The following is a 144,179-nucleotide window of genomic DNA, read 5'->3' as shown; positions in this document are numbered from 1 at the left end:
ATCAAACAGCTGACAGCAGCTGCTGCAGCCAGATACCTAACTCACTCACTTATACACTAGTTTAAAAGCACAATCAGATTTAGGCCTGTACATATTTATTTCCTCTATAACAAAGAGAAGGACTATAACCATCCCATGGATAAACATGAGGGTGGTTTTTTTGGGGGGCGGGGGTAGGGGTTGTGGTTTTTGTTGTTTTGTTTTTTTGGAGAAGAATGTTTTAGTACAATCTATTTTTTAAAAAAAATTCTTTGGCAGTCCATTCTTTCCTACACTCGCTGTCTGTGTTCCAGTCTTGTTGCTCACCCTCTGGACTACTATAAATTATGCCAAAACATGCTGACAATTTTCCTATGATTCTGAGTATTGAAGTGTACTCTGTAACAACTGGATAGCAGGGAGAGTTGTATTTCCATTCAAGGCCATCCCAACGTATTTTGCTGCCTAAGACAAAGGAGAAAATGGCACCTTCCCCTATAACCACCCAGAGTAGATTTATCTAGATGGGTGGTATAAAAGCCAAATAAATAAATAAATACACTTTTGGGGGCCAATCAGAGTGGCAGCTGAATCTTATTGCCAATGGGGACAGTAACCTCCAGCATCCTGAGGACAGGAGATTAGCTTAAGGGGTTGCAGGGCAGGGTATATACACCCCACACAGTTTTATCTTCCAGAGTTTCATTGCCATTGCTGCCGCCACCCCACGTTTCTCTGCTTAAGACACCCATCTTTACCTAAAAATAAGTCTGGTCCTGTTCTCATTATTAACTTAGTACAGAGGTTTCTTCAAAAGAAAGCAAAAATCAACAACTGTTTTGCAGGTCATTCCTGAGGATGTTTTTTCAGCAGTAAACCACTAATTCCTAATTAGTGAATATGGTCACCACTAATTGCATGGTGGTGACCATAGTGCCAAAATGCACATCTACATCCATGGTTTTGTCTAGAAGCTTAGTCATATATTGTTCCCAAAATATCAGGAGCCATTGAAGGAACCTCCTCAGACTAAGACAGAAGTGGGGTGCAATAGCATCTCATTTTTAAAAAAAGTTAATAAAGATATATTTTCTTATTTCTAAAAACAAAATGATGGAAAAACACCCTGAATCCAAAGAGAAGAAATCAGCCTTGGGTAGTAAGAGAATTATTGTATCATTTTCACTGCATACCTTGTCCATCATTTTGGATATTGACTTCACCCATATTCAGCATCTGGGAGACAGGCTTAAATAAATATTTGAAATAACAAATCATGAGACAGCAGCAACCCTCGACCAATATGTTCCTCATGCAAACAAATTCAGTGCCACACAGACAAGTACAGCAAATACTCGGATAACTGTGCCTTGGATTAACCTCCTCACCCTTTGGATCCATAGCTAATCCCAAAGAGTTATAAAAGAGGTAAAACTTTTTCACCTGCTTTCCAAGAAAAGAAAAGAAAAAGAAAAAGAGGTCAGCCATGCTATAATTCCTTTAATTTAAAGAGATAATTACATTGATACTAGGGTTAATTACTTTCCAGTTAAAGTGAATGATTAGAATCTAAGCACTGTATGTCCAAGATGCAAAGGGTTCTGAATCACCACAAAACTGTGAAAATTAATTCAAGAATACAATGGGCTGAATCCAGTGCTTCACTTCCATTGGATCTCTGCGCTTCTGATCTCTGTATTTTCTACTTCCTACAACTTCTCGCCACAACAAAAGCTTGAGTAAAGGAAGCTAGGAAACCCCTTGAAGCAGTTTTTTTGGGAGGTCACCCTGCAGCAACAAAGAGAAAGGATGAAAATTCCAAAGCCACTAGTATTGGAACCAAATTACGCTGTTGCTTTATGTGTAATTCTTAGTTAAATGCAGCAACTAATCTGCAGGTTTTTTCCTGAGGATGTCCATCACAGACTCCACATTTACAGTTAGTCCAATGGCTGTGAATCAATAGTATCTGCCCCCATTTGACATATGTCAGTGTATTTAAAACTGAGGATGCGGACAAGTTGTTTAAGGATTTGAAACTGACCATCCACTTCTTGACTTATTCATACCATCTGATGAAGGCCACTGGAGGAGGTCTGTCTGACTGGAATACAGGAATTTCTGATCACTCTCTTGTGGACCGTCTAATGCTGCCTACTTTAAAAGAAGTTCCAGTGAGACCTTTGCTGGAAAAATCATGTAAAAGAGCGGACTGGACTCTGCCCTTTCACATGATTAATGGCTAATCACTAATTTACCATTTCTGGATTGAATCAAGTTACTGAGTTTCTTTTTACATCTAAGTTAGATCTGATTTTGCAGCTAAGACCATTTAGTTCAACTGGAAACATGGGAGAGGGCCATCTCTGTTGCTGCTCCAAGACTTTGGAACTCTCTCCGACAGGAGGCCAGGCTGGCCCTATCTTTGCTGTCCTTCTGCAACCGGATGAAGACCTTAATCTTCAGGTAAGCTTTCCCTGAATGACTGGATGCCTGAGTGGGTTTTTTTCAATTGATAGTTGCATGCATTTTTGGCATCACCTGGCAGGACAAAATTCCAAATACTGTAGTCCTGGAATGAGCTGGAATTTTCAGCATGCATACATTACTGAAACAGCGACGTCTATGTTGGCTTGGGCATGTCGTGAGAATGGCTCACGGTCGAATTCCAAAATATCTCCTATATGGAGAATTAGTGCACTTAAAGCATCCCAGAGAGAGACCACAGCTGCGATACAAGGATATCTGCAAGCGGGATCTGAAGACCTTAGGAATGGACCTCAACAGATGAGAAACCTTGAAATCTGAGCATTCAGCCTGGAGTCAGGCGGTGCATCACGGCCGCTCCCATTTTAAAGAGACCCTTGTCCAGCAGGCCGAGGCAAAGAGGCAGTCCCGAAACGAGCAAAATCAGGGAGCTGGACAGGGGACAGACTATATTTGTCTTCAGTGTGAAAAGGAGATTGTCACTTTTGAATTGGCCTTCTCAGCCACATTAAGCACTGTTCCAAGACTTCTATTTAGAGCACGTTACCATAGTCTCTCGAGACTGAAGGATTTGGTTTTTTGGTATTGCATTTGTTAACCATTTCTTCAAATGGTATTTGTTTGATCCTTTTTACTGTTTGTATACTTACTGTTTTTAGCTTTAAATATTGTCTTTTAATGATGTAAGCTGTCTTGGTGAAAAGTGTGGTAAAAATATTTTAAATAAATAAAAATCAGTGAATCCTCCAGAAGAAAGTTGTCAAGGCAAACCCAGGTTAAATATTGTAATTATGTATTTTATTAATTATAATTTATTTTATAATCTGGGAACTGCAGAGCTGGAAGGGACCCTATGGATCATCGAGTGCAGTCCTGCAAGGAGGCACAGTGGGGAATTGAACTCCCAACTTCTGACTCAGCAGCCAGAGACCTAAACCACTAAGCTATGCAGCATCATTATTAACGCTGCCTGATGCTTCTAAGCAACTGATGTTATTGAATCTGTTTTCATTATAAACTGACTTGAAGCTTTTAAAAAAAGAGGAAAACACAGCATTAATATATTCTTTAATTAATTGATTGTTTATTTGCTTGATGATATAATTAGGCCAGGCAGTTCTAAGGAATGGACCTGCATACCTAGAATTATTGGTTTGTCCCTTTTTTTAAAATTTCAGTCAAGCACCTAAGCCATTTTATGTTGTTTAATTTTTAGAGTGGGGTCAAAATTTGGTCTGCCTGGATTATTTTATTTTAATATTGGTTTTCTTATATATCACATATTTTGAGGGAGGGGGCTTCTCTGCTGCTTTGTGTTGTTCTGATATAAAAAAGCAAGTACAAATGTTTAAATAAATAATAGAAACAGGTGTTAAACATTGTGTTGCATCCACTGATGTCTCTAAGGGTTTTTCACATTGCATGAGTGAAGTACTGGCGTCTTGAAGAGCCCACTAATATTAATACTGATGGATGATAACAGACCGCAGATATCACTCCTGTGTTGGAATATCCCTATGCCAACTGATCGTCCTTCATATAATCCCATTTTTAAATATTAAACTGAAGTAATCAGATCCACCTCTAGATGTTTTCTGTAAATTTTTACTAAACTAGGGAATATTCTATTTCAATATCTGTCCAGAAAAGTGCTTTCTACAAGTGCAGGAGGTTTAAGGGGATAATTTAACCAAGTTTTTCTAGCTACTGGGTCTCTACTCTTCTGTCTTAACATTTCTGGGTGTGGAGTTTTTTTGTTTTGTTTTGTTATTGTATTTCTTGTAGGTTTCTTGTAAATGTCTTTATTTATTTTATTTATTTATTTATTTATTTGATTTTTACCCCGCCCCTGGTGGACAGAGTGCCTGAAGAACTTTGGATAGAGGCTCATAACATTGTCCAGGAGGCAGCAACGAAAACCATCCCAAAGAAAAGGAAATGCAAGAAAGCAAAGTGGCTGTCCAACAAGGCCTTAGAAATAGCAGAGAGGAGAAGGGAAGCAAAATGCAAGGGAGATAGGGAAAGTTACAGAAACTTGAATGCAGACTTCCAAAGAATAGCAAGGAGAGACAAGAGGGCCTTCTTAAATGAACAATGCAAAGAAATAGAGGAAGATAACAGAAAAGGAAAGACCAGAGATCTGTTCAGGAAAATTGGACATATTAGAGGAACATTTTGCGCAAAGATGAACATGATAAAAGACAAAAATGGGAGGGACGTAACAGAAGCAGAAGACGTCAAGAAGAGGTGGCAAGAATACACAGAGGAATTATATCAGAAAGATTTGGATATCCCGGACAACCCAGACAATGTAGTTGCTGACCTTGAGCCAGACATCCTGGAGAGCGAAGTCAAGTGGGCCTTAGAAAGCCTGGCTAACAACAAGGCCAGTGGAGGTGATGGCATTCCAGTTGAACTATTTAAAATCTTGAAAGATGATGCTGTTAAGGTGCTACATTCAATATGCCAGCAAGTTTGGAAAACTCAACAGTGGCCAGAGGATTGGAAAAGATCAGTCTACATCCCAATCCCAAAGAAAGGCAGTGCCAAAGAATGCTCCAACTACCGTACAATTGCACTCATTTCGCACGCTAGCAAGGTTATGCTCAAAATCCTCCAAGGTAGGCTTCAGCAGTATGTGGACCGAGAACTCCCAGAAGTACAAGCTGGATTCCGAAGAGGCAGAGGAACTCGAGACCAAATTGCTAACTTGCGCTGGATTATGGAGAAAGCCAGAGAGTTCCAGAAAAATATCTACTTCTGCTTCATTGACTATGCGAAAGCCTTTGACTGTGTGGACCACAGCAAACTATGGCAAGTTCTTAAAGAAATGGGAGTGCCTGACCACTTTATCTGTCTCCTGAGAAACCTATATGTGGGACAGGAAGCAACAGTTAGAACTGGTCATGGAACAACTGAGTGGTTCAAAATTGGGAAAGGAGTACGGCAAGGCTGTATATTGTCCCCCAGCTTATTTAACTTATATGCAGAATACATCATGCGGAAGGCTGGACTGGAAGAAACCCAAGCCGGAATTAAGATTGCCGGAAGAAATATCAACAACCTCCGATATGCAGATGATACCACTCTGATGGCAGAAAGTGAGGAGGAATTAAAGAACCTTGTAATGAGAGTGAAAGAGGAGAGTGCAAAAAACGGTCTGAAACTCAACATCAAAAAAACTAAGATCATGGCCACTGGTCCCATCACCTCCTGGGAAATAGAAGGGGAAGATATGGAGGCAGTGTCAAATTTTATCTTCCTGGGCTCCATGATTACTTCAGATGGAGACAGCAGCCCTGAAATTAAAAGGCGCCTTCTTCTTGGGAGGAAAGCGATGACAAATCTTGACAGCATCTTGAAAAGCAGAGACATCACCTTGCCAACAAAAGTCCGAATAGTCAAAGCTATGGTTTTTCCTGTCGTGATGTATGGAAGTGAGAGCTGGACCATAAAGAAAGCAGACCGCCGAAGAATTGATGCCTTTGAATTGTGGTGCTGGAGGAGGCTCTTGAGAATCCCCTGGACTGCAAGGAGAACAAACCTATCAGTTCTAAAGGAAATCAACCCTGAATGCTCACTTGAAGGACAGATCCTGAAGCTGAGGCTCCAGTACTTTGGCCATCTCATGAGAAGAAAAGAGTCCTTGGAAAAAACCTTGATGTTAGGAAGGTGTGATGGCAAGAGGAGAAGGGGACGACCAAGAATGAGATGGCTGGACAGTGTCTGCGAAGCAACCAACATGAACCTGACACAACTCCGGGAGGCAGTAGAAGACAGGAGGGCCTGGCGTGCTCTGGTCCATGGGGTCACGAAGAGTCGGACACGACTAAACGACTAAACACACACACACCCCGCCCCTCTAGACCATGTCTACTCGGGGCGGCTTACAAAATAAAACAAAACAGTATAAAAATATATAAAATCATAAAATTACATATTTTAATTTAAAACAATTAATTTAAAGAGAGGATTACCAAGATGGAATAGCCAAAAAAAGAGAGAGAAACAGAGAAAAAGACTTAATTGACTGGAGGGAAGGCCTTCTTGAATAACCAAGTTTTTAACTGTAGCTCCCTTGCTTTCTTTATAGCTGTAGCTCCCTTGCTTCTCTATAACGTTCTTAGTCAACTTTCATCTAATTAAAACATGTGAACTACCTCAACTGGGCATTATTGTTTTTTTCTTTAGCACCAGTGACATGAAATTTGTAATCTGTGATTACGCTGGTCAATGACCATAATAAAGATTGAATGAATTAATGTAATCTGTGGGGATGAGTGTAGGATGGGCCATTCCCACATACATGCCGAGTCTTGATGCAGAAGCCAGTACATGCATGAATTAACCATGGTAGTCACATGTTGGCTGAAGTTCTAATCCTGGTAGTTATAATCTTAAAAAGTAACTCTTCCAGGCTCTGATCTTAAGACTCTACAATGGAATTTTGCCTGGACATCCTAGTACTCTTCTGCCATGTACTTATTTAGACAATTGAGATTTGCTTCTCATTGATATCTTGTAGATATTTTAAATATCTATTTTAGATATGAACAAACTCTTGCTGTTTCAAAATACAACTTTTTTGTGCCTCTTCATTTCTGCAGCATTTTTGACACAATAATTTATCCTTTTTTGGCAAGCTTTTCCTCCCACAGAATCCTGTCTAGAAAGCCAAGGGTCAAGAGGTCTCTTTGCTGCCACCGCCTCCACTGGTTATGCTCCTTATTTTATCCTTGTCTCATATCCTTATTTCTGAGTTTTATGATTCTGTTGGGTGTGCCTTTTAAAGATAAGTGTTTTATTATTGTGGAATTAATTTGGGAAGAAAGTAGTTCCATAATATTTTAAATCACTCATCAGTTTAAAAAAATGCTTTTTGTTTTAGGATCCATTTTTATGAGGTTTCAGCATTTTATTCCTCAACATAAATTCCTGTAATAGTGGAGATGACCTGGCCCACATAATAGCAATGGGCAGACATTTACCCTAAATAGAAGGCTGGTGTCAGAGGTGTAGAGAAACAAAACACTTCCGTTTGACTCAGAGAAGTTTGGGATAAGGAGGTGCTGCTGCCAGCCTGGGCAAGACACATGGTTGGTTATGTGGAGATGTGTACTTCATCAGAGCTCTGGCTAATAATGTACTTAAGCTGGGCTATTGAAACCTACCTTGTCCCCAGTCAATCTTCACATCTGCTATCTTGCCACCAAGTCAACCATTGCAAAGGTTAGTTAGTAGGATTAGTGGATCATTTATGTGCTAAATGAGAATGTTCTGTCTGTGATTTTTGTGCTCATAAAGTGCTCATACAGGGGCAGTTTCTTTTACATGGTCTATATTGCAAAGTGTCAATAATTCATAATATTTTTTTTAGTAATGCTCCCAGAATACCCAGCCAAAGTTTACTGGGATTCTGGGAGTAGTCGTCCAAAAAGTAATGTTTCTATGCTGTGGTAACCTGCAACAATTAATGACAGGTATGTGTGTTTAATACTTTTAAGAAATCAGATGGTCATAAACACAATGCGGTTTGGGAAAAGCAATGCATCTTAAGTAAGAACATTCTGGGAGATGACCTGTCATTAGAGAAGGAAAATCTTTAACATGCAGAAAGTGTATCATTGCCATACAGAGCCTTTTCTCACCTCCTGCGTCTTGCAAATTTCTTGGGATTTCTCTCTCTCTCTCTCTCTCTCTCTCTCTCTCTCTGTGTGTGTGTGTGTGTGTGTGTGTGTGTGTGTTTCTGAGAGAGAGAGAGAGAGAGAGAGAGAGAGAACTTTGAAACATAGTTAGCCAGTTTGATTTCCCACATACAAAGGTCTGCCTTATTAATTGGAATGTCTATAAATTTCAGCTTTACCACTTAATTGTCTGTAATGTATAATTTGGCCCTGAATCAATTTTAAGATAATGAATTAAGATAACGGAGCATGCTGACGCCCAAGTTCTTTCTGGTACTCCTGTGGCACTTACTGATTGGAACATCTTAAGAAGACATTGCCAACTGTTTACTAATATGGCAACTAGAAATGATGCTTTCAGATATGTATCCTCAACTGTCAAGAAATCCACCCATAGAAAAAGCCACAAACTTATCTATGGTGAGTTTACATGCAGGTCCATCATAATACTGGCAGATCTCACACACTGGATAAAATGAATTCTGAGCCACAAAATCAGGAAGAAAAACATATTATACTTTAAACAAAATCAGCGTAACTTGCATCTATAAGCATTTCTTGTTCCTTTCTTCCCTGAAGTCTTCTTTAAAAGAAATCTTTAGATTAAAAAAAAAGTACTGTATTTAAATTATCCACTCTTTTTAAAGTTGCAAAGGTTAGTTAGTAGGATTAGTGGATCATTTATGTGCTAAATGAGAATGTTCTGTCTGTGATTTTTGTGCTCATAAAGTGCTCATACAGGGGCAGTTTCTTTTACATGTATCAAGGGAAGCAAAATAGAAACTGGAGATGAGAGTAAGATTCTGATTAAATATAAAAGGGATGTGTATGGTAAAACTAAGATGCATAGGAATCAAATAGAGTTTAAGCTCCTTAAAGTATCTTGTGGTCCAGCTAAAAGTTGAATCCAGGATGTTACAATTATTTAATTTGAGTCTTCATTAAATAAGTGGAAACAACTACCTGGGACATATAAGAGTGGGTTATGGGAAAGGGGGAGCAGAATAATAAATAGAACATGTTCATGAAACTTTTCATTATTGACATGCATCCACCTTCTGTCACTCTTGATCCATTGGTAAAAGAAAGAATAAAAGGGTTTCATTTACTCACAATTGAACAGATCAACAACAGCACACTGTACAAAACATTACAGAATGCTAACAGAAACAAGTCTCAGCAGACTCACAACCTGCTTCCAGCAAACCCCCAAGGACTACATTCTTACCACACTACCTGCTATTAATGGAAGGAACAATTGGATATTGCTGGATTGAGTGACAGTCACCCCAGCACAGAAAGGACCCAGCCAACCAAACCACTGAAGACTACATACAAGACTGAAAGAACTCCAGCATACTGAATATAAGTAATCACCCTGGAGACTGGTAATTAACATAAGCAAGAAAACTGCTTGCAAACTCAGGAGGACAAGGATCTTTAGCATCTGCTGCAGAACCCCTCTGGTGTTAATGTCTATGAAGACAGATCTGCTAGTAGCCATTTTCCTAGATGAGGAGAAGGCAGAGAGCCCTAGGAGCAGATATCTGGAAGTAAGAGAAGACTCTATCTATTGCCCTGCTCCCATCCATAGTGCTGATCACTTGCTTTATGCATTAATGACTTATCCCAACAGGAAGGAAGGCATTAATAGCAACCTTTCAGGTTGTAATACTATGTGCCCGGTAAAATCTCTGCCATACTTAAACCTGCATGGCTGGTTACGTGCAGCTGGCCTATAATCACATTTTAAAGTTATATGGAAATATTTCCGAAAAGGCCACATGAAAATTTGCTATAGGATCTTTTCCCTTTTTAAAGTTAAAATGAGTCCAGATTCATGAAAAAGTGCAGGTTCAGAGACTGAGCAGTACAGCTAAGGATGAATCCTTTACATAGTGTGGATTAATTCTGCTTATTTTGTAATTAGTTGCTACCCTGTTTCCCCAAAAACAAGACCTAACCTGAAAATAAGCCTTCATAATATAGGCCCTACCCCAAAAATAGCCCTAAAGTGAAACCCCACCCTCCACCATTGTGCAGCAACCAGAAGAAGATGACATGATGGTATTTGAATAAATGTAGATTTTTTAAAAAATCCCCTGAAAATAAGCCCTATTGTGTTTTTTGGAGCAAAAATTAATATAAGACCCTGTCTTATTTTCAGGCAAACATGGTATGGTCTTTAGGACCTTTTTTTAAAAACTCAGAGCAGGATATAGAAACCAGCCAAGAAACCACAAAATACAAGTAATCCCTCCCCCCACCAGATCGTCATACTCCAAAACAGAGAAGACATAGTTTTATATGGAACCAGCTATGATTATGTGAAATTATGTAAGAGCTCCACCAAATATGCTCATTTTTATAAAAAATGCAATGTGCCCCGTGGGGGGAGGATAATAGTGAAACAGGACAATGCTCTTTCATCTATATTTCCACTTGGTTGTTTTAGAAGGTATAGCTTTGTTTGGTGAGATGTTTGGCAATTAAATGGAATTCAGCACAGTATACGTGTTTGTTTTAGAAGGTATAGCTTTGTTTGGTGAGATGTTTGGCAATTAAATGGAATTCAGCACAGTATACGTGTTTGTTTTAGAAGGTATAGCTTTGTTTGGTGAGATGTTTGGCAATTACCGGTAAATGGAATTCAGCACAGTACACGTGAGCCTCAGAGTGTAAGGGTGTGCAATAGTCTGAAAATCAAGTCTTTGGCATCATTTTTATTCTTTTTAAAAAGTGGCTTTCCAGTACTTAAGTACAGACATAATGCCTTCGATGCATACAGACGTCTGGCCTTATTGTCCAGAGAGGGCTCTCTGTAAGTGCAAAGGAACATATATATTCCTGTATCTGAAACACAACTCTGGAATTTCAGGAGAAATTTGTGATTTAGAATAAATTACACACCCACATCCATGCACACAGAAAGACATGGTGCAGTTCTGTATCTTTTAGAACTAAATGAGTTTGAGAGAACTGACTTCCAGGCAAGTGAGTTCCAGGCTACATCTTTTGTTTCATTTCAATCATGCAAAAAATGCTTTAGCAGAGAGCAGGAGGTGGGGGTCAGGAATATATGCCCTCCATTCAAGGGCAATGGAAGTGATGTCAAAAAAGTAAACATGTATATGGAAAACCAGACAGCTCAGTCTGATAGTTTAGATCAGGCTTGTCCAACCTGTGGCCCGGGGGCTGCATGCGGCCCAGGTCAGCTCATAATGCGGCCCAGTGCAATTTTTTATTTTTAAAGAAATTCCAAAGTTTCAAGTTACACTGCTGGCGCTTGCGGACGGAATGTGGCCGGGGCATGTCACAACAGTAGAGGGGGAGAGAGGGGAGGAAGGAAGGAGTGGGAGGGGAGGGGACAGGGGGACTGCGTGACTGTATTGCGCCATCCCCGTCAATAGGTGGACCCCCTCCTGGCCCCATAAAGCCGCCGGAGTCGAAGCTGGCAGCCTCTGCTGTCTGAAATCGCAGCTGCCGGTAAGCGCACTTGGAGCGGGGCTGCGGAGGACGGCTAGGGCTGCCCCCCCATGCGGCCCAAACCAAATGTACGTGCGGCCCAAAGCAAATTTTCATCTTCTAATGTGACCCAGGGAAGGTGAAAGGTTGGACACCCCTGGTTTAGATAGATGGTATTCTAAACACATGTATTCAGCTGACATCTTAAACCCATTTTCCCAAGAGTAAGCCCTATTGACCTTAACAGGATTTCTTTCTGAGTATATAAGTATAGGATTGTATTGCATATCTGTCTGTATGTAAGCATTAGACTTGAACCAAGGGGGGTGGAGGGAAGCAGTCAGAGACATCAAGCATCATTCTGTCTCTAACAAAGCACAGGTATATTGACCATATCAGGAATTTAACAAGTGGTATTCAGTGTGAACACAGGACATTTGAAGTCTGAGTCTGCTACAATAAAATATGTGTACAGAAAAATGAACAGGTTTTTTCCCCACTTATGTAATGGACAATGTTTTCTTAATATGTGGAAATAGCTAAAAGGCTGAGGGCCATTTCCTGAACTTTACTCCAAATACTAATAGTATCTGGCTGAAAGGTGGTTTGTAAGACATTTGGTATGTTGACAGTCAACCAGTGATCCAAAAAGTATTGAAGAATTCTGAACAGATCCTGACAATGGATATAATCCACAGTTTTTCCACATAATTGGGGTTTTCCTATTAATTTCACTGGACCACAGAATGGATTCTCTGAAGCAAACATGAAAGTTTATGAAACTGTGAACAAATATTTACCAGTGATAAAGATCCTGTTTTAAGAGGCAAAATGAGACATGGAAAATTCTGGAAAAGTACAACATTAGATTTCCTGAACTATTGTGTATTTAAAAGACAAATACTTGATTATTAAAGATATTCTGTCTAAAACTGGGTTTTAAATTTATCACCAAAAATAAGTCAAAAATAGTCCACCTCCAAAACCTTAATTGTATTGCAGAAAGAAAATTCACAAGGGACCCTGTTAAACGTCTGGAATAAAAGTTATAAATGAGTTCTATCCTAGGCCAAATGTTGTGTCATTTGTATTATAAATGGCTTAATAAAAGGGTAGAGGGGATGCTCGTCAAATCTGTAGATGACACCAAACTCAGAGAAGTAGCTGTCACCTCACAGAACAGAATCAGGATTCCAAACAACCTTCCCAGACTGGAAAACTCGGACAAAACTAACAAAATATTTTTCAACAGAGAAAAATGTAAAATTCTATATTTATGCAAGGCAAATCAGATGTACAGATTGGTGACACTTGATTTGATAGTGGTGTGAATGAACAGGATTTCAGATCTTAGTAAACCACAGATTAGTGATGAGTCAGTAGGGTTATATGGAAAATAAATAAATAAAGCAAGCAAGCAAGCTAATGCAGGTATAGGCTGCATCAATAGATATATTGCATCCACCTCAAAAGAAGTAAACAATAACATTCTTTCCTGCTTTGGTCAGACCTCCCCTGCAGTATTGTGTCCACATCTGGGCACCCCACTTTATGAAGGATATCAGTAAGCTGAAATGTGTTTAGTACAGTGCAATCAAGATAATAAAGGAACTGAAAGCCAAACTCTGTGATAAATGTTTGAGGGAGCTGGGTATATTTATACTGCAGAAGACAAGGCTAAGATATGATATGAAATATCTGAAGAGCTATCATACAGAATACACAGCAATTGTATTTTCTACTGCTCTAGAGGAATTATGAGAAAGGAGATTTTAACAAAACATTAGGAAGTTGTTCACAGCGATAACTGTTCAGTAGTAGAGCAGACTGTCTTGGAAGGGTGGCAGACTCTTCTTTGTTAAACAGAGGATAGACAACCATTTGACAAAGAAGCTTGAAGTTGGATTTCCTGCAAAGGCACGTATTTGAGCTATCTGACCTTTTGGGTATCTTTGAAGTCTAAACTTCAACAATTCTACCCCACAGTCTATCTGCATGAAGTACGAACCTTCAGCCATCATAGTGGAAGTAGCTATCTAATAAAGAAATATCAAAAAGACTGAGCAGCAGCATAGAGATAATTGGCAACATCAATAAGAATGGCTCCAGTATCAGATAATGACTAATGTTCCAAATCATTATATTTAGAAATGGTGTCAAAACTGGATTGCAAAATATAAGCATTATATTCCATAATACCCTAACTGGAACAAACCAACATTATGAATCTTTTTTTTCAGCAAAGAAAGTTTATGAAATTGAATCTTGACAAGATGGAGATCCTTTTGTTGGGAGGGCAAACTGACCAGTCAGGGGGTAGTCTACGTAGTCTGGATGGGGTGACATTCCTCCAATGGACCAAGCCCACGACTTCAGTGTACTTCTGGACCAGAGTCTCTCTACGGAAAAGCAAATTTCTGCCATGGCTATATCTCCTTTTCCCATCTTCAACATATTGCACAGTTGTGATCAAACCTAAGACCTGGCTCTTTAGGCAGTCTTTCCCGCCTGTCATCACCTGATTATTTTTCCCATCTTGAGCTATATTATTACTGTTGTTTTTATTTTAACTATTATTGTTAGCCACCCAGAGTAGACTTTGGTCTAGATGGGCGGGGTATTAAATAAATAAATACATAAATTAAATTAAATTAAATTAAATTAAATTAAATTAAATTAAATTAGTAAGTAAGTAAGTAAGTAAGTAAGTAAGTAAGTAAGTAAGTAAGTAAGTAAGTAAAGTTGTGCCCCTACCTGGACAGGAAATTTCTGATGACTTTGGTTCACATATTGGTAATCCCAAGGATCAACCACTTCAATGCTCTCTACATGGGGCTGTCTTTGAAGACAATACGGAGGCTACATAGGTGCAAATGTGATGGCTGGGTTGGTTTTGGGAGGTCTGTACGCCAGGGACACTCCTTCCTGTCCTTCAGGAAACAGGCTGAAATGGTGCTTTGAAAGGAGGCCTTTAAGAACTTCCTCCTCTTATGACCAATCTATTATGCTACAATTTTCTTGCTGCTGTGACTTCAGGGTGGTGATGTGGTAGTGGTGGATGGTCTTTTTAGTCATTATTATTTCATTTGTTTATTTGCATGGATGGTGGGTGGGTTTTAATTGCTGGCTTGACACTAGTGCAATTGATTGATGGAAGTAGCAGAGATGAGTAAGGGCATGGCATAATGGCGTCAAGAACATTAAAACAGCTTGTAGTGTAGATTAGAAGAAAGAACTCTATGTATAGCTCTAATCTGTGATGCCTTCTTCGGTCTGAACTGAAAATCATTACATTTTGAAGCTTGATATTTAAGTTTCATTATTCAAACTAGATTTTAAGTTCCAGCTTTCCTCATGCAAAGCATAGTTTTTGTTCTCCTCAGGTCTGATACTTGAGAAGTTATGGCAGCTTCATTTTCCTCACCTCTTGTTTTGTTTTGCTTTGTTCTTTCATGATCCTGTTCATCTGAATTCAATTAGAAGGCTAATAATACACGAAGTTTCACAGAGGAAGGTATGATCTGTTTGTTCAGTTCTCTACTATTATTTCTTTATTGCATTACCTCTGTATGGAAATACATAACATTTCTGTTTTTAAAAGGGAAAATGACTTTCATCCAGTAACCACATTCAATAGCTTTTTATTATAGCCAACAGACATATTATTAATCATACGTCTCACTCCTGGGATTTTTTTTCATTATTTTCTTTCCTCTGTTGGATGTTGCTTCCATCCATACATCTTATAAGTCTGATTTGAAATGTGGAAAAATGGTGCATACTTAAGGGATGGTCCCATGGGGATACACTGAGACTGGCAAAAACTTGGTCAACATATCATAGAAGCCTACAGGCCTGGAAGGACCAAGATTGATCTTCTGATCTCCTGTCCCACATTGAGGCAGGACTCCTACAAGCCACAAAACCACACAGTAATCTGATAAGTAAATGGAGTGTCTGTGGTGCGTGGTACTAAATATATCAAAAGATTGCAGTTGCAACATTTCGTAAATTGATTGAAAATTTCCCGTCAATTTCAAGGACTGAAATTTCTTTGGAAAACAATTATTTATTTCAATATCATAAAGTGCCAGTGGGAATTTACTTTACAGGAACACAAACCATATACTTCTTTTGCCTTCAGGACGAAGGACTGTGAGTCACAATATTTTATTACGATTGTTTTCCTTTTTCTGGGGTAACATGTGGCATTTGTGTTCATTGTTAATATAGAAAAGTAAATGTTAATTTTCTAATGTTATATCTTGAAATCAGTTGGAGACAATCATCAGCAATAAAACTCCATTTTATCACTCTGTGACTTATGGGGGTTCTGCCACCATATGTACCTAAAAGCAGAATGCAATGCAACAAAAATACGGCAGTCAAACTTCAAAGGTTATAGAGTCTAGTTTTGGTTTGCATATCCATCCAAGTTTGGATATGCTTGTTTAAAACTGATCCAGACTTTCCAGGCTTCTCAGGCCTGCTAAACTGAGCTGAAAACACAGAGATGAGAAGACTTTCCTCATGAGGTTTCCAGTGCTTCAGCTAATGTACCCCTGACGGAAATATTTTGAGGTCAGCCTTCCTTGCATATTTCTGGACTTCCACATCTGTTCAGAAAATGGAAAATAAGAACACTCCATGCAGAAAATGGACTGTATGAACTTTTCAGTCATAAGTCTAATGCCTGTTTTTTTCAAAAATTGCTAAGATTCACTGACTTTCCACCTTTTTAAAAGCTATTTTACACAGCTTCTTTCTAGAATTTGGAAATAAAAACAAATATCCTTCGCTTCAGAAGCCTAAAAGAAACTAATTACCTTTCATATGCAGTACTACACTGAGCTTCATGAATTTCAGAGAGGGATAAAGTATCAGGGAGACAATCCTCTGTCCCAAACCATCATGAAAGCCTTCAGCATGTACTGTGCTTGCTTTGAGAACACCCAAAACATGTTGATGCCATGTGTATAAGGTCTCAGGTTCACATGACCCACTGACATTTTTTCTAGGAAGAACCATAGAGTGGTCTTCCATTAAATCAAAAGTGGGCAACAAGTGGCCTGTGGCTCTTTTCTGCTTTCATGGGACCTAATGGCCAAACCATCCCACTCTGTCACTGGAAAAAAAAATATTATTCTCAGTCCCAACAAGGAAAACCATGCTCTTAGAAACTTATAGGAGGAGCAGCTCTCCTCTGGAGCAAGGCATGTAGCCAGAAGAGGCTTTCCTCATGTCTTTGTTTTTTAAGATTGAAAAATAAAATCCTTTTACAAAAGAACATTATTAAAAATTTGCCCTGGGGCAAAAATTCACCACTGGAGCAACCAGTTGTTCACCTCTGCATTGGATCAACCAATCATACCGTGGACGCAAAGCACAACACAGTCTATTTGCATGATGCGTGGAAAAAAACATATGCATATCATACTCCATATTCTTGCAGCACTAAACACACACACACACACACACACACACACACACACATGAATGTGTAAACTGCACTATTGAAAACCTATTATAACTAAGCTGGATAAGAAATTAAACAAAATGTTGATTAAAAACACAAAAACCAGTAGTGGGTTCTCCAAAATTTCAGGGAAAGGCACCTGCTTTCTTCTTGCCAACCAGCTCAGAGTTTGGGCTGCCAATGATAAGGTCATAGGAGGGAGCCATGCTGGATGAGATGAAAAGCCTAGTCCAACATCTGTTCACACAGCAGCCAACTAGATGCCTCTGTTCTCATCCCAAGGCTACTGATTATATAAAGACATGCTACTTCTGGTATAGGAGGTCACGTTTCTTAAATGCAAATGTAATCCACATGTTTCTGTCTTAAATGGCATGCATGAAGGCTGAGTGATCCCATTTTCATCTGCTTCTTAACAAGGATTTTCACACTTTTAAGTTTTTGCATACTATGAAATTCCACATCAAGTTCAAGCTGGGTAGTGGGCAATTTTCATATAATAAAAGGACAAAGCTTACTGGGACAGCCTTTGCATGCCAGGTACTCCAGGTGCAGTTCTCAGTATCTCTGGGTAAATTCCAGAAACATTCCTTCCTGAAATGCTAGAGGCAAAGCCTTGGTGAAGAAAAAGCGTAAGATTTTGATTTAATAGGCATATAAGCAGACCTATACTTCCCCCAGTACAAGTGAATCCACAGGTGGCATAGTAGCCTTCAGTGTTAGCTAATTGTTGAATAAGCATGAAAAGTAAAAGAAATATATAGCAACCATGGACCAAAATCAATGGTACTAAAAAAGTAAAGCAGAGACAGGCGTGATTTTTATCCACATAACTTCATGGGGATACCATCAGTTGAATTAAACTGCATGTTTGTATATGGATTATTGTTATATGAAATCAAAGGATTAGACTGCATTGGTGAATCAAATCTGTTTATATAAATCAGACTGAACCAGATGACAAATGATGTACTAAAATTTTTCAGTCCATCAAAACAAGGGATGGTGGGTTGATAATCTATACACTTTCTAGCAAGCGTATGCAACGTAGCTCCTGGTATATTGGGGCTTTGTCCGAGTTCAGCCAAGAGAGAATTTCAGCAGAGTTAGTTTTCATAATCAGTTAATTTGCACATTCTTTATCTTTTCACAAGGCAGTCTGTCTTAAAAACAGGAAACCATACTGTTAAGAGGAAGCAGAGCTATGCTGCAGGCATTCTACAGCTTCTCCAGTTTTTTCTCCCACTATAAATCCACACACTGAATGTGGACATCTGAGAAGGGAACATAGACAGCTCTTCATTAGGGCAAAGCTCCCCCAAATTATGGGGAGTGTAACTCCTTAATGAGTACACAAGCTTAATCCGGAAGGAAAGTCTATATTTATAACCTTGTATGTAGTATGTCTAGCCATGGATGTTGGAATTTACATGCAATTCTACTTCTCCTTCAGCAGCTCCCTTGTATGTTTAGCATGTGAAGAAAGCTAGAAACTCCATAGAGACAGTTCTCAGATGTATCCTCTAGATATGGGTACAAACTGCTTGTTCAACGGTTGGGCAAGGCTAATTTCCCATCCAAACAACTGATCCACAGTTTGGCACCCCACCCCCTACAGCCAAACCAACAATTTGTGCCCATCTCTAATAGCCTCTATTTCACTTGCACAAATCACGAGGACTGGGTTTAAAGTTCTCCAGCAAACATTTTATGCCTGAAAAAATGTGCTGTGTCTTGTAATGCAGAGTGTACCCAACCTCCAGTCTGTGACCTGGCAGTGGTCTGTGGCCTAGGCAAGACCAGGCCGCAGGCACAGATCTCCTGCCCCCCACGAGCGCTCCCCACGAGCATGCCGCACGCATGCACGTGAGCATGATCTGACCCCACGAGTGAGCCACGTGCATGCATGTGAGCATGCCATGCCCCCTTAGGGTGCACCACATCCTCCTGCGCGAGCATGCCACACATCCTCACAAGTGTGCCATGCTCCCCCCAAACCGGTCTGTGGTTGGAAAAAGGTTGGGGACCACTGCTGTAGAGGGAGTACCATTTCCTGAAAGATTTACCAACCACAAGCTTACCTTTGTTCTGATGGTTCACCAGCTGCTGCTTTGGCTACAAATTTTTGCCTGAATAAAGTATGATATATGTGTACTTGGTGTCACAGGTATTCAATATTGGCCATATGATGATACTATTGAAAATAACCAAAGCTAATTTAGAGTTCCTGAATTGGGATGTCTCCTCCAACAAATCATTTGAAAAAATAAGGAACAGAACTGGGATACCCCTGTGCAATCAAGGCTAACCCAAACTTCTCCATGATAGAATTGTTTGTTATAGTGCTACTGGCACTTGACTGAGGCTAGTAGAACAATGCTGACTCGTGGAAATATTTTTTATAATCTGACAGGTGGACAAACCTGCAATCCTCTGCACTGCAACCTGGGGCAATTACTGCTGAACACAACTGGCATGTTCAAAAGTCATGACAAGTCATGCTGGCTTGTCATGACTTGATGAGAATTGTTCCATTCATATAGTTTGCTTTCTGTAATATCTGAACCAGGCACTCTGATGTGTCTTCACAGTATGAGGTGGCAGTGAAGGCCAGTTCCAGGCTAGATATCATTAAAAATGGGATTGAAAATAAAACAGCCAACATTATAATGCCATTATACAAAACACTGGTAAGGCCACACCTGTAGTATTGCATACAGTTCTTGTTGCCAGACCTAAAAAAAGACATAGTGGAACTGGAAAAGGTGCAGAAGGGAGTGACTAAATGATGACTGGGCTGGGGCACCTTCCTTATGAGGAAAGGCTACAGAGTTTGGGTGCCTGAGGGGGGACATGATTGAGACGTATCAAATTATGCAGGGGATGGATAAAGTGAATAAAGGCAAGCTCTTTTCCCTCTCATGCAATACCAGAACCAGGGGACATCCACTCAAATTGAGTGTTGGGACAGTGAGAACAGACAAAAGAAAATATTTCTTTTCCCAATGTGTTGTTAGCCTGTGAAACTCCTTGCCATAGCATGTGGTGATGGCACTTGGCCTTAGATACCTTTAATAGGGGATTGGACAGATTCTTGGAGGAAAAGTCCATCACAGATTACAAGCCATGATGGGGATGTACAATATTCAGGCATAGAAGCAAGGTATCTCAAAATGTCAGATGTAGGGGAGGGGTATCGGGAGATAGGTATCTAGTTGTCTTGTGGGCTCCCAGAGGCATCTGGTCTGGCCACTGTGAGATACAGGAAGGTGGATTAGATGGGCCTTTGGCCTGATCCAGCAGGGCTCTTCTTATGTTCTTACGATGAGCAGAGAAATGACAGACCAAACATGGAAACATTAATGGAAACTGCTTCTGAACAATAACAGATTGTGACTGGGACAGAAGAGCCACACACACCCCAATGTTGGGGAGAGGAATGTTTCCCATTTCAGTCCACAAGCCACCCACACTTCTGAGTAAACATTACAAATTGGGCTGTATATTATGAGAGCCAAATTTAAAAGATTCATCAGGAGCTAACTAAATATGTCACATTATTTGATTCTGTTGTTGTTACATGCTGTCAAGTTGGAAATGACTTGTAATGATCCTAATAGGGTTTTCAAGGTGAGATGTTTACCAGTTCCACACCCCCAGTGAGTTTCCATGACTATGTGGGGATTTGAATTCAGGCCTCCTCAGTCCTAGTCCATTAGTCTATCCTCCACTGCCCTGGGCTTTGCACAGGCATAGACGATTCATTTTCTGAAACCAGTATCTGGGGTGAGGAAATACGACTGGTCCACACACCATCCCCAGAAGATTCGCAGGAGAGCCCCAGTATCATTTTAGTTTTCTTTCCTTCCTTTAGGGATTGTCTTTTAAGGGAGAAAGGAACAGAAACATAGGAAAATAGGAAGGAAAAAATATATAGGAATGAAAGGAAATGGAAGGAAATGAGGGGAGGAATCAGGGGGGAAAGCATACGCACATACAGTAAAATAACAACAGTAATAATAAGGAACATTTTAAAGGCTGACACATAAACTTATGGGCTAAACAATGACAGTTATACTTAGTGATACTTAACATATATGCAGTTATTATATCATCTTGCTTGGATGTTTCTCTCACATTGTAACACAAAGCATGATGGATGTGTCATGTTTTGATATTTGTGAGAATACTCCACTTCTGTTAACCCAGAAATGATTTTCCTCTCCATCTCCCCTTTCTTAATAAATAAATGGAGTAATCATTTTATCACAAGGATATCCTATGATGCTGCTAAGAAAAGTACACCAGAAACAACTTCTCATACCAATTGTTTATTTTGCACATTTGTTGATAGGAATGAAAAGTGTTTGTTTGTTTTTGGCCTAGTAAGAGCCAATTAGTCTGGAATTAAGTAAACTTAAGAATTTGCCTTCATTATGTTTGAAATGGTTCTCAGACTTTTTCAAATCAGAACAAAACCAGAAAAGAACAAAGAAATAGAGAATATCTCACTTAAAACACATGTAATTGCTCCCTTGTTTACAGTTTACTTAGTATGTTGCTTAAATGTGTCTACATGTGTGCAAGCATATAGCTATGGTAGTGATAAATTCTGATTTTATGATGAATTATGTAGCTGGTGAAGAAAGTGTTCATACATAATAGAGTTTACTTCCCAGGATTTTGTATATTGATTCTAACATTCTGTTGGCTGAGTTTAGTATCCTATGTGAGCACACAGTTCAAAGATATGTACCTTGCCCTTGGGGAAAAGACGTGATGAGTCATCCTTCAGGGTGGTCTGTGACATATCTTCAACTCCCAGAGTGTGTATGTCAGGCAGTATCACCTCCATGCAGTAGAAATTCACATCTATACCTAAGGGCAGCAAAGTCACAGGTTCGCATTAAGTCATACAGAATTCCCACACATGCACACACAAATCCTCCATCGACAACAAGATTTCAGCTTCACAGTTTGGAGTATCCCAAGCCCAGCTTATCTCACATACCATCACCTTAGTTTCAAACAATTTTAAATCAGCATTTTTAATTGCAAACCATTAACAATGTGCCCACTGTTACATACAGCACTGATGTTACCTGTCTGTCATGGGTTTGGAGGGAAAGTTCCATCCTATGGGGAGTGGAAGGCGGGACATCAGGAGGAGGGGCTGTACTGTATATATATGTGAAGCGTGTGTGGAGAAGTGGAGACGCTGGGATGTGACGAAGCAGCAGCTGGGAAGAAGAAGCTGGTGTGGGAGTCTGTGTGTCAGACAGGGTACTACTGTGTGTCAGAGTACCAACCTGATAGGTTCAGGTGTCTGTTGGTTAGCCAGAACTGATAGGTTCAGGGTCTGTGCTTCGAGTTAAGGGTTCTGTGTGAACCAAACTGTATGCATGTATGAATGAGAATAAGCCACGTTACTTTATCTTATTCACCTGATCAATTTATTTTCCCTGTGTGTTGTTTTAAATAAACCTTATTCTTTATTTGTTTAAAAATCCATCCCTGGTCTGTGTGACTTCTTACAGGGAATGGTTGGTGGCAGCTTAGTTAACGTGTGGCAGATCCCAGTAGGTCTGGGTTTGTCACATTGATTGGTGTCCAGCGTGTGGGATACGACTGGTCCAGTTGTCCAGCGGTCCAGCAAAGCCTTGGCAAGTGTGCCCAGAGCAAGGGGGGTCTAGTCAGGGACAATCTGAGGCGCGTAGGTAATCTTCTAGGTGTACCTCACGGGGAGGTGCACTAGTGGAAGAACGTGCCAACTGGGGAGACTAGATTAGGGTGCTCTGAGGCAGCCTGTTTTTGGCGGGAAAAAAGCTGAGGCAAAACTGTGAAATAGAAGTGAGCTAGCTTGCCAGCTGAGAGGCCCAGCAGAGGGGGGTAGACTCTGGCTCGCAACTGTTGCAAGTTACAGTAGTGCTGAAGAACAGCAGTAATCTATAGAAAGCTGGTTCTGAGGCAAAAGAAAAAAAAAGTGGTCGTTTTATTTTGAGGCTTGACTTTTTAAAGCAGCCTGTTCTGGGGGGGAGTATGCCCTTGACTCGAAGACAAATGGCAGAAATGGGTGAAGTGAAAGACCCCCAGGTAGACCAAGGTTCTGAGGATGAATTGGGCTCAGTGCAGGGTGACAGCACGGGAGAACAGACCTTAGAACTCAGAAAAATGCTCCTAGCCCAACAGCATGAATTTAGAATGAGACAATTGGATAGGGAGGCCAGAGAAAGAGCTGAAATCAGTCAGGCAGAGGCAGATGCCAAGAAAAGGGGAATGGCCATGAGGATAGAAGAGATGGAACTGGAACACAGAGTTAGAATGGCACAATTAAAATTAACATTCCTAAATAAGAAAAATAACAATTTATCAGTTGAAGAAATTTCGGAAAGAGAAAAGTATGAGGCTCAGGTCAGACAAAGTGAGCAAGATCTTGAAAAATATAATCAGCAAAAAGACATTAAATTAAAAGAAATCAGAGATAAGACTGAAGAAAAAGTAAAAGAGATAAAAGCTAGGGCTGAGGAAGAAATTTTACAGATCAGGGCTGAGTTTGAGGCTAAGCAAAAGGAGCTGGATTTGAGAATAAAAGAGAAGAAATTGCAGCTAGACAAGAAACCAAAAGAAGGCACACAGGTTAAGGCACAACATCAAAATCTGAAGTCTTCTGAAGAAAACATGAGGGAAACATGGGACCCTAAGTACTCTCAGGGACCAGGGAAAAGCCAGCAAGGGGGAGGGGCCCATGGTGAAGGGAAGCCCTCAGACATGAAACCAAGACCTCAGATTTTGGAGGGAAAACAAAAACAAGATGAGAGAGAATCAAAATACACCAGAAAATGTTATTTCTGTCAGGGAAAGGGCCATCTAATCTCAGAGTGTGAGAAATTAAAGCAGCTAAAAGGAATGGTGCCTCAGGATTCGAGTGGGACCAAGCCAAAAGCTGTGTTCTGTGTCCAGAAAGAGCAAGGCTCATTGTCACTGAGGGAGCCTGTTGCCATGGCTACTCAATCTGGAACAGCTACATCTGCTGATCAGGCTGAGGAAAATGGTCCTCTTGTAGAGGTCAGGCGCTGCCTGCTGGTGAGAACAGATTCTCAGTTGTTTGAGACAGCAGGGGTGGACGTAGGAATACTTGGCCATCAGTATCGGGGGCTGCGGGACACTTGTTCCCAGGTGACCCTGTGCCATCCAGATATTATTCCTAGGGAGTATGTAATCCCAAATGAGAGCATGAAGGTGGCAGGGATTGAGGGGCAGGTAATCTCTCTGCCAGTAGCGGAGGTACCTGTCAACTTTCAAGGCTGGAGGGGAGTTTGGCGGCTAGCAATTTCATCGACTCTGCCAGCAGCCGTGCTCGTGGGAAATGACCTGGCTGAACATGTGAAACGGGTGCTAGTGATTACACGTTCACAAGCCACCACGGGGACAGTTCAGGGGGGTAATGATGAGCCAGAGACGGAAGCAGGTGGGGGGAGTTCAGAAGCTGTGGTGGAAACCTTAACCACAGACAGCAGATTTGGACAGGAGCAAAAGGCAGACGCCACTCTCCAAAAGTGTTTTGAACAGGTGACTGACGCCCAGCTAACACCTGAAACCCCAGTGAGATTTCTGGAGAAAAAGGGGATTTTATATAGAGAGACCCTGAGGAATATCTCAAAAGGGGGAGATGGGATCAGAAGTCAGCTAGTGGTACCTGAAAAGTATCGCCCCATGATCTTACAAAGGGGGCACTCTGACATGTTTGCTGCACACTTAGGGGTGAACAAAACACAGCAGAGAATCACACAGAATTTCTACTGGCCTGACATAGGGAAGCAGATCAGGGAGTTCTGTAAACAATGTGATGTGTGTCAAAGGCAGGGGAATAGCCGCGATAGGACCAAAGCAAAGTTGTGCCCTTTGCCTGTGATTGACACTCCGTTCAAATGCATAGGGGTGGATATTGTGGGACCTTTGCCCAAGGCCACAAAGAGGGGGAACAGGTTCATTCTCACCATTGTGGACCATGCCACAAGGTACCCTGAAGCCATACCCTTGACTAACATTGAAACTAACACAGTGGCAGATGCCTTGGTGGGGTATATGTCCAGGATGGGATTTGCCTCAGAAATAATCACAGATTTGGGAGCATCGTTCACATCAAAGCTCATGAAACGCTTATGGCAAATCTGTGGAATTAAGCACAAGGAAACCACTGCCTATCATCCTGAAAGTAATGGGTTAACTGAGAAGTTCAATGGGACTCTAATGCGCATGATTAGGGCTTACTTGGCAGAGAATCCAAACAATTGGGACCAGAAGCTGCAATCCCTTTTGTTTGCTTATCGATCAGTGCCACAAGCCAGCACCGGGTTCAGTCCATTTGAACTTTTATTTGGGAGAAGGGTGAAAGGGCCCCTTGATTTGATCAAACAAAATTGGGAGCAGATCACCCAGGATGACCCACAAGACGTTGTGACATACATAGACTCTTTAAGGATTGACCTAAAGAGAAACCTAGAGCTAGCAGCAGAGACCCTGCAAGCTCAAAAGGTCAGAAAGAAAGTTTGGGATGACCAGGAAGCCGGGGAGAGGCACTTAAATCCAGGGGAGGAAGTGCTGTGGCCTGGGCCCTGCAGAGAGAACAGACTGCAGCTGGGTAGCCCAGAAATAAAATACTTGGGTCACGTGGTAGGGGGAGGAATGATAAAACCCCTAGAGGCCAAAATAGAAGCTGTTCGTGATTGGCCTAGACCCAACACCAAGAAAAAGGTCAAATCATTTCTTGGGTTGGTGGGCTACTACAGAAAGTTCATCCCGAGGTTTAGCGAGATTGCGGCTCCGCTGACCGATCTGACGAGGAAGAAGGCTGATGACCGCATCCCGTGGGCCAGCGACTGTGAGGAGGCGTTCCAGAGGTTGAAGCAGGCGCTCATCAACTATCCTGTGCTGCGTGCTCCAGACTTCGACCGGGAGTTCATCATCTACACCGATGCGTCTAACAGCGGGGTAGGAGCAGTTCTGTGCCAGGAGGATGAGAATGGTGACCAGCATCCAGTGTCCTACCTGAGTAGGAAACTTCAAAAAGGTGAGAGACATTTGGCAACCGTGGAGAAGGAGTGTTTGGCCATAGTCTACGCGATCCAGAAGGCCAAGCCTTACATCTGGGGAAGACATTTTATTCTGTGCACTGACCATTCACCACTGCAATGGTTAAAGACAATGAAAACCCACAATAGCAAACTTATGAGGTGGGCTTTAAACCTACAGGACTATGACTTTGAAGTGAAGGTGGTCAGAGGGTCAGTGAACTGTGTTGCTGACGCCTTGTCAAGAAGACCTGAAGAATGAAGACGACGAAAGAAACATGGACTATGTATATATTGATGACAAAAAGTTAAATGTACCTGTTTTTTGAACTTGGTTTGTATGAATAAAGGTAAATTGATGTAATGTATATGGTAAATGGTTAAATGCCTAATTGATATGGTTAACTTAGAATGTAAGTATAAGTAAGTATGATATTGTATGTATAACTGTTTTTGTGTGTTTTATCCAGGTTGTTTTTTTTGGGAAAAAGCACCTTAGCTTTCCCCCTACAAAACAACTTATAAAGAGGGGAGGTGTTACATACAGCACTGATGTTACCTGTCTGTCATGGGTTTGGAGGGAAAGTTCCATCCTATGGGGAGTGGAAGGCGGGACATCAGGAGGAGGGGCTGTACTGTATATATATGTGAAGCCTGTGTGGAGAAGTGGAGACGCTGGGATGTGACGAAGCAGCAGCTGGGAAGAAGAAGCTGGTGTGGGAGTCTGTGTGTCAGACAGGGTACTACTGTGTGTCAGAGTACCAACCTGATAGGTTCAGGTGTCTGTTGGTTAGCCAGAACTGATAGGTTCAGGGTCTGTGCTTCGAGTTAAGGGTTCTGTGTGAACCAAACTGTATGCATGTATGAATGAGAATAAGCCACGTTACTTTATCTTATTCACCTGATCAATTTATTTTCCCTGTGTGTTGTTTTAAATAAACCTTATTCTTTATTTGTTTAAAAATCCATCCCTGGTCTGTGTGACTTCTTACAGGGAATGGTTGGTGGCAGCTTAGTTAACGTGTGGCAGATCCCAGTAGGTCTGGGTTTGTCACACCCACCTTCTTGGATATACATTTAAATGTGGCAAGGGGGTTTGAATGTACCAATGAAACTGAGAGCTATGCTATCAGGAGACTAGATTCCATTGCAAGCCTGGACTCCAAGCAGCTTCACCCAAGAAGGAATGGCCACACCTCAGACACCCAATTAAGTTGCATCCACCCTCTTCAAAGGTACTGCCCAATCAGCAGAAGAGAATGGATAATTCCAATGGTGATGGGGGTGGCAGGCACAGATCAATCTATGCTTTATAGACTACAGTAAAGCCTTTGAAGGGGAAGATATGGAGGCAGTGACAGATTTTACTTTCTTGGGATCCAGGATCACTGTAGATGGTGACTGCAGCCACAAAATTAAAAGACGTCTGCTTCTTGGGGGGAAAGCTATGTCAAACCTAGACAGCATCTTTAAAAGTAGAGACATCACCTTGCCGACAAAGGTCCGCATACTCAAAGCTATTGTTTTTCCAGTAGCGATGTATGGAAGTGACAGTTGGACCATAAACAAGACTGACCACCAAAGAATTGATGCTTTTGAATTCTGGTGCTGGAGACAACTCTTGAGAGTCCCCTGGACTGAAAAGAGAACAAACCTATCCCTTCTGAAGGAAATCAACCCTGAGTGCTCACTGGAAGGACAGATCCTGAAGCTGAGGCTCAAAAACTTTGGACATCTCATGAGAAGAGAAGATTCCCTGGAAAAGACCCTGCTGTTGGGAAAATGTGAAGGCAAGAGGAGACGGGGACAACAGAGGATGAGATGGTTGGACAGTGTCATCTAAGTTACCAACATGAATTTGACCAAATTCCAGGAGGCAATGGAAAATAGGAGGGCCTGGTGTGTGCTGGTCCATGGGGTCACGAAGAGTCGGACATTACTTAACGATTAAACAACAACAAAGCCTTTGTGTGGATCACAAGAGGCTAAGGCTTGTTCTGAAAGAAATGTGTGTGCCTCAGCACTGATGTTTAACCTGTATTGTGAACAAGAAGCTACCATTAGGACAGAATAGGTAAAGGTGTCAGACAAAGGTGCATTTTACCCCTTTTTATCTGTATGCTGAAAGCCGCATTTGATTCAAATGAAGAAGTGAAAACTGGTGGAAGAAACATCAACATAATTTAATGCAGACGACACCATTTTACTGGCAGAACGCAGCAATGACCTGAAATAACTTTTAGTGAATGTGAAAGAAGAAAGTGCCAAAGCAGGACTGCAGCTGAAGATTAAGAAGCCAAAAAAATCATGACTACAAAAGAACTAAACAGTTTTGCTGACAAAGAAGAAACTGAAATTGTTAATGATTTTGTATACCTTGGTTCAATCACCAATTCAAATGGAGACTGCAGCCAAAAAAATCAGAAGACTGAAACTCAGAAGGCCAGCAATGAAAAGATTATCAAGTGTAAGGATGTGTCACTGGAAGCCAAGACCAAGGTCATACACATTATTGCATTCATGATCACCACTTATGGATGTGAAAGCTAGACAGGAAAGAAAACTGAAAGGGAGAAACAATGATTTGTTTGAAATATGGTGCTGGATGAGAGTTTATTTATGAGTTCTGCAGATTCCCTGGGTTGCCAGAAAGACAAACAAGTGAGTCCCAGATCAAACCAAGTCCCAGCTTTCTCTGGAGGCAAACATGATGAAACTTAGGCTGTCCAACTCTGGGCACATCATGAGAGGGCAGGTTTCTCTGTAAAAGCTAATAATGCTGGGAAGGGTGGAAGGCAGCCAAGAAAAGAGGAAGACCAAATATGAGCTGAACTGACTTCCTAAAGGAAGCCACAGGCCTGCATTTATAAGAGCTGAGCAAAGTTGTTTTGGACAGGACATTTAGGAGATCTCTCATTTATAGGATTATCTTTCTTACATTGAATTGTTATATGCTATGCCTATAGCTATTTAAATTTTCCTAATGCTTAATTGGAGGGGGGTATAGAAGGAGGCTTGCTGAAAGGTGAGAAAAAAAGGTGAGTAGCTCACACATCTCATGGGCATGCAGCCGGCCAATCCTTTACTTCCAGAGGTGTTGCACTATAAATTTGCTGATGAGCAAAATAACACAAGTCTTTTTTTAGGACCACAAATGCCAATTACCTATTTCATATATGTCTATAATTTTACATTGTGCAAAACTCTGAAACAAATAAAGTATAATGCTTAATTTGTACAGTGTGGAGATTTTTATAGTGCTGTCCACAGAAGTGGATACGGTCTGTTATTTGATGATGGTTGTAGCGGGTACCCCAGTCAGCACCTGCCTGTCACAAGGGAACCTTGGCAGGAGAGCCAATGAGGAGGACCGAAGGCGGGAGCAGGAGAGAAGGGGGGTACAAAAGGAGGAGTCTTCAGGACAGAGGGAGTTCCATGTGAGAGTTCTGGTGGAGTGTGAGATAGATAGGAGGAGTGTGAGACAGTGAGAGTAGAGTGAGAGGACAAACATAAAGATTGAGATCAGAGATTCAAAGGGTATTGATTGAGGTAGATTGAAATCAGAGATTGGGAAATATAGTGAAGTAATAGAAGGAGTTAAATACATATTTGTTTATCTAAGTGATTTGCTTCCTGTGATTGACGGTTGTTTTCAACCAATCATTAACCACACCCTGATAAATAAACTTAATGCATTTGTTAAATGGTGTGTCCTTGAATTGATTGATGTTTAAAACAAAACATCTGGTGGCAGTGTGAGGAAGATAGATGCGTCTTTGTGAGGAACCAGAACATAATAAAGGTCTCAATAGCGTCTCTTATAGCGTCACAATGGTTTTTGGAGCTTCACATTAAAAAAAAAAATCTTGCCAGTTAAAGAGAATCTGTTTTAATTCTACCAGATCGGATTTCTACTGGGACAAGTGATCTCATTTCAACAGGTGCGTTTCTCCTTCGCATGGAGAATGAGACCAACTAACTGGGAAATTGTTCTCGATTTTAATCCTGTTTATTAGCTGAAACCGCAGAAAATAATTAACAGTCTTTAATGAGGGGACGGGAAGCGGTAGTCCATGTAGCTGCCAAAAGTGTCCGCAAGAATGTTCCGAAGAGGCCAGGAGAAATTAGTTCGCATTTACCGTGAGGCCACTACGACGCAATTTGTGAAGGGGTATTAAAGTGGCAAATAAACCTAGGAAGGCGCGTAACTTCTTCCTTGCGGACATTTATAACGGTTGGGGTGGGGAAGAGAGAGACTGGTGGAAAGATCTCCTGGAGCAGCTTTCCAAAATCCCCCTAAAGAGACCACACTACTTAATCGTCCTTTTTTGATCTTGGACGACGAAGCACTGGGGAAAACGAAGAGCTCCCCACTACCGTCCCCCTACGCGCTGCGTCAGCCTGTGAGGAAAAGCGGGAAGGGAGGTTTCCAGCGCCCTTTAATGCGTGCCTGCGTGTGAGCGGCACGTGAAGTTGTGAGGCGCGCCCGCGTTCCGGCCCCTTTCGGGTCCTTTGCCCCCGCCGCTATAGGGTGGGGCTCAAATCTTGTAGCCCGGCCTCCTGAGGCCAAGGGCTGCCACCCGCCGAAACTGGTGCCCTTCTCCCGCGAAAAGCCACACGGGCTCCTCTGAGGAGGACCAGGCGGCGGCGGAGCAGCCACCTGTGGAAGTTCCCGCGGCAGGTCCTGCCCCTCCAGCCCGCCAGCCACCCACCCACGCGGGCATTGCTGAGCGGGGCGGGGACGGGGCGCAAAAGTAGCGGCGGCGCCTTTCGGAGGCGTTGCGTGGCTGCTGCTGGTGGTGCTACTTCTTCCTTCGCTAGACTTCCTTCGCTGCCGCAGCTGCTTCGAGCACCTCCGCCGCCGCCTCACGAGTCGGTCTTCGAAGTTTTGAAGGGGCGCTGTCGGAACAAGTGAGACTCGCGGAGCGCTTCCTTTTCTTCTTCTTCTCTTCCCACCCCCTCCAATTTCTTTTCTTTTCTTCTTCTTTTTGTAAGTCTTTCCCCCAAGCGGGAAAGGAGCACGCCAACGTCGCTGCGGACGGAGTGGAGAACCTCACGAGGGGTGGGTGGGTGAGAGGGAATGGACCGGCGCTCGTGAACTTTCCCGCGAGCTCCTGAGGGAGAGGAGGACGGAGACGAGCCGTACCAAGCAGCGGGACAGGATGGCTGCTCGAACCCAGTAGTGCCAATATGTAAGTTTCTCTGCTCAGCACTGATTACTGTTTCAGAAGGGGGGGGGAGCTCGTTATGCTTCCGTGACCAGCCCCCTCCCTTGCCTTGCTTGCCTTCTCTATTTTTTAGAAGTATTTTGCGCATGAGGATATCTCTGATGCCTTGCCAGACCTTGGGAACCCAATAAACCGGTTTGGCTTTCGTCTGTCATTTCCTTTCGCAGCATTTTCTGGCCAGAAAGACAAGATCACTGCCACCTCCATTTCCTTAATCTGGGGATGGTGACTGGTTTCTGAAGTTAAAGGTGGGCAGGATCAGAAGAAGCTTGTGGGCAGGTAAGAGAGAGAGAGAGAGACTGTTCACCAGCCTCATGAACTCAGATCTTGTCTTTGTTTGGCATTAACAGGGCAAATGATGGCATTTATTTGCTTTTGTTTCTTTTAATAGAATGGGGGGATTGTTTTCCTTTTAAAAAGAGACAATAAATTCACCTTGGAGATATAAATTAATAATCATGTTTTTATTTAGTATTAAGTACTAACAACATGTGTTGCACTGTGATTTGGCTGGAAGAGCACATGAGCTATTGAAATGCACATGTGGTTCATGTTAAACCTTGAATCTATCATTTGACCTTCCATACAGCTGAAGCATATCTCTGCAGAGACATGGTGTTAACGCAAAACTCAGTAAAAGTGTGAGTAAGATTCCAATCTGTAAAGGCACTGTTTCAAGACCAAAAAAAATGTTCTGCCAAAGAGCAAAAACGAAATAGAAGAGGGCAAGAGGTTCACAAAACAACTTGTTTGCACCTTCATCCTTTCCTTCTGTCTGTTGCACTGTCACAGATATTTATTTATGGGGAGAGAATGTCACAGATCTGGAAGACCGTGTTTTTGTTAACTTCTCCAGTGATCAAAATTGCCTGTTTTCCATTAGGATCTTACGTACACGCGTACACATTCACCCACAGTGCGCAAGTGAACTCATCCCCATTGGTGGTGGGCTGACACTTGTTAGATTCGTCAGCTTACTTTTGCAACCACCCATGAAAACAAGTATGTTGGGGAACAGAAAGTACTTTTAGGAAATCTGTTTTGAGCAAGAAGTAGAAGAATAGTGTCTATCACATTTAAATTCATTTTGTCGATGATGCCTAGAAGCACATTTTCCTGCGAGTAATTCCTTGCATGGTAGAGGCAGAATGTTGCCTTCCTCAGAGCAGAAATTTGAAATATCAGGAGACAGTTGAAACTGTTTGGTTTTAATTAACATATAAATGGCATGTGCGTATTTCTATGAATACACTTATAGTACTAGATTCCCACCAGTAAAATTAATAAAATGTTTTCTCATCCAGCTGCTTTGGTAGATCAAAGCTGAAACTTGGTGCTAAGACATAATGTCACTTAAAACCCGTATTGTTATTTCAATTCACCTGCTGAATAAAAACTGCTTATGGATAGTAAAACACTATTACAAAGTGAAAAATGGATAGGTGGAATATAAGTAGGGATATAAGAGTGGCAGAAAATTGGATATGGTTGGGTTTACTGTGGTACCAGGGAGAGGTGGTATTTTGCTAAGGAGGTGTGGTACTAGAAAGAGAGATTAACACTGAATTACGTTACATAGTTTTAGTATCCATTCCTTATTTAAAAGATAAAATATCTTTTTCTGTCTTGAGAGTTAAGTTACAAATAGTTTTATTATAAGCAATTTCTTTTGTGATAATTCATGTGATGAAATATTTCATTTGGAATTTAAATTTACATTACAGTTCCAATCTGTTTTAAGATCCTATTTGTGTTAACAATTGACTGTTTTTACTGCTAAACTGTTACAAAGTAACTTGAATGTATAATGGTCATAATTTTAAAACAGTGTCCAAAATAACAATTTCTTTAATGTACTATGTCATATAATGTCAGCAAGAGTCAGCAAAAAGTAAGAAATTATATGCTGTTATGGACTTACATTACTTCAGTGCAGAACTTCACAATTTTTAATTTCTGGTGGGCAGTAGAACCAAGGAAAACTTTCACTTGTTCTATTATTTGTTCTTGCCAAACTCAGGCTTTGTAACATGCAGCTTTCGAACAGGCATAAATAACATCCTTGATCTTGATGGTCACATTCAGTGATGCTTGGATGGCGTAGGGCCAACCATGCACATGTTTGCATTCATGCCCACACATGTGTTCTGTACCTAGGCATGCAGATTTTAAACTACTTCTTGCCTGCTGAGACCTAAGGATCTATAAAAGCCTCTCCCTTTCTTCAATAATCACTGCTAACAGTGCAGTTATATTGGGATTTAGCCCCCATTGTGGAATGTTGTTGGCATGGTGAAGTTTGATGTATTTTCTGGCTACTACAGAATGTATAACGTACAATGCAAAACAGCCCAGCCCTTTTCCATGGTCATTCATAACTTTTTGGTCCATCAGCAGTGCCTGGGATTGCATCATTCCGTTTCATTTCTGGCACAAGTGATCATCTATATAACTCCAACAAGCAGTGGTGTCCTAGGGTGACGTTGATGGTGACGTACTCAGTGGCTTGTGACATGACATTATATTCCCTCTTTCTAATGTGATGGCCATGCAGAACCTGGGATGCTTCTTAAGAAGCTCTCTAATGGAAATCCAGAAGAACTCCCAATTGTTTCTTCCTTCTCTTTTCCACTCTGGGCAAATTAATCACTGTTCTACACTGTTTGTAACCCAGGATCACTTGTCACCCATCCTCCTCTGTTGGTGTACAGTTGAAATGTCCCCTCCTCTTCTTCTGTCTATGCTCTGAACATTTTTTAAAAAACTATTTTATTAAATGTAGCACTGTGTCAGACAAGTGCTATGCCAGTTAACTCTGAACATCTAGTCACTGCTGTAGGTCCTCTTTCCCCCTCCCCCATATTTGCCTCTCTCAACACCCCAATGCCCAGTCCAGACAGTTCCCCCATCACTTCTTCCTTTTTTAACCTCTTCCAAGAGGTGGTGGAGTAGCATGAAGGGTGTGTGTCTCAGTGTGAATGGAGATGTGCTTGTGAGTTTTCAGCCAGCCCTGGACTATCTACAACAGCAGGGAAGGGAAAGCACAGGCACCATTATGGGGTGCTCTCTAGAAGGATTGTAGTGGTGAGTGATCAGTAAAGGGATAAAAGGAGAGGCAGGGAGAAGGCAAGGAAGAGTGTGGTATAAATGAAAGAGGAGGGTTTGAAGTGCAGTGGTGTGTGTGTGGTCTCTTACTTGAAACTACCCAGGATAAGTGAATACAATATATATATTTAAATCAAATCACAGATCTAATGTTACTCAAATAGCCTGATCTAACCTGGGTACCCTGAGTTAGTTATTTTCCTCTCATTAATAGCTGTGATCCTGGAAGGGAGGGAATAGTATCTCCCTCCCACAGCCCCAGTGAACAGCATCTGGGGTCCTGGCACTTCCTTGTCACAAAAGATGTACAACAGTAGCAAACAGCACCTCCTCAACAGTCCTCTCCTCTGTGAATCCTCTTGCTCTTTTTATGTGGTTTTCAAATCAGAAACATCACCCCAAGATGTCTACTCAGTAGAAGGATTGCAATAGATAGAAACTATTTCTTCTGCAAAAGTCTTCTTAAGCCAGCAGAAATTCCCTTATGGCTGTGGAAACCCCTTATGGCTGTTGACTTCAAGAGATAGCAGTCCGCAGAATTCTTCTAAGATCTGCTGGCATAAGAGACAAAAAAAAAAGAGTAGGGAGAAGGAGGTGCTGGATTCTTCCCCATCCACTCCAGCACAGGGATGCATATGAGCACAATGTTAAGCAGAGGTGAGTGTGGTCATAAATAATTTCCCCACAGCTATAGGCTGAAAGGCGCTGGAATTTAGCACAGTTTCAGCTGGCTCACAGCCATTTGGTTAGAATTATGCTGTTTCTAACTAATCCACAACACATGGGCATAAAGGTAATCAAAGTATAACTATCTTTAATACCAGTTTAAATGAACTGTGAGTCAGGCAACAGGGAAGTCTGGGAAACTGGAGAAAAATGCACAATTATGGCATTATCATGAAGTTTGTGATAAAAGAAGCACATCTAAATATTATTCAGAGAGGAAATTTGCCCTGATTTGAGTACAATTATTTTTCTGAATGGAAATTAATGGAGACACCATCTGTTGCATTCCATGATAGTTTTATGTTGAACTACTCAGACCCTTAATGTCCCAAAGGTTTGTCTCAATTATTTGTACAGCCACCATGGTTTTTATTTCTCCTGACTGCTGGCTGTGTAGATCCATATTAATAATGTCCTGGAAAAGCATATAGATCGCAAATTACACAAGGCCTACTCTCTTCATTGACTTTCTTGGATAAGTGAGCTCACAGTATACACTAGATTTAAAACAGAATTTGATATGACTGCGAATAATTCTTGTTATCTGGTGGTTATAGCGAGTGTAATAAGATACTCAGTGTGGTGCAGTGGATAGACTAATGGATTAGGACTCAGGAAACACAGGTTTGAATGGCTGCTTAGCCATAGAAAGTCACTTGCGATGTAGAACTAGTAAAACCATTCCTTAAATATCCCACTTACTTTGGAAGCCCTATCAGGGTCATTTTAAGTCAGTTCCAACTTGTTGGCACGTAAAACACACATACTGGGTGTATAGCTGTGATTTCTGGAAACTTTGTTGTGACTATTATTGCTGCAGTTCTTATCTCTTAAATCTGCCATCTTCTTTAAAAGCTACAGTTTCTACTTGTTGAATGTGTCCAATTGCAAGGTGACTGTGTCCAGTTGTAATCATGGAGGGAAGACTTTGGTATTCTAACTCCACTGCAGTTGAATAGAGCTAGTTTTTGGAGCAACGTGTCTGTTTATAGAATATGTTTCCTAGGGAGAAATTTTGAGTTTGTTATCAACTTGTAGTGGCCAGATTTATGAGTGACTTTGTAGAATTTCTTTGAGCAAAGTTGTGCTGTCCTTAGAGATCCGACTACAGCTGGTTAGGAGCAGTTGGTCTGGTTTGTACAGTGAGTCCAAGGTTTTATATCTTAAGACTTTATGTGTGTTTCTGCATTAGGGAAATTTACCAAAGAGAAGAAGCTTTCAGTTAGAAATTTGTGTGTGTGTGTGTGTGTGTGTGCGCATGTGAAAAACCTGCACTCCCTAAAAGCAAGGAAATTTAGATCATCCTCCCATCATTCAAAATGCGGTACATTCATGCACACACACACTTTCACTTCTCATGTTTACTTGACATAGAAATTGGGTCCACTCTTTGATTTACAAATGAACAAGTGACTCTTAATTAAGGCTGAAACCATTAAACACAATGAGATATAGATCAATTGCACTGCATTGGTAACTCTGAATACAACAGTGCTGCAAAATATGTTGCTTATAGATGTTGACACTATCAAAACCTGAATTTCATTTAAGCCCTTCTCAACCAGCAATGATACATTTTTAAGATACAGAGCTGTTGCCAGTGTCATTAAGCAACCATGGCATGTACTGGAGTCAGTAGTAGCAGGAGAAAGTGTGGGTGTATGCTCCCAATCCTAAAAATAAAGGTTTGTTTTGAGCGATGTAATGTCTCCGGTGTGCAGTAGTCTGTCTGTTAAAATTACGAGGAACTTTCAATCCAGCTTTATAGCACAAGTTGTCATATGTTATTGCAGCAGAGATTTTTGGGCAGAGTATATTCTGGCTACCTTCTGTCTCCCCCTTTATATCAACATGGGCAGTTTGTTATGGAGAGGATTGTTCATGAGAGTGAGAAAGAGACAGAGAGTGAGTCAGAGATACTTGAGACAAGAAGAGGAATACAAATGCTTTTATTAATAATTTTTATTACTGCTTTTTGACTTTGTGGAACAGTTCCAGGTACATGCTGAGTTTTAGACATGTACAGTGTAAAATAAATTTATTCAGTTCTCCAAAAAACCAACAACAACAAAGCCTCTGATTTAGGAATGTAGGATATTGTGCTTCTCTATCCATGATTCAGAAATCCAGTAAATGCCCCAAAATTGCTGCACAATATCATGCCTGTGTTGTCAGGAGGAAAAAGGATGCCAAGTTTTACATAGCAAAGGGCAGCCTGGATATTGACAACACCAATGGCAGCAGTCAGGATGATCTACACAGGATGATCTACTCTCTTCTACTCATTACCATTCACAAAGTGACACAGTACAAGGGAAAATCCCAGAAGCTGACTTCTTCTTCTTCTTTTTTTTTTTTGTCAGTTAACTACTTCTCTCCCAAATACAATGCAATTGTCAGGGCTCTTCTTTAACATGTGAATGGTGGTTGGGACTAACCATTCTCTATCAAGTTAAGTAAGAAAGTTTGGTCTTTTAAATGTGTTAGATGTGTTTTAAACAAGAAGACAGAAAATGTTACCAATGTCTGCAGGAGTGGGGGTGGGGGCAGTTTGACCTTTTAAAAATCATAACTCGAAAGCCATTTGCCAAAATGTCCCCAAATTTGGCACAGAGCAAAAGCAGACTGAGGTCCAGTTTCAAAGTTGTTGTTTTTTGGGGGGAGTGATCCCATTTTTTGAATTGATTTATAGAATGCTGATTTGCTCTGCTCACAATATCTGTTGCTGCAATAATATTGATGATTACTCAGTAGGTCAAATAAGATAAATTATTGATAACAATCCAGTCTCTCTTATGTCTTCATTAGATATACAATACTGTACATATTTCTTTCATTAGATTTTTTTTGCCCATGCATCATTCCATGTTTCATAAGACACAATATAGCTATAAAAGAGGAAGAAAAACCCTGAATAATTTCCATTCTTTCTTATTTTCTTTTCAAGATGGAGAATCTCTAGCCTGAATATGAAAGCCTCAATTTCTCTCTGATATTCATGCTGATGTAGCAGTATTTTCCTTACTCAGGTTAGTTCAGAGTTATAAACTAATCACTGGAATAACTATGTAAATTGAACTCCACAGACTCTTTCCTTATCCATCTATGATACCTATTGTCAGAGCATTTATGCAAACTTTTAAACTCTATTAGCCTTGTTAATAATGCAGTTATAATTTTGTATATCCTTACCATCATAACCATGTTTACTGGGTATATAAACATGTGACCTAAATGTTCTATTCTGTTCGTCTGTAGGAGATCGTAGCTGATGAAAGTTTACTCTAAGATACACCTGTTAATTTATTAATTAATCATGTTAATTATGGATTTATTCTAATCTATTAAAGCTCTCACCAAAATAAATCTGTCAGTCTTATAGATGTTGTTTTTTGTTACATGTGAAGTGATAAGATCATTTGATGTAATGAATTCAGTTCATAATGTAGCCCATCCATAATATTCAAAGATAACAATGGCATTTACTTTACTCTTCTTGTAGAAATCCTGCAGTGAAACATTTAAGCACACAAAAGGGTAGCAAAGTCTAACGAGAATCAAAGATAGATTTCTACAACTAATAAAGAATGAGTCTACTTGTATATTTATTAACTATTTATTATGGGCTTCTGACTTCATTTTTAGAGATTTCAGTGAGGATTTAGTTGCAGCTTCATCAACCTGCAGGACAATAATTTTTTTGTGTGCTAATCTGGTTATTTTAAGACCGTCTGGCTTCATCAAAGAGCTTTTTATGTTTCAGAGTGCCGAGAAATGTATGATCATCTTCAGTGCTATTTAAGTTTAATTTCACTGCCTGCTAGAAATCCAAGTCAGTTTTAAGACAATAATTTAAAATTATATTCAATGAAAAGAAAAAATGTGTTCCATAATTAGCTACTTATTTATGTGTTGGATATAAGATATAATTAGAAATCGCAACTTGTAGCAAGAAGTAGGCTGCAATTCTGTGTCCATTTACCTCAGAGTAGATTATTATGACAAATACAGCCATCACCACCCCATGTCCTTTATCTGTATTCAGAATCTCTCCATGTCATTATCTCTGAGACAGCAAGACATACCAGAAGTATCTCATTCATGTTTGATCAAAAGGGTTTTTAAAAATAAAATGCACAGGTTTTTTGACAGGAAAAAAGTAAGATAAAATTGTTCCGTGTGTTGCCTTTTCAAAAAACTTCCATGAACTAATCTACCCACCAACAGAGCAGGTACTGGAGTTCCACAACTCTGTGGATTAATTTGCATATTATTTGCATATTATTTGCATGTGCATGTTGTGCAAATTAAATTATAAAGCACATACATGGCAATTAATTATTTTGTTATGTTTCTGTCACCATGTAACATCCTCAGCACCATCAGATTGGTGAAACAGAAGTGTGTAGAGAGCTGGAGCTTGGAACAGGAGCTCCAGGATCAAAACCTGGTCCATCAGAAAGCTTACTGTGGGATTTTTGGCTAGTCACTACCACATGGCCATGCAAATGGACTGTACGCATTGGGAGTATAAATTTTTAAAAAACATATATTCTTACTGAATCACCGAAACAATACTATGAAAATACCCCAGGGAGTTTCCACAAGTGGCACATTACAATCCAGTTTGGAAGAAAATGCAGAGGAAAGTGAAAGAAAGAGGAGGAATTGCACTAAAAAAAGTGGTGATTTCATTCAGAGATACAGAGATAACATACTTATTTTTAACTAAAGCAGGTGTCTCAAAACTTTTCAGTATGAGGGCCACATCATATATTTTACACATTTTTGAGGGCCAAAGGAGGGAAGGAGGACCCAAATGATCACCCACACCCAAAGACAGTGGGGCTGAGGGATCGCTTGGGTCCCCCTTCCCTCGTCTTCCTATGCCCAGCCAGGAAGAAAAGTGAAGCCTGACTGAAGTGATCCCCTGCCCCCACTGTCTTTGCAAAGCCAGCAGGGGTGGGGGATCGCTTGGGTCCCTTTTCCCTCTTCTTCCTATGCCCAGGCTGAATAAAAAAGCAAGGTGGGCCAGATGTGGCCCGCTGGCCATAGTTTGGAGACCCCTGAACTTGTCATCGTAGTGTATGTAGTAATCAACTCATCTGTGTTGAGATACTTGTGCTAGCATGCAAGTACGTCATTAATTACTGCACTGAAGGAAATGACACATTTGTACTTTTTGCATTTAAAATCATACTGATTACACCCTTCCACTGAGGCATGCATATAATAGTCTGTACATCAGATAAAGTGGGCTGCAGTCCAGAAGACTTTATGCCAAATAAAACACATTAGTCTTCAAGAGCCTGTGAAACTCTTCATTGTTTTAACTGCAACAGACCAAGATACTGTAGTTGAACATCCTTGAAAACATCAAACTTTCCTTCTCTCTCTCTCAGAATGTATGTGTATATTTCTCATTACCTGTTCATAGTGCTCAGGTTATCTGTGATGTATGTGTTTTATGATATTTTTTTTTTGGTCTTTATTCATTCACCTTAGTGCTTCTGATCACCTTACTCCAAGAAATTCTTAGCATAGATACATAAAACTTTTGCTAGATATATTACTAATAAATGCAGATCAAAACCTTGAATGTTGAGAGGAAGAAGATGTGAAAAAAGGAAATCCTCTGAAGAAAAATTTATATTTAGTGGTCACATTGTTAATAATAATAGATAGTACTAAAACACTGTGGCTAAAATCCTGTTGCTGGTGTTATGTAAGAGGCATAAATTAAAACAGCAAATTGCTGCAGGTTGTGAGATCAGTGTAGACATTATTTGTTGTATTCATGAAGGATTTCACAGCTGGGATCTAATGGTTGTTGTGGGTTTTTCGGGCTCTGTGGGCGTGTTCTGAAGGTTGTTTTTCCTAATGTTTCGCCAGTCTCTGTGGCCAGCATCTTCAGAGGACAGCACTGTCCTCTGAAGATGCCAGCCACAGAGACTGGCGAAACGCTAGGAAAAACAACCTTCAGAACACGCCCAAAGAGCCCGAAAAACCCACAGCAACCATTATTTGTTGTGCACCAAGTTGCACAACTTGGTAGTAACTGATCAGTCCACACTAACTTCATAATTTGCAATAATATGCCACCAAATGTTGTGCCATTTCTATTACAATAGTAACAACATCTTGACCTATATGAAAGGAAAGTATGTCTTAAATGTTCTTAAACGTTATATTTGTCATTCCATAGGATGTCTTATAAAAGTCAAGTGTGGTGCTGTCAATGGAAATGGAAACTGAATTTGATTATCCTGTTTGCTGTCTTTCTTACATGTATACAGTACTCAGGTAAGAAAGAAAAATTATTGTCATATTCTTCTAAGAATATGTTGGAAAGCCCAGAGTTAAAGGTGTAAAAAAAAGCACATCATACTTGTGCTTCCTTCTATTGTGCAGAAGATGGGGTTGATTGTATTGACTGTGATAATTGAGTAAAATCACTATTTAGATTTTCTAAACAGCACTGTAGTAGTCTTACAATAAACTGAGTCAGCATATATAAGGAACATTGGTGTTTCCACTAAATTCAGTTTTTTAATAAGCCAGTCATAAATAGTTTGTGTTAAATTGTTCCCAGAAAAATATTTGTTGCTTTTTTTTAACCTAACAACAATCATGATACTTTGTTATGTTCATATTGGTCATCAAGTAACATTTTTGGCAATAAGGATCTCCCTGAAACCCTTTGTTGTGACTGGATTGTAACATTTTTCAGAGCTTGAGATCTTCCTTCTTTGTGTGTGAAGTGTATGACTCAACATGCAGCTGATTATATCTATAGAGATTTCTTAATGTGGTGTGGTTTGATTCCAAATATTATGCCATTTGCGTAGGTATCCAAGAGGATTTGGCCACAGTGCACATTTCCAGATGACAACATAACGTGGTTTGAAGGGGTTTGTTTTTTGTTTTGTTTTTGTTTAATGTGTGACTAGTGTATGCTGTCAGGTTTTTGGGTGTTCATACTAACCTAAGCTTAGGTATAATTGTAGCCCCTGTCCACATATTGGTCCTTTATGGTCAGTTGTGTCATGTTGTGTGTGGAGCAATGGCAGAGTAACTCTCAAAATTTACTGCTACCCCATAAAGTACTATTAGCACCACAGTTACTTCGGGAGGGAAACTTTTCTGTTTTGAGGTATTGCAAGCTTCAGTTCCAGGAGGACCTACCAGCAGTTGCTAAAAGTAGGTAGAAGCAGGGAGGTCATGAAGAGAGGGTGTGAGATATGTAAATAAGTTTGTATGTTTGTACTTCGCTTTTTAATGGTTAAACATGGTCAGTGGCTATGACTGCTTGTGACCAGGACAGAGGCCACCTGCCAGATTTGGCAATTGAGTTGCTCCTATCATAGTCCACAAGGTGCTCATGGTCAGTGACATGAATGAAGAGTGCATTGCCTGCTGGGGTGCACATTTGCATATAAATCACAACTGGTTATGGGGTGGAGCAATAGTGTTAGGATGAGGCAATTGACTGTGTTAGGAATGATGATATGCTGAAGAAAGTTTATTAGAACTTATTAGTGTGGAATGGGATCTGTAGAAGGATGTGGATGGGGGTCACAAAGGGGGCAATCGGTAACAATTTTTTTCTTCCTATTTTTCAGGCTAAATAAAAAGCTGTCCTAAAAAAACTCTAATATTGTATTTGCTTTTTTTTTCTGCTGAGATCTGCATCTTCCAGGGGTTTCTGTGGGGCTGATGTCCTGGAGGCTCTGTTAATGAGGCCAAATTTAAGAAAGGGCATTTGTTTTCCTTTTGTACAAGTGCATTTGTCCGACTGAATCTGGTGGTGTGTAAATTAACTTTCTAGTTCCCGTAATATATTTTTTTCTTTCAAAGTAAGCTTTAAAGAATTCTACTGGCCATCATTCAGTAGTTCTCAGAATCAACAAAACAGTAAATTGAATCTGATTAACAAGCCATGTTGCTACCCATTCATCCATGTATAATCCGGGTGTTTTTAATCCAAGCTCAAAAAGTTTCCTTGAACATCAGTTATTTTTGTTCACATCGTGGTGAAAGATTTATTGTCACTTTACACTCAAATGACTGTGTTGTGTTGGCTCCTAATGATAGGTGTATTGCTGTGGAGGCCAAATTCTAATCTCATATCCATACTGTGGAATGCTTCTTATCTGAAATAATCTTCTTTTGTTAACTCCAGATATAAGAAATGTTTCACCCAAGAGAAAGTAAAATACAGTACTAAAAAAAGGTCTTCATTCAACAACTATTTTTTTTTAGTTGGGCATTTTATTTTATTTGTTTGTTTATTTGTTTATTTGTTTAATTTTTGGTCTGTGATTAGCTTTGAGGGGTAGTGTGAGTGTAGGATTAAATCTTAATTTTGTTCAAATAAGTTATTCTTTTAATCATAATAATGACTTTATTATGGGTTTACTTTTTTCAGTTCAGAAATATGCTAAAATGTAGTCAACACCCACTACAGTTGATCAACATTTATTTAGTGGCATAAAAATTATTGAAATGAACATTTTTGTTTTCATTGCATATAGTTAGGCAACCTTTGTTGTTTCTCCTGAATTTTAATGGCACAAGGACTTTGAATTATTGCTGTTTTCTTGCTCCCTCATCCCAAACATGCTAAATGTTAAGTTAATATTAAATAATTTATTGCCATTAAAAATACTGAATTTGGTTAAGTAACTTTATTCTTTCATTTTACACTGCCTTTTGCTATTTAATGGTGATAGAAAAATTGTGGTCTGCATGAGAAGCTTGTTTTGCAGGTCAAGTGAATGGCAGTGTGCCTAGAGATTATGGATGGATGTTTTTATGTTTTAATAAGTCCTGAGACAAATAAAATATTTCCAGAGTAGAGTATTTCTGATGTGAAGGTGTCAATTGAGATGAAAGACTAGTTACAAAACCAGATTATAGTGCCAAACTATTTTACTTCCTTAACAGCTTTAAATCCAAAAATTTAAAAAAAAAGCTGAGGTTCATAATCCCAGACATTTCATATTTAAAGAACAAATTTCCTTTAGATCTGAGAATTATTTTTAAAGCATGGCACAGAACATAAACTGTGACTGACTGTCTGATCTGGGAGTACAGAGACTCCATTGCAAATAGAAGCTGGTCCTATTAATTTACTAGAACTGTGGGAGATTTCTGTGCAGACTTTCTGCTGTACACATGTGTGGTACAGAATTACATTACATAGCATGTATAGCACCACACATGTGTGATATAGAATTGCATTAAGTGTTTGAAGAAATTCTGTGTGGGAAGTTTTCACACTGGCTGAGTCTCCATGCAACTGGCATGGGAACTTTCCAACAAGATTCAGAGAACTTTTGTAAAATTCCATGCACACTGATAGTATTATATAAATGATATACAAACAATAAAATAGGATGTAAATATGCCCCAACAGTTTCAACAGGTGATTAGACCCTAAATAACATCTTTTCTTCAAACATTTTCCCTTACAGGTGGATTGTTCAATGCAAAATATTTGGTGTGTTCAGTTGCACGTAATCTGTGGGGAAGTAGTGGCTGTGGTAGTTAGGAGCCGTGGGGCGTTGCCATCGTCTTAGCATGGAAAGCAGATCACTTACACCCTGTTCCTCTGTTGTCTGCCTGTGGGCTCTGTTTGCCAACTTGACTCAAGCCTTTGACTCCAGCATGCTCCAAGAAGGCCAGTCAAATGAGAGGCCACAGTGCTAGTTATATTTTTAGCCAAAAGCTAATGGCTGTTAGTTCTAGTAGTTAAGGGTTGGCTTTGACTTCTGCGCTAATATTTGAATTTCAGGGCCAAATGTTTATTAGGAAATGAAATTGTCATTTGGCAAGTGAATTGGCTGGTGATATAGAAAAAGCTACAGTAATCCCTACTCTAGTTGTGGCGCCGCTGAGCTGCTCTGCATAGTAGAAAGAGCTGGTAGATTTGATAGGCAGATAATTTGCATCTGGTGTTCCTGAGCACTGTCGGTACAGATACTGATGGTATCATTTGGTCTGTCCTGGATGACAGAGGAGCCACAGTAGCACTATGCCAGCCTGGAGGGCTATTTTCTTGGCCTCATATTGATGCTCCTGGACTCACTGTGGTGCATATTATGATAGAAATCAACTCAAACCCTGTCCTGCTAAGACTTAAACATGTGCCGTTCATCTGTGAAACAAGTATGCATTTTAGAAACTTCAGACTACCTGGAGGTGCATCCAGATAGATTATTATTTTGCCCCTAAATACATTGGATCATACGCTAACCTATAATGCAAAGCAAAGAACAATATTCTTCAGAAGTTATTGGGAACCAGTTGGGCCAAACAAGAGCAAACACTAAGAACTACAGCTTTGGCTCTATGTTATTCTGCAGGCAAATACACCAGCCTCATGTGGTGTAGATCAATTTATATAAAACAGTTGGTTGTAGTACTCAATGCAAGCTGTAAAATCATTACTGGATGCCTGAAGTTAACAACTCTTAATAAAATGAGTCACCTAGGAGTCATTGCAGCCAGTGACATACACAGAGAGGTAGAAGCTAATAGTGGAAGACTAAAAATATCTGTATCAAATGTGCACCAACTCTTTTGCTGCCATCTTACTCCTCCCAAATTAAAATAAAAGAACAGTTTTCTCACAACCTGTGTATATCCTGGAGAAATAAAAAATTGCCCACCTCTTAAAATGTATGGAACCCCAGGAAAATCTAGCCCCATCACCTGGAAAACTGGGTTACTTATAAGTGAGTGCAAAGAAGAAGAGGCAACTTCACACTTTCATTTAATTCCGGGGCTGCTGTCACCATCTGCAGTGATCATGGAGCCCAAGAAAGTTATACTGTATATAGCACAGAAATTTTCTCCTCCCTCCCCCAAACTCCACAGAGACTGCTTGGGAGGTATGACCTTAAAATGGTTATGCTTTAGTTTCTCTTTGTGTAATAATTTGTTGCTGGTTTGAAGACACCATTTGCTCTGCTGTATTATCCCACATGTGGAATGAGGGAATGGAAGAGTGGTGAGAGTGAACAAAAGGGGCCTTTGGAAACTTGTAAATCAGTGTGGGACACTGTTCTTCAGTTCAGTTCACTGGAGCATTGTAAAATTGTTGTAGGGTTGGAAGGACTATGGAGGTCTTCTAGTCCAACCCCCTGCCCAAGGCAGGAGACCTCATACTATCCCGGACAGATGGCTGTTCAATCTTTTCTTGAAAATCTCCAGCGATGGGGCACCCACAACATTGGGAGATAAGTCCTTATGTGTTCTTGGAGATTTCTCAGGTTAAGAGAAGAATGGGAACAGCACCAGAATGAGATTTTGGCTCAGTCTTTGGAAACTAGGTCCTATACACACCAGTCCCAGCAGGTCCCAAACACTACTGCTTCCTTGTAAATATTATCATGATTAGTTATAAATAAAAATCAGTAGCCAGATATATGCAAACATTTTAAAAAGGGCCTTAGAAACAGGCAAGTTCTGTTATGTCTTGAGGATTGTTCCATGTTTGTAAGAGGTCTAGGGAAATGATGACTTAGGCACTGACAGCAGTAGTAAATCTTGACCTTGTACATTGTGTTAAAGTTCAAGATAAAGAACATTGTGCTAAATTACAAATGTAGGCAAATGGTCAGTTTTAAAACAATTTGTCTGCCTGATTTCATTAAGAAAAATACATCTAAAATACCTTAAGTCACTTCCCAACTCATTTCAAGAATCTGTGTTCACTTTTCTTCCTGCTTCATAAATCTTTTCACGCTTCTTTAAAGTATGTCTCCAGAGATAACAAAAAGCCATTTTCCTGTCTGAAGTACATAATCATGATAGAGATTTCCTTTTGGCTAGTGTGCTTGGTTTGGTTTCAGAAATTGTAATGCAAGTCAATTGTAGAGTTCCGCAATTTCAGAGGTTAATTCAAAGTGCAACAGCAGGTCAGATATTAAAATAAGCAATTTTCAACACCATGTTTTTTCCTTTGTACATTATGGAACTTAATTTGTTTGGGATCATGGTAACAGGAAATTGCATTTTTTCCTTTTTTTAACAGTGTTTACCCCAGCCATAACACCACTTAATGTTGCTGCTATAAAATGTCATGTGTATATGTGTTCAAGCAAATTATTCCTGTCGTTCTTTTCCTTTTCTTTTTCTCCTTTTGGTACATCTTTACATGTGTATTACACTATCGTTTCACTCATAACAATAACAAGTATGGTGACTGATGTGGAATTGGAACCGTCTTTTCTGGAACCCTGCTTGACAAAGGAAATGTATCAGCAGCTTTTATTCTTATCAACTTCATTCCAGAAAAAAAATGTCTTTAAACAAAGTTTGCTTGGAGTAAAATAGAAACTACACAGTGATTTTGACATTTATAATTGTTGGTGTTGTGTGCTGCCAGGTTACTTGTAACTAATGGTGGCCCTAATACACTACACTAGTTCTCCAGGTAGATACATAGATAGACAGGTGTATACATACATGCAATTGGTACATATACGAATATATTATGCAGAGCTCGAAGCGTTACTTTTTAAAAGGAATTGATTACATTAATCAGTACTTTGCTTAGACATCAGGCTGCTGTCATTAGTGTCACTGCCCTTCAGGAAAGTACTTTGTTGTGTTGCTTAGTAGTAATACATTAGCGTGAAAGTTACCATTATACCACTGAAAAATGCAACAATCTATCTGCTACACTGCTTTGGCTCTCCAGATAGGTATACAGACAGATAAGACTCACATGCTGGTTTCTCTAGCAAAATCTTTCAAACACCTTTCCATATCTCTAACAGTAAAAATTACAAATATGATGTTAAAGTCATTAATACATTTTAAGCTGTCCTTTCGTGCTATTGTGCTGTTCTGCAAATACCCCTCCCCCATGGCAATAAAATATTGCTAGCTGAAGAAAGGTCCTAATTCCCTTCACATGACCTTATGTACTAGATGACCTTTACAATATATTCCATTGCATTCCTACAGATGACATGAAATCGGACATTGGAAATCGTCGCTCTTTGCACTGCAATTCCCGTTGTTAATTTCAATGTATTTTCTGTCCACCACATGTGTAAAGCTAATTGCAGGGAGACCAAATTCTTTCCTTTGGCTATTTGGTACATTTTGTTCCGCCAGCAGAGGTTGGTCTTTTTTTGTAACCTCTCAATTTGTATTGTGTTTTTTCATTTTGTGGCACGTGTGAGCACCTATATTGATGTTTCAGGGCAGTAGGCACATGTGTCCCGACCGCACTGAGAATGTCTTCAATGAGATGAGGCAATGGCTCAGCTTTACTTCCTTCAGGTTCATACTCCTAGTGTTAACAACCTCTTACAGTTCCTAAGATTATTTTTTTTTCTTCAAATGTTGATTTCCTAGTTCACCACTTTGTCAAATCAGTAGCTGAATGGATTGCTCAAAGGACATTCAGAAGCAACACACCTTGAGTATGCAATTGCATGAAGTGCATGCAAAAACATGCTGGTTCTATCACACGCATACTGCTGCATCTAATGGACTTGTAGGAGGAGAGAAGAGTGAGAGGAAGTCATGGAGGGGGATCCTTCAACCATCCCAAGCAACATCTTTTGCTCTCTTCTTGACAACATTAAATAGTGTCTAGGCAGCACTGGGTGGGGGGCGGGGAGGAGAGAAGGAGGGAGGATGAGGAAAAGAGAGATGTGGTTGGAGTATCTATCTGTGCTGAAATGGCCATGCTCCTTTCCTGTTCGGCTGTTATTGAACAGTAATTTTTTTATTTCTTCCCTCCTCCATATTGTAACAACCAGCCACCCTTTTCCCATTCCATTGAGAAAAAGTAACATTGCTTCAGATAATTAGTGCAAAATAAAACTTGTTACAAAAGTAACTCATTAGAAGTGTGAGTTATGTCCAAGCTCCAACATTACTATTGAGCAGCATACTTCTGCTGAATCTGTCATAGAAGAGCTGTGGATTAGATGGAATGAAAGAACATGGAAAGCAAGAGAATTGAAGAAGTAAACTGGAGTATCACTTCCATCATGGTTGGTTATAATAGTCCATTTCTTTGATAAGAGTGAGAACAAGTAGGCAAAGCTGAGAGCTCAAAGGCAGATTCACAGAGGACTATTTTAATCCTGGAACTCATGAGCCTATGATGGGGAAGCCTGACCTGGAAACTAGGAAACAGAGAGCCAATTCCTGCATTGTCAGATCCAAATCTGCGTGTCTGGAACTTCCATTGGCAACTTGGATAAAAATCAGATAAAGTTGGACTCTACTGTCCAATCTGTTATTTTATGGAACAATTTTTCTGAGGTGAGTAGTAGAATCCCCTTCTTGGTGAGAAACAGTGTTCCATTTTGCTAGGAAAAATCCTCCGTTGGGATATAAATGTAATAGCTAGATAAATGTTTAGAAATAAACATTGTATCTAAAATTAGATGGACCTAGTTCGAAATAATTTATGTTTATTCACAAACCTCAGAAGTGGGACTCTGGATATCCAAGGTAAAAATGAAAACAACAACAACAATGAATTAAAATCAAAATTGCAATTCCTTCCTAAGTATAGCCCTTGTACTTCCTGTTCCTTAGACAGGTGCTTATTAGGAAGCTGTATATAGCCTTTTAAATAAAGCAAGATATCAACTGATATATTTCAGATCAGTTCAGAAGTCAGGGATCAACATACTGTAAAGTCCCTGCATTCATAATCTCTCTCTCTATTGCTGTGGGTCCTAGAGAAAAGTGCTTATTATTCTGCATCTCCACAGAATAATGAATATAGAAATGAAGAAAAAAATAAAGAAAAAAGAAATAAAGATGCTCTGTCAACCAGTATTTAACCCTAACTTCTACTGGTATTTATTCTATAAAACACTGCTAGATTGGAAGTTATTACAGTGTCCTTCTGTCTCTTGAGGTTCAGTTGTTTTATAAAAATGAAACTAGGATCAGTACTTGCAAGTCAACTTTATTTTTTTCTGTAAGTTTCTTACATGGCTGCCAATGAAAATATTCTTAAGTTACATTGGGCGTAACACAGGATTTTCACACTACCCCTTCCTCTGGGGGAAATACATAACTGCTTTCAGCATGACCTCTTCATGAATGTGGTTTGAGCTAGTTGTTGCATTTTGCTTCTACTTGAATTTTCTCTGGCTCAAAACCAAAGTACCAAGGGGAAACAGGTAGGGCAGGGCCTCAAATCTGGCTCAAGAAATATTTTCTGCTTTTATATCTGGTTCCTTTTGACTTTTACAGTTTACAAAAGGTATAACTGTTAGTAGACTCAACAGGTATATGCATACTGGAACCACAGAAAATGTTTTCAGTCCTTTTATAAATGAAAACATACAGAGTGTACCTTCATTTAACTCTTGCTATTAATGTAAGTCTATATCATATTAAAAGGGGTTCAGAAGGTACCACCATCTTGTTAAATCATCAGTTGAGTGAAACAGGGAACATGATTAGGACAAAGCAAATGTGGAGTGCTGAGGAGGAGCCAGTCTGCTTGTGAATAAATGTCTGTTCACACGCACAGTCCTATTCAAAATCAAAACAAGGAAGGTAGTAAATGAGAATGGCTGAAAAGCCTACCAGAAAGCACAAAAGAACAGGAAAGACAAGCTGACCAGAGAGATATTCCAGACTGAGAGGGGCTGAAAGCCTGCCCTCTTTCTTCACCTTAAATGACTTATACCATTTGAGGCTGATGTCATCAGTCTCATACAGTGTAAGGTATAACAATGGTATTTTGGCTGCAGAATTCCTTCACTGTTGATCTCTAATTACACATTTACCATTGGCTCCTTCTGAAGTGCTTTAAAATTTGTTTCAATATTTTCCTCCCCAATCTAATACATTTTCCTAATCAAACTACAAATCCCAAAATGAAGGTGTTCAGGCAGAGATCATGGCTAAGAACATGTCTGAAAACAATGAGTTTACAAAAAGACTCTTTGTCTCAGAACATAGAACCTTGTCCTAAAAAACCCAGACACTACCAATAGTACTGGCTGTAAACACAACTAAGAACCAATATCTCTTTATCTCTTTTCACAAAACCTTATGTAGTACACAGCATAGAAACCATTACAGAAAGAAGAGTCAATTACTCCCAGCGCTGCACATCCATTCCAGGTGATAATGACTATTTTTCTACTTGACAATCACCACTATAAAACTTTTGTGCAAACATGAAAGAAAGAAAAAAACCCTGACAGAAGAGGCTCTTTTTCACATTTATGTTCCTTCACTGAATCCCAAAACAAAGCCTCTTAAATGTGAATGAAAAAGGGGGTACATCAAATGTTTGTATATTCCTCTTTCATTTGGCCTCTCTTTCCTTCTTAGTCTGTCAAATGAGCTGGGAAATATTTCATCCAATAGCATTTTAAAGGCTGCTGTCAGGAGCTCTCCTGAAACTTTTGAACCTGTAAAAGGGCCTGGATGGGGTGGAATTCAGTGAGGGGTATGATTTTCTGCAGTTGTTCTTGTGTAGCTCCTGGTGCTCCCTAACTTTTATTGTGCTGCCTGCCTACTGAATTCAGAAGGGATACTGCAGCAGGCCACTCTCAAGCCTCTACCAATCCAGGCCTATAAGAGTGCTCACTACCCCTCACCAAAAACTGCTGCCACCAACCTATCCTTTAAATCAAAAGGACAAGGGTTTCTTTCAAACAAATAAAAATGTTTATTTATTACACAAAATAAAATTAGTAAATCACAGGTGTAAAATCAAATAGTCAGTCACTGTTTATAAGACACTAGCTCACACAGACTTTTCCCTCACTGACAGGCACTTTCTCACTCTATCAATTACTCTAATCACTCATCTCAAACTCTCCTCACACACACCTTATATAACCCAGCTCCTCCCACTTCTGCACCACCCTCCGTCCTCTCATTGGCTGAGGTTCCCCTGCCCAGCTGTGACAGACAGGTGAGAGCAGAGCTGAATGCCACAGATACCAACAAGTAGTAGGGTGCAGAGAAATCTCACCATATTCTACTAGTTTGGTTGAATGCTTTCACTGTATTTTTTTTTGTCTTTATTTGCCTTTCTTGTTTTTTGGGGAGAGGGGAGTCTGTGTGTATGTGTGTAATTTGTTTGTTTGCTCTTTTCTCTTTGTGTATGTGGGTAGGTGGGCACTTTCCCTATTAGAATGATTTCTAAAATTTTCTAAATTTTTAATTTATTGTGAATTTATTCTCCTAAAGGTATATAATTTGGTGAGAAGGTTTGGTGATTTTTCTTTCTCATGTACTGTTGCCTGCTTTTAGAGTTAATAGGTACTCTGTTGTTTTGTTTCCTTGCCTTATTTGGTTCGTTCGTTCGTTCATTCGTTCTTTCTCTTTCTTTCTTTCTTTCTTTCTTTCTTTCTTTCTTTCTTTCTTTCTTTCTTTCTTTCTTTCTTTCTTTCTTTCTTTCTTTCTTTCTTTCTTTCTTTGGTGTAGCTTCTAATGATTCTTTAAGACATTTGGACTATTAGTGGCAGAAAACATGAATGGGGAAAAACAAAACAAAATGTCCTGAAAAAGCTAGCCCCTCTCATGTTAAATGAAATTGGTAGAATATGAAAAAATTGAAAATGAAAGAGGCACCCCCAAAATAACCTGAAATGAAACAAAAATTAAAGTTTTTGCTTTGCACATCCCTTGTCACCATAGCTGAGAAGTACTGTTTCCCTTCTCCAATGGGGAACTTACTTTTGGAGTACTTTTGAAATTTGAAAATTTACTTTGGCATTTGAGTCAATCTGAAGCAAAACTAGCCAGAGACTCAGTATGGAAAAAAAAAGAGCTGAAGTGGTTTTCATGGGCCTCATCTAGGCAGAATACAAATAATACTCTTCTTTCGGAAGAACCCTATTCATAAAAACAAGAAAATAAACTCAACTCTTAATTCCTTACTAGAGTTGGGCATGAATTTAAAAAATGAATCACCAAATTTATTCAAAAATCGCTAATTCATCGATTCATTCCATGTCCCCAACAAATAGGAATCAGTGAATTTTTAGTGATTTTTGATTTGTCAATTTGTTTGGCTATAATGTAGCTCCCAAAGCACCTAGAGACATTGAAATTGAAGAGAAGCTTCTTCTGCCTCTTCTCTTCAATCCTGCCACATTTGTCGAAGATTGGATTTCAGATGTCCAAGTTATACACCCACAAAGAGCTCTCTCCAGGAAAGTTTACCCCAGACACCTAAATACACCAAAATCACAAACGCACGTTTACTGATTCTCCCATACAATTCCTCCGAGTTTGGTGAAGATTGTGTTTCCCCAAACTAGCTGCCAAAGGGCAGTTTCCCAGAGGGACCCATTTGTGGGTGTATAATTTGGACATCTGAAACCCAGTCTTTACCCAGCTTGGAGGAATTGTAGAAGAGAGTCAGTCGAAGGTTCAGTGTAATTTTGGTGTCTCTTGGTGCCTGGGGTAACTTTCCTGGAGGGACCTTCTTTCGGGTATGTAACGTCTAAAACCCAAACTTCATCAAATTTGTAGGGCTTGCAGAGAAGCATTTGAGGAAGCTTTCCTGTAAATTTGGTGTCTCTTGGTGCTTGCAGGCATTTTATAGGGTTTTAAAGGAAAAAATGAATTGACACATTGATTCATTGATTTATCAGAAAAAATTGTAAATTTGTAATTTGTGATTTGTCAACTTTGAGAAATCATGAATCAAAATGAATCACGATTTTTCTGATTTGTGCCCATCTCTGCTCCTTATAGTTAAATAAATTTGTTGCAACTGACCTGATACAGCTTAGTGAGTTTGAGTGCCTGGCTGTAGAGCCAGGAGTGCAAATCACTGTGCCTCCTTAGAGAAGGGCCAGCCAATCATGTGAAGCAGCTATGACTGAAGAGGCTACACACCCTGCTGTCCATGGAACCTTGAGCAAACTTCACAAGTACCAAAGAGCTCTGTTCTTATTGCAATAAGGCTCTTAGAATGGTTCCCTCCTTGGAACTTTCTATTGAGACAAATAGAAAGTTCTTTCTATGGAGAAAGCCAGAGAATTCCAGAAAAATATCTACTTCTGCTTCATTGACTATGCAAAAGACTTTGACTGTGTGGACCACAGCAGACTATGGCAAGTCCTTAAAGAAATGGGAGTGCCTCACCACCTTATCTAGCTCCTGAGAAACCTATACGTGGGACGGGAAGCAACAGTTAGAACTGGATATGAAACAACTGATTGGTTCAAAATTGGGAAAGGAGTACGACAAGGCTGTCTATTGTCTCCCAGCTTATTTAACTTATATGCAGAATACATCATGCGGAAGGCTGGACTGAAGGAATCCCAAGCCGGAATTAAGATTTCTGGAAGAAATATCAACAATCTCCGATATGCAGATGACACCACTCTGATGGCAGAAAGTGAGGAGGAATTAAAGAACCTCATAATGAGGGTGAAAGAGGAGAGTGCAAACAACGGTTTGAAATTCAACATCAAAAAAACTAAGATCATGGCCACTGGTCCCATCACCTCCTGGCAAATAGAAGGGGAAGATATGGAGGCAGTGACAGATTTTACTTTCTTGGACTCCATGATCACTACAGATGGTGACAGCAGCCACAAAATTAAAAGACGCCTGCTTCTTGGGAGGAAAGTGATGACAAATCTTGACAGCATCTTAAAAAGCAGAGACATCACCTTGCCAACAAAAATCTGAATAGTCAAAGCTATGGTTTTTTCCTGTAGTGATGTATGGAAGTGAGAGCTGGACCATAAAGAAAGCTGACCACCAGAGACTTGATGCCTTTGAATTGTGGTGCTGAAGGAGGCTCTTGAGAGTCCCCTGGACTGCAAGGAGAACAAACCTATCCATTTTGAAGGAAATCAACCCTGAGTGCTCACTGGCAGAACAGATCCTGAAGCTGAGGCTCCAATACTTTGGCCATCTCATAAGAAGAGAAGACTCCCTGGAAAAGACCCTGATGTTGGGAAAATATGAAGGAAAGAGAAGGGGACGACAGAAGATGAGATGGTTGGACAGTGTCATCAAAGCAACCAACATGAATTTGACCAAACTCCAAGAGGCAGTGGAAGACAGGAGGGCCTGGCGTGCTCTCGTCCATGGGGTCACAAAGAGTCGGACACGACTAAATGATGAGGATTGAGACTTAGGACAGAAATTATGCAAACCATCCCTCGTTCATTTCTATAGAGGCTGCTGATTTTGTCCCAAGTGACATCATTTTTGGACAGTAATCCATGGGAGCTAGTCTTTTTTTAAAAAATTGTGATATTATGTTGCCAAGCTGGTTGTTGATGCAATAGGAATTGGTCTCTGGGACATGAATAGCCATGTGGGAGAAGAGAGGAGGTAGAGAAGACTTTATTAAGGATATACTTTCTATTAGAACTTCTTACAGTATTCTGGAAATGATGAAGCAATTTCTGGCACTTTAAAGAACAATGGTTCTAATCCTTGCTGCTCCTAACATTCTTTGGCTATAACTTGCAGAAGTCTTGAGAAATACTGTAGACTCTAACCATAATAATTAAGGATTCTGAGTGTTGTACTCCAAATACATTTGTAGCATCAAAGTTGGGATTAGCTAGTATAAAACCTTTTCCTCAAAGGGAATGTGCACTGATATGTGGTGTTTGCACAGAGAACACTGAAACCAATATTTTAAATGAGCAAAACCCCTACTAATCTTATTTTTGAAATATTATTTTTACAGTATTGAATTTTGAGGTAAAAGCTTTTTGCATAAAGTTGCATCTGCAAAAGGGTGGTAATATATTTGGCCAAGACAGATTTCAGTAATTAAATTAAAGGTTTTCTCCTTCTGTCCTGCAGTTGCTGGCTCACAAGTAATCTGTTTGATTGTGTTGGAGCTATGGGATAGAAGGAGGAAGTCCTTAATTACTGAAAATGGCCACCACCACATGATATTACAGGCAGTGAAGGTTTTAAGTTATTAAGGACTTCTTTTTTCCTTCTGTTGGTTTCCATGTTTTTCACACTATGAAGCAAATTACTCACAAATTGTCATGGGACAGAAAAAAACAGTCTGCTAGGGATGTCATAGCTTCCACAGGCATAACTTAGTCAACAGTATTTTGGTCACTCAAAGTGTTTCCTGCTTTTAGCCCAGAAAGCAACAAATCTGTTATTTCTAAGCAATAGAACTAATTAATGGGCATTATTAACATCACTTCGAGTATTCTGAGGACATGAAACTGAAAGTGCTGAGTCACGATACCTAGTTAATATTCCGACTACTGGAAGACTACATTGTAAGAAAGCAAAACAGTAATGATATTTTGATAAAGCTGGGCCAGGAGTCCCAAAAATGTTTACATTGTCAAGATTTCCAGATCTGTTCCTCAGACAAGATGCAGAGCTCAAAATGTAACATGTTTTTATAAGTTTTTAGTTAGTCTAGTCAAAGTATTACACTAGTAGGGATTTTGGGTTTCTTTTTCACTTACATTCAACATAGCTGCCTTTGTGTTTTGCATAAAACCAAAATATCCCATAATCCCACCAAAGGTATTATCTAAGAGCTAAGTAAACTACTCTTTGTGTATGCTTCTTCCAGTTTTTACTGTAGAGCCAGAAATGTGGTTTTGTTGATTCACACAATCTGCCCAGAACATTTGGTTTTCCCCAGTGGAAGACAGGAGGGCCTGGCATGCTCTGGTCCATGGGGTCACAAAGACCTGGACACGACTAAACAACAACAACTATTGGAAGAAATTGCATTGATTTTTAAATGGAAGCAGCTCTTTGTCCCTTTGTAGCCTCAAGTTATTTCCATGAAGAATTTTCTCTGTCCTAAGCATTTAGTTCTCACTTCCTAGCCTTTTAAAAACAGCAGGGTAGTAGGACAATTAAACTGTGTTTTCAACCCAAAGTTCTGCCAGCAGATTTTAACTAACAGTTTTTAACACTGTAATTCACTGTAATGACTTAAATGCTAACGGTAACAGTTTTGTTTTCTTAACACAGTATTTATGTGGGCTAGCATTATACAAATAAAATAATTAGCTGTGCTAGCTGTTGTGATTCTTTAAGTATAAAAGAGCAGAATTTTAAACTTTGTGGAGATGTCATCTAATTTTCTTACTGTTTAGTGAAACAGCCAGTTCAATCACAGGATGAACTGTCCCCCAAATGCAAAGCATCAGCAAATGAAGACGTAAAGGATGTTGATAGAACTGGAGATAGAATACCCTCTTTGTCTCCTGGTATCAGTGGCCAGAAACTCAATTTTTGAATAATTTGTATGAGAATACAATCCAGCCTTTCACTGAAGTAGAAAAAGCCTGTATGCTACTTCTGACATATAAAAGCTTTACATTCTTCTAGTTACATGGCAGTGCTACTATGCAGATGAAATGAAGAAAAAGAACTAAAATACATACGCTTTAGTTTAAAATTTAAGTACCACACACAGCTTATAAATGTACATTCACAGTAAATAAATGTGGTAATATTTGGAGTACAGATAGTACCAAAGAAGTGTACAATTATCTTCTTGCTACTTGGAGTCTTAGATACAATTTTAATGGCATGAGCCATAGTTGGTGGACTTGCCCCAAAAGAATAACAATTAAAGCCAGGATTACCATTAATTCCTGCTATAAAGGAAATTTTAGGGGGAAGGGGTATTCACATCTTTGATATGAGTTTTGAATATTCGAAAATATCTAAGATAAGCCTGCGCAAGGCAGTTGCTGGAGCTGTTTTACACCCCTGAAGCTTTATATACTTATCTATCTTTTAAATCTGATAAAGTATAATTTATTGTTGTTTAAAAAATGATAAAATGCAAACAAAAAGGGGAAATAACTACCTTATGTACAACATAAGAAGCAATTACTGTCTTTCAAAGAATGACTTCATCTATTCTGAAAAATGGGTTTTGTGATCCTCTTCCGATTGAAGAAGTTCGAAATTCAGACCATTTCTGGGCTCAGTTGTGAGCTCAATTCAAAATCATTTTTATTATCAATAAAGCCTTATTACCTATATGGTTTGGGACCAGGCTATCTGAAGGACCGTATCTCTCCATATGAGTCATCTTGACCCTCAGTCTTCAGAAAAGACCCTCCTCTCAGTCCCATTGTCGGTGCAGACACAGTTGATGCAGACGTGAGAGAAGATCTCTGTGGCTGCTCCAAGCTTGTGGAATGTTCTCCTTTAGGGATCAGCCAGTGTATTCATACTATGATAATTGCACATTTGTTAATCTCAGAGTAGGAAGAGTCTACTTCCTGGTACTGATGAAACATTTTGTGTCCCTGGAAGAATTGGCTAGCCAACTGTGGCAAAAAGCCCACAGTATAATTTCACTGACACAACTGAGTGTGAATTTATATCCCCACTTTAGCCCCCATGCACCACACAAAAACTGTTTTAGAATGCTAGGAAACTCTTTTTTAGGACAACTGAAAGAGCCACAGAAAGAAAGGAGGAAAGATGGTTCTGTTGTGCTGATGTGATGAGCCTTCAGAGTACATGCATTGCTGCTAAGATTACTGTGTTTCTCCAAATATTTCTTGATGGTCCCATGGCAGCTCTGGGCAACATCATGTCCATGATGGCAAGTAAAACCAAGACCAAACAGACAACCTGCTGTAGGAGTTTATGATGCAGCAAGATTACCTCCCATTCATTCACACTATTAACTAGAAGTTCATGAATCTTTAATTTTAAAAGAAATAGGTGGCTGTGCATGCCTTTATAATAAAATATACTGCTAGATACACATTTCTTCCTTCTTTGCTCATATTTACTCACTGCCTTTCTATTTCATGTGCTGTGTGGTTTTTTGTTTTTGTCTTTTCAAAATTGGAGGCTGTGCACTTTCCTGGCCACTCATTAGCAATATAAAATACAAACAACCATGTTGACACTATGTACTATAAGGTCACACATTTGTTATATGGGCCCAAGTCATTTATTGGGGCATATAGGAATATTGCAATAAGAATAATGGAATTATGATGAAAGAAAGATTGCCATATTGTATGATATTCAAAGATTAATATATAGCACTTTCATGTTTACTCCCCCACCATGTGTTCTAAAACTAAAGTGAAACAGAGTTGAGGTCTTGCTGTGGTTCATGTGTCTGACACACTGTAGCTGTTTCTGTAGGGTGTGTTTGTGTTCTGTATAGAAAAGGAAGTGTTTTGTTTTACCTATAGCTAGTCCAGACTGCATTAATCATGGTGGCTTGGCTCTTCTTCATGTTTTTCTACAGGTGTGCCATCCGCTGTTCGCACTCACCTGCTTGTTATGAATCTACATTTAGGAACTGGTGCAACTTGTAACTTTGGCCATTCGGCCTACGAATAATTTATCATTCCTTAAACAAGTCCAAGAAGTTCAGGTGGCAAGAAAATAACTTGTAATAGGTCAAGCAACTACATAATTTATTTTCCATATTTCCCCTTTTAACTTAAAAGTATTTCTCAAAATTCCTCACCTATCTGAAAATCATTAGACCAGACAAAACAAGAACAACAACCCCCCCTCCAAAAAAGCAAACAAACCCAAGTTTTTCTTAAGAGTCATCCAGTGTGCTTTCTGTTGGTTTAGTTATGGAACCACAAAAAGGTCATCAGACTTAGATAGATATAGAACATATTATATTTGTCTTTCTGAGTGTGTGCTCATTAAGGGATTGATTTTTGTCAAAGTACATTGGGTATACATTATAGCAGCATATTAGACATGAGATATTCGTGTTCGTCTCCCCAGGGAGATGAATACAAAATCCTGTGTCTACAGCATATGATAGTAAACTAGCTTTTCTGTCCTAGTGTATTACAGATATTTTGTTCTTCAGTATGGTCAACTGTCAGGAATAAACATATAAAGAATACTTGGTAAATTCTTTATAGCTGTCTGATCAGGCTGTCTCAACCCAACAGTGAGGAACTTAAAAGGCCTACAAATTTCCATATTTCCAGCAAAGAATCAGATGAGTTCTTCTCCCATTAAATATCTCTATAATTTGTACAAAATGTCTTGGTGCCCTTTCTCTTTAAGAAGCAAAGCACACAGAAACACATAACAAGCACAAGAGAAATGGATGATGGTTAAGAAAGAAACGTACCATCAGTCTTGTGCTTCAGATTTTTAAACAAAGCAGCAGATATCCTAAATTGGTGCACTTAACGAACTTCATTATTTTCTGGAAAAAAAATCAGCGTTTTTGTGCAAAATATCATTTTCCACATATCAGACACTTTTTTGTAAAAAGTGTCAGGAGCTTTCTTGCAATCCTCACTTATGAGAAAAAGAATATTGCCGTTCTTTTTCTTTTCTCTCTCTCTCTCTCTCTCTTTTGGCATGTGAAGACAAGATGAATGAAGATTTGCATCTCTAATCAGGAGTTCTCTGGCCAGAATCTTCTTGCTTTTGTTTGCCTAAGGGCACTTGTAGAAACACTTTTTGTCTGTCTTGAGCTGTCTGTCACATGTCCAGACTTCTCCTCATTGCATAACCAGTCATGTCATGGGCAACCCACCATGTGTGAAAATCACTTTCTCTTAACAAATGTGGAAAAATATCAACAGGATTTTGACTTCTGAGTTGTATTTGAAACATCTGGAGGGCAGTAGGTTGGGAGAGGCTGATTCTGTCAACTAAACCAAGAATAACCAGCTGGTGGCCCCCAGGCTGGATATGCTGGCTCTGAAAGCATGTTTTCTGGTCTGAGAATGGAAGCTGTGTGAGACTCAGTCATGACATTGATGGAAAGAGCCAGGAGAAGATTGGATTAATAATACTAAGGACTGTAAACCAATGGCCTGAGGGGTCACTATTCTTTGTCTTTCATCTTTGGCCAAGTAACTTTTAAGAAGCTTACATATTCGTCTGCCAAATTTATCTTGAGCCAGGAGAGTTTGTTCCTGTGATCTATACAATACTTACAATACATTTCTAAGTGTATGTGTGTGTAACTTTGTTTTATATTATCAAAACATAAGAAAGCCAATATGGTTTATTAGATGGAGTGTTAGACTGAGACTCAGGATGCATAGGAACAAATCCTTGTTCAGCAATGGAAACTCAAAGCGAGTGAGAGTACTAAACCAGTTCTTCAGCATCTCCCCACATCTTGAAAAGTCTGACAAAGGTAGTGGGAGCAGAGAACTCAGGGTCTCCTGATTGGGGTTGCCATGGGCAAAACCTGTAGATGCTGCCTGCACCAATAGTGTGCAACAGATGCTTGCATGGCTGAGTGCAAGCAGTACAAGAATGTACTCAAGTATGGGCAGGACTTGAGCCGCCTCTTCAATAGTAACTTGCTCAGCCACCTGAAGACTCAGCATAGGACATTGCTATTGACAAATGAAGAGAGCACTGTGAGGGCAAGTGGCTTCCTTTCTCTGAAGGGTGAGAATAATCAGAGAGCAGAGGGTAAGCCAACAGCACAGGGAAGCAGGGAGGTAGATAAGCAAATAGGAAGAGGTGGGAGGCAGCAAATGCCAGACCCACATTTCAAGAATAAATTTCAGGCTACCTTGGAGGAGTTTGGAGGGGCAGAAAAAGGCCTTCTGCAAACATAAAAAACATCCAGGATTACTCGTTATCTAGGGAGATGATAATCCTGGATGACCAACCAACTTTCTGGTGGAGAATATTGTTTTCCATAACTTTGTGGCAGAATTGGCACCCCATTACCAACTGCCATCCTGAATAATCCTTGGCCACAGAGTTTTGGTCCCAGATTTATATTATGATGTCAGATAGCTGGTACAAGCAGCAGTAGGCCAGGGCACAGGTGTGCATTTGACAAGTGACATCTGGAGAAGCCAGGGTGCAAAACATTTTGGTGAGAGGTGGAAGCATCAGGCATAAAGCAAAACACAAGGGCAGATACAGGTGGACCCTGTTGAATGTGGTTGTGAGTTTCCATGCCTGAGCCAGGATTTGAACTCTGTTCTCCAAAGTTCTCCTAGTCCATCAGTCTATCCACTACACCACTGGTTCTTAACCTTGTGTTACTCAGGAGTTTTGGACTGCAACTCCCAGAAGCCTTCACCATCAGCTGTCCTGACTGGGGTTTCTGGGAGTTGCAGTTCAAAAGCATCCGAGTAACAAAGGTTAAGAACCACTGCACTACACCATACTGGGAATCTGTTCTAATCACTAGCTATTTATAATGTCTAGTTTTGCCATCAGAATCAGGGCAAATTCTATTCATACACAGTGTAGTGTGCTAACTACTATCCATTATGCATTAAATGGCCACGAATATACACCTTAAAATTGTTCAGATTTATATTAAATCTCTATTTTGCTGATCATCTCTTTTTCTATTTGTTTGTTTTATAGCTCTTGGATGCTCTGAATGTCGTATGATACTGTCCAACCCCACAGGAGTTTTTACTTCCCCCTGCTTTCCTAATGACTATCCAAATAGTCAGGCATGCAAATGGACCATCAGGGCGCCTTCTGGATATATAATCCAAATAACATTTACTGATTTTGAAATGGAAGAAGCTCCCAACTGCATTTATGATTTCCTAAGACTAAACACTGGAGACAACCAAAAAACTCTTTGTGGTATCACTGCCAGAGGTTTATCATTTAATTCATCTGGAAATGAAATGATTGTAACTTTTACAAGTGACTTTAGTATCCAAAAGAAAGGTTTCAATGCCACTTATATGCGAGGTAGGTATATGAGACTTTTCTTTATTTCTCTTCTTGATAAACCTTCAGAGTACATGTTGAAAGTGTACCTTGGAGGATGGAAGATGATATGGGATGCTGAGGGAACTTGCTTCTATCCTGGAGTAAGCAAACTTCTGCTCACCATAATTAGCTGTAATTTACTTTGTGTTACTTTACATAAGCCTTAAAAGCAGCGTAGGTAGATAGATGTAATATTCTAAACAATTGTTAAAAGGGATCTCTCCTCTCATTCTCTATGAAGTAGCAGCCTGTGAATAGATCATAAGGTGAGGGTTGCAGTGAGAGCTGTCCACACATCCTTCTTCAGTCATAGATAATAGTTTCAGATGCCTTACTTTTAAAGTTGCCTTCAGAACATATAGATGCCATTGTACAAAACTCTGGTAAGCCTGTACCTGGAGTATTGCTTACAGTTCTGGTCACTGCACCTTAAAACAGACATAGTGGAACTGGAAAAAGGCTCAGAAGAGAGCGACTAAAATGATGACTGGGCTAGGGCACCTCCCTTATGAGGAAAGACTACAGCGTTTGGAGCTCTTTTGTCTAGAGAAAAGGTGCCTGAGGGAGGACATGATTGAGACGTATAAAATGCAGGGGATGGATAAAGTGGATAGAGGGAAGCTCTTTTACCTGTCACGCAATACCAGAACCAGGGGACATCCACTCCAATTGAGTGTTGGGAGAGTGAGAACAGACAAAAGAAAATATTTCTTTACCCAGTGTGTTGTTAGTCTGTGGAACTCTTTGCCACAGGATGTGGTTATGACATCTGGCCTAGATGCCTTTAAAAGGAGATTGGACAAATTTCTGAAGGAAATGTCCATCGCAGGTTACAAGCCATGTAATCAGTCTTAGAAAGAAGTTACTTCAAAATGCAGGGGACGGTATCAGGTATTTAGTTGTCTCATGTGCTCCCAGAGGCATTTGGTGGGGTCTCTGTGAGATACAGGAAACTGGACTAGATGGGCCCTTGGCCTGATCCAGCAGGGCTCTTTGTATGTTTTTATGATAAGATGGATTCTGGAACATGGTCTCCTGATTTGCAGAGGGCAGTTTCCACATTATATGCAATAGTGAATGGAATGCTGAAGAGTTTATCAATGACCAGCTAAAGCTACAATCTTGAGCATGCCTACTAGGTAGCAAACCTCAGTGACTACAAGGCATTTTATTTCAATTATAGATGTAAAGGTACTGAGTTGTCATTGTGTGTACAAAATACCTGCTTGCCTGTAGGGTTGTTTTGTAAGGATACCTGAGCAGATTTATTCCACTGGAATTCAAAAGTTTGGAAACAAAGAGCTTTTATTTGCAAAATAACATGGTAGAAGTGCTCCCTACAAAACCTAAAAGAGATGCTTGGCATTCATTTCTGCAGAATAATGCAGCTATGTAAAACAAATCATAGGGAAATACATAGGGATATGAAAAGTTGTTTTTTTTTTCAAATTCCTGTCTGCTGAATAATGTAAGGTTAAAAAGGTATACCAAAGCAGTTTTGTAAATGAATTGATATATCGTTGTGGGAGAATATAGCTGTTATATTTACAAAGTAAGATGTCCTCACTGACCAAAGTATGACCTTTGAATATTCTTGTGTTCTGATTTATCTGGTATCTACCTATAATATGAATAAATAGGATTATACTAGTTTGATTAGGCTTTTAAAATGAGCTGTTCTGAAAACACCTTTCCCCTCTATATTGTAGTTGCTGTGTCCTTGAGGAATCAAAAAGTTGTCATTCCCCAGTTCTTGGATGTTGACTCAGTATCTCTGGCAAATTCTGTCCAAGTGCCAGACCTTAACCAGTTCACACTGTGCTTTGAAGCAACAGAAAACAGCAACAACAGCCAAGACTGGAAGGCTTTCTCCTATTGTGATTCTTCATCTAAAGAATTCTTCAGCTTTGGGAAGACAAAAGAAGGCCACTTCATATATATCTCAGGCACACAGTGTTTGTTAGATGATACCCTTGGCATCAATCCTGATGGAGCCTTCTTCACAGAAACGTTTGAAGAGCTTTGCATTGTATGGGATAGCTCCTCCGGCACCATAGGTCTAAATTTCAGGAACACGTATAAAACAGCATACTGTTTTGATACTTTTGGAAAGGTCATTGCTGGTAATGGGAAGTTGGTTCTGGGTTCTGATAGAAAAGATATAAACTCTCTCAACGGAGACATTTACAACTTTCGGCTTTGGAATTTCACAATGAATTCCCAAGCACTTTCCAACCTCAGCTGTGATGTGAAAGGGACTATTGTAGACTGGGAAAATGACTTTTGGAGCATCCCAACAACATTGCTAAAAGCAGAAAACAACCTGACCTGTGGTGAGTATCTTTTATTAAATCCTCTACTCCCTGCTTAGCTGAAAATGAGCTAATCTTCCCACACAGAAACCTTGCCATTTTGGGGCGTGTCAGTTTTTCCAGTAAAGGACAATTTTTGCTTTGGGGCATGTTTTCTCTTTTTATTAATTCAGAAGTGAATTGCTGAGTTTGAGCTTCAAAACATGACTAGCAAGTTCTGCTAAATGTTTATTTCTTTTTATTATATATGCCGGAATTAATATTAATAATTATAAGTAAAGAAAAATTACTTAGAGCAGTGAAAATGGAGAATATTTTGAAAACAACAAAGACTCAATATAAGAAACAACAATTTGAAAATAAATTAAGCAGTTGGAAAATCAAACCACTATGTGGACAACACCTGAGAAATATTGATGGAAAACATGATCATATTTCAACATAGACATGGCTAAAACTGGGAACCATTAAGAAGGAAGCCAAATACTTGATTTTTGCTGCACAAGAACCAGCCAATGTTTTTGTAATTTTGATTGACTATGCTTGGTATTTTTGAATAATAATAATAATAATAATAATAATAATAATAATAATAATAATAATAATAATAATAATAATAATAATAATAATAATAATAATAATAATAATAATAATAATAATAATAATAATAATAATAACAACAACAACAACAACAACAACAACATATTATTATTATTATTATTATTATTATTATTATTATTATTATTATTATTATTATTATTATTATTATTATTATTATTATTATTATTATTATTATTATTATTATTATTATTATTATTATTATTGGATCTCCTCCTCCTCCTTAAACTAAACAAAAGGCAGATGCCCTAAATGAGCTAAAAGAAAGGTGTGCATGATAAAATGTGGGTGTATTCAGTTGCCAATAAAGGCTAGGTAAAGGGGTAAGGAAGTAGCAGAGAATGCATCACATCCGTATTCACTTGGGTTCCTTCTCGGGTCACATGCAGGACAATTCTGTTCACTATGCAAAACAACACAAAGCACTGTCTTTTCCTTCTCTGATGACTTTTTAAAACAATTCAGCCACTCTGCTAATGGGACTCTGTAGGAGATTCAGAAAGTTGAAGATGGTTATAGAAGAGATATGACTTAAAATGTTGTGAGTGGAAAGGAACCGTTCTGTTCATTATGATATTCATTGCAATAAAAGCCAGCAAACAATAAAGGGGCCTTACTATTTGTATATACAAATACACTGCTATTATCATAAGCCTTTTTTTTCCATTTAAGTTTACACTTTTTTCCCTTGGCAAATGTTTTTTCTGGTGGACTTACTGAGATTAATAATACTTATTGTATTAAAATACTGGGAGAGAGAATCACCATGGAAGAGCAATGTCTTTTCCCATTTGAAGTTTGGATTCCTAACGCTTTAGATTTACTTTTGTAAATCTGTTGCCATGTAGATCTTCTGAGGCTGACCCAAGTATTATTTATTAATATCCTTTAGTTTTCATTGCTTTCTATGAGAAAGCAAACCAGATATGAGTTCTCTTTTATATATATATATATATATATTTGAAATAAGAACCCTCCAAAGCCATAGTCCCAGAGCCTTATAGTGAGCTACATACATTATATTGATGAGTATTGGATTTTGTGGCTGTTTCCTTATTTTTCCACACCAGAGAATGTCAGCACAGACATTCAGGTTCCGTTCATGAATATTAATTCTCCGGTGCAACCCATTTTCTTTTGCCATTTATACCTAACCCTGATTTTCAGTGAGGTGGCAGCTGGGTGGATTTGACTTAAAATCAAAATTTAAATAAAAAGCATTGATTTGTTTATAATATAAATAAAAAAACATTGATTTTTTTGAAATGTAAATCAATTTTATTTTAAAAAATCATTGATAATTATCCACCCAGGATGGCAGTGTTAGTCTACCATTTCTCTGAAACAGCGAATTGCAAATCTGTGGAACTTCACACAGAAATAAATCTGTATGTTTTTGAGATGGCACAATACTTTTATTTGTTTGTTTGTTTTTGGTATTAGCAGTAACAGCATATGGAATCTCTACCACCAGGCCCCTGGTTGCTCCAAGATACTACCAGTACAACTGTGTCTCATAGATTCTTTGATTCTATGAAATCATAGGAAGCACAATTCTTATACGTAGTCCCAATTAGTAAGTGAGAAAAGTTTGGAATGAGGTTTGGAAACACTGTGTTCTGGAAGAAATAAATGATCAGACTAATGAAAGAATCAAGAATATACTCCCCACCCCCTGAAATACAGTTTCCCAAGATGTGATTTGAACCAAGGCATTTTTTAATTTCCAGTCAGAAAGTTAAATGAAATCCTTCATTAGCAAAATCTTAAACAGTTAGACACTTCCATAGGTATACATGGGCATCTCATTTGAAAACAGAAAGGGGAAACCCCATCTAACTACTAACCACCAGTTTCTATACACTAACATTTTTGGGCTATTTGTTAGTTAGCAAACACCTGAGAAGTGGTAGACAGCTTTCAGGGTGGATTTTATTTAAATCATGATTTAAATTTAAAAAAAACCCAAGCTCCACTAAAGTTAATAGTGCTTACTTCTACATAAGTGTTCATAGAATTGCAACCTAAAACTCTAGATCCAGTCACGGGAGTTTTAATTTTCTTGTTTGCAAGAATTTTTTTTCTCAAAGGGGTATTTTATTTTTGACTCTATTTAAGGAGTCATTTTCAGATGATAATGGGTTTATCATCTAGTGATCATTTTTTCAGACTCGATTGGTATCAATAGTGCATTGCTTTGTTAACATTTTGCATTTATCTAATTCAAGGATAGCTACAAACTACAAACTAGTCCTCTGCCTAAGCAATGTTAAAAAATGGGGAGAAAAAAGAAAAAGAAAACTATCAATATTGTTATCTCTTTTAGCAACATAAGTTGCCACTCTTGTGTCTCTGATACTTGAGGCAAAATAATCCCCCTCTTTTGTTGGGGTCAGCTGGAGAAGATGCCTCGAATACAGTGGGGTCTCAACTTACGAACTTAATCCGTATTGGAAGGTGGTTCTTAGGTCGAAAAGTTCTTAGGTCAAATCTGCATTTCCCATAGGAATGCATTGAAACCCATTTAATCTGTATCTGCTCTTTTCCATCCATAGAAACTAATGGGAAGCTGCTATTCCGCCTTCTGCCACTAGAGGGGGATATTTTTCTTTTTTCCCTTAGGTTCAGGAAACGAGGAGGAAGGCAGGGAACAGTTTGCAAATCACTTTAGAAATCTTTTTTTTTCAACGAAGCCAATTTTAAATCATGTTTTAAAGCATGTTGTGCTGATTTTTTCAGCACAAAGAAACACAGGCAGGCTTTTTAGGTGCTGAGCAAGCCTCCCCAAGCCTCTTCAGAGCTAGCCCATCAGCTGATAGGCGGGGAGCGGAGGGTGCAGGAAGGGGGGGAGCACAAAATGGCTGCCAGGCTCCCTTCTGGTGTGGGCTTTTAGCTGTTTCCTGCTCTTTTTCCTGCTGTTTGGGGGCTACCAAGGCCTGGTAAGTGAGTTTCTTTTATTTATTTTTAAGTTTGTGACCCTTTTTTCCCCTCGAGAAGCCTCTAAGGGGAGGGAGGGGGCACTTTTTTCCTGCACATAACTCGAGGGAAGTTCGTATGTCGAGTCCTTATTTCCCCTATAGGGCGATTCGTAAGTTGAATTGTTCACAAGTAGGGTCGTCCGTAAGTCGAGACCCCACTGTACTCCGCCAATTGCATCAATATATATTGTTAAGTTTTTCTCAATAAATTAGCCTCACTCATGCACTTTTCCATGACTGTGTTCAGCTTTCATATTGCTAGTATTTTTCCCCCAACAAAGTCGGTCTGTTTTGTTTTAATTTCTTTTCTTTTGTTTGTTTGCTTTCAAAGGTTCCTATCTTATTCCAATGCCCACAATTGAACCAACTAGCTGTGCAAACCTGGGAAGCCTCTGCCAAGGTAAGAAACAAACATCATTCTGCTGGTTCAGAATTCATCACTTTATTTTATTTAGCTTTAATTAAATCTTTCTAACTTTTACCTCTGTAGATAAAATAGAGACAATAATGTTGTAGCCCTAACCATCTATAGATTATATATCATATGTAGAAAGCTTTATCTGATAACCCAATTTTTGCAAAGTCTTACAACTGTTTCATCTGCATTTGCAGATTCTATCGAAGAAGCATCCACCTTCATTTGTTCCTTCATTTTGTCCCCCCTCCCCATATTTCAAAAACACAGGTTTCACTGAAAGATGAGTAGATGGTCTGCAGATAATAATGTATGAGCAAACCAGTGGTACTGATCATATGCATGAAGGAGGTCCAGCTGATAGTTTCCTAGCTTGTGCCTGATCAGAGGGAGAATAAGAGAAAGAAAGCTGTCCGATAGAAAGGTTGATGATCTTGCTAATTGAATTGTGATATTTCAGTATAGTTTTTTATTGACTTGGGAGATGGCCCCAGCTTTAGAAAGTTGCTCCCCACCAAGTTGCATTTCTTTAAAAAAAGAGGTATCAAGCTGATGAATAGCTGACATTTTAGGAATTTATAGTAATATTTAGAAGTATCAGCCACTCAAGAACTGGGATCATTTAGTGAATTCTAAAAAATCCGCTTTCTTGCAGCCCAGTCCTGTGTATATTTATTCAGAAGTCTCATTGTGTTCAGGGGAGTTTACTCCCAGGTAGGAGAAGAGAGCTGAAACACAAGAATGAGAGGGTAGAAGTGTGTACAAACTACAAGATCTAGTTGTGATCAGATGTGATGATTTGGAATATACTGTAGTGGCAACTTTCAGATGTATCACTCCCAGGATTTTTTTTCCATGATTCAAACTAATTTTTAGGCATTCAAGATTCTTCTGGAGGACAAAACTTGCCAGCTTTGATTTAGATATGCCAGACCTTATATACATGATTAAATAAATACAGTAATAACTTTCACAAAAATAAATAAAGGAGCTGTTGTGTGAACTCTTCTGAGTTCCTATATTGTATGTTTGGGGGGGGGGGCTTTTGCTTTATTTGCAAGAATTATATGAAACATGCAGTTATTGCCATCTTTGTAAGGATAAAGAAGCCCTACTAAATTTTGGACAGATGGATACAAGGACGGGGGCATGCTCATGCATGCAAGTGGAAAAAGGATTTTTCTCTATGTAAAAATTGATATCCCTCCTCTGGTTATTTTAGAGCAGTTTTTATAGAACAAACAGGTATCAAACAGGTGCCCCTTTATGAGTAACCTACAGAATTATGGAAAAATAGGGCCTTTTGTGCCATTAAAATTTATTTTGGGAGAAGAGGGACAATAATGGATGTTACCCACACACACACACACACACACACACACACCTACCTTGTGATTATGTGGGCAATGAATAGATATGTCTAAACATCCAAGTTGCTATTGGAAGTAGAGACAGTCAAGGAAATAAGAATTGTAATGACACTTTACTTCTAGCAGAGGGATCAGGAAATGGTTTAAGGGAGGATTAAAGTAAATGGCTGGGAAGTGCAATTAGGATTGATTGAGAGAATGAGTGTTGGTTGTAAGGATAATGGATCAGAAGGCTAAATCAGTGGTTCTTAACCTTTGTTACTCGGATGTTTTTGAACTGCAACTCCCAGAAACCCCAGCCAGCACAGTTGGTGGTGAAGGCTTCTGGGAGTTGCAGTCCAAAACTCCTGAGTAACCCAAGGTTAAGAACCAGTGGGCTAAATGAACCACAATGAACTTCTCTCTTACTTAGCAAAGAGCTTCTCTCTTACTTAACTCTTCCAGTGTTCCTGGTCAGGTGAATCAGAAGTAACAAAAAACAGAGAACAAAGGAGAGTAAAACATTAGTTTCAAATTAACATCCTATTTGGTGACAACAGGGTGCTTAATTGAAAGACAGACCTCTCAATTACTCAGGTCCTTTCCTTCCCACCTCCCTTTCTGTCCCTATCTTGGCACTGAATACTGAATATTATTGTTAATCAAAAGATGATGCAGAATGTATTCTGAGAGAACCAGGTGCTCTTTAAGAATTTATTTTCCCCTCAAATTTCTTTGTTTTCTTGAAGATGGCTACGCTGGACATTAATATTTTTGCACTGGCTCAAACAATGTAGTTTCCCCCTTTGTGTTAACCTTTCAATCCTCTGTGTGGTTCTTCTCTGAATGGTAGTGGGAATTCTGGGCAATACTTTGAAAAATATATCCTCTTACAAACATACCCATGTTTGATTTTAATTCTGTTTTTAAACAGAATTTAAAGGATTTGTTTAAAGCTTTACTTGAGTAGCCTATAATGGCTATGTTTATATTGGTTGGGGGGGGGGGGAATTGTTTAGTTGTCTTAAGATTAAGTGATTCACAATGTGCCTATTCACCAAATTGCACCTGTTACTTCAGCAAAAGATACTTCATGCAGTTATTTTGTCTGTTTGTATCCTAAGCCTTAAACCTCAAATAATCAAGACTAAGTCAAATAATGTGTTTAAGATTGACATATTTAAACATATAGCTGTATTATTTAGGTGAGGGAAGATTTATAAAGGCCTAGATCCAGTTGCTAATTCCAGGTAGAGTAAACCTATTAAATCAAATGATGAATGGTAAGTTCACACTTATTTAAATTTCATTGATCCAACGAATCTAAACAGAAAATTGAATTGAAGTCACATTGTTCATGTTTACAAAACCCTATAAAGATGGATCCATATTACTTCCATTTTCCATGTCAGCAAATAAGGCTTGTTTGGAAATGTGTGGCTAAATCTAAATTTAGATTTAGACTGAACACAGAAACATTTATTTGTGTATTGTGTAACTTGTTCAGTCAGGCAAACCCTCTATTCCCAGTTCATGTTTTCATGCATTATTTCCATTTTTCCGATTCTGATTAACATTCTTGTTCCACATAAGTTCACATCTTTCTCATCTTTGTTACCAGCTACTGTAAATTCTACCACTACATCACCCACTGTTACCACTAACATGCCTGATACTAACAGAACCGATAAACAAACCAATGGTAAGAAATTCAATGTTACATTTTCTTTGTTATGTTACTAAGGTGTTATATTTCTTTCCAGCATATCAATACTATTATATACTTCATAAATTATATAAAGGAATTTGATTTTACTGCAACAAAAATCGCTGATTATGTCCCATTGGTGGAGAAAGAAGATAAAATGTATTTCCTGTATAAGGACAATCACCTTCTTAGACATTTACAGAATGTCTATCATCAGTCTTCAAACGTTGTATGTTAATATTCACATCTGAAAAGGACAATCCTTACACAGCTAGTGATGCCATATATAATTTTAATTCTATTGCTGGGGTTAACCAAAAGGTTTATTATCATTACTGGAAGGTCTATTCATGTCCATTGTGAATACAAGAAGAAATAGGAGCAGATAGTTTCAGAATATGGAGTCTTCTCAGTCAGAACAAGAAAGATTAGCCTGTCCTGGTTTATTTGTCTGGTGTATTTCTGTATGACTCTACAAACAGAAGCACTCAGAAAAATAACAAATATAAGCTAACGATATATAAATAGATTGGTGAGCTAGACCCAGAACTATATTCTTATCAAGCTATGTTTACCACCTAATGACCGATCACAAAACAAAGGAAAATACAGTGGTGCCTCGCATTATGATGTTAATTTGTTCCAGCGAAATTGCTGTAGAACGAAAACATCATAAAGTGATTTTTAAAAGCCCACAGAAACGCATTAAAACCCGATTAATGCATTCCTGTGGGCTTGAAACTCACTGCCCAGTGAAGATCCTCCATAGCGCAGCCATTTTCGCTGCCCGTGCAGCGAGGAATCCATCCCAGAAAACAGCAGGCGGACATTTTTTTACCCGGTGGCCATTTTGAAACCACCAATCAGCTGTACGAAAATCGTTGTTTTGCGATAATTGGTTAGCGAAGCAGGGAACCGATCATCGCAAAGCGAAAAAACCCCACAGGAGACTTCATCATACGATTTCGTCGTAAAACGAAGTGCTCGTCTTGCGAGGCATCACTGTACAGTGGGGTCTTGACTTAAGAACGACTCGAGTTAAGAACATTTTGACTTAAGAACCACTCTCATAGGAAAATCTTGACTTGACTTACATACTTAGATTTGAGTTAAGAACTGAAAATAACCACGTGGGAGGCAGGGAAAGTGCAAAATTTGAACTTTCAGTTAACTGTTGGCCAGTGAAAAGGGTGCCTGTCTGCTTCCTCACTCCTCCCAGCGTTTAGAGAGTGGATTGGGAGTCTTCAGACTGCCTGGTACTGCCTGGACTGTATTTTCCCTGCCTTCCCTGAACCTTTCTTGACCTAAGAAAAAAAAAGAAACAAAATATCCCCCTCTAGTGGTCGAAGGCAGAATAGCAGCTTCCCATTAGTTTCTATGGACGCAAAAGAGCAGATACGGATCAAATGGTTTTCAATGCATTCCTATGGGAAATGCAGATTTGACCTGAGAACTTTTTGACTTGAGAACCGCCTTCCAATACGAATTAAGTTCTCAAGTCAAGACCCCACTGTAGTTTGTAACACGTGAGGGGTTGAAAAACTTATGATAGATAAATAGACATTAGAGTTCTGCTTCTAATGTCATGCTAAATGTATTGTGTAATTTGACTCTGGGATAAAGCCAAGTAGATGAAGTAAATGGAATACTGGGGCCTATTAAATTAAATAGCACACAGAATGGAAGTTGTGGAGATAGCCTTGGCTGTTTGCGAGGTGCCTGTTGAGTGTTGGTTGGTAACCTGATCATCAACTGGCACGTGACAGCTGCCATGCCAAATAGCTGCAGCTGTTTCTGCACCTTCTGTTCCATACATGGTAATTTGCAGTAGGATACTGGCCTGAGACTGTAAGGAGAGCTGCGTGTAGAGCTTGCACTGGTGGCCTGCAGTACAATCCATGAATAGCATATGAAGAAGGTGGTGTGTGAAGAATTGTTTCCAGTCTGTGGCCCTCTTCACATATGCCAGGGTCCCCCAGGGAGCCATAAAGCACCCCCCCAGTTGAAAATGGCTGAGTGAGATCAGGGTCCCCACCCTTGCCAGAAAGGACTAGCCTCAGCTAGTCCTTTCTGGCAAGGCAGACCCAGGTCCCACCTGTTATTTATGTAAATAAAAGTTGTATATGGAGTGAGTAATGTCTTCACTAATTGAGGAGGCACTGCTCTCCACTTCAGGGTCACATTTTCCTGCATTATTTCCTTTTTTCCTCATTTTCATTAACATTCATGTTCCCTACAAATTCACTTATTTCTCATGTTTGTTACCAGCTACTGTAAAATGCATCATTACATCACCCACTGTCACCACTAACATGACTGATACTAACAGAACCGATAAACAAACCAATGGTAAGAAATTCATTGTTATATTTTCTTCATTATGTTCCTAAGCTACTATATGGCTCAGTAATTCAGTCTATATTCTGAAGAAGGGATCTCAAGTACATTTCCTGTATAGGAGAAATTACTTCAGACATCCATCTCTTTTTGTTACGGTTGTTTTGTTAATGCTAAAAGTCAACAATTTTAAAAGACCATCTTAATACTGTTATTCATGGGATGTATTCATATAGAGTGCAAAAGACTTTATTGTTATTATTCTCTTTTAATTATCCGAACTATACTTTCCCGTGTAGGCCCCACAGAGAGTCTGCAGCTCATGCTTTATATTCTGTTTTTTTCTATGGTTCTAATCTTCCATATTTCTTTAAACTCACTGTCTTCCTCCAAAAATTTTTAAAAAGTATTAGCTGCCAGGGAGAAGAAAGGGGATCTAGTCACAAATATTTTGGGAACATTATGCTGCACACATTTGTTCACACATTCTTTGTGAACATGTGTGAAACAAAAAGAGAAAGATCTCTCTCTGTGTGTGTCTCTGTCTCTGTCTCTGTCTCTGTCTCTGTCTCTGTCTCTGTCTCTGTCTCTGTCTCTCTCTCTCTCTCTCTCTGGGGCTTTATGGCTTCTTAGTTTCTCTTCACTTTCTCTGATGTATTTTTCCTATCACTTTATTACTCCCCTTATATATCTGTGATCCTTCCTCTCCATCTTCCTCTTCTCCATCTCTCTCATCCTTACTGCTCTGGGCAAGTTAATGGAACAATTTCATTCATTTGCTTGGAGGAGAGGAGAAAGTCCTGTCTAAAAAAAGTGTGGAATGAGAAAAAGACAAACTTTTCATTCTAAGGATCATTGGGAAGCAACGGGCTTATATGTTCCCCAATCATTTTTTGACAGCATAACTTTTCCCTGTCTAGATGAATGGGGGGAAAACCCCACCTTGCCATATGGGTTAAGAGGTTTTAACACTATGTATATAATTTGTATCTTACAACTAATCTTACTCATAATGAATAAAAGATACAAAGAGTTATGGGTAATTCATTCCTTAGAAACATAGGGCCAGAATATGGATATTGCTGAGTCACTTAAGTCAATGGGAACTGCACGTATCACATCAAATAAAGATGTATTAGCTCAAAACCTCTTTAGAGTTTTCAATGTCTGTGCACGTAATAGCAGACACAGACTTGAAATAAATCAGTGCACTTCCCACTGATACACAGTTCCTGCATATCCAGCCTCTAAAATGTATCTGATGGAGCAAAAGTTACTTTTCATCAATAATATTTTTAATTAACTATATGACTTACTGTATACAGACCTGCAGGAAATGAAAGCTCCTGCTGCAGTGGTCTTCAGAGTCAAGAGAAATTCAGCTGATTCTTCTCAGCCTCTACTGCAAGGGCAGGAAGATTCAAAGATAAGAGGTGTCAAAAACATAGGAATTATTTCAACTCCAATAGTTTGGCCTGTGAAACAAAGGCCTCTTCATACCAGGAAATCCATATCAACTGAGGAGCAAAGTCCAGAGAGGAAAAATATATTCATTCTGACAACCCCTGAGGTCTCATCATCTGCTCCACAGGAAACACAAGTTAATATCTTGGGTCCTTTTACAGAACAAGCAAATATAGACCATAATTCTTCTATGAGGAACTCAGTATTTAATATTTCCAGGCACTCTAATAGATCACTAAGTGAGAGTGGTAATCTGAGGGAAGTACCTAGTATCCCTCTTGATCATGTGAGGAATATGTTATTTCCTCTTCAACAGAGTGAAAATATGGGTGTAGGACCAATATGGACTTGGGCATCTCAGTTAGAAGATCATATATCAAATACTTTATTCCCTTCTCTGGTGACCAGGAACATACTTTTTAAACCCTCGGAGGATCCTCAATGGATGCTGTCATCTGAGAGTGATATATTCTCTCCTATTGATAGAACTCCTTACAGCTTTTTACAGTCTTTGAGTGCATGGAATGAAATTTCATCTTACATGACTTCTGGAATTTCAGAGGAAACTCTTCCTTCTCATTCTAGTCAGTCTTATATGCACTCTAGTGAATCATTTGAAGACTCAAGACTGGAACTAAAGAGGTCATTTGAGAACATCTACCTGGAGCCTACTAAGAGAATTCTGCAAGAAGATTCCGTTCAACATGGCTTTGACCTTGCTGGCGAACTGCAGCCCACAAAGCTTAATTATATCAAAAACTATAATTCAGAACATTTAAAAAAACAAGTTTTTAATCACAGTGGAAATCCCTCTGACTCTTTACAAAACACAAAAGCCTGGTTTCCAGATGTTGTGACAATAATTCAGCCAACAGAAGATCTGCTGACTGTGGAATACAGTAGAGAATTACAGGGGTTATCAAAAGTGTTAACCAAAACAAAAGAGAGAGCATCAGAAATTCAGGAAACTGCATCTGTTCCCTATTTATATCAAGGAACTTTCAGTATGGCTTCTTCAAAAGATAGCTTATCTAGATTTAAGCCTCTTACTGAACAGCTAGCTTCCCCAGAGCAGGAGGAGGCTTTAATTCTGGAAGGTAAACTTCAATTAAACTCATTTATTTCTTATATTAACTACACGTCTTCTCATTCCTTTGAAAATATTAAATCAAAACCAAATACGCTTACAGGAGCTAAGCATGCAGAAAACAATCAACATGATAGCCCACATAATTATGTTGCTTTTTCCACTATTGTTTCTAAAATCAGTAGAACCCAGGGGTTTGGTGATGTAACTTTTCCAGCACAATATGTAGATAGTCTGTCTTCATCAAATAACTATTGGACCTTGGGTCAAAAACCACAAGTGCCTTCTAAGGAATCTACAGAACAAAGGGTGGCCTCATTTAGTCAGCTGAATTCTTCTCCAACAGAGCAAGTGTCGTTTTTCAGATCCCCTGCTGATTTAGATGATGATATCACCGTGAACACAATCTCTAATAATAGTACAGTGGACTATAGAGCTGTAATAATAAGCATATCTGTTTCTCCGTCAGAAGACAGTGAAGGGAAGTTCAGCTCAATATACTCATTAAGGATTTCAGAAAATATGGAAACAGCATCACAACTGGAAACGGAACTAGACCTTCCTCACAACACAAGTATACCCAAAAATGAAACATCACTGCTTCAGTTCCCTTTGACTTCACTAGAAGTATCTGTGATCCAACCTTCCTTGCATTCTGATTTATTGTATGTAACATTCACTTATGTCTCCAATGATACTGCCAGTTTAGCTACGCAACAAATTTCTGATAAAACTCCAGTCGGCTATTTAGTAAATAAGTATCCTTATCATGCTGATATATTAACACCTTCCTTTGAGTCTTCATGTTCGGATGACATCTGCACAGTTTCATCTCCAATAAATGGTGGAATGTCACAAAGTATGCATATGGACACATGGATAACTCAGTTCACAAGTGTGACTGAATATGTAAAAACTAAAGGATACTCATTTCAGAATGATTTTCCAGGGATGTCAAACCTGTTGTTAGAGACAGAGCCATTACAGATATTGCATATTCAAAGTCATAAACCCCAGATCAAAGCAATCACAGAATTTGGTAGCCACTCAACAGTGCTGATGTTTTCGACACCATTAATTTCGAAAGGTCTGAAAAATAGCCTAGATCAATACTCTCCTGGCTTTGGCTATTCATGGAGTGAAGACACAAGCATACAGACAAACCCACTGAATAAAAGTATTCTGACTGACAAGGAAGAGCAACCTGCAGAAGATGCAAAAAGCAAACTTAACTCTTCCTTTCAACTAGATCATGCGGACATGCTTGATGTAGATGATAGAAGTATTAGGATGAATATAGAAGCATTTGTTTCAGAAAGAGAATCAGTTTGGAAATTACATCAGTATATTAGCAAACCTGCTGATAGTTCTGTTAACAAAATATGGTCTTCCAGTATTGTCCATACTACTGAATCATACATGTGGTCAGTTTCTCCCTCATTTGAAGACTCCTTGGGCTATGAAAACACAGTAAACAATTTTTACTTTTTTGAACCAATAGCATTTTCAGCAGTAAATGATATGATATCGCAGTCTTTTCCATTTGCTGAAACAATTAAGAATTTTAATGAAAACACATTGAATAGGACAGAAACTATGACTGGAGTGACATTCCATCCTAACTTAGAAGTTCAGAACTCAGTGGAAGTGTCAGCTTATGGAAATGCTGTGGCCGGTGTGGTATCTGAAGCAAACCAAAAGACAACATTGAGTCATAGCAGCAGCTCTCCTGAATCTGTTTTGTCTTGTTTTTTGTGTAACTCCTTCATTGACTGGGGCTGCCCATGTGGACGTGAGGTCAAGCACAGTATGTTAAAATATAAAGTTAGATTTGATAGAAGTGGGTTTAGAATAACTGGGGTAGCTTAGACTTCATCTGTAGTATTGGAGCCTTTGCAGTAATTGAACTTAATCAGAAATCAATTCATACAATTTTTGAAAGAATTATCAGAGTTTTAATATGTGATTCCGATCACTACCAACCCATTTACTAACTTCAAGAACTTTGAGGAGACTACAGTAACTATCAGATGCCAATGACTCACCTGTTTTGTCCATGGACATTATTTTAGTTTATGGAGTCTGGATAAATTCAGAGCAGACATATATTTATAGAGGAAAAAATAAACAAATAAACGGGAAGTCCATTTTTTTCCTTGTGAGGATTGGAAGTGCACCAACTCCCATGAGCAAAAGAGGCTAGTAAAATTCCCCTATCAATGTGCTGAATCCATGGGGTTTTAAACTGCACAATTGACCCTCTGTATACTTTTCCTGACTGTTGTCCATCCTATTACTTAGTGAATGATGGGACAGGGTGTAAGAATGCCATAAGTGTTACTTTACATTCATGTCTATATTGAGATCCCACAGATGTTCTCAATGATTATTTTAATTTTGTTTATATACAGAAGAGAGTTGAAAAATTAGGAACAAATTGAACAATGCAAACAAGAGCAACCCCTAGCAATTGTGCTTAAAAACAAGATTTTAAATTCTTGGTTTATCTGCTGATATTTTACAACAGTTATCCATTTTAGTAAGACATGCAAATATTTTCTAAGAATAATTGTATCTTCTGAATCTTTCTGATTTTTACATTTTATAGTCTCCTGAGAGTCACAAGAAAGTTATAGCTTCTGTACTAACATCTATGAAATTTATTTTCATTCTTTGCATAGAGACAGTGGATAGTAAAACTCTTCAGCTTTGCTTTAGAAGTAGTATGGTAGAGCTTTCCCATTAAATGTGATTTAATCTAAATCATCCTTGTATTTTCCTCTGATGTAATTGCACTGAAATGGAAGTAGAATTTTACCTTAAGAAAATGGTTCACTAGTCACTTCCTGACTATGTACATGTCCAAATAATGCCATACATGGTACGATTAAGGACCACTATAATTTGCACGCACACTTACTCCAATCCAGTGACAGTAATTTAGGAATGAGAACAACTTTTACTAAGCAGATATGCTGTGATACTCACATAAGAATTCCATTCAGAACAGAAAACCAATGTATAATGCAGCTTGTCTGTTCAGCTAGTTCAGCTTTTGTTGGAAGGCAAAACACTGAGGATGACACTAGACAATAACACATGCATCCTCAAGTGTTCAAGGACATTTAGTTGCCATAGTAGATTATTTTCCTCACCTCTCTATCTGGCATCCCAGCATGATTTACTGTTGCTACAGGGCAAATGCTGTTATGCAAGCAATGAACTCTTTGTTTAATGTCCACTTTGACCCTGATACTGCCTTCTGCCCAACAGCTTAGTAACTGTGAGAGGAGCATCACATACTGTGCTAAAGTAAATTGCAATTAGAGTAGGAATTGAATCAATGGAACTTATGCAGGAGTTGACTTACCAAATTCCTGTTGATTCAGTGGGCGTACTCTAGAGCAATTTATTGTGCTAAGCGACAGGATTTTGGCCATTGTAGCAGAGAAGGACAATCTTTACTCAAGATCTGCATAAGCTCCTGAAAAGTAAAAGTACTATTTTCATAATAGAAGATTTATCTTCATTCTTGATAAACATCACAACTGTCATTGAACATCCTACTTGCTCATGTCCAAATACATACTTTTACAGTATGTTACTTAATTCACATTATTTTATATTTTCAAATTAACAGATCTGTTAAATACATAATAAACTAGTACTTTATCAGAAGCTCAGTAGAATTATAACTCAATTTAATAAAAGTATAAATCCACTTGGAGGGGAAAAAAGGCCCATACAAGGGCTATTACACAGTGGTTTTACAAACAGCTTCTTGCTGGGGCCCTTCACATGATCAGTCACATACTGTAACTGACCTTGCACCGTGTTTTGGAGCCAGTGGGAGGCTGGGTGCACACAAATGAGCTGGCAGGAAGGTGGAACATGTTTATGTGATCACCCTTATGCAGTTGTGTAAACAAACAGTATTATGGTCAGTGTTGTGTTACTCAATTTTTCAAAAGTTCTAACACAACAACATGGAAATGATTCTATTTATAGAAATCCTGATTTAAGTTGAGAAGTGTAAAGAAGCAGGAGAGGTTGCCAACTTGCCTCTATTCCATCCATGGTTTAAAGCTGCTGCATTAGCCTCATGGCTGGAAGAATGACAATAAAAACTGGATCAGTATCAGGCAGCATAGTTTGTGGAAAATGTTGCTGTTCCACAGTATATAGTATTCAAATCTCCCCTTTCTTAGAAATATGCAAATTTGTACATAGCCCCTGTGTGTTTTTTTTTTTCCATGGTTATAATCTGGAATAATATTAACATTTTTCATATTTGAGTCCCTTTTGACTCTAGCTGAAATGGCAGTACAGAGATTGTTATTAAATAAGTCTTGGTATCAGAAAGCCCCCCCCCCCACAAAATACTCTTTATCCAGGATCATAAAATGACCACAAGAAGTACTTATCCTATAAATTCTGATTTTGATGTTTCTGCCTACATCGATAAATGTCGGTCAACTATCTGGTAAAGTATTAGTCAAGTATTAGGCAAAATAAAATTTAAAAGATAAACATCAACAGACTTGGTGTTTAGGGTAATTACTGGCTAATTAAAGTCAATTATCATACATTAATTAAATGTAAAATTAGAAGGGAATAATAAAACCACTACTCAGTGTTCTCTGCCTGGGAAACCTTGAGTCACTAAAGTCTGAATTGATGGCACATGATGATGATGATGATTAGATATGATTTATAAAAATGTGAATAAGGAATGAATAATTTTTATCTTTAACTTTTACTGCGGAGAACCAGGCTCAGACGATCATCATGATAATGGATCAATACTAGGCATAATGAAATTAAAGAAAAGTGCCAACAATTATTAAGAAGCAGTTTTTAAAAAACCTATTATAGCTAAGTAGACAGTCTTCTTGAAACATATCATGACTTTATAAAATATTTGGTGATGGTGTTCATTGATTGGCTAATTTACTGGTGCATCAGTCCTACTTTCTGATAAGAGCATTGTACTTTTCATTTGCTGAACCTTCCTTTCCTCCCCGAGAAGGTAACTGGAACCTTGGAGGGATGTGATTATGAACCATATAATTAGTACTCTTCTGAATTTTCACTCAGTTATGAAACATGGGCTATAGTTCTAACATATACAATGTTTTGCAATGCATAGGGGGATTCTTCTACAGAATTGCCATTACCGTCTACAATGACAAAGACACTTCAGAATCAAATGTCCAATATGCAGTTGCAGAATGGGTAAGTCAGGGTGCTTTTTAACCCTCTCCGTATGCTTTACATAGGTGCATATTATCATTTTGTTTCACTTTATCAACTACATTTTTTTAAAAAAAAGTTTGGGAACTTATATATTATAGTTTGAAGACTCTGAAATATTTATATGGCTCTGGAGTTCTGCTTTCGGTATGTCAAATATATCCTACTTCTTAAAATATATGAATGATTAAAAGATTAGTCATATCTTCATTATACTCCAAGAGGGTAGATTTTGATTAAACCTAATCCCTTTAGAAGTGCTGCAGTTGTATGAAAGTAGAGTAGTATTTGGCAAGCTTTTTGCCCTCCAAGTGGCATTGCTTTCCTGTTTCTTTCAGACCTAACTTGTGTGGATAAAAGTGAGGGATAATGTATGAGCAACTCCAGTTTTTAGTCCTCTCAGATCACTTTTGCCATCAGGAATAAGAAGCAGTGTTTGGAACACAGAAACCAGTAGACATAATCACTGGTAATGTTTAGTCCCAGCTAAAAGATTTTTATAGCAAGGCTGCTGGAGCCCCGGCCAGCACTCAGCTGCAGGTGTTTGGACAGCAGGAGGAAAACCTCAACTGCAAGGTTTGGCCCATAGAATATTCTGGGAGGAGATTATTCTATCCAGGCCCTGGACAGAATAATCTCCTCCCAAGAATACCACCTTTTCCCAAGAAGACTCTTTCTGTCAAGGAGTTCTTCTCTACAACTCAGCATTTTGCTTTGTGGCTTCAAGCTAGGCTCTAGATATCAGCCTTCTTCATTCCCACTGAGTGGATGAAGGTCCTCTGATTCATCCCTCAAGCTTCCATAATACTCAGGCTTCTGCCCCCCCCCAATAAATCTTCTAGCCAGATATCTGCAAGCGGAATCTGAAGGCCTTAGGAAAGGACCTCAACAAATGGGAAACTTTGGCATCTGAGTGTTCAGCCCAGAGGCAGGCAGTGCAGCATGGCCTCTCCCAATTTGAAGAGACGCTTGTTCAGCAGGCCAAGGCAAAGAGGCAGTCCCAAAACCAGCAAAATCAGGAAGCTGGACAGGGGACAGATTGTATTTGTCTTCAGTGTGGAAGGGATTGTCATTCTCGAATTGGCCTTCTCAGCCACACTAGATGCTGTTCCAAGATCTCTATACAGAGCAGGTTACTATAGTCTCTCAAGACTGAAGGATGCCATTGCTTGTTGGATCCTAGAGTATAAGGTTCATCCACACTGAAGGTCATAAGATGAGGTAACAATTACACTCACCCTGTATTATTAAGGAAGGATGTGGTGGTGCTGTGAGTTAAACCGCAGAAGCCTCTGTGCTGCAAGGTCCGAAGACCAGCAGTCATAAGATTGAGTCCACACAATTGAGTGAGCTCCCATCGCTTGTCCCAGCTCCTGCCAACCTAGCAGTTCAAAAGCATGTAAAAATGCAAGTAGATAAATAGATACTACATCAGTGGGAAGGTAATGGCATTCTGTGTCTAGTCACGCTGGCCATGTGACCATGGAAACTGTCTTCAGACAAACGCTGGCTCTACGGCTTGGAAATGGGGATGCACACCGTCCCCTAGAGTCAGACACAACTGGACTAAATGTCAAGGGGAACCTTTACCTCTACCTTTACATTACTAAGAACTATATAATCAAACAATACAAAAGGCTGATCTCAAAAAACTACTGGAGGATTACAAATCTATATTGCATGACAAGCAGTTTAAAAATTTAAATCAAATAAGGCTCTAGGGTTTTGTGGCTTCTAGGGAGGTTTCTATAAAACATTTTTTGCATATCTTAAGGCGTTTCCTAAATGGTATTTTAAATGCCATTCGATAAAGTACAAGAAGTTTCATTTTAAAGATGAATGAGGCATGAAAGCTCCTTTCTTACAAGTGTACATGACATATAGTCTAATAATAAAGCACTAATTTGAATTAATGGCATAGATTCCGATTTGTAATAATTAATTAGGGGACTGAAGAGGGTTGTCCTTGTTACCTCTCTTGTTTGGACTCACACTGAAACTATTAACTAGCTTACTGAGACAAGACCAATGCATTAGAGGAGTGCAGTGTGATGGACAAAAATATCTACTTAATCTCTTTGCAGATAATGTGGTAGTCTCTGTCTATGTTCTAATAACAGATGTCTCTAGGGTCCTGAACATCTTCAGTTGGGGCAGCATCAGGTCTAAAGGTTAAAAGTTCAAAAATTCCAAAACTTAATATCAGTATGAAAACATAAGAGGTACAAAAAACCTTACAAGAAATATGATACTGTGGTTATATTTCATCTAAATGTTTCTTGCTAATACAATAAATTTAAATAACTGTGTTGATACTATGTAATCCAATGGTTGTGAATTCTTACTTCAGAAATTGTTGAACTATTTTATAGCTATAGTGACTATAGGGACAAAACAAGAAAACTCACAGGGGTGCTGTGCTACTGCAGAGTCCTGTGTGTTGAATGAAGTGTGAATGAGGTTTTCTGTTATTTAGTTAGACAAAATGTGATACTTTTTGATTCAGTACAAACAAAGCCATATCTAAATTAATCATAATCATAAGCAGAAGATTATTTGTGGTCATGTAACAATGTAGTAAGAGAATGTGATGACAAAGAATGATATAAATTTCTGCTATGTAATTTATATCACAATATTCTTCTATTTCGCAGCTGAATCACACATTTCAGAATTGGAATTACACTGTATATGTGGTCAATATAAGGTAAATGCTTGATATAAAAGGTTATATATTATGTTATGAAGAAGGCTTTTCCCCCTCTGACATTTATATTTATGTTTTTTTTCCTTGTAGCATACAGCCAAGTCCTTTAAAAGAGGGAATGAGGAGAAAGAGAGAGATAGATCCTCAAAGGTAAAGTTATGACAAATTATTGTGATGAGGACTTTGAAATAAAAGGATTTTTTTAAAAAATTCAGCAGATACTGACAATATATCTTAGAATGTATCAGGCCACTTACCTTGTAACAGCAGGAGACATATTTCTCATGGTTTTTCCTGCTGATCTGGGACTGTAGAAATACAAAGGAATCAAGTGGGTGGAATCAAGTGGGTTGATTCATATTATTTGCATCTGATCACCTTCTGACTGGGAAAAATAGAAAGTAACGTTGAAGTGGGACAGAAATATCCAGAGGCTCCAACTCATGTGATTCTTGTATCGTATTGTTCTCTTTCTGTGGCTCCACCCCCCCAACACATATAGCAACATAGGAAACATAGTGTCCATCATTTGCAGAAAAAATATGTATCCTCCATCATTCTTGTGCCACTGGGAAATGAGTGCAAGATGTTTTACCACAATAGTTCTATTCAGCTGGCACATTGCAGGGAGGGTGGATAGGAAAGACTCACTGGGTCTGAAGTCAAATGTTATATCATCAACAGGATGGAATTACATAATTATTATTATTTCTTAATGAAAAAGTTACTATACTACTTCTCATGTACATGTCAAAGTAGTGTACAACAAAGATAAAAAGGAAAGTAACAAGAAAACGAGAATCATTTTGTCCTAGACCAATAAGGGAAACAACTCCAGTCCTGCTGAAACAACAACAAAAAATAAATATATATCTTTATGACATATATGAGAATCTAAGCCAAAATGCCAAATTCATCACTTTGCAAGTTCTTTTTCTTTAACTTTCTCAATTTTCTCAGCTAATTATTCAAAAACAGGTTGTAACTTGGGTTATTCGGCTCTCAAGAAGAGGAGAGGAAAATGAAATACAAAAGTATCTTAGTCATCTGACATCACTTGGTAATTTACATCAAAGTGATGTAAAGTACAAATTGCTTACAATGTATTAGTCATACATGTTGATGACAGATGTATGTTTGCAGGTCTCAAAATACTTAAATTTACCAACACCTGTAACAACAAAAAGAGATACTTTATCAGCTGCAATGTGACAATGCAATTTTAACAGACTAAATAAAAGCCTGATGCTTTGTTGTTTTCTTATGGTGGTGATCTCCATGTTTACGTTTCCCAACTCAATAGTTTGCTGTTCCCCAGTGAGTTGTTCCCACTACAGAGCAGAGTTGAAAGGGTGATGCAGTGAATTATTATCCTTGTGCTGATTTTTCCACACTTTCTAACACAAGTATCACATGAATGTTTTTTTTAATTTAACTCATTGGTGCCATACCCTTTTTTTGACATCACACTAATGCCACACATTTGTGTTCCTGCTGCTGCTTTTCATTGAAAGGTTCTACAGATCATACATGTAGTCATATAACCAATACTGGGTTACATGGGCAAGAGATGTATCTTCCTGACAGCTACCCTGTTTCCCTGTGTGGACTCCTTGTTATATTTTGCAAACAGCTTTATAATGTTTGAATTTCAGTGTCATTTACCAGCTGAATAAATATTCTCATCTGCTCTACTTGATTATGATACTGAATTCTCACAATCTGTGTTTAATCTTATATTTAAAAATGATCATTCTTACTACTGATTTACCACAACTCGCTCAAAAAGCCAACAATCAGTTATATTTAACACAGAATTGGAGAAAAACTACACACTCTGAACTAAAAGTGCTAAATGGAAGAATAACTAATTTGGTTATGATTTTATTGTGTACAATAAATTAAGTATTAATAGGGAGTATTAACATGGGGAATTACATTGCCTCATAACTTTTTTTTTCCGTTCTTTTCTTTTTTGTATACCACCATCTTGGAAACCTTTTGTTTAGCACTAATTAGTATAAATGCATTTTATATGTTTTTTTAACTTGTTTTAACTGATGTAAACCGCCCCGAGTAGACATTGTCTAGAGGGGCGGGGTAAAAATCGAACAAATAAATAAATAAATAAATAAAATAAACTTGGTACTGAATGTGGTACATCAGGGTCATTCAGTAGGAAGGAGAAAAAACCTTGCCAGGCTTTGTGTGCTTAGAAGGTAGGTGTAGCCATCCAAACTGAATTCAGTGTGATCCTTCTTTAGACCCTAAAGTGTCTAGAACTAATTGCCCTTTATGAACTTCCCTTAACACTAAGATTATCTTGAGAGGAAGGTGTTTGTAAGATTCCTGGCCTTCTGAAATGAGGTACATTATAACTGGAGAAAAGTTCTTTCCTATTGTAATACCCCAGTTCTCTCCAGGGAAAATGTACTGAAATTTCAATACATTTTTTTCTGTCAGGAAACATACTGTAAGAGATTATTAAGAGAATAAAAAGTGAACCAAACAGTGGGTTGGAGTACTTGGTGATGGAATCTATCCCTCTCATCTTTTATGATGATCCTCTTAGTTATTATTTTTAGACAATAAAAGGAATTGAAGAGTAGAAGTACTCGGTTTTATTAAGAGCCCCCTTCATGTTTCTAGTCATTCAGACAGTGATCAAAAGGAAGATACATTTGTCCTTGGGACTCTATAATTCCAACGTGGTAGAATCTGACTTCTCCAGAAACAAAATGGGGATTTGTGTCCTTCCAGAGATTTAATACATACATCTCTGTACATAATTGTTGTATTTGTTCACTGTCAGATACCTACAGTATGTGAAGTTTCTAAGTCTAGTACATTTTAGAACTTAAATGCCAACTCTTCATTTCTCCTTACCCTTTTCTGCTATGTTCCACAAGGAATAACAATTACCTAATAAGAATTATAATCAATGGCTGAAATCCTGTTGCACTTGGCTATGTGTGTGGAAATTGGTGGGCTGTTATGCCCGGGCAGGCTACTTGTCTAACTGCATGGTTGTATACTGGATTTCATAACCACTTGTGCAATTGATTGCACGGTTGCACAATTAATTGCAAAACTACTTGCACAATTGCACCTGCAGAAATGCTTAGTGTAAATTTCACAACCACTTGTGCAAGTTCAAGTTACACAGACATAGCTATGCTTCAGGGTTTTCATCAGTGAGTTTCTTTACTTTGTTACTGATCTCTTATTGTTATGTTTGTTTTTTGTTTTTACTTCATAATTAAAAACATAATGACGAATACCACAGAAGTTTAGCAAATGTCACCAATAGTATTCATGTAAGTTTACTGTAGCTAATTGTGACTAAGTGATGAGATACTGGCATAAATCTCAGGTGCACAATTGAGTGCATGGCCAGGAACATTTCTGAAACATAGCACAGCACCTTATCAATTTATTGACAGGAAATTGTACAAACCTTACAGAAATATTGGTAGGATTTTGTCCATTGACAACAGACATGGTTTGATTTCTGAATTGAGAAAAGTATTCATAACTGAAATAAAAGCAGATGAGCTTTAATAATACTGCTGTCTTTTTTGATCACTTTCTCATGGCAATTAATCTTAACCCTATATTGCAAATAATCTTAACTACAGGTTATAAAAAGCAAGCCACTTTTTTCCACTGAGCATTAAGATTAACCACTGTTTGTTTAGGCTTAGACAACATGAGTTGCCCTCTCTATAAAAGAAGTGAGAGTTTCCAAAGTCTTCCTCCCGCCCACATGGGAAAAGATAGGAGAGAAAACACAAGCATTGCTTCAGTTTGTTCTCATAACACACTGACTTGTGGCTCAATATAATGTCTGAACAGGAGAGTCAATGAAATCATAAAATTTAAGATAGGATTTGCAAAACATAAAAAACAACATAAACTGTAATTTATTTGATTCCTCAATGGTGGTAAGTCCATGAGTAAAAATATTATTCCTTTATATTTGATGAATGATATAAAGCAAATGCTGTGATCAAGCTCTACATCATAAATTATCTTTAAGATGAAATCGGTAGCTTATATTTTCAGTAACTGGACTGATTTCTTTGTAGTTTTGATGTCCGGGCTCTTTTGGTTTACAATTCTACAAACAATGTAAGTTTAGAAGAACAGACAATTGAGAAGAAACTCATAAGCAGTAATGCTACTATGGGAAATGGTTGGAGACTCCAGAAAGTGGATGTTCATCCAGTTGGTAAGAATAGAATCTTCACATTTGCTTCCCTCTGTGCTTTTGTGTAGAAAGCAAGCAAGACAGCACCTTAAAGGGGGGTATTAAAGTATAAAAGGAAGAATGAGCCATTGTGTTTGTGTGTGCACACATGTATGCATGCATATGACAGAATAAAAGAAAGAGAAAGAGAGAGAGCAGGTACTTGGGATGATTCTAATGGGTTGAATCCTATATAATCACTATATAGGATTAGTATATTTGTTCTTTTTTCAAATCAGACATGTACATAGGCATAAGTACTGTGCTTTGAATTTATATCTATTATTTTGAAATGTAAGAATTACAAATTATTGGAATATTTGTAGGTAAACATGAGAGTGAACTTGACAACACTAGGCTAGAAAGAGAGTGAGGGTATCCAATATCACTGATCTACTGCATTCATTATACACAGGGTGCAGCCCATGGAAATAGGATTTTAGTTAATTTGTATTAACTGAGTTACACAATCTATCTCCCAACAGTTGTTTATCTCCATACACAGAACATTTTGAACTACCCCAATTTTCTGTACTAGAAAGTGAGGAAATTTAAAGCAATTTGACAAACTTCAAATTTGGTTTGAAAAACCAAGATACATAATATTTATCAGATTAGGTGTTAAGAATTTGAGAAGATTCTCATATATACATACATATTTCGACTGGGTTTTGAGACCTCTTTCCAATAGGGAAAGCACAGAACTTCAATTCTGTAATGCCTGCAGAACATTATAGTTGTCAGTGTATCAATGCCTGCCAGTTACTAATTTGCAGTTACAGGTTCGAGTAGCCGTATGTATGCTAAAATGATTTGCATATAAAAGTACAACAATTGTATTATAATCTAGAATTGTTGTGTGTTTTTATCTTCTAAAATCTGGATGGATTTGTAGAAAAATGTGAGAACCAAGAAAATCCTTCAAATTACTTTTGGCCAGATACCAGACCAATAGTGACTGAAAGCATATTCTGTCATGGCAGTACCACTCAAACTGCATCAAGGACATGGTAAGAGCTTGGAGATCAATAGCTGCTTAGTAGCGAGAGATAGCTGAAAAACAGTGTGGAATGCAATTGTATGGTGATAAAACACAAAAGAGTTGTATAAATATGTTAGTTATTTTGGTGGTGCTTTTTAGATGCAGAAGCAGAAGATGCAGGGAGTATTGCAAATACAGAGCTATGATGTGATGTCATAAGCATGTCTGAATTCTATTCTTTTAAACAGTGTTGTTAGGAGAGTAATGCCTATTTTATTTTTCCTACTAGTTTTCTTAACCTGGAAAATTACACATCATACTGGAGTGCTCCTGACCTCAGAAACTGTACAGGCAAGTGTTTGGATATTTGTTCTATTCTCAGGATAATTTTGAATTATTATTTGGTCTTTTGCATGCTTTGCTGAAGTATGGAGTTTCATGCTAGAGCTGAAGCCGCTATCTAACATAGATGTACATGCATTTAAACTCATCAATTTTAGTGGTTATGAATACACCTAATTATGTAGTGCTCATTAGGTTTTAATCTCATTGATTTCAGTTTAAACACATGTATGTGGTTGCTGGTTTACAGTTTAGGTCAGGATAGACGCCTAGTCCATATTCCTCTCAGCACGTTGTAGCAAAGGTGGACATTGGGCATTCTACAAGCCACATGCAGCACCTCTGCCTATTTTGAGAACCCATCTGCTCACCGCCATTCCGACTACCAAAATCATGCCACTTTCTCCCTGCTCTTCCTGTAATTGCTTTTAGAAGGGAAATGGATTTTCTGCCATGCAGTGTTGTGTGGCTCTATGGAACAGAGAGACTGCTCTAGCACCAGATGATGGAGAAAGGAGATGCTCTAGAACCATATCAGACCAAAAAAAAAAAAAGACAAAAACTATAGCACCATCTGTTCGTTAGAGAGCTGCTGAAATTCCTGCCAGTTCGTAGCAACAGCTGTAGCAAGGAATATAGCATGAGGAGACTGGATGGCAGTGCAGCCCCCTAACCTCAGAAGGTTTCTCGCTTCTGAACAGGGGCAATAAATAAATAAATTTCTGTTCTAAGCATGCATATAAAGGATATTTTGTTTGGGACTTTAACTGGGATTTCTGTTACTTTGTATATGTTATTTCAGAAAATGCAGCTGATATTGCCAATCAGCTTCTGAATCTCACAGGAGAAGGGCAGCAGCTGACTTCAGACAAAGTCAATGATGTCATCCAGAAACTCAAAAAAATTGTGAATGATGAAGAAATTAATGAATCTCTGGGTTCTACTGTGGTCACAATATTTTCCAATATTCTAACCAGTTCTGATAGTGTCCTGGCAGCATCATCTTCTGAGTAAGTATATCTAAAATGATAAAGAGTAGAATAATGGCTTACAAGAACATTTGGCTATTTATGTTGCTTTCTGATATGTTTGCAACATTATCTGTGACTTTAGTAATATATTTACAGTTCACAGATATAAGCACAAAACAGCTCTGCTGAAATTCAGTTAAATTGCCTACTGAAATTAACAAACTAATACTGACTAAATAGAAATACACTCAGAAGAAGGAGATGTCCTGAAGTCTCATACATGAATCATGATGCAGCTAAAGAGGCAGTTTTGGTTTTGAGGTTGCTTGGGCAACAGCAGTATTGAGAGCTCTGAATATGTCACTCAAGTTTTTAATGTGCCTTTTACTACATATGCCATTATAGATGTTTGGTATTGTTACAAAATAATATTAAAAAAATAATAAAAAAACAAGCACCACCAGGGGCATCTGTTAAGTCCTTACACACAAAATGTGTGTTTACAAAGAGGAAAGCTGCTGTGAAGGAAATACTGTCTGTCTCTCTTTCACTCTCCTGGCACTGAAGATACAGTGCAAATTACCGTATTTTTCGCACCATAAGACGCACTTTTTTCCCACAAAACGGGGGTGGAAAGTCTGTGCGTCTTATGGAGCGAAGAAAACAGATTATATTTTCCTGTTTTCTTCTCCTAAAAAATTGGTGTGTCTTATGGAAAGGTGCGTCTTATGGAGCGAAAAATACGGTAGTCAGAGGTACAGCTGACTGGCTTTGACCCCTCTCCACATTTGATCTTAAAGGATCTATCTCAGGACGAGATAAGCTCCTATATACCCTGTTTTCCTGAAAATAAGACCTAACCTGAAAATAACCTCTAATATGATTTTTCAGGATGCTCGTAAGCCCTACCCCCAAAATAAACCCCAATTAAGTGAAACCCCACCATCCACTGTTGTGCAGCATTGTGCAGCAACCAGAAGAAGATGCCATGACTGTATTTGAATAAATGTAGATGGTTGTACATGAAAAAAAAACATCCCCTGAAAATAAGCCTGAATGCGTTTTTGAAGCAAAAATTAATATAAAACCCTGTCTTATTTTCGGGGAAACACAGTATATCTGGATAACTCATATCCCAGTCTTTGATGGCATTTTGAAAAGTAGAAGGCAGAACAGATGACTGTTAAAAATGCAAAATTCCTTCTTGATGTTGGCATGGCACTTGTATTCTGAGGACTTTCACAAATATATATTTAAAATGTAATGTTCTGCTTGATTTTAGAGCTATAAAGACCATTGATGCTTTAGCACTGAAAATTCAGTTTTCAGGCCCCTCCATGAGTATCTCATCAAGGAACCTAGCACTTGGTGTTTCATCTTTGAATTCAACTCTGTTCAATGGCTCCTCCTTCAGTATCGGTCCCCAAAACAATGCTTCAGATTTCCAGGTAAAGGTTGCCAGTTTTCATATAAACATACAGACTTATCTCCAGGGGTTATGGACAGGGCCAAAATTCCAGTGAGTCCAATGGAATATTGAGATTGTCAATGCAATTACATGCCCTGCCTGCTGTAGTTTTTCTGCCAGCTTGCACAGGTGTCTCAGGCTTTCAGTAGCAACTGAAATAAAGAAGCAGACACAGAGAACACAACTTCAATCAAAAGATTATGACTGTACAGCACCCCAGCAAATATGCTCAGTGCAGAGGGGAGTAATTGTTTATTCCAGACATGGGGTGCGTTTCTGTTTTTGGATTACAGCTTCCAGAATCCCACAGCCCTCATGGCTTCTCATTAAATCCTTTTCAATGAGAAGCAAAATAAAATTAACATAGCCCTATTGTTCACATTAGATTACATAAACAATATTCAAGAAGGAAACCTGAGTTATTTTTCCAGGGTATGAGCTACATTCTTGTTGCTAAATAGGTTTTATTTCATTATTATACAAGCACCACCATTCATCTTCTAAGACATAAGATTTTATTAGGAGCATTTTACTTCTGATGTGTAACTCTAGATCTCTGTGTGTGCTTTACACTGGTTTGCCACGCATGCAAATAGGGAATGATCTTATGAATAAATGCAGTTTTGATTTTATTGTTTGTGCTGCTCTTTTCTCATCCAAAAGGACATGTGCAAAGTTGCTAACAGGAAAAAAGGAGAAGGCCATTCCAAAATACCATATGAGTAAGTGGCAGAGTGGTTCTCAGTGAGGTGTAGTGGATAGATTAACAGACTAGGCCTCAGAAGGTGGCCTCGGTTCAATTCTCCAGCTCTGCCAGGGAAACTCACTTGGGGGGGGGCGGTATATGTTAAACTAGTAAAACCACTCGTTAAATATCTTGCCTTGAAGACTCTGTTAGGGTCACTATAAGTCAACTCTGACTTGACTATACATAACAACAATAAAAACAACAACAAAGAGACAATGCATCAGAACCCCATATAAAAATGATATTATTTAAGTTACTTTTAAGTTAACTTTACATATTTTTTGTTCACTCTGGCAACACACAAGAAATGTAAAAAAACAGCATACAAAGTGACAATTTATAAAAGAAATGATAGCAGTAAACACATGTGAACTACAAAAATACAGGAACAGATTCTTGGCAATAGAAAAAAAATTCTCAATCAGAAAAGTTTTTTAATACTAACATTAGTTTCAACTATTGAACTTATCAGCTTTCAGTTTCAAAATTTCTGCCTCGCTACTGCTGTGTGACGCAGAACTAGCACAGAAAGAGGTTATTATGATAAACCTTAAAAATTTCACAGTTTCCAGAACAAATCTGTTACTGACTAATAATTAATAAATTCATATTCATCAGCATAGACATGCATTTAGCATGGAAAATGTATTTCGTCTTTGTTTTGTTGTAAGTTTTCTCTTTTTTTGTATTGCAGATTGATTTTGACAAAAACCAAGAAAGTTCTCTGGCCTCAGTAGTTTTGCCTCCAAGTTTATTAAAGAATTTAAGCCAAGAAGATCTTGAAGCTATATCCAGGGCTCAGTTTACTTTTTTCAATAAAAGTGGACTCTTTCAGGTAAGCAAAAGCATATTCCAATGAAAATTAACATCTTCCTTTAGATGAGTTAATTAGTCCATTAACAGTATTGCAAAAAAAAGTATTTTGCACTTCATCTGGTTGATGCCAGTGAGATTATTGATAGTTGTGTTCAGAATAATGGGGTAGAGAGTGAAACCATTCTGCAGTGAAACAGAAGCAGTGTAGGATAGCTCTATTCAGAGAAAATTGAATTATGCACTATTTGGGGAGCAGGTACAAAGAAATCCAGCAGGGTCAGCAAGTGCTTCATAATAGAAGTGTGCTTTTCAAACTCCATTTCACCTCATCTTGCTTTACTTTCATTCCACTCTGTATTTCTTGGCTCTGGGTGACAGGCACTAGATTCTGTATGAGGAGTGTTGCTCTTCAAGTATCTCCTTCATACAAATGAGAGCAAAAGATGTCAAACTTCCTTTCTAGATGAGATTACAGGAGGCATTGTGTGTTTTTGACAATTATTTGGCAAATCTTCACAGAAATGTTTTTGTGTCAAAAATATATTTTACGAAAATTACCTTGAGTTTTGCACCAGAAATGTATTTTGTACAAGCTATATTTAGGACAAAAGATAACAGTTTTGCCTAATACTATTACTGATGGAAAAAGAGTTAACCTTTTCTGATGTCCAGCATGAGACTTTTTGAGCTCTAGGGTCTGTGTCAGAAATCCTGTTTTTATAAAGCGCCATCCATCCTACTACTGTACTCCAGATCCCTTGTGTTAAGTCTGGTATCTGTGCAGTTGAAAATAATAAAGTAAAAAAAGACACTTGTGATTAAAAGCAAGGAAAGGTAATGAGAAACTAACAGTACCTTATAAGGAAGATGTTAATCTGGTGCCAAAGGAAAAGGAGACTGACAACTAGAAGTAATAAATGAATAGGACGTTATATATTCACTGGGAAGTAGGACTGACTAATAATTGGCTGTTGATTATAATAATATAATAATAATAATATTTTACATTTGGAGTAAAATTCTTGTGCCACTGAGTTCAGTTTCAATAGGAGAATTTTTGATCATAAGTACATGATTTTGAAGGCATATAAATTGTCTTTTGTCTACTATCTACAAAATACGAAAAAGAATTTTGGAGGAGTCCCAGAAAAATATTATTTTATATTGCAAGGAAATTTTGTCAAAGTAAAAAAGCTTTGTGTTTTTTTAATAAACTGCTTGCTTCCTATAAATCCTTTTTGTGACCTTTGTATCCACAAAACTCTGTAATATTTTGTCTACATGTATTACACTCTTATACTTTTTATTGGAACTCGATGTTATGAAAGTGGTAGCTCTAATCCTGACAAGGCAGAAGTGCTATTCACCGAGCACTTTCACAAGATCATTATGCAATCAGCTGCAATGGGAACTGTACAATAGGTTGCATAATTGAACTGCACAATCCTCATTGCATGAGCAGAACACCAAAATATTTACATAGGTGTAACAGAGTTTGAATCTGCATTTGTCCATGGAAACTCACTGGGGTAGTGGTAGTGGAACTGGTAAAAACACTCCTTAAATATCTCACTTACCGTGAAAGCCGTATTAGGGATCTTATAAGTCAGTTCCAACTTGATGGCACATAACTAGTTAACATTATATTACAAGTGTAATCTATCATGGCGGATCACCATAACCGACTTTTATAAATACACTCAGTAATCTCTGTAGAATATTTAGTTCTTGCATTACAAATACAGTGGTGCCTCGCTTAACGATTGCTTCGTACAATGAAAAATTCACTTAACGATGGCTTTTTCAGAGTGATCTTGTGCTTCACTTAACGATTTTCCCTATGGGCGATTTTCGCTTAACGATTTTGGGACCATGCTTCACTTAACGATGACAGTTTTAGGTCCCCTTGTTTCACTTAACGTTTTTTTTTACAGCCCCGTTTTTGCTATTTTTAAAATATTCTAAAATATTTAAAAAATGTTTAAAATGCTTGGAATCGTTAGTGCACCTAATAAAACCTTCGTTAACTTAATTTGGCTTTGTTCAGAGTCTTTTTGAATTTTCTGTGAATTTTTTCCCCCATTGAAATAGGCTTCAATGCATTTCAATGGGTTTCGCTTAACGTTTTTTCCTATGGGGATTTTTGCTTAAGGATGGTAATCCGTTCCAATTGGAACGGATTATCTGGTTTTCAATGCATCTCTATGGGAAATGGTGTTTCGCTTAACGATGTTTTCACATAGCAATGTTTTTTTTGAACCAATTAAAATCGTTAAGCGAGGCACCACTGTAACTTTGTATAGCAAAAGAAATGTTTGCACTTCAAAAAAGCGTATAGAAAATAGGATTTTAAAAAACTACAAAAAGTATTAAAACACACAAGAAAATTAGAGGGATGTTGCAATTAGAAATGCACAGAAAAGAGTGTGAGAGAGATGGAGAAAAGATTAGAGAAAGACAAAATGGATCGCTTGCCCTCTTTGCGCTCCAGTTCCACTCACCACTGGCATGGAAGCTCTAAGAAATCGTATCGAAAGGAATATGAGCCTCAAGAGCAAACAGTTTCTTCTCTCTTAATCTGCATGAAACTGATCTTAAGTATTACATGAATGGGCATGAGTGACCCTCAAAACTGTGTACTCTCTCCTCTCCTGCTTATGTATAACTGCAAGGAAGCATGTGGAGGTATCTACTATCACTTTTAAACAAACCAGCATTCCCCATTTTGTGCAAACTCAGGAGAAGTTTGGTCAGTTTAAAGTTTGGTTTGCTTAAACAAGTCAGTATAAAGTGATGGCCTGTATAGGAAAGTAATTTACAATGCAATTCCTCATAAAAGGGATTTTTATATAAATATAAACATTTCAGGGGGGGAATTGGTGTTGGATATTTAGATAGCACATATGAATTGAGGAACTCCTTTTGGACAGAACTTTAAAATCTTATCTTCATTATTTTTGAACACCCATTATATGTTAGCATGCACTGGTACAAGTAATAAATATATTGTGTTACAGTTTATCTTTAACAGCAAAACCAAAAGATTATCTTTCCTTCCTCTGGAGAAAGTTTTGTTAATAAGATAAGAAAACTATTATATTCTTGGTTTGGGAAGTGATCTAATTATGTCAGAATTGGATATCAATCAGCATTGTTTGAGAGTTAAATCTGGTTTGCTTCAGAAGAAAGTAATTGAGATAGGAACCTACTGGAGGCTGTTGTACAGGCTGTCCTTATGACTCTATATGTCACAATAATAAGGGAAACAGCAAAGATTTTGGGAGGGAAGGCAACTGTTTAAATATATAAACAGGATGTTCTTATAATGGGTGATGTTAAGTGTTAATGTGCTGGCAACTTATTTATTCTGGCAATGTGAAGAAATAAAAGTATTTGTTCTAGCTACTGCTCTGAAGACTCAGGAAAATACTTTCTGCTGTGATTTTCTCCCAAAGGATCCCACAGTTCACACCAATTTAACCAGTTACGTTGTGGCATGCAGCATTGGAAATACTACGATCCGTGATCTCCAAGATGCTGTGAAGATTACGATTAAGCATACAGTTAGGAATGACAAAATCCAGGTAAGAGGGCTGGAATTTTTATGTGGTTGCAAAAACCTGTACAGTGGTGCCCCGCTTGACGACAATAATCTGTTCCAGGAAAATCGCTGTTAAGCGAAATCATCGTCAAGTGAAAAAAAAACCATTGGAATGCATTGAAAACCAGTTAATGCGTTCCAGTGGGGGAAATACCTCATCATCCAGTGAAGATCCTCCATAGGGGAAGCCATTTTCGATTGCTGTCTTGCAAACAATCGGTCCGGAAAACAGTGGGGAGCCATTTTGCGATTCGCCGATCAGCTGTTTTTAATCGTCGCCAGCAAAAAACCAGTTCCTGAAGCAGGGACATATTCATCGTAAAGCTATAGCGATCGCAAAAAACTCATAGTCAAGTGATTTCGTAGTCAAGCAGGGTCATCGTCAAGCAGGGCACCACTGTAGTATCATCCACTGCCAAATAGAAAGAGATTTATCCAGTCATTATCAAGCAACAGAAAATAGGAAACAAGAAATATGAGTTTTATACATGGAAGAAGTTCTGGCACACAGGAGTATTAGTCATAACACATTCCATTGAGCAATTTATAGCTTCTTTAAGAGCAAGTCAATATGTTGGTTTTGTTTGCTGCTGGTACAGTAGTAGTCCTGCCAGGCAGACACATATCCATGAACATATCCTTCTTTTAATGATACTTGTGTATCCTTTTACAAACAAACATATACACATACCTTTGAAGTTCTCAATGGTACCTCCACTTGTTCCTGCAAATAGGAACTCATACTTGGGATGGCAATTGGAGAAACAAAAGTGATAACTGTAAGAGCTTCTATCCCCGGTAAATCATCTTTTAATAGAATAGGATAGTGGAGTTGGAATAGGATAGTGGAGTTGGAATGTGTCTATAAGACCATCAAGTCCAGCCTCCTGCTTAATGAATGAATCTAAATCAAAACAGATCTGGCAGACGGTTGTCTAATTTTCTCTAGAATGCCTCCAGCGTTGGAGCGCTCACCACTTCTTGAGGTAATTGGTTAACAGGAGATTTTCCCTGATAATCAGCCAAAATTTGGCTTCCTGTAACTTCAACCTATTATTATGCATCTTGCACTCTGGAATGATCAACAACAGATTCTGCCTTTTCTCTGTATGACAGTCTTTCAAGTATTTGATAAGTGCTGTCATATCTCTCTTCAATCTTCTTTTCTCAAGGCTAAACATGCCCAGTTCTTCCAGTCCCCCAAACATTCATCATTGTTGCTGTCCTCTCAACTTGTCCCAGTTTTGGCATCCTTCTTAAAGTGCAATGCCCAGAAGTGGACACAGTGCTCTAGATGAGACCTAACCAGTATCTAACCAGAGGGGAACTAGTGCTTTACAGGATTTGGATACTATACGTCTGTTAATGCTGTGGTCAGAGAACAGGGGTAAATTACCCCAAATGGGGTAAAAATGAAAATCCTGGGGGTAATGAAGATGCGACCCTAACCCCCTTCCCTCCTGCTGCTCCTCTTCTGCCCGGAGGGGGATCCCCAGCAGTCAGATCGTCCCCTTCAACCCCCTTCTCCAGCCTGGCTGCAACCGAACCATGGCGGATGGCAGCCGGCAACAGGCCCCGGCCAGTGGTGTACAGCAGCTGAGGCAGTGCTGGGGCTGGCCATGGCAGAGGGCAAGGCTGGGGGAGTGACTGGAGCACCCCAGCCAGGAGAAGCTGCTCTTTCCAGTGCCTGGAGAGGTGGATTGCAGCAGAGGGGGGAAGGCACAGCCCATGCCCCATCCCCGGAGGATCCTGTCAGGCCTCTTGCCCTCCGTGCAGCAGCTGTCGCAGTGCTTCGATAGTGAGTCCTGTGGTCGCCCCGGTGGGCAGCTACCAGAGCCGGAGCAGGAGGCGGTGGCGGGTGCCCCAAGAGGGAGCTGTGACAAACCCAGACCTACTGGGATCTATCACACAGTTACTAAGCTGCCACCAACCATTCCCTATAATAAGTCACACAGACCAGGGATGGATTTTTAAACAATAAAAGAATAAGGTTTATTTTAAATACAAACAGGGTAAATAAAACAATCAGGTGAATAAAATAAAGTAACGTGGCTTATTCTCACACACACAAGCATACAGTTTGGTTCACCTAGAACCTTTAACTTAAAGCACAGACCCTGAACCCATCAGTTCTGGCTAACCAACAGACCCCTGAACCTATCAGGGTGGTACTCTGACCCACAGTAGTACCCTGTCAGACACACAGACTCCCACAACAGCTTCTTCTTCCCCAGCTGCTGCTTCGTCCCAACCCAGTGTCTCACAGTCTGTCTCAGCATCTACTCTTCACCACACAGGCATCACATATTTATACAGTACAGCCCCTCCTCCTGATGTCCCGCCTTCCACTCCCCATAGGATGGAACTTTCCCTCCAAACCCATGACAGACAGGTAACATCAGTGCTGTTATGTAACACCTCCCCTCTTTAAAAGTTGTTTTGTAGGGGGAAAGCTAAAAGTGCTTTTCACCAAAAAAACAACCTGCATAAAATACACAACAACATTTATACATACCATATAATACTTACATATACTTACACTCCAAGTTAACCATAGCAAATATGCATTTAAACATTTTACCATATACAGTACATCAATTTACCTTTATTAATACCAACCAATTTAAAACCAGGTACATTTTAACTTTTTGTTTTCATTATATACATATAGTCCATGTTCTTTCGCCGTCTTCAGTCTTCAGGTCTTCTTGATAAGGCGTCAGCAACACAGTTCACTGACCCTCTGACCACCTTCACTTCAAAGTCATAGTCCTGTAGGTTTAAAGCCCACCTCATAAGTTTGCTATTGTGGGTTTTCATTGTCTTTAACCATTGCAATGGTGAATGGTCAGTACACAGAACAAAATGTCTTCCCCAGATGTAAGGCTTGGCCTTCTGGATCGCGTAGACTATGGCCAAACACTCCTTCTCCACGGTTGCCAAATGTCTCTCACCTTTTTGAAGTTTCCTACTCAGGTAGGACACTGGATGCTGGTCACCATTCTCATCCTCTTGGCACAGAACTGCTCCTACCCCGCTGTTAGACGCATCGGTGTAGATGATAAACTCCCGGTCGAAGTCTGGAGCACGCAGGACAGGATAGTTGATTAACGCCTCCTTCAACCTCTGGAACGCCGCCTCACAGTCGCTGGTCCACGGGATGCGGTCATCAGCCTTCTTCCTCGTCAGATCGGTCAGCGGAGCCGCAATCTCGCTAAACCTCGGGATGAACTTTCTGTAGTAGCCCACCAACCCAAGAAATGATTTGACTTTTTTCTTGGTGTTGGGTCTAGGCCAATCACGAACAGCTTCTATTTTGGCCTCCAGGGGTTTTATCATTCCTCCCCCTACCATGTGACCCAAGTATTTTATTTCTGGGCTACCCAGCTGACACTTGCTCTCTCTGCAGAGCCTAGGCCAAAGCACTTCCTCCCCTGGGTTAAAGCGCCTCTCCCTGCCTTCCTGGTCATCCCAAGCTTTCTTTCTGACCTTTTGAGCTGGCAGGGTCTCTGCTGCTAGCTCTAGGTTTCTCCTTAGGTCATTCATCAAGGTGTCTATGTAAGTCACAACGTCTTGTGGGTCACCCTGGGCGATCTGCCCCCAACCCTGCTCGATCAAATCAAGGGGCCCCTTCACCCCTTTCCCAAATAAAAGTTCAAATGGACTGAACCCGGTACTGGCTTGTGGCACTGATCGATAAGCAACCAAAAGGGATTGCAGCTTCTGGTCCCAATTGTTTGGATTCTCTGCCAAGAAAGCCCTAATCATGCGCATTAGAGTCCCATTGAACTTCTCAGTTACCCCATCACTTTCAGGATGATAGGCAGTGGCTTCCCTGAGCTTAATTCCACAGATTTGCCATAAGCGTTTCATGAGCTTTGACGTGAACGATGTGCCCAAATCTGTGATTATCTCTGAGGCAAATCCCATCCTGGACATGTACCCCACCAAAGCATCTGCCACTGTGTTAGTTTCAATGTTTGTCAAGGGTATGGCTTCAGGATACCTTGTGGCATGGTCCACAATTGTTAGTATGAACCTATTCCCCCTCTTTGTGGCCTTGGGCAAAGGTCCCACAATATCCACCCCTATGCATTTGAACGGAGTGTCAATCACAGGCAAAGGGCACAACTTTGCTTTGGTCCTATCGCGGTTATTCCCCTGCCTTTGACACACATCGCATTGTTTACAGAACTCCCTGATCTGCTTCCCTATGTCAGGCCAGTAGAAATTCTGTGTGATTCTCTGCTGTGTTTTGTTGACTCCTAAGTGTGCAGCAAACATGTCAGAGTGCCCCCTTTGTAAGATCATGGGGCGATACTTTTCAGGTACCACCAGCTGACTTCTGATCCCATCTCCCCCTTTTGAGATATTCCTCAGGGTTTCTCTATATAAAATCCCCTTTTTCTCCAGAAATCTCACTGGGGTCTCAGGTGTTAGCTGGGCGTCAGTCACCTGTTCAAAACACTTTTGGAGAGTGGCGTCTGCCTTTTGCTCCTGTCCAAATCTGCTGTCTGTGGTTAAGGTTTCCACCACAGCTTCTGAACTTTCCCCACCTGCTTCCGTCTCTGGCTCATCATTACCCCCCTGAACTGTCCCTGTGGTGGCTTGTGAGCGTGTAATCACTAGCACCCGTTTCACATGTTCAGCCAGGTCATTTCCCACGAGCACAGCTGCTGGCAGAGTCGATGAAATCGCTATCCGCCAATCTCCCCTCCAGCCTTGAAAGTTGACAGGTACCTCTGCTACTGGCAGAGAGATTATCTGCCCCTCAATCCCTGCCACCTTCATGCTCTCATTTGGGATTATAAACTCCCTAGGGATGATATCTGGATGGCATAGGGTTACTTGGGAACAAGTGTCCCGCAGCCCCCTATACTGACGGTCAAGTATTCCTACGTCCACCCCTGCTGTCTCAAACAACTGAGAATCTGTTTTTATCAGCAAGCAGCGCTTTACCTCCAGAAGAGGACCATTTTCCTCAGCCTGATCAGCAGAGGCAGCTGTCCCAGACTGAGTAGCCATGGCAACAGGCTCCCTCTGTGACACTGAGCCTTGCTCTTTCTGGACACAGAACACAGCTTTTGGCTTGGTCCCACTAGAATTCTGAGGCACCATTCCTTTTAGCTGCTTTAATTTTTCACACTCTGAGATTAGATGACCCTTTCCCTGACAGAAATAACATTTTCTAGTGTATTTGGATTCTCTCTCCTCTTGTTTCGGTTTTCCCTCCAAATTCTGAGGGCTTGGTTTCATGCCTGAGGGCTTCCCTTCACCATGGGCCCCTCCCCCTTGCTGGCTTTTCCCTGGTCCCTGAGAGTACTTGCTGTAGGTTTCTTTGGGTTTACCTACAGATTTCCCCTCACCCAAGGGCTTTCTTATTTGGGAGATAAAATCCGCGATTTCTGCGGCTGCTGCCACAGATTTCGGTTTCCTTTCCCTCACCTGGAATTTCAATTCCCCCTGCAGGACTGAATAGAACTGTTCCAGGGCTATCAAGTCTTTAAGCTGCTCATAGGTCTCTATTCCCTCCTGCGATAGCCATTTCTCAAGCAGCCTCACCAATTGGGCCCCCACTTGGGTAAAAGTCTGTTCTGGTTTCTTGGTGAGGGACCTGAATCTTTGTCTCAGCTGCTCTGCATTTATCCCATGTCTGGCAAACACCAGTTTTTTAAACTCTGCAAAATCTTTCATCAATTCCTCAGGCATCTCGGCATAAACCTCAGCCAGGCTGCCACTGATTAAAGATCGCATGATGGTCATCTTCTCAGTTTCCCTCACTGAGAAGTCCACAAACGCTCTTTCCACTAAGGAAAAGAACACCTCAGGACAATCTCCCTTGTGGTACACAGGGAATTTCTTCAGGTCAGCCTTAGACAGTTGGCCTCCCTCAGAATCCCTATTATTATTATTGTTCTGGTTCATCAGTTCCAGTTTTCTTAATTCAAACGCCATTCTCTCTCTCTCCATTCTTTCTTCCCTCTCCATTCTCGCTCTCTCTAACCTTTCCTCCATTTCCCTCACCCTCAGTTCATGCTGTTGGGCTAGGAGTATTTTCCTGAGTTCTGGGTCCTGCTCTCCTGTGCTGTCACCCTGCACTGAGCCAAATTCATCCTCAGAACCTTGGTCAATCTGGGGGTCTTTCACTTCACTCATGTCTGCTACTTGGCTTCGAGTCAAGGGCATAACCCCCCTCAGAACAGGCTGCTTTAAAAAGTCAAGCCTCAAAATAAAACGACCACTTTTTTCCTTTTTGCCTCAGAACCAGCTCTCCCTAGTCTGCTGTTCTTCAGCACTAAATTTGTAACAGTATCGAGTCAGAGCCTACCCCCCTCTGCTGGGCCTCTCAGCTGGCAAGCTAGCTCGCTGTTGCTACGCAGTTTTGCCTCAGCGTTTTCCCGCCAAAACTAGGCTGCCTCAGAGCACCTTAATCTAAGTCTCCCCAGTTGGCACGTTCTTCTACTAGCGCACCTCCCCGTGAGGTACACCTAGAAGATTACCTACGCGCCTCAGACTGTCCCTGACTAGACCCCCCTTGCTCTGGGCACACTTGCCAAGGCTTTGCTGGACCGCTGGACAACTGGACCAGTCGTATCCCACACGCTGGACACCAATCAATGTGACAAACCCAGACCTACTGGGATCTATCACACAGTTACTAAGCTGCCACCAACCATTCCCTATAATAAGTCACACAGACCAGGGATGGATTTTTAAACAATAAAAGAATAAGGTTTATTTTAAATACAAACAGGGTAAATAAAACAATCAGGTGAATAAAATAAAGTAACGTGGCTTATTCTCACACACACAAGCATACAGTTTGGTTCACCTAGAACCTTTAACTTAAAGCACAGACCCTGAACCCATCAGTTCTGGCTAACCAACAGACCCCTGAACCTATCAGGGTGGTACTCTGACCCACAGTAGTACCCTGTCAGACACACAGACTCCCACAACAGCTTCTTCTTCCCCAGCTGCTGCTTCGTCCCAACCCAGTGTCTCACAGTCTGTCTCAGCATCTACTCTTCACCACACAGGCATCACATATTTATACAGTACAGCCCCTCCTCCTGATGTCCCGCCTTCCACTCCCCATAGGATGGAACTTTCCCTCCAAACCCATGACAGACAGGTAACATCAGTGCTGTTATGTAACAGGAGCCACCCACCAGTGGAGAAAGGGAGCCACCCCCATTGCACCAAGGACTGAGTGCGGCCCCACCAGGCAGCGGCGGCCCAGGCAGCGAGGCTTCGGCAGCAGCACTTGACTGGCCGCGTGTGACCGAGATACTTCCTTTCAAATCAAGGGGGTAATGTCGGCGTATATAGATTTTTTAGGGGGCAAAAGGTAAAAATGTTCCCTAACCCCTGTGTTAATGCAGCCTAAAATAGCATTTGCTCTTTTTTTGCAGCCACATCACACTGTTGGCTCATATTCAGTTTGGGATTGACAATAGTACTAGGATCCCTCTCGCTCATATGTTTCCTGCTGGAAATATGACTGGGGCAGGAACTAAACATTTGCAGATAATCTATAGTAAGCTTTTTACTGTGGATTGTCTGCAAAATGGAGCAAACTGGATGATGGTGGCTGGGAAGCATTTTAGGGTTGACAGCAGCGATGCAAGTTCTTCCCGGTTGCTGCTATGCCACCATTGTCACCTTTGCTAACACTGTGCTTTCCCATTTGCCACTGTTCAGTGGCCCACTGGACAAGCAAGCACTGCAGGGAAGGAAGTGTGCTTTTTATATACCATCTCTTAATGTTCTCTCTGGATGGTTTGCAATTTAATTATGCAGGCTACACACAGGAAGAAGGGCTCCCTCACCTGATTAACCACAGAGGAAGCCCTATTGCACTTTAATGTAGTGCAAAATGGATGCCATTTTAAAGCGCAGTAGGTTTTATGTTATGTGAAGAATTAAACCTGCCTTGTATTCAGCCCAGTTTTTACTGGGCATGTGGTTGCAGCACAGTCTTCAATATAAGTCTTCTCTGTTGGTAGAAAAGCTCGTGGCAAACGGTACTGTTAAAAGCATCTTAGTGTGAATGGGAGGTCTCACTCTCCAAGCAAATATCAGTTCCAGAAAAGGGATTTCTGAACAGCAGCAGGGCAGGAAAGAGTTAAATTTCTAATTCTGCTAATTATTATTCTTTTCCCCGCATCACACATTTTACAAATATCTACACATTTTTGTTTGCTTGGTTACTTGTTTGTTTCGTATGCTGCCTTTCTTCCCATAGGTGACCAAAGACAGATTGCAATCAACATAGAAATGCAATAAAAACACAAGAGTAAAAAAAAGTAAATAACATTAAGACCTGGTTAACTTCATTCATGTCTCGATCATTATTACCTTTGTCATCCTCAATTCACACAAGTTTAATTATGTATTGAAAAACTGAATGCAGAATATGTTTTGTGAGTTTCTAAAACTTTATTTAGTGTAAAAATTTAAGTAATACATAAATCCCTTTTAATGCTTATAGATATATGATTATAAGAGCTTTTTAATTTTTTCCCCATGTATAAATATATAGAAGTCTTTGAAACCTACCTGTGTCTTTTGGGATATGAATAAAAACAGTAAGTATAGTTTTTCTTTTCTTTCCCTCTGCCTGCCTTCATTTCTGATACAGGAAAATTTTTGCTCTCATTAGCTCTAATTTTTGAAATTTCTTCTTTCCTACATGATTAAGATTATGTCAGCCTTTTTTTTAAAGGAACATTATGTAATTATACCTAGAGTTGATTAAAAATGGGGGGCGCACCTTTCAGTGGAACTGAGTGTCCACAGGGTGAGGGTTGATTCCTGCCAGCTTTGCACAGATGTTTTTCCTTTCCTATAAAATAAATTCACAAGCTCTGCTCCTAATTTTACATGAGATTAGCCAGGGAGCCCATGGAGTGGGGAGACATGTAAAGCAGACGTGACACTGTTATTGTGAAATATTCTTGTTACATTGGGCTGTTGTTATTCCTTTTTTCCTCTTCTTGTTTCTACTCATTAGGCTCAGGTCTTAATCCCAATGATTAATGTTTTTTACTTCTAAAAAACCACACAATTTAAATGTTAGTGTACACATGAGGTAGGTGCACATATAGAGCACTGTATCTGAAGAGCAAGTTTTTCTGCTCCCCGGCAGAGATTTGTTTGTTTTGGGGCAGATGAGGAATCAATTCATTGGAATTGATTCCGCATTTGTGAATGCCCCATCCACTTTTTAAAAATTTCTGCTACCAGATAACAGGAACTAATAATAATATTAATAATAAAAGCACTGGGCTGGCTGAAAAAGCCAACACTCGCCCATTCATCTCCCTCTCCCTGATCACTGCCACCCCAGCTGCCTGCCTGATCACCGCTTTGCTGGCTTGGTCACCATCTCTTACTTGCTGGTCCCCATGGCCACCCGCCCAGTTGCCCCTTGACCTGTCCCATTGCCCCATTCACTCAATGCCCCAGTTGCCTGCCCGATCACCTCTTCACCCACCCGGTCACCCCCTCCCTCACTGCCACCACCTACCCAATCACTTGCCTCCTTGCCCTCCCACCCTCACCCCTAATCTCTTGCCCCTTTCCCTTTTGTCCTCCTTCCCCTCCCTTTCCATTCTCCTTGCCACCACCCTGTTGGACCCACCTGATAGGAGAAAGCAGTAGCCGTGTGGCAGTGGGGAGCCCATGGAGTTGGCAGCAGGGTGACAAACTACAACAAATGTTTTGGATTCAGGCTAAATTCCATGTGACTTTAGCCTGAATCTAATAATAAGATCTCTCGGCTAGTTTATTCCAGCAGCAGGAACAGGCTCAAAAGTCTTATGCCATTTTAGTAGTAGTGCTGAGACACATACACTCCATACCTGACAGCCCTCTGTACTACTGGCAATCTGCTCAAGACATTTCCTAGCCCCCCAGAAGGTTATAATCTGTTACAGGATGGAGGAGAATCACCCCTACTGCAGATTGCCTATTGTTTCATTGTATGCTTGTATAATTTTTAGATATGGGAGATGAAGACAGATCTGGCTGGCACAGGCGGATGGCTTGATTAACACCCACCCCCAAAATGCACATCACGCATGGCTGGTGTCATCAACATTATGTCAATTGTGGCAGTAGCCCGGCTTGCTACTCAGCAGCTGAGCAAGGAGACTTATCATCTCGCCCCCTTGCCAGAGTGGTCAGTTGAGCAGGGAGATGAGGCAGTGCGTGCCAGGCTACTGCTGCAGTTGGCATATTGTCAGTGACATTGTCTCCATGCACTGCACACTGCACTGTAAGTGGACCAGTGGATTCTGGGGGTGGGCATTAATCAGGCTGGCCACCTGTGCCAGTGAGATTAATCTTCCAGGAGACAAAGATGAATCTCCCATGTCTAATAGTTCTTGTAATACTGTATATTCTATAAGTCACATAATGTATTTTGTGATTTAAAAAGTGGAATCATAATTATTGTAACGACCTGCATTCCATGATTTCTCTAGAAGGCCAAGGAGGGTGGAATACTGATGGCTGCTTTACACAAGCACAGTCAAATCAGGATGAGACCATTTGCTTATGCTATCATCTTACACACTTTGGTGTCCTAATGGTGAGTGCGAGTCCTATTTATTCTTTAGATTCAGGAATTGGGAAAATGCAAGTTCTACTTCCTTGGGTATTGTTTTAATGATTTTCTTTAAAATATTTTTTTAGGAGTACTGAGTTATATGAACATTATTCATGGATCACATCCATTCAGAAAGTATTTCATTCAAAACACTGAGATTCTTTCCCCAGCATCTTGGCCAACAAGCATACCGAGTGTAACAGTTCTTTAAAAATCTGATCACTTTTAGAAACAGAACTATATTCTGGCAATTCTTATATCCTGTTCTCAATATCAATATTCATTGCTTTTACTATCTTTTTTCTGTCTAGGAAGAAAATTAAGCTGGTGTCTGATTTATCTTCACTGGTTAAAACAGGTTTTGTTTGTTTGTTTTAGGAAGATCTATGAACCCCAAGAAACAAAGCATGAGAATGATCCTTCCCCTCCCCCCACATTTGATTTCTAACACATTAAAGCCACAAGACATATACACTTAATGAAATATTAGGTCCTTCCACATTTGACTTGAATTTAAGTATTAAAAATACCACAAATCCTTGTACTCCCTTTTCAGGTTTGTTCTGTTCCTTTCATGTATCTGTGGGAAATGAAGGCGTTTAAATTCAATGTGGCCTTTCTCCTGCTGTGAGTTCCTTTGTGAGAGATTCGGAAATGAGGAGAAAGTACTTGAAATCTTGGCAGAGTTCCAGACTGAAAATTATAATATTTCCTTCTAAACTCCCCTCCCTTTCTTTCTCTCTCTCTCTCTCTTTAACCTCTTCAGGATTTGGATTTACATATAATAGCACCAGTCTGTTAAGGATTAATTGTGGGCAGAAATTTGTACCTTCTCAGTCCCCATCTGCATATTATGCAGATACAGGGAGGCTTACCAGCAAATTGATTTATTCACCTCTTTGGAGGTTAGGTGTTTCGATTCTCCTTCAACAGTTGACTAAAAATGACATTGCTGAACATTGTTGGTGGAAAGGATTCTTGCACATGCAAGTAGATGTGCAGTTAATTACTATGAATAAGGAATTACTCTGGACAAAGATTGAGGCCATTTATCATTAGTTAATCTCCACAATAGAATATTTCCAAAATAATTAATGGTTATTAAGCACTATCATCGGCTTCTTGGAAGTGCAAGGGTTGCAGAAAAGTATATTTCATCAGCAAAATGGGAATGATAAAGATTGCAATCTTATATACACATTCCTGGGGGGTTTACTAAACAAATATGCACAGATGTATAATAATCTCATAATACTTCAATTTTCTAATCATCTGTATTTAGGTAGAGCAAATAATGCTGTTATTTCCTAGACTTTTTAGAACTATTATATGATACTTACAGTGAAAAAATGGGGCAGAAAAGAAAACTTCTTTGGCAGTTTTATAATTTATTTCATAATCAAAAGATTTTCGAATTGCCTTTCTGCTCAAATAGGCAATCGTCCCAAGGCAGTATACAACTTTAAAAGACAATTTAATAACAAAATAATCAAATTAAAAGCAAGACAAGCCAGATGGTAGTTCCTGCATTAGTAGTTACAAGTTAAATATAAATAGTAATAATATGTTTTAAGTTTTTAGAACAAGGCTGTTTGCTAACAATCTTTTCTTTAGTTATTTCAAAAAAATAAACCAGGGTGAGTTGGCTTTGCCAAGCAGTAAAACATACAGCTGGCACAGAAATATTAAAAAGTAAAACTGTCCAAAAAAAAAAAAAGCCAAAAAGAGCAAAGAGAGGGCAGTAATTCTGCAACATTTGATCAACTTTTAAAAAATTAGCACTGCTTGAATATTCCATTTTACTTCAGCCCATGAGGCCATCACTAAAATAAATGTAAAAGCTTCTCTAGAACATTATCATTCAGGTGGTGTCATGGGATAATACAGTAGATATCTAAACTGCCTCACATGATGATATTATTTATTTATTTTATTTATTTATTTACAATATTTTTAGCCGCACCATTGCCAGTGGCTTCTGCATGGCAAATAAAAGCAAATGCCTTTAGGGACATGAAGAACAATTGCTAAGTTCTAATGATTGTTTTGCCTCCAGGCTGAGAGTGAAACAGGGAATGCCACTGCTCTTTCTAAAATTGTCTTCAGTTTGTACACAATGACTCTGCGGCAGTCTGCATAAATGCAGTGTTCTTTCCCTTTAAGGAGCAAAGCACAGAAACACATAGCAAGCGCAGAAGAACTATTTGGTTGTTTAAAAAAAATCCAAAATATATGCACAATCATCCAGTACTCCTAATTCTTAAAAGCCCACATAATCAGGGTGGCAACTATCCTAGTTTGGAGCATTTTGCACAGGTCACACAAGATATACAGTTTGTCTCAACCTCATCCCACTCCACATAAATAGTGCAATTTCAGTGAATGTGTTGCATCAAAAACAATACAAAACTGCATGCTGTCTCTCTGGGTGAGGTTTTTAAAATTAATTAATTAATTAATTAATGCAATTCCTCTTCCTTGCCTGCAAAGATGACGGAAAAATTTGTACCTCTAGATGTACTAGCAAAGACAAGAACTATGTTTTCCTGACCACCACTAAAGAACATATAGAGGTTTGATTATGAGAAAAATGGACAGAAATGCTGTCTAACTAAAGGAAGTAATTGCAGAGGAAAATTTATGTCTGGAAAAGGATCTGTATCTTTGAGAAATAGAAATCATGGAGGAGCTAAATGTGTTTTAATCCTTTCTTACTCACTGAAACCTGAGGAAGGAAAGAGTCTGCAGCTGTGATTACTACCTATTCTTAGAAAAGCAAAAACCGCTCCTCTGTTTTTGCTTCCCTTGCAATTTAAGATGTTATTTCCTTCCACATTTTACAGCCAAAGAAAATGATCCAAATAAACATGTTTTTAAAATTCCAACAATGGTTTTAGCTATGAAAAACCTGCTATAGAGATGTTAACCCATTTCCTTCTCCAAATAATTCTGGTCAAATAATTATCTTTACCATTATGTGTTTGGGACCAAAGAGGGGAAGAATGCATACATGGTAAGCAGCGGGAATGAAAAATCAGCTGTGCCCTCAAGAAATGAGTGTCCTTACACCTGAGTGGCACCAAAGTCTGCTTTAGAACTCTGAGAGGTGCTGTGGGGGCTCATATCCCATAACTTCTCCTTCCCTTCCACCCCTTGATAGGGGTTAAATCTGGAGACTCACTGCTGACTTGTATCAAGAATAGTGAACTAGGATTGACAAATAGTCTCACTTAGTATATGACAATGCCCTGCATTCCTATTCTTATAGTCTAAATATAAGAAATTCGGAAAAAAATGGGAAATAGCGAGTGGAAATGTACCATAAAATGTTTCTTGAGAACTTCAAGAAAAAAATCATATGAACAACAGAAGGTTGTGTTTTAGTTTACAGCTGTTACACTACTTACACTTCCACAAGAGCTATAGGAAAGAAACATGAGGTGTGACAGCTATGTACTAAATATATCAAATGACCCCTTTCCAGCCAACATTCCCCTGTAGTTTTCCCCAATTTTGTTGCAATTAAAGAAGGCTTCTCAAAAACGTATTTACAACACTTTGTATCTCCTTTTCACCTTATTTGTAGGACCTACCAAGAACAGCTTCACAAATAGATCCTGAGAACACCAGAGTACTAACTTTTATCACATACATTGGTTGTGGGATATCTGCTATATTTTCAGCTGCAACTCTTCTGACATACATTGCATTTGAGTAAGTATTCTGTTACAACTAGAGATGGGGACAAACTGTCATGCTAGGTCTTGGTTCATGGTTCATCAAGGTTGAAGAACCACAAATTTACCATTGTTTTACTGACGAAGCACAAATTGGTTCATAGGTACTTGGTTTTTTAAGACAACCCACTGCTCCCTTGCCTCCCTACCTGGTCCTACTGTCTCCTTCTCCACAGCTCCCCATCACCTCAGCACTGTAGCCTCCACTGCTATCTTTGCAAAGGACAGTAGCATTCTGGCAGCCTAACCCTTCCTGCTCTGTGTATGGGAACAAATAAAAAGCATTCATTTCTTCATATTTGTTGAGGTCTCCAAAACTGAGGAATATGAAACAACGAATATTCAACAAATCAGCAATTTCTTATGAATATTGTGATTGGGGGGGTATTCATTCCCATATCTAGTCACAACAGATTTTTATTATTAATGCCTTTCAATTTCTTACTAAAATGTGCTGTGGGACAGATGCAGATTTATAAATTCAGATTATGATCAGTGGACTTGAAGAACCAGAGTCAATTGTCACTATATGTATTGTCAGTTTAATCAATGTTCACTTTCATTGATCCATTATATATTGATTCATTATGCCCTGATTGCAGAGATGCTGTTCTAATGTTGCAGGCCAATAAGCCAGAATAAATGTGTAGAAGCAAAGTGATAAAATAATCTTCAACCAGTGAGGAATTTGGTAACTCATACCCTGTCTCCCTGAAAATAAGACCTAACCTAAAAATAAGCCCTAGTATGATTTTTCATCAAGGGGGACATGGTGGCGCTGCGGGCTAAACCGCAAAAGCCTGTGCTGCAGGGTCAGAAGACCAAGCAGTCGTAAGATTGAATCCACGCGACGGAGTGAGCTCCCGTCGCTTGTCCCAGCTCCCACCAACCTAGCGGTTCAAAAGCATGCAAATGCAAGTAGATAAATAGGGGCCAGTTCGGTGGGAAGGTAACAGTGTTCCGTGTCTAAGTCGCACTGGCCATGTGACCACGGAAGATTGTCTTCGGACAAAACGCTGGCTCTATGGCTTGGAAACGGGGATGAGCACCGCCCCCTAGAGTCAAACACAACTGGACAAAAATTGTCAAGGGGAACCTTTACCTTTACCTATGATTTTTCAGGATGCTCATAATATAAGCCCTACCCCCCCCAAAAAAGTCACAGTTAAGTGAAACCCTGCCCTCCACCAGTGTGTAGCATTATGTAGCAACCAGAAGAAGATGACATGACCATATTTGAATAAATGTAGATTGTTGTACATGAAAAAAAAATGAAACATCCCCTGAAAATAAGCCCTGATGCATTTTTGGATCAAAATTTAATATAAGACCCTGTCTTATTTTCGGGAAATCATGGTAGCATTGAAGAGTAATGCACGCCCATGTGCACACAAACACCAACATGCACATAACAGATTAAGAGTTAATTTTGTTGCCCTGCTAATGTGAATCTGTTTATTTTTATTTCTTTGGTTAGAATAAGATCTGGCCCAAATAAACAAGCCAAAAAAAATGCTAACAATATTTTGAAACTTGATTTAAACCAGGAATTAAATATATGATTTTAATGCAATAATAACTTAGTTATATAGTTTTAATGATTTAAAAGAGGATTCCCTTTGTAGAGGTTATAAGGATCTATATATCTATAGATTCCATAGGGACCATGCTATGAGGTGAATTATGTTCCCTAGTGAAAATCTAGGAACTGTGAAATAATGGTACCAATCTCAGTCATTCAAGAATACAGATTTTGTTCTTTAGGAGAGTTCTGGAAGCAAAGAACCTGGTGCTAAGCACCCCTTATAATACAGTATTATAGAGTACATCTAGCTACCAAATAATTATAATTGATTACAGATTTCTGTGCTATTTCCCCAAAGAAATGAATGGTGGAAACTGCTTGCGGGGGGGGGCGGGGCAACTGGACTTTTCTAAAATACCAATTACACACTGATCCTGCATGTCTCATTAAGAGAAAAGCTTAAATGGCAGTACCATCTCCTTTGTGAGCTGATGTGATTTCTTTAAAGATTTTGATAGAACTGGTTCAGATAATTTGCTCTGCTTTGTACAATGAATCCAAGGTTTCATGTGGCTGTTTCCTTTGTTTACAGATTCTTTTACTGTACATTGTTCAGATTTTCTTTTATCTAACCCTGCATTTTAAAACACATGGAAAACCCCTAAAGAAAAAGGGAAAGTTTTGGGTTTAAAGCAGTTGAAAACATGCCCCCAAAAAGGAGGGAAATTCAGGCCACATCCAGCTTCTCTCCATTCAAAATCTGGACATGTTGATGGACCATTCTTGTACTTTCTGCCAGGCAAATACAACAGTATAATCCCACTAGAGACAATCTCCTCCCTATAGATCCCATCACAAATGGTGTGGAAGAGCTGAAGAATCTTTGACAGTGCCAGAATCTCCGAACAGCAGATTTACAGAACACTTCAGCAGAGCTTCTTGTTCTGAAATGGAGCCTTTCATTTCTTTTTGTAGGGAGCAGTGTCTGTCTGTCTGTCTGTTTTTGTTTGCTTATTTCTTAAATTTCTATACCACACCATCACGGCCACTTTCCAACAAAAGGATAGACATGACTAAAACAACCATTCCTACCACCTACATCACATTAGTATTAAAAAAGCAATTCAGAGCACTTAGGATGGCAACCATGGGAAAAATGTAATAATTAATTAATTAATTAATTAAAATAACTATTATGAAGGAAGGATGCCCTGAAATGCTTCTCTAAACAGCAAGGTTTTTATGTGCTTTTTGAATTTCAGGAGGGTAAGTGCCTGGCACACCTCCAAAGATAGAGCATTTCAAGAGAGGGGACCACCACCAAGAAGGTCCTGCTCCTAGTCAAAGATTTTTTGGCCTCTCTTGGGGTGGCCACGAACAGCATCAAAGCCTGGGGAGTATGAGTGGTACAGATGGTATTTCTTAGAATTGCTCCTTGTTATCAATATAATCCCTTTTTTAGTAATCATAAGTGCACCTATCAGTTGTGGTCAAAGCAGTTCTAAAGTCCAAAGAATGTCAATAGTTAATCTTTCTACATTGCTAATCACATTTTGTAAACTGTAACATTATTTGTTATCCATTTATTGCCAGAAAATTGCGAAGAGATTATCCGTCTAAAATCCTAATGAATTTGAGTACTGCCTTGCTTTGCCTAAATTTGGCCTTCCTCCTCGATGGCTGGATTGCATCATTTGACATAGAAGGCCTGTGTATCACAATTGCTGCAGTTCTGCATTATTTCCTTCTAGCAACTTTTACATGGATGGGTTTGGAAGCTGTTCACATGTATATAGCTCTGGTAAAAGTGTTCAACACATACATTCGCCGATACATACTAAAATTTTGCATCATTGGCTGGGGTAAGTAATAGGTCTGAAAGCTGCATTTGAAAATTGATACTCTGCCTATCTCATGTTTCACAACTGTTCATTGTTCCTATTCAAGACATGATTGCTAATAGTAAATGTAGGTTTACATTGGCCAGAATCCTTCTGAGAATGCATATTTGTGTGTAGGAAAACGTGCAAGTCATGATGGCAAAATGAGTGGCTCTTTGCACTCCTGGGGATACACCTGGTGATGTAATAAGACTCACAGCCAAGAATTCAAGCAGCACCCCATTAACAAACAACAAATTGCCACCACAGCCCATGTGATTTCCCTTATGCAAGCATAAATCATTACAGGGTATTTGCCCTTTGTATTTAATCCTTATAGTTTGTCTGTTTCCTCTGCAAATATAAATACCTATATTTTATCCTATCCCACTTTTTCTTTGTTTGGCTATGCATATAGTATGAAGTTAATGAACACTTGAAAACTTTCTCAGCCTCAGTGTAGAAGTGTGTCTCAATACCTAAAGACACCTCATCAAAAAAATTGTTAGCTTCTTCAAGAGTCTTCACATCAGCATGAAAGTGAAATATGAGTAACTTTGTTATCAGTAGCAACATTAACAAGAAAACAACTGTTACACAAAAAACTTGTATTTGCACAAGAAGTTTGCATTTTGTGAGAACTTTTGAAATGTTATAGTCTTTAAGTGTGAGGGGGGAAGAGCAAGGAAAGATTTATATTTCTGATGTACAACTTACAATGTACAGTTTAAAAAACAGAGAATTACCTTCTTAGGCTCTTTGGAACAGAACAGAGCACCTCTTACAATCTTTTTAATGATCTTTTTTTTTAAAAAAAATTCATTCCAGAGGGTTCTTTCATAGTCTCACAAAAAGCAGTAGAAGGATGTAAGATAGAGAGACTTTGCCTCACTGTTAATATGTGTTAGCATTATACACTAGAAAGTTAAAACCTCATGCATTCCTGCTTTCTGGATCCATCCAGATTAGCTTCCATTTACTCAAGGCTGATAAGAATAATTAATTAAGAGGCAGATGTTGAGAAAGTACATAAGTGGCTACTCTGGTTGAACAATATGCAGATCATACTGTAGTAACAGGAGTCACTTGGTGGAATTTTCCTTACATGATGATACTATAGTATAAACCATACTGTAGCTGCAAGGTGGAACTGATTTTTTTAAAAAACACCATGTTCTGAAGGGTGATTCAGAGAAATCATTTCCTAAACAAGCCATCTATTTTCTTTCTTTATGCATCTGAAACTTTGGGCTTCTGGAATGAGCTTTGAGGGTTTGTGTGCAAGAATAATGGCAAGCAACACAAAGCCATAAACTAAATGGATCAGCAGCCATTTAATTTGAAAGCAAATTTCACATAAGTGTAATTTGCACTTTTTATTAGATGTTTTGGAAAAAGATCAAGCAATAAATATTCTGGATTAGAATAATAGTATTTCAATACTAAGCGGTTGTGTCTGCATACCTTAGGCTCTAGGTGGGCTGGAGTGTAATTTTTGTAACATATATAGTAGTTACCATGCCCTGAAGTCTAATCATTCCTTTTAATCAGAACTTAGGTGGTCTGGTGTATTTTAGTTTGCTCCGAAATGGGCCACCCACATATAAAATCATGTTCTCTGCATAGTCAGTTGGGTATTATATAAAATTTTACATATAGCTGATTGCTATCTTTTCCAGCTGTATACTTTCAGTATGCTTTTGTCAGTGTGCAATGAATGATGTGTAGTAGTTATTACCTGGAGTTAGCATTGCACATATTGAGAATATAGCATTGCAGGTGTACTTCATGTTTGCATGAAGAGATACACAGTATTGCCTTGCACAATATAGTTTATTCCATTTATTCAACATGCCAGTTTCCAGCTTCTGCAATGGTAAGTCAGAGATGGCACAAAGATAGAGAGAGAGAGAGAGATTTTAAAAGTACTGAAATGCGGATAAATGAGTTTTTTAGCTATAGTTGCATAATTTTTGATACTACAGTAGGACCTGTTATCTGAGGGATCAGTACCCACCGTTTAACATACAGTGGACCCTCGGCTTACAGAATTAATCATATTAGAACGGTGGCTGCAGGTCAAAAAGACTGTAGGTTGAGGCTCCATTGACCTACAATGCATTGAAAACAGATTAATACGTAACCGGCCGTTTTGGTTCCATTTTGGGTTTTTTTCCGGTCTGTAGGTCGATTCTCCGGCTGCAAGTCGAACCTAAATTTTGCAGCCAGAGAAGTCTGTAACTCTAAAAGTCTGTAAGTGGAGCTATCCTTAAGTTAAGGGTCCACTGTATCTGCTGCCTGAAAATATTAAATCCTTTTTAGAAACCAGAAATATGTGTTTCTAAGCTATTTTACCAGAACTGACTACTAGGACTACACTCTCTCTCTCAGGGATATCTATCTATCTATCTATCTATCTATCTATCTATCTATCTATCTATCTATCTATCTATCTATCTATCTATCTATCTATCTATCTATCTATCTATCTATCTATCTATCTATCTGTCTATCTGTCTATCTGTCTATCTGTCTGTCTGTCTGTCTGTCTGTCTGTTGAAACAGAGAGAGAGAACATAGTCTTTGTGAGTCCTGGTAATATACCTAGTGGTCAGTAATATATATATATATGAAATATATGTTTCTAGGCTATATTACCAGAACTGACCACTAGGACTATGCTCTATAGAGAGAGAGAGAGAGCACTATACATATAGTGTTTTCTATACTTGCACTTTTCGACATCCACAAGGAGGGGCTTGGAACCAATCCTCCACAGCCTTACTGTACTACTACTACAAACTACTACTCTGACCTAGCATGGCAGTTCTTGTCTTCTAAAATTCCATATTGTTAAGTTTTCTTTTATTACAGGTTTACCAGCGGTGGTGATCATCATTGTTCTCGCAAGCACAAACAGAAATGCAAATCATATTTACAATAAAGTTCCATATGGTGAAAATATTAAGAGGCAAGGTGGTGATGAATTGTGAGTATTTTATATCAAGTGGCTACAATGCAGGGATTGTAAGCAGGAACTTTAATAGAAGGTTACGCTTCCTACTTCCATGTTTTCTTGTCTGAGTGAATATGCTCAGGACTTAAGTATTTTGGAAAGTGATATAAAGAAGATAATATCTTCAGTCCAGCAGCATATATGCAGCATGGAACACTCTTTAAAAATGTTTAATTCTGATTGTTACTAGTAATAATGAAGAAAAACAGGGAAAGCAGAAAGAAGCCTTCCCCTAACAAACAGCCAATTAATGAGATTCAAGTATAATTTTAAATGCTAACCCAAATCAGCTCCAGATGCTGAATCAAGGAGAATCACATGCTGAAATTCCATGTGCTCACACAGTTTATTGACCCTTTTGAGCAGTGGTTCCAAATCTTGGGTCCCCATATGTTCCTGAAGCTAAACTCCTAGAAGCCTTCACTACTAGCTGTGCTGGCCAGGTTTTCTGGGAGTTGTAGTCCCAGAATATCCAGAGACTCAAGGACCCATTGCTTTAGAGGAATAGATGTGAAACCCTGTTTTGACAAACTTTTTCCTTCTGTTTGGACAAGGGCACAGTATTAACCATACCTTAATATTGTTATGATAGTAGTTTTCTCTACTGCCTCAAAAGCAGCGGTATTCCTAGAAAATTAACTTATCTGAAATGCCTAGTCAAGAATCTGCCTGCAGCCAAATCTGCAGTGGATTCAGCTGTGGACAAGTTCTTAACTGGACCTTTAAGACAGATCACAAAAAGAAAAGGAAAAAAACCCTCTTGTTGCCCCATCCTGTCTTCTCCTACTTACAGGAGGAAGTTTTCTAAAATTTTGTTTCATAAGTGAGGCAGCATATCTGTGCTGTCCTAATATAGTCTATTTTTAAAAAAACTTCCTTTGCCCCTCCACAGAATTCCAGAGGAAGAGTTTAATTATTCTGAAGCAGCTCTCTTCTTAAGCTATTTCACAGTACAGGAAATTCCTAACTGCAGGCAATTTGAAAGCTGCAAGGCTCACTTTGATTCATTTCCAGTAATTGCATGCACTGGAAATGAACCAAAATGGAGTAAATGCACATACACACACAAAAGGAAGAAGAAGCCTCTGGCAGGGGCCCAGAATGGTATGGGTAGTAAAGCTCTGGATGGGTTGATTTACTCCAGTAATCACGTTGTGTAATTGCTAGGAAAATGAGCAAACCAATCCTTCCCCCAGCAAACAAACGATGGGCTAAATGCTCATCTGATCATATTCCATGTGGATAGTGGATAGACTCCTGTTACTTATGTAGGCATAAGTACAACAGCATAAATTGTTGTGGTAAATTGCTGCTAATTAAGGTGTACGCTACAGCATCAGGGATATGTGCATACATATGAAAAAACATGGAACAGTTGACAAGCCAGCATCACTTTAGAACCTGACACCGAGGAAGTGGTGGCAATATTACAACAGAAATGTGTTAATCAACCTGCAGCAATTTAAAAATCTGTTAACACAGGAATAACTAACAGTGTGTTTTCTTTACAGCTGCTGGATTATGGACAATGTTGTATTTTATGTGACCTGTGTTGGATACTTTGGAATCATGTTCTTCATGAACATAGCCATGTTTGTGGTGGTGATGATGCAGATATGTGGGAGAAATGGGAAAAGGAGCAATCGGACTGTGCGGGAAGAGATATTGAGGAATCTTCGTAGTGTTATTAGCTTGACCTTCCTACTAGGCATGACATGGGGCTTTGCCTTCTTTGCTTGGGGCCCGATGTATCTTCCTTTTGTGTATCTCTTTTGTGTTTTCAACTCATTGCAAGGTAAGTGGAATTCTCTTCAGAAAAAAATAAAATGAACAGTAGCTTAGATATAGTTTAAAAAAACACCTTTGTCTTCTAATACATTAGAGATTACCTGTCCAAGTAAATGTATATGATCAGTAGAGCTTACTCCCAGGTAACTAGTACACAGTTTGTGTAGATTCTTCACAATTCTGGATTGCATCCTTAATGAAGTATGGTGGTATAATCTCTTGTGGACTAGTGTACACTTTGTCAGATCCATTAATTGTTAGCCTTAGTTGCTTATTATGTGGTATGGGGCAAGGGGATTAATTTGAAATCTTGAAAGCTTTGACACACAATAGGTACAATGTAGCATTTCTTGGCAAAGATCAAACATGTATCCAGTACAGTGTGAGCATATTCATAATCAAACTAATCTGTGATACAAAGAACTAATCTGTGATACAAACTAATCTGTGATACACCTGTCAGTGTTGTTGAGAATGCTCATCATTCTTGAACTTTACCTAGAAATGCCACAGATTTTACTGTACTTCTTTCATTTCAGAAATCAACTAGATATTTCTGTTTGGAGGAACATTGACCTGAATAGACTATACACATTACAAAAGGGAGGAAATGTACTGTAACTGTGTTATTATATGGACTCTGTATATTGTTTATTCATTCCAAGTAAAGTCATTACAAGAAACAATTAGAGGATCCATTAAGGAACAGATTAGCCAGTAAACAAAGAAGTACAAATATTAATTACATTCCTAATTTGTCTAGTATTGCACAGCTTGCAGTACTATGAATTTCTTGTATAGTTATTGCTACACTCTGCATTTATTGTGTAAATATCTAATAGTCTATTTGTGGGGGGGGATGCACTAAGGGCACATCTATATCATTTTGGTTTTAGAGGATTATCCCAGATAAAAATGGGGAGCTCCCTCAGTAGTCTGCCTTCAATTGTGCCCCAGATAGCACCTTTATATGGAGGGATCCAGAGGCCCACTGCATGGTAGTGCAGTTTCATGGCTCTCTTGTCTGGAGATGCTTTTCAGTAGAGAAGCAGAGAGTGCCAAATTCTTCTTCAATATTTTCCCCCTCTGAAGTTCCTTTCCTAGGTTTCCAAGGCTGGGTGTGTGAAGAAAACATAAATCCAGGACACTAGAAAGAGGAAAGGCAACTGGAAGCTTGTTGACATTTCCCTACTGTCTCTTCTTTGCTTTAAGTACCTTTTCCCAAGAAGTCTGTACAGCAGAAAGGGGGTTTACTTAGAAATGTTATGCATGACTGCAGTGTGATTTTCCCCCTAAGTTTTACTTCCATATATAACTCATGAAAGAGGTGGCAACCTCCCTAAGGTTTCTCTCCCTCCCTCCCTCCCTCCCTCCCTCCCTCTCTCTCTCTCTCTCTCTCTCTCTCTCTCTCTCTCTCTCTCACACACACACACACACACACACACACACACACACACACACACACACACACACACACACACACACACACACACACACACAGCACCTTTTCTTGCAGTTCCTCTCTCTCAACTTGCCTTTATTTTGGTTGCTTCAACCATTTACCTATTTATCCAATAAACTGCGGTTTCATTTTATTTCATTTTCCCCTGAATTTTCCGTATATGCCATGTCTCATTTTAGCACTATTGTCACATGAATACTTCTGGGTTGTAGATTGTCGGGGAATGCCCCTCCCCAAAGTTGCTAAGCTGTTGGCTGAATCTACAGTAGTAGGGCAAACTCTCCTGGATGACATCACAGCTGCTTCTGGGAGGAGCTGCTACCCATTCTTCTTCTTTTTCATAGGTGATAGAGAGCTTGCTTAATTGTCTTTCTTTGAGCCAATCATAATGGCATTACGTAACCATTGTCCTATCTGAACTCTGTCAACTATCTGTGAGCTTGTAAGGTTAATAAACACAGTCCTCCTGGGGGCAGGGCAGTCGTCTTATTCTGCCTCTTCTACTAGTCACCCATCAGGAGCACTGCTTTGTGTGGCTGACTTCTTTAACTTCTATCTCTAAGGGACTATTTGCTATTCTAATTACTTGTGATCACAAAGCCCATCAGCCTTTACATTTCATGAGTCCAGCAGTAGATGGAGCATGAAACACCCAAGATAGTTTTGCATGCTAAAAGACTGATCTTCAAAATCTATTGCATTCAAATAAATTACAGGCCAATGATAATTAATCAAAGTTATTCAGAGGCTTGGTTTTAATGGAGTTGCTCATGAAGTGTATATGAGGAAGGGCAATAGAATCTGGGTGTGAATCCAAAGCCCAGTAAAATTATAACAGGATGTGCATTAGAAGTCTGTTCCAGGTTATGTAAAGTGCCCTGAGTATTGTCCCCACTAAGTTGGGTGGTATATAAGCTTTCTAAAATAAATAAATAAATCCAGAGGTAGCTCCAAATCAAATTTGATATTTACAGCTTCCCCAAATAATCCAACAGGCTTAGGAAGAAATAGGTTTTCAGTTTGATACATGTACCTAATAGCAGTGTGTGTTTCTTATTAATCAAAAGGAGTAATGTAATACACATCTGTTTTTTAAATTGTGGCATTAAGATATTTTGTCACTGAATGGGTATATAAAATAATGCCATATAAGCATGTATCCATCTGTAAAATAAGTGTGCTACCATACCACGCATGTCTAGAAAGCTAGTACTCCATCATTATGATACTGTACTAGGTATTATGACATTGTGCTAATGTATGTACTAGTGTACAGTACCAAAACCTGACTTAGGACTAGTTTTAATGATATTCCAACAGAATCCCATGGTTCTTTCCCTAGAAAGCAGACTGTCAAAGCAGCTGTTGGAAATCAGTGACATTACACACACACACACACACACACACACACACACACACACACACACACACAGAGTGGTGCCTCGCTTAGCGATCCTCCGTTGAGCAATGAAATCACTTAGTGAAGGAGTTTAAGCGATCGCAAAAGCGATCGCTTAGCAGTGGTCCCTATGGGGAAAATTCGCTTTGCGATGATCGCAGAGAAGTGATCATCACAAAGCCCCCATTTTCGGCCAGCTGATTGGCGGTTTCAAAATGGCCGCCGGGTAAACAAAATGGCCGCCAGTTGTGTGTCTTCGCTTTAGAGGCACCGAAAATGGCTACCCCTATGGAGGATCTTCGCTTTAAGGTTAGTTTTGAAGCCCATAGAAACGCATTAATGGCGTTTTAATGCGTTTCTATGGGCTTTTTAATTCCGTTTAGCGATGAAATCGCTTACCAACGTTTTTCCTGCAAAGATTAACGTAGCTAGGCGAGGCACCACTGTCTCTCTGTGTGTGTATCTTCAACTTGAAAACAATCTATGTACTGTTTTTAGTTTTGTGAGGTTGAGACATGGCAGCTTCACATCACATAAGCAATTCAACCTCTACAATTTTTCTGTGAGTTCCAGTTTATTTTATTTTAGATGAACAAGTTCTTGTTTATGTTGTATATATTTGGTTTTTCTTTGTAAATAGGCCTGTATTTTAGTTTCATTACTAAATGACCTTTACTTCTCACAGATTCTGAAAGTTTACGTTGTACTTAGTTAACACACACAGACTTTTAGTAAATTTAAGAGCCTGAAACATTTTTTTAAAAAAATGCATCTCTCCCTATGTGAACCAAACAAGCTAAACTGAAGCAAGCCAGGCCTGGGGACTTCTATGGCAGGAGAAGCCAAAATAATAATTGTTTAAAAATATGTAAGATAAGTAAATAGTTTACAACAAGAAACTACAAAAAGCAAGATCATAGATAACAAAAAAAATTGCATAATTTTATTCCTCCACATTTTTCTGTGTCTTCAGGACTCACACTTCCATTAGATAGATTCACTAATGTCTTTCAAATCAAGTTTGAGAGAGAGAGAGAGAGAGAGAGAGATTGGGTCTGGGCTGTTCAGTTTGCAGCCAAGCAACTGCTGTCTAATCTTGGGAGGCTCAGTATCTTGCTTTTCTCCAAACAGAAAACTCTGTGGTTTCCAGCCCCTTGGCATCAACAACAGTTGACTGGTGGCTTTCCTCAGGAAATGTGTTGTTTTATTTGGACTGAAACTTTATGAAGGAATATGCTGATTTTATCACTTCTGATGGAAACCAAAATCAAGTGCACACCCAGAGAGTCAAATTAAATCAACATTGCCTTAAGGTGTCTGCAATTGCCAGGTTGAGCTCTTCCTCTGAATGGAGGGTAGATAGTGTATTCAAAAACCCGGGAGTGGACTATTTGCACATGATACAGAGGCCAGCAAAATGTCTTTGCTATTGTGCATATGCTGGATTTTTTTAAAAAAATTACCAGTGCATAGAAATGTCTTGCTGTGTTTCACAATAATAGTTAAATGAGAAATAATATGCACACATTGAAATTCAGAGGAAAGCACGATTTTCTCTCAGATGAATAAAATTAGCTCCTAAGAATGTTGGATATTTGCTGTTGTTGAATGTATGCTTGTCAGCTAATAAAGAAATCAGGAATATAAGAACTGCCTCGGGAGTTATCCCTGACAAAATGCTTCTAGAAATGCTCAAGTTAGGTTGAAATGTATGAAGTTGCTTGTCCATGTTATCCCTGGTCCCTATATATTGATGGTTTGGAAATACAAGTCCAAAATTAAGCACAAAATGAATATTAAAGCACAGATTAGTTCTTTCTCTAAGTATAACTCAAACTAAAGAAAATTCAACTCCCTCCTTAATTTCACCTATCCTGTCAGGTCCTGACACCAGTCCCTTCACCTCTGAACTTTAACATGGAAAACAGCCTTAACAGTCCTCCTCTGATACCCGGTTACCTGGATTACCTACTGCTGCCCCTTCTTTCAGTGGTAGTAGCAACAAGTGGAAGGAAGAAGATAGGCACTTGGAGTGCTGTTACTTCAGTTTCCCTGGTGCAAAGAGCCTTAGGAAGCACAGTTTTCTTAGTAGCTTCTAGTAATTTCCTGCTTGCTCTCATTTGATGTTGCCATTACTACACCAAAATCAGCATACAGATAAATGATTGGGATAAAAGAGGAGGGGCTTTTGAATCTCACTGATGAGTATGTAAAAAGAGAGAGGTGAGTTGAACTATAGCTGGATTGGAGATAGCTTGGGAATCAAATCTAATTACCTTGGAAATTAGCTGGTCTTTCCCCCATTTTAAAATAAATCAGCTTTTTCTGAGCCAATTCAAAAGGGAGGGGCAGTTTACACATCACTAGTAATTAAGGACTCTGTGTCATTGTGGTAGGTTAATAGGTCTAACATATTACCTCTTTGGCTCCTAATTATATAGACTCCAGAGAATCTGAAAATATCTTGGATAAGTTCACAGCAAACATTCCTCTTGAATTAATAATTTGTGCAGAATCCAAATAAATTCATTTGTATCTCAAGAATGTCTCCTGAATATCTTACATAAATGTTTCATGAAATCCACTCCTTTTCTGGGTAGAGAATGAACTGAGTAACAGACAAGCTGATGCTACTATCTCTTGGTTTTTATTGAGACAGCTTATATTTTAAGTGCAGAATAAAAATTATTCCGAGAGTATAAAGGATTGGTATTATTCCAAAGATTCCCAAGAATAAATATTTTAACCTACAGTATATTTATCATTTTAAAGGCAGAAGCATAATTTAAAATGTATAGAGTATAGAAAAGATTTCAAAGACAGACCATACAATAGTATTGTTATAATATAGGATACCTTTTTTGCCAAATTATAGATATTAAATAGTCAGTGAGAGAGTGAAGCTCTGGTTCTCATGAATGATGTTGCTCATGATATAATTTCCTGGATCTCATCTAAATTTGTCTTACATTTATACTTACCTTCAGTTATTAAAAAAAACTTAGATTATATCTTCTTCACCCAATGATGTTTTGCTACTAGGCTGAGGTTTTCTCTACTTGCAGTGACCTATTTTAACAATAACTATGAACTTTTTTCCTACTTGCTGTAAGCAGAAATTACCAATTTATTTTTATTTATGAGCTTGTCTAGTCTGTTTTCCATTTATTTACAAGAATTCAAGGATCTTATAAGTTCTTATTTACTAGCTTTAAAGGTTTATCTATGTCTTTCTCAAATTGGCTTTTAGCATTTGTCATTGAATATGTCACCTGTTGTCATTTGTCAAATTTAATTGGTGTTTGGCATGTATTTCATCTGTTCCCAGCTTTTTGCCACTTCTGATATCTCTTTGATAAGTACAGAACGAATTAATCTTCCCCTTTTAATTTTTGTCTTATCATCTTTTATCTTTTTATCTTTTTCCATCAGGTATATTTTTCATTCATACTCTGATTAAACATATTAATCAGAGTAATGTTTCTTGAGAAACATTTCATTATCTAAACATAGGCTCACAGCATACTTGAAAGACTCTTGTTCAAAGGCTTCTAACAATTATTATTTTTATTTACGTATTTGCATTTCTAGATAATCAAGCCAGTTTTTATCTCATGATTGCCAACACTCTAAGAAATACATTTTATCAAAAACAACTTTTGCCAGTTTTGTATTCTTATCTACTTGCAAACAGTTTCTGAGAATTCTTTAATAGGTAGCTCTGCAATGTTCAAGATCATGGAGCTAATTATGTTCTTTGTAGCAAAAATAGCTCTCTCTTTTTTTAACCAAGACATTCATTCATGATAGTTGCAGTCAAATTGACTTTCTTGGCTCTCAGAGACTTCTGGCTAGCTAATGCTCATATTCATTTGATACATGCCCCTATATTCAAATGTACTGGCATTTAATGTTTCTGCTTTTGCATTATTTTTTAAAATGTCGCAGTAGCAAAACCTGCGTGCTTATATGGAACACATAACACAATCCTGAGAAGTTTATCCAAATATGAAACATTCCATGGGCACCATTTTATTTCTTTCTGGAATCTAATTGCAATTTTTAAGATCTAGATTCTGTATAAGGTCATATGCCTTTGAAGTAGAGTAACACTTCAAGAAACAGTTTTTTATTGTTTTGCAGTAGCAATAATCAGAAAAAGCATCTTCTGTAAAGTGAAGCAGATAATTTTTCTAACTTTTTGCCATTTTTCAGGTTTATTTATATTTATATTCCACTGTGCCATGAAAGAAAATGTCCAGAAACAATGGAGACGACATCTCTGTTGTGGTAGATTCAGGCTGGCAGACAACTCAGGTAATGTATATGTCACAGAGTTCAAACCAGCTAAAGTAGGATTCCTAGATGGTGTTCCAGCCAGGTGCTAAACAAACCCAAACTTTTATAGTTTCAACAAAGTGATCACATCATATGGCCCTTGACAATACCTGGGATCTTTAAAGCATGTGTGGAAATAACTGTCTAAACACCCAGAATGTATTTATTCCTTAATTTATCTGCAGTGCTTGTGACCTTAGGGGCAGTGAGAAATGAACTTTCCTCCTGTTCTTTTAATAATCATTAAATTTCATTTGGCTCATTATTCTAGGTCTTGTGTTCAGAAAGAGAAGGTCTTCCTACTGCAGTAATCATGTGTTCAGTTTGTTATTTTAATTAAAGTTATCTTACTAGTTACATGATACTAGATACAATACAATATATTTACAGTAGAAGTGGACAATCTGTGGCCTTCCCATTAGTTGCAAAACATATGAACAATCACCATCAGCTATGTTTGCTGAAATTAATTGAAAATTATCATTAAATATTTGGAGAGCCACATGTTACCCCGCCCCATCTTAGAATAAGCATAATTAAAGGGACCATGCAATATTATTATGAGGTGATTCTGCATGATTATGTACCTTTATTGTTCTGTGTTCAAGGCTGCAAAGATTTCTTAAGTCTGTTGTTCATGTCCCCATCCTATTCAGGGAAATCAATGGCTGTGTTCCCAAAAGTGAAAAAGTTTTAATTGTCTAAACCAGCGATGGTGAACCTATGGCACACAGAGCCCTAAGTTGTTGGATCGCTACTCCCCCCCCCCCAGCCAAACCTGAGGAGGCAGCTGCAGCTGCGGTACTGGTGCCCTGACAAGTGGTGGGTCAGGATTCAGAGCAGCTGGCACTAGCAGCAGATCCAGAGTGGGGTCTCAAGGCACCACCATGCCCAGGTTTCCCCCTTCCGCTGCCACTTCTGCTTTCACCACTGCCACTTCTGCTGCTGAGGGTTTTTTGTGGGTTTTGTTGTTGTTGTTGTTGTTGTTGTTGTTGTTGTTGTTGTTGTTGTTGTTTTTAGTTTGGAGACTCGGGCCCAAAAAGTTTTGCCATCACAGGTCTAAACTGTGCCCAGAATGAGAACTATTCATAATTTATTTCTGAGGAGAGATGTAGTTTTTCCTCTGAGTTATTTTTGCATGGTTGCGTGCTGGCATCTTATGAGTCAGAGGCAAGAATCATTTTGAAATAGTCCCCTCCCCCCTTTAAAAGAACTGGTTGAAGTCTAAATGCATATATTAATAATAAATTCATTCCACTTTGAAGTATAAAATTCTGTTTTGTCTTTGTATTTTCACAAACCTAGTAATTTACCAATCAGTAGAAAAATTACCATCAGTCCAATCACTGTACGTTGTCATTAATGGCAGCTCAGGAGAAGTTCAGAGGTTATATATAGATGACAGAGAAAGTGCAAGTTACTTGGGCTTCCTCTACAACATTTCTGCAAGACCAGAACATGGGCATATTTCCATTCATCTGCAAATCCCACATCTCACCACAGGGGAAATGCATGACTTCTTGTTTTGCATGTTAAACAGTAAAAAGTACACAGGAAAACTGTGTGAGTGGTTTTGGCTTCCTCTATCTTCACTTCTAAAACCATCAAGAGAGAATTATTTTAATTTGACATGCAGTTACAGGAAATTCTGTTTTCATTTATTTTCAGACTGGAGTAAAACAGCAACTAATATCATCAAGAAGAGCTCTGACAATCTGGGGAAATCCTTGTCTTCTAGTTCAATTGGTTCTAATTCAACCTATCTGACTTCTAAATCAAAATCCACATCCAATACCTATCTTAAAAGGAACAGCCATTCTGGTAAGTTAGTTCGTCAATGTATGTCATCTCTAGAGTGTAACAGTTCAGTTTGTGATAATTCCATTGACATTTCCTTGGATTTTAAACCAAGTTAATTTAAGGAAGATCACAGAAGGCAAACATTTCCCATTCTTTTCTTCCTCTCCCTTAAAAGACTGATGGGAGAATTTTCTGAACAATGGATGATAGTTATGGAGTGCTGCTGGAGGAAATAAACTTGCCCCAAACTGAATAGAGAGCCATAAGATATTGAGGTTATACTCCCCAGCAGCCCCTTTGCAGACTTCTAAGATATTAAACGTTATTTACCTTAAAGGTTTCCAAGAACTGAGGCTTAACTAAATCTAAAACAAAACAAGATGTGGCTCCATTGGCTTTCTCAGTGGAGCTTTACTAATTGTTCTGTTTACATCTAATTGCTTTGTGTCTGATTTATGAGTTGTTATTTTATTACAAAGCACATTACAGTCTTCTCTATCAGAGTTCAAATGTCAAAATTATTGACAAAAGTCAGTATTATTGACAAAAGTGCTTTACATTAAATGCAGAGGGATTATTAAAAAGCATTTACTTATCTACAAATGGACTTTGTCTTATGGATTATTATGAGTCACAGTGCTTAGGCCCAGAAGTGCTAAAACATATATGTGTTTCATACTTACAAAAATTAATCTATAGGTCAGTGGTTCCCAACCTTTTTCAACTAGAACTGCCTTTTTATAATAACCAAGTAACCTGCAATCCCCCTACTACATTTGCATAAAAGGGCATTTTTAATGGAGTAAAGTCATCCCTTTTCAGAAAGTAGAGGCTTCATTTTCCCCTAGAGGACCCATTTCTCTTTTATACAAATTACACACTAATTATAATATCCCACTCCAAAAGGTTAAGGAAGAAATTATTTAACAAGGGTTACAACAGAACCCTGTAGAAGAAATGGAGTAGCCCTCATAGTCAACAAAAGAGTGGGAAAAGCTGTACAGGGATACAATCTCAAAAATGATAGAATGATTTCAATACAAATCCAAGGCAGACCTTTCAACATCACAGTAATCCAAGTCGATGCACCAACCACCGATGCTGAAGAGGCTAAAACTGACCAATTCTATGAAGACTTACAACACCTTCTAGAACTGACACTAAAGAAAGATGTTCTTCTTATTCTAGAGGATTGGAATGCTAAAGTAGGGAGTCAAGAGATAAAGGGAACAACAGGTAAGTTTGGACTTGGAGTTCAAAATGAAGCAGGGCAAAGTTTTGTCAAGAGAACAAGCAGGTCATCACAAACACTCTTTTCCAACAACACAAGAGGCGACTCTACACATGGACATCACGAGATGGGCAATACCGAAATCAGATTGATTATGTTCTCTGCAGCCAAAGATGGAGAAACTCTATACCGTCAGCAAAAACAAGACCTGGAGCTGATTGTGGCTCTAATCATCAGCTTTTTATAGCAAAATTCAAGCTTAAACTGAAGAAAGTAGGAAAAACCAGCAGGCTAGTCAGGTATAATCTAAACCAAATCCCTTACGAATACACAGTAGAAGTGAAGAACAGATTTAAGGAACTAGATTTGGTGAACAGAGTGCCTGGAGAACTATGGATGGAGGCTCGTAACATGGTACAGGAGGCAGCAACAAAAACCATCCCAAAGAAAAGGAAATGCAAGAAAGCAAAGTGGCTGTCCAACGAGGCCTTAGAAAAAGCAGAGAGGAGAAGGGAAATAAAATGCAAGGGAGATAGGGAAAGTTACAGAAAATGGAATGCCGACTTCCAAAGAATAGCAAGGAGAGACAAGAGGGCTATCTTAAATGAACAGTGCAAAGAAATAGAGGAAAAGAATAGAAAGGGAAAAACCAGAGCTCTGTTCAAGAAAATAGGAAATATTAAAGGAACGTTTTGTGTAAAGATGAACATGATAAAGGACAAAAATGGTAGGGACCTCACATAAGCAGAAGACATCAAGAAGAGGTGGCAAGAATACACAGAGGAATTATACCAGAAAGATCTGGATGTCCCGGACAACCCAGATAGTGTGGCTGCTGACCTTGAGCCAGACATCCTGGAGAGCGAAGTCAAGTGGGCCTTAGAAAGTATAGCTAACAACAAGGCCAGTGGAGGTGATGGCATTCCATTTGAACTATTTAAAATCTTAAAAGATGACACTGTTAAGGTGCTACACTCAATATGCCAGCAAGTTTGGAAAACTCAGCAGCAGCCAGAGGATTGGAAAAGATCAGTCTACATCCCAATCCCAAAGAAGGGCAGTGCCAAAGAATGCTCCAACTACCATAGAGTTGCACTCATTTCACATGCTAGCAAGGTTATGCTCAAAATCCTACAAGAAAGGCTTCTGCAGTATGTGGACCAAGAACTCCTAGAAGTACAAGCTGGATTTCAAAGGGGCAGAGGAACTAGAGACCAAATTGCTAAAATGCACTAGATTAAGCAGAAAGCCAGAGAATTCCAGAAAAACATCTACTTCTGCTTCATTGACTATGCAAAAGCCTTTGACTGTGTGGACCACAGCAAACTATGGCAAGTCCTTAAAGAAATGGGAGTGCCTGACCACCTTATCTATCTCTTGAGAAACCTATATGTGGGACAGGAAACAACAGTTAGAACTGGATATGGGACAAATGATTGATTCAAAATTGGGAAAGGAGTACGACAAGGCTGTATATTGTCTCCCTGTTTATTTAGCATATATGCAGAATACATCATGCAACAGGCTGGACTGGAGGAATCCGAAGCCAGAATTAAGTTTGCCGGAAGAAATATCAACAATCTCCGATACACAGATGATACCACTGATGGCAGAAAGTGAGGAGGAATTAAAGAACCTCTTAATGAGACTGAAAGAGGAGAGTGAAAAAAATTGTCTGAAGCTCAACATCAAAAAGATCATGGCCACCGGGCCCATCACCTGCTGGCAAATAGAAGGGGAAGTTATGGAGGCAGTGACAGATTTTACCTTCTTGGACTCCATGATCACTGCAGATGGTTACAGCAGCCACAAAATTAAAAGACGCCTGCTTCTTGGGAGGAAAGTGATGACAAACCTAGACAGCATCTTAAAAAGCAGAGACATCATCTTGCTAACAAAGGTCCGTATAGTCAAAGCTATGGTTTTTCCAGTAGCAATGTATGGAAGCGAGAGCTGGACTATAAAGAGGGCTGACTGCCGAAGAATTGATGCTTTTGAATTGTGGTGCTGGAGGAGACTCTTGAGAGTCCCCTGGACTGCAAAGAGAACAAACCTATCAATTCTGAAGGAAATCAACCCTGAGTGCTCACTGGAAGGACAGATCCTGAAGTTGAGGCTCCAATACTTTGACCGTCTCATGAGAAATTTCCTTGGGAAAAAAAACCTGATTTTGGGAAAGTGTGAAGGAAGGAGGAGAAGGGGATGACAGAGGACGAGATTGTTGGACAGTGTTATCGAAGTAACCAACATGAATTTGACCAAACTCCAGGAGGCAGTGGAAGACAGGAGGGCCTGGCATGCTCTGGTCCATGGGGTCCCAAAGAGTGGGTCACAAGTTAATGACTAAACAACAACAACAACAGATATGAGGTGACCTGCAAACCCCTTGGGGGTCACAATCCCCAGGTTGGGAAACACAGCAGTCATTGTCTAGGCATGACCTGGACAATGTTGCTACTGTTTAAAATGCATCTTGCAGTAGTGAGTTAATTATGTGTAACTCTTAAATGCATGCTTTCTTTTTGTATGCTTTTGTGCCATCTGAAGTTAGATACTATTTGCTCAGCAATGATCTTTGTCTATGTGATCCCTTCAGACTGGTATTTCTAGCTAATGTTTAACCACATGGTAATTTAATGTTTAAATAAATGATATAGTAGGTGTTATGTCTCCATAGCAGTTATTAAACTAATTGGTGTTCCCTAGAATTGACTCAGATGCTCATATGTTTGTGGTATAGATAATGTCTTCTAAGAACATTTCTTCATCAGTGGTGGAACATTCAAGGTAAAGTGTCCAACACTTTGGCTGAATGCATGATTTATTATTGTGAGGATACTTGCATGAAGTTCCACTTTTCACCAGCAGCTCGCTAATCATACATACTGCTTCATTCTGTACTATGCAACCTCCTGTATCATTCTGACTATGATTCAGCAATCAAGAACACTCCAGATTCTTATTACCTGTCAAATGCATGGATGTTAATTATTCAAGCTTCTTTTGGGTGATGGAAATCAGCTTCAGAATAATTCATATTCCATATATTCTGCATGAAGCAAGACAGCTGGTGGCATTTGCTTGCAATTTCAGCTGTGTGAACTTATTCCAACAGTTTCTAAAATTAGTACCGTATGGATTTCACAAAACCAGTATATGTTTTTTATTTATTCCTCAGAAGACTCTCTCATGGGGTTATTTAATGGCTGAAATCCTGTTGTCTGGTATAGTAACACACAACTAGATAATACCCATTCACTCAAAGGAGATTTGGTGAATCAGCTCCTCCATAAGCTTCACTAATTCAATAGGTCTATTCTGGTTGCAATTTACTATATTAAGCAACAGAATTTCAGCCAATAGGATGCAAAAACAAAAGAGAAAATGAACTTTTAAACTAATTGATTAAATTTAGTAATAATTGCAAAAATAATCACTGCTTTCTTTGATATCATACACTTCTTTTCCTAGCCTTTTGAAGTAGTTTTCAGTTACAAACTGATTCAGTGGTTTGTGTATGTGGCTGCGGAGCCAGAGGTTGGGAGTTTGATTCCCCATTGTGCCTCCTTGACAGGGCTGTGATTTTTGTGCTCATGTAAAAGGCAGTTTCTTTTACATGCTCTACATTGCATCCCTTCCAGCTCTGCAGTTCTAAGATTATTGTTATCTTATTCTGTATTAAATGCAAGTATGCACTGATCATGCATTGGCTTGGGAATATTATAATAATTATTTTCCAAAAGCTCACTATACACAATGAGGTGCAACTCTGGTGCACACAAGGCCAGCATCAAGCAATGGTGTGTTGCCAAATGAAGTACTATGTCTTAAGGTATTTATTTCCTACATTAAATGTCATAACTGGTTTTGCCTATTTTCTATAGTTTTAGAAAAGCTCACATAGCACTGACACATAACGGTAAAACTCAAGTCATTATTAAAAAGCAGCAGAGAAAATGTCAGAGGACACCTTGAGCCTGATCCAGAAGGCCTTGCCATATTTGGGTTTTTGCAGAAGGCAAAGAGATACCTGATATGGGTCGCTGCATATACTCATTGCTATATAAAAGAAACTCATTCCAACATGCTTCAGCATGTTTGTGCTTTCTTCCATGAGACTTAACAAAATATTCAATGTAACCTGTGTCTGTCTTAGTTTGCAGATCAAAACCATTCTGTTTTAAATCTATTTCATCATAGCTTGGTATTATAAATTCTTTTAAGAATCTTTCATTTTTAATTTGATTTATACTGTTGACCTGCTAGCCTACCTTTCATATAGACTATTGCTTATAATAGTACCAGCCTAAAGAACTGTATCTGGAAAAGTGGGCTGGAATCAATGAAAGCTTATGCCAAATAAAAAACTTCTTAATCTCTTGGGTGCTACAAAAATCTTTATTGTTTAAACCTATTTTTTTGTAAATATGCATTATTATTTTCATTAAGGAAATATTTAATACCATTAAAATAAGGAGGTGCAACTATTGTAGAAGCCTTATGCTGGGTCATATAAAATAAAATAATCAGAATCAGATTTTACAGTATTAGTTAGATTATGTATTCCTAAATAAACATAATAATTGACATGCCATCAAGTCAGTTCTGACTTCTGGCAACGCTTTCTTGATTTTTTTTTTCAAGGTATAGAATACTCAAAGCTATCACTGCCTTCTTCTGAGGGTGCCCTGGAATTATGCAGCTCGTCTAAGGTTGCACAGGCTTTAGATACACATAAATATAACATGCTCAACTAAGGAAATAATTGCTCATTGCTGCAGCTCCACCTAATGGTCATTCTGTTTACTGTTTCTGTCTGAATTGGCATCGATCTGTTTTGAAGTGCAGTGCTTCTTCATCCTGTGCAGGCAAATATATAAAAATCAGCAATAAGCAAAGTAGCTTATTCAGATTCTTGATTATGAGAATTTCCAGCTGGTTTCAACCAGAACTTGAGATAATGACATTACAGGACTTATCAAATGTTTGGTAGAATTTTATATATATATAAAATTTTACCAAATATTTGATATATATATAAGTGAAAGGAGAAGTGAGGGTTAGAAAATCTCTGTCATTCATCCACAATACGTTTGTACAAAGGAAATGAAAACACTCATTTAGGAGATGCATGCCTTGTTGGAGTTATGATAAGATTCCTGGAAATCAGCACACATTGAAATCTATAAGTCAAGGTACAAAAGCATGATACAGTGGGGTCTTGACTTGAGAACTTAATCCGTATTGGAAGGCGATTCTCAAGTCAAAAAGTTCTCAAGTCAAATCTGCATTTCCCATAGGAATGCATTGAGAACCATTTGATCCGTATCTGCTCTTTTCTGTCCATAGAAACTAATGGGAAGCTGCTATTCCGCCTTCGACCACTAGAGGAGGATATTTTGTTTCTTTTTTTTCTTAGGTCAAGAAAGGTTCAGGGAAGGTAGGGAAAATACAGTCCAGGCAGTACAGTACCAGGCAGTCTGAAGACTCCCAATCCACTCTCGAAACGCTGGGAGGAGTGAGGAAGCAGACAGGCACCATTTTCACTGGCCAACAGTTAACTGAAAGTTCAAATTTTGCACTTTCCCTGCCTCCCATGTGGTTTTTTTCAGTTCTTAACTCAAATCTAAGTACTTAAGTCAAGTCAATATTTTCCTATGAGAGCGGTTCTTAAGTCAAAATGTTCTTAACTCAAGCCGTTCTTAAGTCAAGACCCCACTGTATAGAGAAAGTAAGTCATTCTAAAATATTTGAAATCAGGGGACCATACATACAGTATCGAATGCCACTTATTTTAATGGACTTGAATCATTTAGTGGACAATGGCAGAATACTAGAGATGGGCATGAAATCAGTTCAGAGGTTTGTGACAGTTCATCCTCACTGCACCACAGGTGCCATGCCTGTGAACTAGCATGCTCATCTCTACACAGCACAGTTTTACAATGGTTGCACAATGTCCAATCCCTACAGACACAACCCATGTAAGCAACTGTATGGCCTTAGCAGGTTTTCTTCCTGGCATAGAGCAGTTCTTCCCAACCTTGGGTCCCTAGATGTTCTTGGACTACAACTCCCAGAATTCCTGGCCATCACAGCTAGTGGTGAAGATTTCTGGAATTTTAGTCCAAGAACATCTTGGTATCTAAGGTTTGTTAAACATTAGTTTAGAATAAGAGGCTTTTTTCCTGTTACTATTATTAATTGGCTTATAATATCACATAGCTAAAACTGATGGTCAAAGTGAGGTTATCCTGAAGCTGGTTTGAAGCGAGACAGATAATATTTATCTCTTTTCAAACTGGCTTTGTGGTGGTACCATATACTTAAATCTGATTATGTTGCATTGGAATATTGTCATCATATTCATAATGTGTTAACTAATTGGATTGAATCAAAGTTCCAGGAGCAAAGAGAGAAAAGACATGGTTGTAGAAGAATAGCTGAGAGAACATGAACACTAATGGATAGTCATTGGGAGGAATTCAATAAATATTGAGAAGGAGGTTGGTCTCTAAATCTCCCAACATTTATGTCAGAAACATTCACTCATCCATAGCATTCATAGTAGATTTGAACATCGATCTGCTTTTAGTACCTATATGGCATGTGAACATACTAATGAGGAAATGGAGTCAACAGAAAATTCTGTTTTCTGTCAGAGTAAGGCTGTCACGTCAGAAGCTGTGATGCTTAAACCTATGGACTTTTATCGATCTGTAGAAAAAAATCAGTTAATCAGATAAATTCTCTGCACTTTGTAAAATTAACCCTCTTCCAAATATCCTTTAAGTTTCTTGCCCCATGCAAAGCAAATTGAAAAATCTCTTTTTTCTCTTTTTTTTCTTTAACATGCATACATTAGATATATGAAGTTGGATTATTGAGAAAATACCTTTAATAAGCAAAAATGTTAAGAGGAACAGAACCTTAACCTTTTTAGCACAGTGAAAGACATTTGCCTAAGGAGACCATCAGCACTAAACTGTCTTTTTCAAATTACTGATATCCATTTTCATTTTCTTTTTATTAGACAATGTTTTTCTTGACAAGCCTTCACCAAAATACATCCAGGTGGATACGGAGCAGACGTCAATCATCCCAGTTCACCAGGTTATTGACAAAGTGAAGGGGTACTGCAGTACTCACTCAGACAACTTCTATAGAAACATTATCATGTCAGATTCCTTAAGCCACAGTACAAAATTCTGAGTATCTGCACGTCCACGACAAGAGAATTCAGCAAGCAGCATAGAGGAACCAGAATGATGGACTGAATGAGGAAATACTTTAAATACTTTAGAGGTCTGTTTTCTCCATTTGCATCATTTCTTTAGATATTTTCCTTTTCTAAAAGGATCTCCCCTCTCATGTACTGTAGTTCTGATAAATTTTCTTCTGTTTCTTCTTCATGCTGATATTTCTCCATGAGGCCATTTTAAAAGTTTCTGCTGCATCCTAGTGGCATATTAGCTGCATTTAAAATATTAAGAAGATTAAAATATATAAAGCCCCAAATTTAAAGTTCATAATGACTGTAGAAAAACCTGAAAGCATACTGCCACAAATTTGGATACATATTTCTTAAAATAATTGTTTCTCTGTTGTATCTTTACTTACAAGGAACATGGTTCTGAGAAGGGGGGTTATAGGGAGGACAGATACCATGTGCAAACTGGATTCTCACTCCCCACTGCAGCCTCTCAGCTCTTTCCTTGAGAGTTGTCAGACCCTTTATAGAAAATATGGAGGGTGTAGGGGAAGTAAAGGAAGGAGAAATCTTATTGCATGAGCATAGATCCTTGCGTGGGGTTATATGAAAACAATGTTTTACAGTTTTTCTTTCCTCAGTCAAGGCAAGAAAGCTCTGCTATCAGTGAATTAATAAACATTTGTGCCTAATTGCACAAAGCAAAGCTGTGTTGAGATAAGTTGACCTTAAAATTGCTTGCAAAGTCTGGGCCATATTTATAACTTTGTGAATTAGAAACTGTCTGCTTGGGGGATGAGTGCATCTTTGTCTTTAGAGGTGCTTGGTGAAGTCATCTTGCATTACATGAAAGCATGCATTGTCCTGGAGTAAAGGATTTCGTCCAGTTGAATATATCACTTTTCTTAATTCCTGTGTATTACCCACTGTCAGATAACAGAATTGTTTATACCAGATGCAAAGTATTATGTGTAAATCTTCATTAACTGACTATTATAAATGAAGAAGGAACATTTTATACATGCTTTGTCATATCTAGGAACTCCTTACATGCATGGCATCTCTAGTCTGAACACGAACAAGGGCTCCTCCAATAGTTCCAACATGAGCTTTTCTGTTATAAAGATGGTTGCCAAGCCATGCACATTTATACACTTTGCTTATGTACATGTAGAAGTGTACAAAACTGACTGTGTGCTAACTGAAAAATCCACTGCAGGCTCAGATGCATCAGTTAAATGAAACAACTGAAGTATTTACACTCTCAAGTTTTATCTATCACTCATGCCACTATCTTCCTGCACTATCTTAACATTTTGATATAGTGTTCTGAACCAGAGTGGATTTAATTTAAATCACAGTTTAAATTTTAAAAATCAGAGTTTTTTAAACTGTTTAAATAAAAAAGATTTTAAATTTAAATTGTGATTTGTATCATGATTTGTAACATGTGCAACCCTTACAGAGAAAACATGCTGTACTGTTCAGCTTATACGCATGTATGAATTCCCCATTTGGGTGAAGTCCTGGACTAAAAGAAATTTCCCAAATGTAATGAAAACAGAAACAAAATGTAAAACAGTGTTTCTCAGTGTTCAGTTCCTGTCTTTAAAAAAATACTTTCCTTTTTACTTCCTTATTTATGTCCTGAGAGATACGCAGTGTGGTCTTCCACACAGTTACTCTCAAATAAGTCCCTTTGAGCATAACAGAACATAAGATTGCATGGGATTAAACTTCATATTTGGATCTCCTATTAATAAGCAGTCAGGCTTTCTTTCTATTACGAGCTGGTTTTATCCATATGTGCATTTCTTGAATATATGTTTAAACATTCTTGCAAATGATCATAACATTTTTTTTTTCTGAATCAGCTCTGTTTAAGATTTAGGGCTTGTTCATTTGAAGAGCTCAATTAAATTGTCCAGTTACACTGAAGTTATTTGTGTTCTGAAGTTTTTGGCCCCTGTTCAGAACTAAATTGACCTGAACCAAGGACTTCATCTCAGATGAGCTGTTGGCCAGACTGAATAGGAACTAAATGATTCCTGGTGATAATTATGTTAGAGTCTAATGGAGTTAAACACCTTCTCCAGGAAGATGAAACATTTACACACAAGCACCAATAAAATTTGTATATCATTATATTCCTTTCTTCTCAATTTTCAGCTTGAGTGAGAAGTTTTTATAGGAATAAAGGAAAAGAAGGGAGAATATTTTGTAATAATTAGAAATGAATAAAATTAAGTAGTTAAGTAAAGATTAAAAAGTAGAACTGAGTCAATCCCAGCTATTCTCTGACCATTAGATTCATGTGCAGTTTGCCTTTTTAAGAATATTCTTTGCTTTTACTACCATGTAGTAATCTTAAATTGTTTACTTCTGTCATACATTTTGTAGTGCTGTTTCCTCTGACACATTTTTTTTCATGTAAATCTTTAGCTTTCTTGTTGGCATAGCATCACCTCCCATGTATATAATTATTTATTTTTGAGGTTTAAAATATGTCAACATAGCATTAGTTGCATTTTGGCTTTGCCTGTGATTATATGCATCTGTTTGGCAATAAGAAAAGCGGAAACCATCTCAAATATGCATGTTTGTTTTGTATTTTCTATGTGAAAAGTGTAATGTGTATGATATTGTTAACTAGTGTGGAGAAAATGGTGATGCACATTTAAGTACTAGTCATGAGGGACTAGTGAGGTGAATTTAAAGTTTGACCAAAGTAGAAATATTCAGCTTGTTAGTATTCCGAATAATTAAATTTTTTACAATGTTGAGTGGCCTTGTTTTGTTTTGCTTACAGCAAATGATCAGCAGACTAATTAAGTGATTTACTGGAGAGTAATTTACTCTTAATTTTGTTCTTCACAACTATAGGAAGAAAGGTGATGAGTTAAATCTAGTCTTCCAGACATCATTTTTGGAAGCACCAGTTTTCTTTGCTGTGACAGCTCATTGTTATCCCTGTTAAAGAAATGGTCCCTTCTTCTCAGCAGCCCCAGTTTCACCCATTAGAGGCGGCACAGAAGGAGGAGGAAGAGACACTTCCCTTGGGCTGCTCCAGCCACGTGCAGTCCAAACCTTGGCCTTTGCACCAATTGGCTGTGCTATTTAACCTCTTGGAGATGAGGTTTAGGAGCAGACTGTGAGGAAACCCCATGCTTCTGGTATCCTTGTGTGTTACATGTCAGGCTCCTGGTGCGGGTTTTGACATTTCTTGACAACAGATTTATGACACTGAAGTGCAGAATGATAACAAACTAGATGCTGATCAGATGCATATGCGTGAAACACAAATATTACTAATATTGGCACTCCTACATGAATTACCAAAGCCCATTCAGACTGTTACTTTGGTAAGCAAGATGTGTGTCCATGTTAACTACAATTTATGCAGGACAAGCTGCTTCCCCCTCTTGGTTCTGTGTGCAGATGATTCTCTCATAGGATAGAAACCAACATTCCAAAAATGCTGTAGTGAGCAAATGGTTCTCTTGCATACTTTCCCGTTCGTTTTGATACTTGGGGTGTTGCAGCTTCTGGATCAGGTCATGGAACTGTTCTCCTCCACTGAAGAAAATGATGGAAGTATTAGCAGTTGCAGAGACATCTATATTTGTGCTAGAATTCCCATATATTCAAGAAGGAAGTGGTTCAAGACGATAATCTCTATTTTACATAGGGGTAAGTAAATTTCCTTCAGCAGCTTTGAGTTTTATATTAATTTTACAGGACTTTAAGGTGTACACAGCTTAATTACAATAGCAAAATGGAATGCCATTTGCCTAGCTATAGTCAAACAAGTATGGATTACAGTCAAGTGCTAAATCCAATTGTTAGTCCAAAATAGAGCACGTTCTATAAAAGAACAAAGCTTGTTAAAATAACATTTAAATGTGATTAATTCAATATGTCTACCCTTGTCAAGACTAAAATGTGAATGGGTCTTATGTTGCTGCTTTCTGCAGCCTTCCTTTGCCATGGTAGCATCTTTTATACAAATACAGAACAGCATAATCCCCCATTTCTCATTTTCTCTGATGTTGTCCTCAGTTATGTAGAATGCCATTCTAGTGACAAAAAATATTATCTTCTTTCTTTGAGTGCCCCTTCTTTCTGCAAAATAACACAAGATGCTAATACTGTATCTAGAAAGAGTACTCCCTCATGTGGTGAAAGAAGTCTACTTATTTTTTAAAAAATGTTAAAAGCATGATTGATTAATGAAATGTAAAGAGCTTCTTTTGCAGGTAAAGTTGCAGAGATACACACCATGAAGGAGATGGTATTGCTGACAGAAAAACATTGTAGCAGAGAATACTCCCTTGATGTTTGTGCTAGCCCTATGATAAACATTTGTTCCCAGTATCTTCTTCAGAATGATTAGTTTCCTCCTTAAGTTAAAGATGCAGATGTAAAGACACAGCCTAGAATAAAAATGTGTGCATCCACCAAAGCAGATGTTGGAGTATTCCAAATTATATGTCCTCAACACAAGTGTTTCTTTTAAACTGATTGTGATCCAAAAGCTCATTTATTTATACCTGATGTTATACTGGAACACAAACGCATCTATAGTCTTGAGTTAAACATCTGGATGGGTAGTTTGCATAATGTTTACATTTTTCATGCGTAAGTTTGCACTTTGCTGTTTTCACCGCATTTTGGATAAGTTCCTGCATGTGAAATTGCCAGCACAATGTGGCAATACAGCAGAGACTATTGGTTTGCTTGACAGGGCAGTGGGGATCCATTCCCCATCCACTTTCTACAGGGCCAGATTTATCATATTGTGTGCAGGCAGATAAAATGGCAGAAGGCAAGAAGTGAAGATTTTGTGTGGGGGAAATGGCCACATTTATAACAAAAATCAAGGCCCACAATAGCTCAGCATAGCACTAGCTGTGCTTGATAGGGGCAGAGATTGGGCTCTTTAGCATGTGGTAGAGACTTCACATAGTAATTGGGGAGGAAAGACTGGCTATGCTTCATGAGCATGGCTCATGGTCAGTTCCTGATATAGATGAGTTGAATTCCAAAAGCACTCAAGCCAAGTAGAGGTGAACCTCTCTTGCTTCCGGCTGCAAGTTCTGCAAGAGATAAAAGCTATGGGGGAGATAAGCACACTGAAAAATCATGAAAGAAAGACCTGTTCTTCCCACTGTAAATACAGTTTCCCAAGGTAAATTGCAGTTGTTTTAGTGGAACATATATCTGTGTAAATATATTTCTGAAGACCCAGAAAAGTTAGGTGCCATAATACTAGCCATTGCTAGGTTGGTGACATGAAAAAGCATACAGGGCAGTTGTATGTTTAATAATTACATACAAGTAGAAATTTCAGCTGCACTAACTGTAATTCCCACTACCAAACAAGTCAAAAAGGTACAAGAACCACATCCCCCTGGGTGTGTGGCCAGCCTAAAAGCTAAATATATCATGAATGAACAGATTCTGGAGATAACCCTTAGTAGATGATTATAACCTGAGTCATTTGGTGGTTCAAGTTCCCAGCATCATCTGGCTACTGGAAACAGGACATTAAAATATGTGGACCTGTATGCCCAAATTCAATTGTTAATACCAGTTAGAGTATACTCCTTGTTAGTGCCAAGTAGACTATGCCAAATGAGCCAAAGGAGCATAGATTAGTGTTGATGTATCGAGATGCAGCATATTCAGCTGGTCTACTCTGGCTGCGATTATTAACCAGATTCAGCCCTTGATCTGATCTGGTATGTCATTTGTTGTGGTGCTGTGTTCTTCTGAGCCAATATTACCAACATGCCTTTTCATCATCCCCTAGAGCATACAAAACCAACTCTTGTCTAAAGACCTTTTCATCTTAAAACCATGCTTTCTCTTTCTCACCAGAATGTC

At 38.9% G+C, this 144,179-nt stretch overlaps 1 protein-coding gene across 5 annotated transcripts; it reads left to right on the top strand.

The window, feature by feature from the left end:
- Positions 1–30,970: 30,970 nt before the first annotated feature.
- On the top strand, positions 30,971–141,076 carry ADGRG6 (adhesion G protein-coupled receptor G6). 5 transcript variants are annotated; one of them, XM_072995967.2, is made up of 28 exons: positions 30,976–31,354; positions 38,169–38,250; positions 41,427–41,524; positions 62,525–62,866; positions 64,597–65,220; positions 69,127–69,195; positions 72,181–72,261; positions 74,536–74,616; positions 82,305–82,390; positions 85,063–85,115; positions 85,206–85,265; positions 89,204–89,346; positions 90,260–90,374; positions 90,636–90,697; positions 91,491–91,698; positions 92,942–93,107; positions 94,570–94,710; positions 98,147–98,275; positions 106,838–106,883; positions 108,783–108,889; positions 112,494–112,621; positions 115,763–116,031; positions 118,924–119,038; positions 120,577–120,860; positions 127,930–128,031; positions 129,721–129,873; positions 133,824–133,870; positions 138,117–141,076. In XM_072995967.2, the coding sequence occupies exons 3-27, from the start codon at positions 41,428–41,430 to the stop codon at positions 133,835–133,837; spliced, it is 3,675 nt and encodes a 1,224-aa protein (XP_072852068.2). In that variant the 5' UTR covers positions 30,976–31,354; positions 38,169–38,250; position 41,427; the 3' UTR covers positions 133,838–133,870; positions 138,117–141,076. The 5 variants fall into 5 exon arrangements, with proteins under 5 accessions (XP_072852063.2, XP_072852068.2, XP_072852061.2 ...); XM_072995960.2 differs by lacking the exon at positions 133,824–133,870; XM_072995962.2 differs by lacking the exons at positions 72,181–72,261; positions 74,536–74,616; positions 133,824–133,870 and having other exon boundaries at positions 30,971–31,354.
- Positions 141,077–144,179: the final 3,103 nt, after the last annotated feature.

This window comes from Pogona vitticeps, chromosome 1 (genome assembly GCF_051106095.1).
Source record: "Pogona vitticeps strain Pit_001003342236 chromosome 1, PviZW2.1, whole genome shotgun sequence".
Taxonomy (NCBI): Eukaryota; Metazoa; Chordata; class Lepidosauria; order Squamata; family Agamidae; genus Pogona; species Pogona vitticeps.
The sequence above is the reverse complement of the archived record's forward strand: the minus strand, read 5'-3'. Positions and strand labels throughout refer to the sequence as shown.

What these genes read in the sequence shown, in the direction of transcription:
- ADGRG6 (XM_072995946.2), top strand. Translation starts at nt 41,428, where the DNA reads ATGTCTTATAAAAGTCAAGTGTGGTGCTGTCAATGGAAATGGAAACTG. An exon ending in AGAAAACAACCTGACCTGTG is followed by an intron (nt 65,221 to 69,126) that starts GTGAGTATCTTT and finishes TTGCTTTCAAAG; the next exon opens with GTTCCTATCTTATTCCAATG. An exon ending in CCTGGGAAGCCTCTGCCAAG is followed by an intron (nt 69,196 to 72,180) that starts GTAAGAAACAAA and finishes CTTTGTTACCAG; the next exon opens with CTACTGTAAATTCTACCACT.